Genomic DNA, 144,179 nt, shown 5'->3' with positions numbered 1-144,179 from the left:
GGAAAAAGGCAGTTACCAAAAAATCTAAGAAGAAAGAAAACTTAGTGGAAGATTGATAGCACAAAAAGATAAACAGGGAAGATATTAATAACAGAAGGGAATATGGCCTCCAGATCGTTTAAATGAATCCAGACATCTCTGAATAAATATTGCAAGGCAAAGGAAAATGAGTCAACATTTGATGAGGCGTTGGCTGTTGTGGATTCCCAAAGGAGCATGGTACCATAGGGGGATGTTGCTAAATGATTTATTAGAGAAATAACCATAATGAAGGCAGAATTTGACTCGTAAAGCAGAAATAATGGCAGATTTGGAAAAAAAAATGAATCCATGTTGGCAGATCTCTAGCAAAGAAACAAAAGGGAAACAATTTAATTGGAATGCAAGGACACAGAAGTAAAAGACAATAAGGAAGGAGAGAAGCAACTCTAAGGCACACTGTAATTAAACATTTACATAGAGGATTTTGCAAGTGACCAGGAGAAAGATATTTGAATATAAATGAAAGGACATTCAAATAGCACAAAACTGTTGTATTCACTAAAAACAAAGGAGGTAATGGAAGAATATTCCAAAGGAACTCAAGTGGCATAACCTAATGAACTTGAGAGCTTCAATAAAATATAATAAAAAGTATGATCAATTAAAAAGAGTCATCTGAAGAATTTCTACCAAAAAAAAAATCAGACCTGAGCAAATTATTTGCTTAGCAAACACCTCAGGCAAAAGAAATACAAGAAAGTTAAATGAATAAAGCAACCAAGGAAGATACAGGTACTGAAATAAACTTTAATCCTACATAAAAGGAAATGCTTCTTAGAATGTTTTAAAATGGGAGTTGGGGGGAGGGAACAAACCTTCAATATAAGCATTTTTAATAAGACTTTGAAGTGTTAGGGTGCCAATATCACACTTCTCTAACTTTGTATTCTAGTCTCACTACTTGGCTCTCCTTGATCCCTAAGGTCCTAGGAACGTGCCAGGATGTCTGGATTCCAGAGTGTGGGCACTGCAATTTAAGAAACCTCCTTACATAGGTCCTGCGCACTAGGTTTTCCTCTTCTTTTAGTCCTTCACTTTGTCAACCTTTAACACAGTCACACATTGCTTTAGATACACATTTTAATGGGAAATGGAATGTGGGATTTTTTTCAGTTCAGAAATTTCTTTTGATTTTTTTCCCAATTACATATAAAAACAATTTTTAACATTGGGATTTTGTACTTAACATTTTTTATTAATATCTTTTTACTTTTGTATTGCCTAGATTTTCTCTTGTATAACCTTTTCTCCTTTGAGAGCCTTTTATCATAAACAAAAAAAAATTATTAAGAGAAAGAAAAGAGGAACAGCTGGGTGGTTCAGTGGATTGAGAACCAGGCCCAGAGATGGGAGGTCCTGGTTTCAAATCTGGACTTCCTAGCTGTGTGACCTTGGGCAAGTCACTTGACTCCCACTACCTAGGCCTTCCTTACCACTCTTCTGCCTTAGAACCAATGCACAGTATTGATTCTAAGACAGAAGGTAAGGGTAAAAAAAAAAGAGAGAAAGGAAAGAAATTAATTGGAACCAACCATCACATTGAAAAAAATCTGACTTTATTTGCAATGTTCCAAACTTTACAAACTAGTTCAGGGAATTATCTTTTTTATTTCTCTTCTGTGGGGCCAAATTTGTTATTTAGAACTTCATGATGTTGAGTTTCAATTGTTTTGTGAAGGTTATTATTTCCTTTTATACTGCTGTAGTCATTGTATGTATTATTTTCCTGGCTTTGCTTCATTTTGCATCAGTTCATATAAATTATTGCATGCTTCTCTGTATTCATTGTGTTCAGCATTTCTTAAGAGCACAGTAATATTCCATCATATGATAGGCATTTACTTTGTTTCCAGTTCTTTGCTGCCATACAAAGTGCTGCAATAAATAGTTTAGCTAATTATGAAGCTGTTTGTTGTTGCTATTGTAGCTGTTGTTGATGGCCTCTTTGTGCCCCATGCTGTAGCATACCAGGCATATTAGCATCTTGTTACTTATTGACACTGTGGCCAATAATGTCCTGCTCAGGAATTCTCTAGTCCTTTCGACTGAAGATTTAGAAATGCAATGATCAATAATTAGCATGACCATGAGTCTGGCATATGAACACATAAGATACAATATCAATACATCAATCATACTTCCAAGATGCTAATATGCCTGGTATGCTACACATGCTTTGGACCAAAGATTTTGGACACTTAAATTTCATAATCCTAAATTGCTGTCTAGAGTGGTAGTACTGAATCACAGTTCCACCAACAATGTATTCGTGTCTGTTTCCCCCCTTAGCCACTTGCTAATAGAAGAACTATAATAAAACAACAGGCTTGGAAATCAGGAACCATCAAATCATAGTCATTTTTTTAAGTCATAAAAAGTCAAAAAAATATACAACAACCTTGCACCAGTATGTCAGGATCTCTATCTCTACCTCTTCTGTCAAAGTGGAGTGGTTCTCAAGGTAGCCAGATGGCTTAGTGGATAGAGAGCCAGGACTAGAGTTGAGAGGACCTGCTTCAAATTGGCCTCAGGCACTTCCTAGCTGTGTGTCCCTGGGTAAGATGCTTAACCCAGATTGGCTAGTGCTTACCGCTCTTCTTCCTTGAAACCAATACTTGTAAGAATTCTAAGACAGAAGGTAAGGGTTTAAAAAAATAGGGTGGTTCCCCATCTTCTTGTTGTTCAGCTTGTCTGATTCTTTGTGACCTCATGGACCATTGGTAGCTGTGGAGTTTTCTTGGCAAGGAAACAGAAGTAGTTGATCCTTTTGTGAGGAAACTAGAGATTAAGTGACTTGTCCAGGGTCACTCATCTAGGAAATGTCTGAAGTTAGATTTGAACTCAGGTCTTCCTGAATCCAACCCCAGTGCTCTTAACCACTGAGCCACAGCTCTCCATATATATTCCTACAGCTGAGGACACATCTCATAAAGCTTTCCCCAGATATAGTTTGTAAATTGTCCTGATATGCAAAAATTCCTAGCTGAAGTTCCAGACCTTTCATGTTCATCAGGTGAAGAAAGGGAAGACTCTTCCCCACTCTAATAAACTCCACAGGACTGTTAAGATGATAATTCAAAAACGTAGGTCTGACTGTCACCCATCATCTCCATACTCAATAAAATCCAATAGCATCCTCTTACCTCTAGGAGCAAGAATAAAGACTGCTGTTTGGCATTTAAAGCTCTTCATAACCTCATTCCTTCCCATTTTTTTTAGTCTCTTGACACGTTACTCACTTTCTCACACTTCATAATCCAAGTCTACTGGATTCCTTTCCCAGGATGCTCCTGCCGCTTTGCTTTTTTACTGGTTGTCCTCTATGCCAGGATTGCTCTCTCCCCTAATTTCTGCCCCTTGGAATCCCTGGATTCCTTTAAGACTCAGCTCAAGCCACATCTTCTCCAGAAATTGGTCCCTTTTCCTCCCTAGATGCTAGTTCTTTTCCCTGGAATGTTACCTTCCGTCTCGTCTGTATTTCCCAGGTATATACTCATGTCTGTTTATGTTGTCCCACAGGTTCCTAGAGAGCAGGGACTGTTTTTGCTTTTTCCTCTTTATATACCCACCTCCTTAACACAGCGGCCTGCACATTGTTGAACTGGAAAAAACACAGAACTATTACATAGTCAGAAGAACCATGTCTTTCATTAAGGAGAGGGCTTCGCATAGTCTCTCTCAGGCCTCCACACAGGGTTGTAAGCCACAAACCCACGCAGAGCCCAGAGACTCTGGCTACTGACCCCTGGGAACGCCAATGATGGGAGATGGACAGTTCCAAAGAAAAGAAACTGGGGGACTTATATACCATTTAGGGGTGGGGGTAGGGGATAGAGTATGGTTGATTGGCTTTGCAAAGGCAACAAAGATGAGGAGTCCTAGATGGGATCATCACGGGGAAGGCTGATGCTTTACAAAAGGGAAAGGGCTGGGCTTCCTTGGTAAAGGGCTTTGGCACAAAGGGAGAAACTGCTGGGACAAAACTACTTTAAGGTCCATGTTAAACTTCTGAAGTTGGACTTTCCCTCAGGAAGAAACTCTCATGTGACGAGGTCAAACTTGAAGTCTTCAACTCGAGCTAATTCAACTGGGGGGCCACCAGGTCCCACGAGGCTACAAATTTAGGGCTTTCTAGGTTCCATATTGACAACATAAATAGTTATTAATTTAATTGATTGGCAAGATGACACCCAAAGTGCTTTGCAGACCTTAGAGTTGAGCCATCATTATGAAAAGGCAAAGCTGACCAAAATGGCAGCCTCATTTATTGTCTGCTCTAGTTTCAACTCTGATAGTCCCATATTCCCATGGTGAAAAAGGACTAAAGTCTCTGATCCCTTATCGCTGAGGATGCTGATCTCATCAGAGCATCTGAGCTGGGTAGAATGAGAGGATACACTTTCAGCATGTTGTGAAAGCATCTGTTTTCAGTTTTCTAGGAGGTCCTTTTCCCCATATTACTTACAAAAATACCAAATCAACTTGTGAATATCATTTTATTTGCAGATTGTGTACACATGGAGAAATGCCTTGTGCAGCTTAAATTGTTTACTTTCTTAACATCTGCACTCAGGGTAAGTGACCTACTTGGAAAGTCTAAGGCTTTGCTGCAGAGCTACTAACCAGTGAGTGAATGCCTAGAGAAGGCTTGGGATGAAAAAGAGGAACCCCATTTTGTCTGTTGAAAATGATGGATTTCTCTGGTTCCTTTGGAGTTTTTTGCAAAACCAGCATTTATTTTGAAATAGATTCAGGTAAAAAAGAAAAGATAACCCGAAGAACTAGAACTCGGGTCACCTGAAACCCAACAGATAAGAGCCTGAGAAATGCAAACGACTCCCTTTTAGCCCCATAGGAGGATATTAACCAGAAAGAGCTACCTGGCTATAAACAGCCCTTTTGGGGGATGGAGAGAAGGGCCGGGGTGGGATGGTGAGAAAAAGTGCCATTCTAATTCTTGCTTTGATGTTAGAAATTCCATATGTGGCACTTCGCCTGCCTTAGCTCACTCGGCTAACTCCCATTCACACTGGCAGATTGGGTCCCCACAGGGTGACTGTTTCTCCTCCCAGGATTCTAGGGCTAACCCTAAGGGGGTTTTATTTTTCATTTTTGGTCTTGTTTTGTTAAAAACCCTACCTTCTGTCTTAGAATCAATAGTGCGTATCAGTTTCAAGACAGAAGAGCGGTAAGGGCTAGGAAATGGGGGTGAAGTGACTTGTCCAGGGTCACACAGCTAGGAAGTGGTCTAAGGCCAGATGTGAGCCTAGGACCTCCCATCTCTAGGCCTGGCTTTCAATCCATTGAGCCACCTAGGTTGAAGGTTTTCAAATATAACGAATCATGAGGGCGTTACACATATTTACTTGATCATTTAAAAAAGTTTAGTGATAAAAAAAAGGCAAATTCTTTCTCTGCTCTTTCCTTTCTCCATCACTCTTTTCTTCACCTTACCCCTCTGGGATTTTGTCTCCCTCTCTGTATCCCATTCTGTGTGTTCGTAATCACTCCTGCTCATGTTAGAGATTATCTAAGTAATTACAAAATAACAGCTTCAAATAGCATAGAAATAAAAGAGAAAAATGTAAATGAACAAAATGACCAAATACTAGAGAGAACTCTCAACATATGGAACCTCCCCTCAGCTTACTTGTCCTCCAGCATGCTGGCCCCCTTCTCCCATCATGGGGTTCATTCCAGGGGGCCTCCATTTGGGGGATGGATTAATGCCAACCCTACTTCATTCCATTCAAGTTATGCTTCTGACTCTCCATTCCACACCATCACGCCCCCAGTGGGTGCCTTCTTTCTCTCCACCAGCACCCCATCTCCTTTTAATATGTCATCTTACCCTATTAGAATGTCATTTCTTTGAAGGCAGAGACTGTCTTTCTTCTGTTTCTAGTTTTATCTCCAGTATTTAGCACACCACCTGTATTAGTAAATACAATGTCTAAGGGGGCAGCTGGGTGGCTCAGTGGATTGAGAGTCAGGAGGTCCTAGGTTCAAATCTGGCCTCAGACACTTCCCAGCTGTGTGACCCTGGGCAAGTCACTTGACCCCCATTGCCTAGCCCTTACCACTCTTCTGCCTTGGAGCCAATACAAAGTACTGACTCCAAGACAGAAGGTAAGGATTAAAAAAAATAATACAATATCTAATAAATCCTTGTAGTCTTGCCCCCGTGATGCTATGACTTTAGCTTGGGTGGGGCAACAATATAAGACTTTTCCTTCGCAACACACTCCTTCTCCAACTCCTCCTGTGTGGAAGAGAAACAGGAAGTGAATGGAGAACATGAAAAGAGAGAGCCGTTTCCTCTCTGAGGATAGAGAAGGGAAGAAAAAGAATGTGGGTTCAGTTTGGACTCCACGATGACTCCATAATTACTCGCTTTTACCCAGACCCACTTCAGATCATTGCCTTGGCTCTGGTCTAGTCTTGCCCTCAGCTGGTCACCACCTCAGGTCAGTCTTAGCCTCCTTCCTCCCCTCTCCCTTCTGTTTCTCTATTTGCCTGTTTGCCTTACAAGCAAGCAGGGTGGATGGCAGCCTACAGGGACTTTCCACGCTGTCCTCCTTTTCCTTCATTAGGCTGTCCACCACCTAGGCTTCTGGGGCAATTTGGAGCACTCCTTCTATCTGAATACCAAGCTAGCCTTCAGGAAATTGGTAGACGTGGTATTTAATGGAGGGAGTAAATGTCATTGATGGCCCTTTCCTGTTATGCTGGTCCAGGATAAGATTAAGGGGCTACTGCAGGATGAATCCCATAGAATGCATGTTTGGAACTCAAGTAAAGTCACTTACAAAAGTTCCTTTAAGGTCAAAAGCCAGGGTACCTTGGGAAACGGAATAATGCTTGACCTCCCATTGAGAGGTCTCCATGGGAACAACTCTAGGAGAGCCACTCTGGGCCAAGGGAGGTCCACATTCCAAAAATTTCCTACACTCCAAGGAGAAACATTTACTTTCTGATGTGTGTTCTAGGGATTTCATCCTGACTCAGCCCCTTCTTCTTTTTCCCAACCGGCATTCTTAGACCCTGGGCATCTCGAGGCTCCAGAGAGCTAGCTCAGCATTCAGAGCACAATGAGTATTCTCCATCGCCCCAGGAATGTTCTTCTGCTCCACAGTCTTTTCCCTGCTATTGTATAGTCAGTCCTTCAAACATGTTGATTATGATAATAAGTTAGCTTAGAACATTTCCTTAACTTCCTTTCCCTGCAAAAATGGAGGAAAAAATAACAGGAAACCACTTTACTGAATACAATAAAGAGGAACATTATAAATATTTATTCCTTTCAGCACAAGTGGGCAGAGTCATTTGAAGTGCTACCAGCAGTTGCTTTTGTCAGTCTGCTCTCCACCTCCTAAGAGAGAGCTTGAAGAGCTCCGAGTGCAGATTGGACCATACATATTTTTTTGTTTTGCTTTGTTCTATTTGCAACATGGCTAATGTGGAAATTATTTGGCGTGACTTTATGTGTATAGTGAGTTTTATATTTCTCTCTCAATGGATGTGAGGGGGGAGAGATTCTTTTAACCCCTTATCTTCTGTCTTCATATATCTTCAATGACATTTTCTCAATCCTTATTTACAGTCTTTGACACTGTTGATCACTCTCTCCTCTTTGGTACCCCCCTTTCTCTAGGTTTTCAGGACACCACTTGTTCCTGATTTTTTCCCTGCCTATCTGAGCACTCACTACTCTGTCTTCCTTGCTGGATGCTCCCCCAGATTGTTCCCTCTAACTGTAGGTAGCCCTCAAGGTTCTGGCCTGGGCCCTCTTCCCTTATTCTAATCAGTTTTACTTGGTCATCTCATCAGCTCTCATGGACTTAATTACATCTTTATGCTGATGATCCTCAGATCTGCCTTTCCTGCTCCAATCTCTCAGTGGACCTTCCATCTCACATATCTGACTGCCTACAGTTCAGAAATCCCAAACTAGATGTCCAATAGACATCTTAAATCCAACATGGCTGAAATGGAACTTGTTATCTTTTCCCTGAAGCCTCCCACCCCACCCCACCCCACTTCCCTGTTATTATAAAGAACACCACTTGGCAAAGAATTGGAAACTGAGAGGAGGATATCCATCAGTTGAGGAATGGCTGGAAAAGTTGTGGTCTATGATTGTAATGGAGTATTATTGTGCCCTAAGAAACAATGAGAAGGGTGACAAGTATAACCTGGGAAGATCTACAGGAACTGATGCAAAATGAAGTGAGCAGAACCAGGGGATTATTGGAACAGGAAGAACAGCAATCTTATATGATGAACTTCATTATTCTCAGCAATTTTTTTTATGCCTTCTTACTCCCCACTTTGTGTCCTTCCATCAGGGACCCTGGCCTCCAGCTCTCCCAAGAAGTCATCCCCTTTCTCCATTCTGGGCCTTTTTTCAGCTAGTTCCTCTAGTCTGGAATGCTCTTCCAGAGAGATTTCTATTGATGTGTTAATTCAGTGGCCTTCCAGGTGCCAACAAAAGGCATTTTCCCTCCATTTATTGTCAGGCTAAAGTCTTGCTGAGTCATGAATCTAACTGAAGAGTCCCCCATCATGTCTGCTGGAAAGCCAGAGGGAGTGTTGATTGGGCTCTGGTGTATTTGTCCACTCTGGGGGTGCTAATTGCGTGGTTCTGTGACTGAGTCAGCAACCCTCCTATCTTTCAGTCTCACCTCCCTCTACTGTGGGTGCCAACTCATTACTGTTTGTTTGTTTTTAACCCTTGCCTTTTGTCTTAGAATCAACACTAAATATCAGAACAGAAAGAGCTGGGCACCTGGGGATAAATAACTGACCCAGGGTCACACAGCCAGGAAGTGTCTGAGGTCATATTTGAACACAGGACCTTCTCTCTCCAGACCTGGCTCACTATCCCCTGAGCTACCTTGCTGTCCCTCATCTCATGGCTGAAGGACTTGTGCATACATGCTCCATTAGCTTTGATGCCTGATGAAAAAAAAAAAAAGCATTTCCTCCTTTGATTTCCTTTATTTCCGTGAGTGCTAGTCAAGGGACCTTGATGTGAAGGTACTACAAGCTTGAGCCACTCCAGCTCCCTTTCTCAACCCTGTGGTTCAGGTGGGACCTATTCTTTGTGACTTCAGGGATCACAGCACACCAGTACTGGTGGAAGGGTTTTCTTAGCAAAGAAACTGGAGGGCTTTGCTATTTCCTTCTCTGGTTCATTTTACAGATGAGGAAACTGAGGCAAACACGATTAAGTGATATGTCCGGGGAAATATAGCAAGTAAGTATCCAAGATCAGAGTCTAACTCAAGAAGATGAGTCTTCTTGACTCCAAGTTCAGTGTTCTATTTACTACACCACCAAGCTGCTATCTAGCTGCCCCTTTCCTCTCCGTAGGCACAGGCAAAAAAATAACCTCTCTCGGAACCAAGTCCCTTTTTAGGCCCTCGGTGTAGGTAAAGCAGGGCTTTACCCAATGCTTCCAACTGGAGTTCATTCTCTTGTAGGGCTGTACATCTATTTCTGACAATAATCCTCATTTTTTGTGGCCCATGTTTGTACCCGACTCATTGAGATTCTAATCTTTCCCCAAACGGATTCTTATAAAGAAGTAGCCAAAAGAAATATGCTTTAAAATCATTAGACCAGTCATACTCGTTGGCCTTGATACTGCTGTGCTGGTCTGTGCTGCCAAGAGATCAAAGGCAGAGGAAACCGACAAAAAGTACTTATTTATAGCTGGTGACAAAGAATAAAAACTGAGGAGCGTCCATCGGTTGGAGAATGGCTGGGCGAATGCTACGTGCATGTAATGGAATACTATTGTGCTGTAAGAAAGAAATGAGGAAAGGGACAGTTTTGGAGAACCCCGGAAAGACCTGTATAAACAAATGCAGCGTGGTGAGGAGAACTCTTTTTATGATCCCTACACTATTTCACAGGCTAATCATTTTGAAAGATCTTGGAACTCTGACCAACCCAAGACTTATTACGAGGCACAATCCCCACCTCCAAGCAGAGACGGCACGGTCTCAGAGTGCAGCAGATTGGAGCACAGAGACATCCGCACATTACATGACAAGGTGGGATTGTACCAGTCTGCTGCAGGTTTTCTTTTTCTGGCTTTCTCATTAGAGCGTGATGGGAAGAAGGCAAGGTAAAAGCTAGAGAATGCAGACCAAAGAGGGAATATCCAAAAGGATCTGTCTAAACATACTGTGTTATTATTTACTAATATTTTATTTTTTAACTCGATTACATTAAAAAAGCAATTTTTAGCCTTCATTTTCTTTACATTTGATCCAAATTCTTCCCTGCCCTTCTTCACTTCCCTGAGTTGACAAGCGTGACCTGATGGAGATTTTTTACAGATGTAAAACTATTAGTCCTTTTGTGAAAGAACAAAGGAAACAAATGAAAGAGAAGTAAAGAAAGTGAAACGTAGTATGTCTCCGTTCTTTCTCTGGAGGTATCTGGTATTGGATCACTGACATACTATATTATCACAGCATAGTGAAATTTAACCAAAGTCCTGGGTGCGAATAAGGGAATGGCCAAAAGCAAAGAAAATCTGAAATTTGAAGGAGATGCTCCAAGAGGGGCAAATGGAACATTCAGAGTTCCATAGCCAGAGAGAAAGACCTGTTCTTCTTATCTAGGCCTCTGAGGGAGCTGGATGAGAGAAGTTCTCATCTTAAACCCCTTTGCCAGAACTGAACTGAATGAAGTTTTTCATGCCCAACGGAAGACAGCCTTTGGAATAGAGTCTATATTTTTCCTTGGGGGAACTCAGAGCCATATCCCCTGGACAGAGTTTTGGTCAAACCCTCAAAAGTTGCCATAGGAAAGAGATAATACCTTTCCTTTCCTTTCAAAATAAATTAGATACAATTGATTCAGAGGGGGAATTTCAATCCATCAGATTTAGAAGGAAAGCTGTGGGGAGTAGACATACCCTCTAGTTTGACTGACTAACTGACTCCATTAGTAACTGCTTAAGTCAGGGGCAGAAAGAGGAAGTGTCACACAGAACTCAGTCCCCAACAGCTGCTCTCTGGTCCCTTCCTTTTTTAAGTCCCCCTCGCTATTACATTACATTATATTATAGAAGTCTCAAACAGTAGCCACAGTCCTAGACAGAAAATCTCGATTGTCTCCGACTTACTCTAAAGTGAGAAAGAAAAAAAATGATGTTGATTTTTTAAACTCAAGTCATGTTGACTTTTTACAAGCCAAATCAGCAACAGGTCTTTCTAGTCTAATGTTCCCCAGACCCATGAAAATGCTATTTTATTTTATCTCCATATTCATTCATTCATTCATTCATTCATTCATTCATTCATTCATTCATTTTTTTAAACTCTTACCTTCCATCTTAGAATCAATACTATGTGTTGGTTCCAAGGCGGAAGAGTGGTAAGAGCTAGGCAATGAGGATTAAGTGACTTGTCCAGGGACACCCAGCTGGGAAGTGTCTGAGGCCAGATTTGAACCCAGGACCTTCTATCTCTCAATTAACTGAGCTACCCAGCTGCCCCCCCCATATTCATTCATTCTTGTAAGTGAACAATACCTTAAAACCCAACCCCCCAAACATATACCCAAATAAACAAGTAATAAATCAGATTTATTCATCTGCATGAAAATGCCATTTTAAAGAATTATGGTCTAGTACCTCAATTTCAAAACTTCAAGGGGAAAGAAAGAAGTCATCTTGCTGCTGTCTGGTAATTCCGCTGTATTTTTCAGGCTAACTGAAGATGGACTGAGGACAGGAGCCGTCTCTTGAGTCTTCATCCCAGGGGCCAACACTAAGTCTAGCATGAGGGAGAGGAGGAGTCTCCTAATCAAAATAGAAAAAAAAAATAAGGAAAGAGTGACTACCTGGTCCAAGATACGGCACCAGCAAAAGGCTGTCAGAAAGATGATGCAACCTTTGATTTCTCTGTGGAGTCATTTCTGTAAAGCAGTTTTGAAATGTTCTACTCTAGTCTGGTGGTAGATTGACCATCAGTTAATCATCAAGCTTTTATTTATTTATGTATTTATCTTTAAAACCCTTACCTTACATCATAGAATCAATACTATGCACTGGTTTTAAGGCAGAAGGGCAGTAAGGGCTAGGCAATGGGGGTTAAGTGATTTCCCTAGGGCCACACAGCTAGGATGCTGCTGAAGCCAGATTCGAACCCCCTGCCTTCAAGGAGCTTCCATTTTATTGGGGAATATTAAATCTATCTATCTATCTATCTATCTATCTATCTATCTATCTATCTATCTGTCTGTCTGTCTGTCTGTCTGTCTGTCTGTCTGTCTGTCTGCCCGTCCGTCCGTCTGTCCTTCCGTCCATCCGTCCGTCCATCCGTCCGTCCATCTGTCTGTCCGTCCATCTATCTATCTATCTATCTATCTATCTATCTATCTATCTATCTATCTATCTATCTATCTGTCTGTCTGTCTGTCTGTCCGTCCGTCCGTCTGTCCGTCCGTCCATCCGTCCGTCCATCCGTCCGTCCATCCGTCCGTCCGTCTATCTATCTATCCATACATATTTTTTAAATTAAATCCAAAATATATTCAAAGTAGATAGGACCCAATATGGTTGGGAAAAGGAAGCACCAGCAGCTTAGGTTTGCAGGAAGGTGGTGTTTGAGCTGAGTCTTAAGTTCTAGAGAATTCTAAGAGAGGGTGTTGAGGAAGAGTGGCCACTCAAGGCATGCCTAAAGGACTAAAAACAAGAGATAGGATGCCATCCAGTCCAGCTATGCTGGAGGACACCAAGGTTTAGGCAGCACTGGCGTTTTGCCATCCTCCTCCTTAATGCTACACAGAATTCCCACTCCCTACTCCCAATGTTACTATTGTTACTGGAGAGGATGTGACTTCCTGCAGTTCTCATGGAGCAGTCAACTCCATTCACCTTATCTGTGACAAATTGAGGTACCCTCTCCTTTCCCATCACCCCTCAGTTTGTACTGTACCCCTAGATATAGAATATGCTAGAATATTAGCACTCTGAGGGCAGGAACTTTTTTTTTTAACCTTTTACTTCTGTCTTAGAATAGATACTAGACCTTAGTTCCAAGGTAGAAGAGCAATAAGGGTTAGGCATTTGAAGTTAAGTGACTTGCCCAGGGTCACATAGAAAATGTCTGAGACCAGACAGGAACTATCTTTTAAAAAGTTGTATACAGTACCTAGTAATAGCAGTATTGCAGAATGATCTTACTCTCAGCAGTACAATGATCCAGAACAATTCTAAGGGACTTATGACAAAGAATGCTATCCATCTCCAGAGAAAGAACTGTTGGAGTTAGAATGCAGATCAAAGCATACCATTTTCTACTTTGTATAATTAGAATCTATTCCCCAGGACTCTCTCTCCCAGCTTTCCCAGTTCCTTCTCACATTACGTGCTAACATAGGGAGGATATAAGTTTTGTGTAGCTCTGTCCTCTCTCTCTCTCTTCTCCCTGAAACACCACTGTGGAGGTGGGGTGAGGTGACAGGCAGAAGAATTTTACTCAGGCTTTTACTTTTGCTCTTGTATTTTTTCTATTTCAAGTGGTATTTATTAATAAACTTATAAAATGTAATACTTGGAGTTATCAGATATTAATGTAAAATTTACAACTTGTTTATTTGGATTTTTGGTTTGGGGTTTTGGATTTACAATATAATTCACTTACAAAAATGAACAATATGGAAATATATTTTGCATGATATTACATGTATTACCCAGACTGCATTGCTTGCCAGTTCTGGCAGTAGGGAAGGAAGGAAGTAGTTGTACCCAAAGAGAGGTGTAAGTCAAGTGGTCCTAGTTCAAGGTCGCCCTTTCCTAGTATTTATATTTTCTCACCTATAAGAATCTATATTTTGTATAGCATGTGAAACATTTGTCTACTGTAATATGTCTTCAATAAAACAAGCGTACTGTTGCGAAAAAAAAATGTAACATGTTGTTACATGTAATTAGTGAAAAAAAAAAGAAATTACATTGAAAAAGAGTTGTGTCTCTAGGGTCTGGCACAGTGCCAAGCATAAAGGAAGCACCCAGTCAGTTTGTCAGAAGAATAGTTAATGGTTCGATTTGGCTAGAATATAGAGTTGACAAATGGGAGCAATGTCTAACGGAGCCATATTGTAAATGGTTTTAAATGCCCAAAAGATGAGTTTTGGCTTGGTGTTAGGGACAAGAGGAAACCCAGGAACTTTTCCAGTGGAGGGACTGAGTCATACCAGCTTGGTAGAGGATAGATTGGAAAGGAAAGGGGCCAATTAGGAGCTTGTTATCATTAATCTAAGTAGAAGACATCTGAACTGAGGTGGTTGTGGTGGGAGTTAAGAGAAGGGGTGGATGTGGAGGCAGAGCCCATGAAGCTAGGCTACTACTGATGGTATGTATGATAGGGATAAGGGAGAATCCAGAACAGATTATGACTCCCAACCTGTGAGACTGGAATGAAGGAATTTAGGAAGAGGAATGGGGTGGGTAGAGGGGAGATAATCAAGTTCATTTTGTATGCTGAGTTGTTGAATGAGCAATTGGTGAGGTGGGATTGAAGCTCTGGAGAGAGAAAGGCTGGGGGCATAGGTCTGAGAACTATCTGCAGAAAGTTGATCTTTGAACCCAGGGTAGCTGATAAGGTCTCCTGGAGAGAACACTCATTGACCAGACAGAGCTTTGGTATATCCACAAAGGGAGGCAGTTAGGTGACTCAATGGACCTGGACACAGGACCTGGAGTCAGGAAGATCGGGGTTCAAATCTGTTCTCAGATACTTCCTAGCTGCGCGACCCTGGGCAAATCATTTAACCCTGTTTGCCTTCATTTACTAGAAAAGAAAATGGCAAACTACTCCAGCATCTTCAACAAGAAAATCCCACAGACAGTAGAGTCCATAGGGTCATGAAAAATGGGACACAACTGAATTGATTCAACAGCCATAGGAAGCTAGACCAGGATAGACCTAGCAAAGGATCACATAGACAGAGATGTAAAGTTAGATGCAGAGAGAGCTAGAAGAGATGTTCTGGTCCATCGAATCCAGCTCATTTTACAGATGGATTGACTTGTCCCAGTATACAGAATTGAGGAATAAGCATTGGAGGTGGGATTTGACCCTAGAGCCCAGATTTGACTCTAGAGCCCTCACTCCAGAACCAACAATAATCTTTCTCTTATACCACGTTACCTGCAGAGAGGAAGAACTGATCAGAAAGCTAGACAGGGAACTGAGAAAACCCAACAAAGAGAGACTACCTAGGAGAGTAGAGCCAAAAGTTAAGCCATTACTTTTAGGTTGAAGGAAGGTTCCTTCCTGATTTGCTCTGGAACCTTGAGTGGCAGGGATGCAAAGGAAAAGAAAAACCTAGTCCATGGTGTTAAACTAGTGGACAGATTTCAATTTTTAAAAATGTATTAAAGAATCTGTGTGCTTCTGTGCAGTATGGAGCAAATGAAAAGCCTTTTGGTTCTCTTTTTGTTCTGTCTTTGTCATAATATTTCTCAAGTACCATCTTGCATTATCTTATTTTTATTAGCTCAGTTTCTTCTCTCATTTTAATCTAGGTAAACTTGAATGCAAACAAGGCAAAGGTTACCTTAAAAATGTAAACACAGCCAAACATAGCCTGGTATAATCATCTTCTGACTGTAACACACACATACACACAGGATTTTTTTTAACCTTCACCTTCTGATTTAGTATCAATTATAAGATAGAAGAGTGACAAGGGCTGGGAACAGGAGTTAAATGACTTGCGTAGGATCAGCTAGGATGTGTCAGAGACCAAATTTGAACCTAGATCCTACCTACTCCAAGCCTAGCATTCTATCCACTGTTCTACTTAGCTGTCCTTGTAATATGTATTTTTTTAACCAACTCATTCCTTTTATTATTTTTTCAATTACACGTAGAAACAATTTTTCACTTTTCAATTACACGTAGAAACAATTGTTTTCTCACCCTTTACTATCCAAATTCTCTCCCTTATTCTCTCCCCTCCCTCTTTCCCAAGAGGCAAAAAATCTCAAGTTATTCCAGCGTTGTCATGCAATATAAATCTTCCTATTCCTCATGTTGGGAAAGAAGCAATATGTAGGAAAAAATTCATGAAGGAAATAAGGCAAGAAATAACATGGTTTGATATGCATTCATCATCTGACAGTGCCTTCTATAGCTGTGGAATAATACGGTTTTGAAGGAATGTTACTAGATTGACTCTGAGCATGAACTTGAAAAGGCACCTGCCAGGCATTTGGAGCTTCCTCTAACACAAGTTCCCAGTTTGATTTCCTTATAACTCTTTGGCGCATTTGGTTAAATTTCATGCTCCTACACTCAATTGCATATATTTTTAAAAATGTTTTTATTTATATTTCCTGTTTCTTACTTCACTATAGCATTCCATTTATCCTTCCCTTTCTTCCTTTCAGAGAGCTATGCTCTATAACAATAAGAGTAATTTAGTACTAGTAAGAATAGTCTTTTTTGAAGAGGAAAAAAATCAGTGCAACTGATTCATACATTGAAAAACTCCAAAAATATGTGTAATATATAACATTGGCTGACCAGCCAATTCCACCAAGGGGGTGGGCTACCAGTGGCTTTTCATATCTCTTTAGTCCTAAACCTGTTCAATCTTTATCATTCAGTTATATTTACTTTTAATTTTTTGGTGATGTTCTTTACATTTATTTATATTTAGATTCGTTTGTATATTGTTTTCTTGGTTCTGTTTCCATCCTCCCCTATATTCATTCCTACGGCAGTTCTTACAGCACGGTTCCATCACATGTGCTACATGCATGCACCACAATTTGTTTAGCCATTCCCTAATTGATGGACATTGACTTTATTTCCAATTCTTGGCTTCCACAAAAAGTGCTTCTATAAATATTTTGAAGTATATGGAGACTTTTTTTTTCTTACCAATTGCTTCCTTAGAGTATAAATCCAGCAGTGGAGTCTCCGGCTCAAGTTGGATGGATGGTTTAGTTACTTGATTTGAAAAACTCCAAATTGTTTTCAAAAATGGCTGTACCGCAATATAATGATCCAGGACAATTCTGAGGAACTTATGTCAAAGAATGATATCCATCTCCAGAGAAAGAACAGTTGAAGTTTGAATCGAGATCAAAGCATGTGATTTTTCACTTATGTCTATTTGGATTTTTTTGAGGGGGAGTTTAGTTTTATGTGATTATTCTCTTACAAAAGTGAACAATATGGAAATATATTTTACATGATAATATATGTATAACCCAGATTGAATTGTTTGCCAGCTCCAGGAAGGCATAGGGAAGCAATTTAGAACATATAACTTTGGAAAACTTATGTGGAAATTTGTTATAACATGTAATTGATAAAAATAAAATATCTTTATTTTTTTAAATGGATGTACCATTTCGTAGCTCCACTAATAATGTATTAGCGTACCTATCTTTCTATAACCTTTCCAATATTAACTATTACCATTTTTTGGTTATTTTTACCAATTTTTAGGGTGTGAAATAAAACCTTAGGGTTGTGTTGATTTTAATTTCCTCTTCTTATTAGTGATTTAGAGCTCTTTTTCCATGACATTATGAATACTTTGCATACCTTCTTTTAAGAAGTCTTTGCTCATATCCTTTGACCATTTGTTTATTAGGGAATGACTCTTAGTTTATATATACATAAATAGTTTATGTATGTTGCTGAAGGTCTCACTGCTAGTGGCAGTTCAAATTTGAACTCATGTCTTCCTGGTTCCAGTTCTGGTATCCTATCCTATCTATTCTGTCCCTTTAGTTCCACCTATCTTTCACTCTCATCAGACCTTGAGTCTCTGGTATCTATCTCTGAAGATATGGCTTTCTGATAGGTCTGAGACATGGCAGAGAATTCTTCTGGGCCTTATTTTGTTGTTTAGTCACATCTGACCTCATCTGGAATTTTCTTAGCAAAGATGCTGGAGTGCTTTGCCATTTCCTTTTTAAACTCATTTTACAGATGAGGAAACTGAGCCAAACAGTTAAATGAACCCTGGATCACACAGCTAATAAGAATCTACGGTTGGATTTTAATTCAGGAAGATGAGTCAGAACAATGACTCCAGGTCCAATACTCTCTCCACTGTACCACCTACCTGCCCTTATTGGAGAAATTTGATAGACAGATTTTCCCCCCCTTATACTACCAATTCTCTTCTTAGCTGTGAGACACTAGTTTTAAGTTATCTATTTTGCCTTTTATAACTGCCTTTATCTCTTTGGTCATGAATATGTTTCTCACCCATAAGTGTAAGAGGTATATAATCTGTTTCTTTTATAAAGTTTCATGGTATAATCTTTAATATTAAGGTCATGTATTTATTTAGAATAAATTGTGGAGAATGGCACAAGGTGTTGATGTAAAACTAATCTCTTGCAGATTAATTTTCCAATTTTCCCAGAAGTTTTTAAAATTAATTTATTTAGTCAATTTAGAACATTATTCCTTGGTTACAATAATCACATTATTTCCCTCCCTCCCCTTCACCCACCCTTTCTGCAATGGACACACAATTTCATTGGGTATTACTTGTGTCCCTGATCAGAACCTATTTCCATGTTGTTGATGTTTGCACTGGGATGTTCATTTAGAGTCTACATCCCCAATCATATCCCTTCGACCCATGTATTCAAGCAGTTGTTTTTCTTCTGTGTTTCTATTCGCACAGTTCTTCCTCTGAATGTGGATAGTGTTCTTTCTCATAGATCCCTCCGGGTTGCTCAGGGTCACTGCATTGACACTAATGGAAAAATCCATTACGTTCGATTGTACCACAGTGTATCAGTCTCTGTATATAATGTTCTCCTAGTTCTGCTCCTCTCACTCTGCATTACTTCTTGGAGGTTGTTCCAGTTCCCATGGAATCCCTCCACTTTATTATTCCTTTGAGCACAATAGTATTCCATCACCAACATATACCACAATTTGTTCAGCCATTCCCCAATTGAAGGGCATCCCCTCATTTTCCAATTTTTTGCCACCATAAAGAGCGCAACTATGAATATTCTTGTACATGTCTTTTTCCTTATTATCTCTTTGGGGTACAAGCCCAGCAGTGCTATGGCTGGATCAAAGGGCAGACAGTATTTTATCATCCTTTGGGCGTAGTTCCAAATTGTCCTCCAGAATGGTTGGATCAATTCACAACTCCACCAGCAATGCATTAATGTCCTGACTTTGCCACATCCCCTCCAGCATTTATTACTTTCCATTGCTGTCATGTTAGCCAATTTGCTAGGTGTGAGGTGATACCTCAGAATTGTTTTGATTTTCATTTATCTAATTATAAGAGATTTAGAACACTTTTTCATGTGCTTTGTTTCTTGTCCATTTATCAATTGGAGAATGGCTTGATTTTTTGTACAATTGGTTTCATTCTTTATAAATTTGAATTATTAGCCCTTTGTCAGAGGTTTTTGTTATGAAGATTGTTTCCCAATTTGTTGCTTCCCTTCTAATTTTGGATGCATTAGTTTTGTTTGTACAAAAACTTTTTCATTTGATGTAATCAAAATGATTGATTTTATATTTTGTGATTTTTTCTAGCTCTTGCTTAGTTTTAAAGTCTTTCCTTTCCCAAAGATCTGACATGTATACTATTCTGTGTTCACACAATTTGCTTATAGTTTCCTTCTTTATATTCAAGTCATTCACCCATTCTGAGTTTATCTTGGTGTAGGGTGTGAGGTGTTGATCCAAACCTAATCTCTCCCATATTGTCTTCCAATTTTCCCAGCAGTTTTTATCAAATAGAGGATTTTTGTCCCAAAAGCTGAGATCTTTGGGCTTATCATAGATTGTCTTGCTGAGGTCATTTACCCCAAGTCTATTCCACTGATCCTACTTTCTGTCTCTTAGCCAATACCAAATTGTTTTGATGATCACAGCTTTATAGTATAGTTTGAGATCTGGGACTTCCAGAAGTTTTTTTTTTTTTATCAAATAGGGAGTTTTTCTCTAGGTAATTTATGTTTCCCACTTAATCAAACACTGAAATGTTGAGTTCTGTTGTTTCTGAATGTTCCTTGTCTCATCTATACCATTGATCTGTCCTTCTATTCTTTAACCAATAACCAGATAATTTTGATGACTGCTGCTTTATGAAATACTTCGAGGTCCAAAAGTACTATTTCCTGATGATTTTCTTTTCATTAGTGCTCTTGCTATTCTAACTCTTCTTTTTCCAAAAGAATTTTGTTATTATTTTATCAAGTTCTGTCAACTATTCTCTTAGTAATTTGATGGGTATAGCATTAGAAGTGAAAATTAATTTGGATAGTATTGTCATTCTTATTCTTTTGGCATGGTCTAACCATGAGTACTGAATATTCCTCTAGCTATCTAAATTGTTCTTTATTTCTTTGAATAGTGCTTTCTAATTGAATTTATTCAAGTTTTTTCATGTTTTGGGAGGGCAGTCCCCAGATACTTTATGCATTTTGTAGTTGTTTGCAATGGAATTTCTCATTCTATTATTGCTTCATGAGTTGTTATTAATAAAATAGAAACATTGTTGATTTTTGAGGATGTATTTTGTAATGAATTATTATTATAAAAAAGCTTGCAACTTTGCTGAAATTATTAAATGTCTTAGACTCTTTGCTGATACCTGAGATTTTCCACGTAAACAATTATATATAATCATCGAATAGGGATAGTTTTATCTCCTCTTTTCTTATCTTTATTCCTTTCATTCCTTTCTTATTTTCTTGCTATTACTAGCACTTCTAGAATTATGTCAAATAATAGTGGGGGAAATGGGCATCCTTGTTTCACTCTCATATTTACTAGAAAATGTTCTGGTATATTCTCATTGCATACAATCCTTGCTTTTACTATTAGATGCTTTTTATAAAATTTTTTAAAAATCCCTCTCTGCCTATACCTTGTAGGGTTTTTATTGTTAAAAATAAAGTTGTACTTTGTAAAAAGTGTTTTTTTTTTGGCATCTATTTATATATTATATTTTGTATGTTTTTTTTTTGTTTGTTTCTTAGTATGATTAATTATGTTGATCATTTTCCTAATGTTGAACCACCTTTACATCCTTGGCATAAATTCCACTTGATCATAATGAATTATTTTGTGGATAAATTACTCTTAGATTAGATTCTGTTTAAGTCAATGTTCATTAATCTGGTTTTCTTTTTGGGTTTTATCTTTCTCCTGATTTTGGACTACATTTGCTTCATAAAAGGATTCTCCTAGGATTTTCTCCTCATTTTTGAGACTATTTTGGGAAGTATAGGTACTATCGGTTCTTTAAGGTTTTGTAGCATTATCCTATGAATCCATCAGGAGCAGGAGTTCTTTTACTTTGCTTGTTCCTTTATACCTGAAGCGATTTCTTTTTTCTGAGGTGGAGTCATTGAAAATCTCTATCTGGTCTTCTGATAATGGGGGTATTTTATAGTTTTGAAGGTGTTCTTCTATTTCTTTTGTGTTCTCTATATTGTTAGCATCTAATTGTGCATAATACGTTCTAATTATTTTTTAAATTTCTGGTTTTGCTGAGATTTCACTTTATTCACCTGTTTTTATTGATTTGATTTTCCATTTTATTTTTAAACTCAGATTTTCTAAGAGTTTATAATTTTTTTTAAAACCAGCTTTTAGTTTTATTTATAATGTTTATGGTTTTTGTTTCTAATTTATCTATTTCCTCTTTAATTTTTAATATCTTTTTTGTGTTCATTCTGTTTATTTGATAATTTTTTAAAATGCATTGTTAATTCTATCTTTTTCTAGTTTGCTAATCCATGATTGTAAGGATCTGATTTCTCACTGAGGACTGTTTTAGCTGCATCCCAGAAATGCTATTTCATGACTTTTTTTTTACATAGTTATAATTTCTATGATTTATTCTTTGAATCACTTGCTATTTATTATTTTGTTGTCTACTAAAAAGTTATTTGACACTGTCAGTAATTTTGGCAAAGTAGAAGGATATAAAATAATCCCACATAAATCATCAACATTTTTATATATTACTTAGAAAGTTTTTCAAGAAGAGATTGTGAGAGATGAAGATTAGAAGATGGTGGACTCCTCCCATTGAATCACTTAAGTTTCCTGTTCCCAACTTAAACCCCATTTTAAATAGAATTGAAACAGCTCTTTTTTTCAATATTAATTTAATTTTATTGATTAAGAATTTTTTTCCATGGTTACATGATTTATGTTCTTTCCCTTCTCTCTTCTCAACCCCCTCCCATAACCATGAGCAATTCCACTGGGTTTTACAGGTGTCCTTGATCAAAACCCATTTCCATATTATTGATGTTTACACTAGGATGATCATTTTGAGTCTATATCCCCAATCATATCCCCTCAACCCATGTATTCAAGCAGTTGTTTTTCTTCTGTGTTTCTACTCCCACAGATTTTCCTCTGAATGTGGATAGTGTTTTTTCTCATAGATCCCTCCAAATTGTTCAGGGACATTGCATTGCCATTAATGGAGAAGTCCATTACATTTGATTGTACCATAGTGTATCAGTCTCTTTGTACAATGATCTCCTGGTTCTGCTCCCCTCATTCTGCATCACTTCCTGGAGGTCGTTCCAGTTCACATGGAATTCCTCCACTTTATTATTCCTTTTGTTTTTTTTTCTTTGAATTGAAAAACTTCATTCAAGCAGTCAATTTAGAATATTTTTCCATGGCTACATGACCCATTGTAATAAAATAAGTAAATTGACTGGAAACTAGTACTTGTTGAGATAGAGAATGTAAACTGAGGGGAACCTGTTTCTCCTTACAATGACTGCTGTTCTCTGACTGGCTGTGACTAGAGAGGCTGCTATAGGGAGCTGAACCTGCTTATTGGTAACGGGTGTAGGAATGAGAAAAGCTGAGGGATGCCACAAAGGGATACTAGTACACAGGGATGCTGCCACACAGAGGACTGCTTATAAAGGAATGCCCTGGGGTTTACTCTGGGGTTTGCCTATCGATCCCTACTGATGACTGATGGCTCAATCTATTTCCTAATCTCCTCCCCCCTTCACTCCCTCCCTTTTCCAACCCTTTCCACCCAGTTCTTCTTGAAGCCTTAGGCTTCTTCCCTCCCTCCTGAGTGAACTATAATAGATACTAGTTTTCTTTCTCAATCAAGGGGTTTATTGGGATAATAGGATGGGAAACTAAGGTAAGAGGGATGAGGATTTCCCTAATCTAAAGGAGGGTTTGAGGAGTTACAAGTGTGACTCTTAGACAGTTAGGAAGATGGAGAACAGCAGCCCTTTCAAAATCTTCTTTCTTCTTCACAAGAAATCAGTAAGGTCTCTTAGCTTAACCCCAGAAAGAAAAACAAAGTTCAAAGTCTCTAAGTTTTCTCCTGGCCAGCTCAACTCTCAAATAGACCACCTACTCAAAAGCTTCTCCCCTGTTCAGCTTACACAGCTCAGAGCCAGATAGACAGAGATCCAGTCCCTCAAAAGCCAAGTTTCTCTTCTCAGTGTCAACTTCAACTGCTCAGTGCCAGAGAAACCCAAAAAAACCAAGTCAGCCTCACGAAGGTCTTTCAGCCAGGTTCAAACCTCCAGGGAAAGAGAATGTGACTTCTTGTCAGAGACACAGAGACCAAAAGCCCAGTTTTTCTTCTCATTGTGGCCAGCAAACCTCCCAATTGCCACTCCTCGGAACATTCTGTTGGAACCCTGGTTCTTGCATCTTGGTCCACAAGTCCTGCAAAACCTCTCTCCATGTCTCTATCAGACCATGCTCCTTCCCTCCTTTATCTCCTCCCCCAGCAATTCCACTGTGTCTCACATGTGTCATTGATCAAGACTTATCTCCATATTATTAATATTTGCACTATGGTGATCACTTAAAGTCTACATACCCAATCGTATCCCCATCGAATCATGGGATCAAGCAGTTGTTTCTCTTCTGTGTTTCTACTCCCACAGTTCTTCTTTCTCTGGATATAGATAGAATTCTTTCTCATAAGTCCCTCAGAATTGTCCTGGATTATGCATTCCTGCTAGCAGAGAAGTCCATTACATTTGATTATGCCACAATGTATCAGTCTCTGTGTACATTGTTTTTCTGGTTCTGCTCCTTTCACTCTATCAATTTCTGGAGGTCTTTCCAATTCACATGGAATTCCTCTAGTTCAGTATTTCTTTCAGTGCATTAGTATTCCATCACCAACAGATACCAAATTTTTTTTAACCATTTCTCAATCAAAGGGCATCTCCTCTTTTTCCAGTTTTTTTTTTTACCACCACAAAGAGCATGGCTATGAATATTTTTTGTACAATTCTTTTCCCCTATGATCTCTTTGGGGTACAAACCCAGCAGTGCCATGGCTGGATCAAAGGGCAGGCAGTCGTTTAGTGCCCTTTTGGCATAATTTCAAATTACCATCCAGAATGGTTGGATCAATTCACAACTCCACCAGCAGTACATTAATGTCCCAATTTTGCCATACCCCCTCCAGCATTCATTACTTTCCTTTGCTGTCATGTTAGCCAATCTGCTTGGTGTGAGGTGATACCTCAGAGTTGTTTTTATTTGCATTTCTCTAATTAGAAGAGATTTAGAACACTTTCATGTGCTTATTGATAGTTTTAATTTCTTTATCTGAAAATTGCCTGTTCATGTCCCTTGCCTATTTATCAAATGGGGAATGATTTGATTTCGCTCTTCATATATTTGTGTAATTAGATCTTTGTCAGAGATTTTTGTTATAAAGATTTTTTTCCCAATTTGTTGTTTCACTTCTAATTTTGGTTGCATTGGTTTTGTTTGTACAAAAACAGCTCTTGTTTTTATTGGTTAAAAGGCTATAGAATATGTAGATAGAATTGAAACAGTCCTTATTTGGATTGGATAAAACGCTTTAAGATATACAGATAGGATTTAAGCAATTTTTGTGTTGATTGATCAAAACCCTCTTGAATAACTAGGATAATTGGGTTTGTAAATTGCCTGTTACAATTAGCTAGCTTTCAGATAAGATTGTAACTCTCAAGTAACCAGCCAATGGACCTCAGGGACTAGGAAAAGAAAGGCTGCCTGCTCCCATATTTTGCACTTGCTAGACAGCTGTAACATTTGTAACACTGAAGGATGAAATAAAAGAACCTTTGACACACTGACACCAAGTTCAAGATTCTTTTGCGTTAGTGGTTGTTCCTCTCAATATAGAAAGAGATATTCCATTTAAAATAACCATAGAAAGAATAAAACACCCAAGAGTACATCTGTGAAAACAAACACAGTAACTACACAAACATAATTATAAAATACTTTATATGAATAAAGTCAGATTTAAATAATTGGAGAAATATTAATTGTTCATGAATGGGCAGAGTCAATATAATGAAAATGACACTCCTACCTAAACTAATCTACTTATTCAATGCCATTCCACCAGTCAAATTATGAAAAAAGTATCTTACTGAGCTGGAAAAATAATGAAATTCATTTTGAAGAACAAAAGATCAAGAATATAAAAAGAATTAATAAAAAAATATAAAGGAAGGTGGTCTAGTAGTACCAGATTTTAAATTGTATTATAAAGCAGTAATTATAAAAATGATCTGATACTATCTAAGAAATACAAAGGTAGATCAGTGGGACAGAACAGACATACAACAAATAGTAGTAAAAGTTTATAATAATCTTATATTTGACAAAAATCTCAATCCAGGCTATTGGGATAAGAAATCACTATTTGTTAAAAATTACTGGGAAAACTAGAAAGTCATTTGGCAGAAACTAGGTATAGAATAATATCTCACACCATTCACTAAGACCAAAATGGATGGGGGCAGCTGGGTAGCTCAGTGGATTGAGAGCCAGGCCTAGAGATGGGAGGTTCTGGGTTCAAATATGACCTCAGATACTTCCCAGCTATGTCACCCTAGGCAAATGTAAGGGGTAAATTTAGGGGGTTTTGATTAATATATTATGCTAATGGTCGCCAGGGATTTAATTCAATCCCAATAAAAATACTCAAGTCAGTTTGGGAATTTATGGTGGCTTAATTAATAGTAATTAATATGGGGGAAGGAATTAAGAAGAAGAGAGAAGGAAAGGGGCATAATATTTCTCCTGCCTAGCCTAAGTCAAGGGGAGTTCAGAGAACTCAGGCACATGGCCTTCTCAGAAGATAAAAACTAGCTTGACTTCCTAAGAGGATAGTGTTTGGAAAGGTAAAGGAAAAAAATTAGAATCAGCCTAAACTCACTCTCCTAGCATGCTCACACCAAGCTGCCAAGATGCCAAAAGCTGCTCAGCCACGTCTCTGCAAAAATGAGGGTGGCGACAGGAAGTGATGTGAATATATAGAATTTTTTACATCACTTCCTGCATCTCTCATGTACCAATGGTAGCTTAAGCTTGACTTAGGACAGCCCAGAGGATCTGTCAGTTGTTTCTGATTCGTCATTTGCTAGCACATGTCTGTCATAGGCCATCCTCCTCAACACTTAATGCTTAAGTAGGGGTGTAGACATTCTGGTTTGTTAGGATTTTTAAAACTAATCAGGGTGTAGAAAATCTAAAATTTACACATGTCCCTTGACCCCCGTTGCCTAGCCCTTACCACTCTTCTGCCTTGGAACCAATACACAGGGTTTAAAAAGATCAAAATTAAACATGAAAGGAGATACCACAAGCAAATTGGAAGAACAAGGAACATATTGTCTATCAGATTTAGGGATAGGAGAGGAATTTATGATAAACAAGAGATGGGGAGACAGAGATATAAAATGGATAATTTTGAGTTCATTAAATTGAATTGAATTAATTAAATTAAATTAAATTAAATTGAAAAGTATTTGCACAAATAAGACAAATGTTGCCAAGCTTGGAAGGAAAGCAGAAAATTAGGGGAAAAAAATTTCATGGACAGCCTTTAAGATAAAACTCATATCATATATAGAAGGTAGCTCAGTGGATAGAGCCAAGCCTAGACACCAGAAATCCTGGGTTCAAATCTGACCTCAGATACTTTCTAGCTGTGTGACTGGGGAAGACACAACCCCCATTGCCTAGCCCTTACTGCTCTTCTGCATTGGAACCTGTACTTAGTACTGATTGTTAGATAGAAGGTAAGAGCTTAAAAAATATATAATAAGGCTCAGAGAATACTGAGGCAAGCAGGTTGGGAATGGGGAAGTGGAGGGTGGAGATAGAGGTAGAAAAAAGAGAAGAAAATGGGCAGGAGGGGAAGGAGCACAGAATCACTTATGTCACTGTGGATCTGAGTTGGGAGCACTGAGGCAGGCTCAACCTGTGACAGTAGGCAGAGGAATCCTGGAGTTGGGCAAGGAGTTTGGGGATCCCTATTTATAGGGGTTTGGTGGTGGGTTAAGGCTTCCTGAGGCTGGAGAGGCCACTTTCCTCTATTGCTAGCATCAGACTCCTGTGCATTGCTCTCTTCTATCCCTTGGCTACCTTCCTCCCATGCTGTGATGTAGCCCCACCAAAGCATTCCCTTAAAGGTCAGCTGTTGCTACCTCTATCAGATTTCTGCCTACACTTCCTTTGTGTGGGTATCTGTTGTGCTCTCCAGCTATCTATGTATTCCTTCTGCATTTCTGATATTTGGGGAGTTCAAAATAAAATAATCTCTTTGGTTGTTTTCTTTCCAAAATGTTTCCAATTCTACTTTATTACTGAACCTCCTCCTTTTGTTCTGAAGGGTTGGCTTGGATGGGAGGGATAAGGCATTCTGCAGAACACAGTATTCCACCCTCCTCCTTTTCCTAATGGGTGTGGAAGTTTTGTGTTCTTCAAATATCCTTTCCTTTGTAACTAAAGGACTTTCTTCTGGTGACTTGCAGAACTTCTTGTGCCTTAAATTTAAGCAAAATGTATCTTGGAATTGGTGGGAACCTGTGAATTCTTTTCATTGGAATTCCTGCAGGGTTTTCTTGTTATTTTCTTCATTGTGACATTATAGTTTTTTGTCGTATCATATTCTAGGAGATCCCGTAAGCAGCCTATCTTCTGGATCAATAAAGAAAGTGTCCAGATTTTAAGCCAGGTAGGTCCTCCCGAAGCCAGGCCTGGCCACCTAGCTGCTCCTAGAACAATATATTTTGCTTGTATAATGATCACATTTTCTTTTACCGTTATTTTTTGCTTTTCTTGTGAATTGTACCTTACTTTTATGTATTTCTTTTTCTAATCGATTGTCATTTCTTTTTGTTTCTTTGGTGATGCTTGCCATTGCAGGTTCATGTTTTTTTCCATTTTGTTCATTATTTTTACTTGTTCAGAATATAAATTCTATTCTTATAACTCTCGTTTCTCTTTTAAACCACCCAGGAATAGCATATTGTGGTTCCATGTTCTCAAATTCCATAAAGTCCTCTAACTAATGTGGATCATTTTTCTTTATTTTGCGGTATTTCTTCATAGAAGCTTGAATTCATTTACTAGATTTAGAGGCTATATTTTCCTTCTGATGTTACTGTTTTTCCTCTAGACTTATCTTTTTTCTATTCAAGGTCTTTGAGTTTTTTCTTCTTGGAATCTTTGGTAATTTCAGTTTTTTCATCTCTTATTTTCCATTTCACTCACTTCCTCACTCTAGTTTCCTTCCCCTATTAGTGTGGTTTCCCTTAGAGGCTGGGCCTGGAATTATCTCAGCCTTCTTCCAGAATAGGTCCCTGTCCCTACTGACTTTTGGGTAGTTGGAACTGGCTGCTTCCTTCAGGAGCGGTACAGTGCTGCAAAGCTTCCATCCCCATCCCTTTATGTGGTGTTCTGTCTTGGTGACCTATCTTACTCTCTCTGTGCCACAGTTTTCTGGTCTGGCACTACCAGTTCAGAGCAATGAAGTACTGGTGCTTCTGGGTTGCCATTCCCATGGAGTTCCCAGCAGGCTTTTGCTCCCAAAGGGCTATTGCCAAGCTGGCTGGCTGTTTAGCCCAAAGCAAACTTTCTGCAGATGGGTTCTCCATAGCACTGGAAAGAGGGAGGGGTACCTATGAGTTTTAATATAAGCCTCTGACTAGTCCTTGGATCTACTAGTATGGTTTTCCTGCTGGTAGATCAGAAGAGGAAGCGGGGTTCTGAGTGAGCTCAGGGTCAGTGATGTCAGTTCCTGGGTTTTAAGTTTTCTTCTAGTCCTACTCCTTCAACTTTTTTCTTCTTCCTTCCTTCCATCTAGATTTAGCATCTAAGATGCTGAAACTTAAGAGACAAGAAATTCTTTTAGAGAAGTGTGAGAGATTGTGGGGACTGGAGAAAATGTCTGGTTTACTGTCTTGTTGCTCCCATGATCCAAAAGATTGAATGCCTATTGAAAAAATCCTCCTATGACTCATGATCAGTTTCTTCATTCTTTTTTTTTTTAATCCTTACCTTCAGTCTTGGAGTCAATACTGTGTATTGGCTGCAAGGCAGAAGAGTGGTAAGGGATGGGCAATGGGGGTTTAAGTGACTTGCTCAGGGTCACACAGCTAGGAAGTATCTGGGGTCAAATTTGAACCCAGGAATCTCCCCTCTCTAAGCTGGGCTCTCTATCCCCTGAGACACCAAGCGGCCCCTATTATTAAACTTTAAAGGTGGTTCTGCTGAGTCTGTTTCCTGGGATCTTATATTCTGGTGAGTAAACAAGAATTAGGTTCAAGTTACCTTTCAATCCAAAAAGCCAGCCACCTAGCTTCTCTGCTAGAAGAAATTGAGAAATCTCTTTGCCAGGAGTGCTGTCTACTCTCTCTCTAAAGGGGAGCGATTCTTTGTTCATTCCGTATAGCTTCATCAAGCACCAGTCTGACTCCTTCAATTTTAGGTGAGGAAGTGAGGTCCAGAGAGCTTAGGAAACTCTAGTACAGCACTTTCATTAGTACAAGAATGCCAAATCCATTGAGAACACACTCACTTCTCTTTCAGCTTCCTTAGCTGTAAAACGAGGGGGTTGGACTAATCGATCTAAATGCTCTTTAGTCCCTTTGAGCACTAACATTTTATGAGTCTTCAAGCAGATCTCTATACCAAGGAAATCACGGGTCTAGTCTGTATCCTATCAGGTGAAATAAAGAACAGGAAGACATATTTTCAACAAAGGAGCTTTCCACTGTTATTAAAGAGCTCCAGCAGAGAAAGGAATGATGAACTGGAGGGATTCCTTGTGAACTGGAACAACCTCCAGGAATTGATGCAGAGTGAAAGGGGCAGAACCAGGAGAACATTGTACACAGAGACTGATACATTGTGGCACAATCGAACATAATGGACTTCTCTACTAGCAGCAATGCAATGATCCAGGACAATTCCAAGATGCTATCTACATCCAGAGGAAGAACTGTGGGAGTAGAAACACAGAAGAAAAGCAGGTGTTTGATCACACGGCCTCTTTTTTTTGCAGCGGAGAGGTGGCTGGCAGCAGCTTGCTGAGTGTTGTGAATCTTAAAAATTCTCAGACCCTACTTCAGAACACTTGGTTAAGACCATTCCCCATTTTAGACAATGAAGGGAATTAGTCAGGAATGTGAGAACTCTACTCCACCCATACTTAAGCATACTTTAGGAAAAGATAAAGTTGTAAACTCCTTAGTGAACAATGAAGGTACTTAACTCATACTTATAGTGAGGCAAAAGCTCTTAGACAAGGTCTATTTTTAGATCTAATACAGAAAGGTGCTAAGTACCTATGAAGGTCAAATTAATCACTAAAAGGTCAAGCAACTTGCAAACTTGCAAGGGGCAAAGAGGTGTGAACTTACTCAGAAGTTTTAGTCTACCCAGAGAAGTTGAGAACTAAAGAAGGTGTGAATTAAGAATGGTCAGTCCCGTGAAAACGTCTACTGTGATTGGTAGATGTGAGAACTTACGGGAGGTGACATAGGGGAAAATTCTCTTTAAAAGGAGGTCAGACAGAGGAAAGACTCTGAGCGAATACTCTGATGCAAATACTAACAACATGGCAATGGGTTCAAGTCAAGAACACATATGATACCAGTGGAATCACGTGTCAGCCACGGGGGGTGGGAGGGAGGAAAGGAAAATGATCTTTGTCTTTAATGAAAAATGCATGGAAATGATCAAATAAAATACTATAAAATTAAAAAAAAAAAAGGTCAGAAAAGGCCTCTGAAAATTCAGTTTGCCAAAGCTGAATTGGAGTTTGGACTAGTTGGAGTAGCTGGGTCTCTCTGAACACTAGAATCTTGCTTGGGACAAATCTTGTGGTGAGTGAATTAAAGACTGACTGATCTCTCTTAGAGCTTGGGCCCAGCCCTTCTCTCATTGTTTCCTCTTACTCTCTCTCTCTCTTTCATTAATTCCTTATTTGTATTAAAATCTCCATAAAAACCCAGCTGACTTGGGTATATTTCATATTTGGGAATTTTCCCCTGGTGACCACTTTATATTTGATTTAACTCAAGACAATGTCTTGAAACCATATTTCCGCGGTCACAGTTTAAGGCAACACACTCTTTTATCTGTCAAAGTTTATGCCAACCACTCTTTTAATTATAACAGCGTGCTAAGCGTTCCGGCATCTTGGCATGGCGGCAGCTATTGTCCGGTTTGGCGGCGAGTTTTCCTTGATACTATACTGGGAGAAGCTGAGTAGCCTAGTTCAGGTGAGGCATCTTACTGAGCTCTATCAGAGTTTAGGCTGATTCTTTCTCCTTTACCTTCCAAACACTACCCTCTTAGAAAGCCACTAATCTTCAGAGACCTTGTGGTGGAGGACTTTGAACTCCCCCTGGCACAGGCCAGGCAGGAGAAATCCTACACCCTTTCCCCCTCCCTTCTTAATTCCTTTCTTCTATATTAATTAAACCACCATAAATTTACTAGCTGACTTGGGTATTTTATTTGGGATATTTAGATTAGGTCACAACCCTAAAATTATCCTTACACTTGCCCAGGGTCACCCAGTTGGGAAGTGTCTGAGGTCAGACTTGAACCTCGATCCTCTTTACTCTAGACCTGGTGCTCTATCCATTGCACTACCTGCCTGCTGCTTGGGGCCGTTACTATTGATATGTTATCGTGTATTTTAACTTGTAAGTTGGAAAACTGAAAAGTGAGGGTGAGAAATAGAACTTATTGCTGTAGACGTGGGATATGCATTCCTGAGGAACCTTATCAGTGAGCAGAAGGCGACTGACCAGTAGCTCCCTACAATGAAGGGGGCCAGCAGACACGCGGTGATCTTAGGGGCACCCACACACTCGGTGCTTTCTTCTCTGGTTCCAAGTAGCCGCCTGGCCAATGAGCAAACGTTCCAGACAAACTGAAAAGAAACACATAACACACCACCAGCATTTAATAGCCTGAGGCCCGACGTGTAAAACAGCCACAAAAGTAACACAGACGTCCAGAGGTTCTCTTTACAGCTGTAATAGGATCTCGAGTGGGTTTTCCTAGGTCTTATGATCTCACGGTCACATCAAACAGAGTATGGACAGAGAAGCATTCCGGGCGGCTCCGTCGTCACGAGAAAGGAGGCTCGTGGGGGCCGCTTCCGAGGCCTGTTTTCTCCCAGCAGAGAGCCTGAACGCTCAAAGCGCAAGCTGAAGGGTCCACTCGGAGAGACATCGCGCTCAGCCCGGGCTCTTCAGGGCTTTCACCCCGCGCGCGCGCAGGAAGCGGCTTCAGCACCGACGACTCCCACGAGCCCCCGCGGGTGCCTCGACAGGGCTGTCACAGGCCGAGCGTTGTTTTCTGTACGCTTTATTTCGTTCTGCCCGTGAAGGGTGTAACGTACGCGCGTCTGAAGAGAAGCAGGGCCGTGACTGGCTGCGAGGCCCTGGCTGAGGGGAAATTCCGGACCGGACTCTCCCGAAGGGCGAAGTAGTCCCCCGGGCTCCCACCCTACGGCGCCCAGAGGGCCACAGGGGGCCCGAACCGGGAGGACCGACTGCCACACGTCCCTGGCATTCAATGACTAACATCTATGAAGCGCCCACTACAGCCGAGGCGCTGGACTCGGTGGGGTCGGGGCCGGAGATGGGGGCAGAGAAGGACGGGCAGAAGGCAACACATACACCGATGAAATGTACTACAAGGGAGAACACGATGGGGCGAAAGGAAGGGTCAGAAAAAGCACTCGAGGGGTTGCGAGGCCGTACAGTGGAGGTCCTGGGTTCAAGTCTGGCCTCAGACACTTCCTAGCGGGGTGACCCTGGACAAGTCACTTAGCCCCATTGCCTGGCCCTCCTTAGAACTGACGCGAAGACAGAAGATACAGAGTTTGGACTGCTGTAGGGTATCTGTGGGGGGAGAGAAGACCTTCAGCTTGCTGGTCAAGGGGACGGTGCCCCAAACTGGTCCATAAACCTGAGGATTCCAAGGGGCCAGGATGAGGGGGAAGCGCATGTCCGGGATGGGCCGCGTCTGAGGAGCAGCTCCTCCATTGGCTGGAAGGCGGCGCCTGTGAGGGGCCTCCCACGTGGCCATCCCTGCAGACAGGCTCCGGCCGTGCTCTCGGTCTGGCCAGCTGGGCAAAGAGGGGAAACGCACCACTGCAGAACAAGGAAGCCTGCGATTTCCGGCAGCCGCGGAAGCAGACGGCGACTCTGAATAGGGAAACGTCCCTCCTCTGGGGGCCACCGCGCGGGCGGCTTCCCCATCGGGGCTGCTATTCCGTCCTAACAAGAGACATCAGCCCAGCGTTCTTTGGAAAAGAGCCCAGGGACGAGTTCCTTCTGAAGGAAGGCGCGCTGAATCGGAGGCCGGAGAGGCGGGGCCCAGGCCAGAGGCGGGTTCCCATAGCAACCAATTCCGTGGATCCAGAAATCGGTGAAGATGGGGCGGGAAATAAATATCGAGCACGTTTCCACATAAAACAATTTCTGTCTAAGGGTTAGGAGAAACCTCGCATGTTCCAGTCCATCCCTTTATCGTACTCCTGGATTCTCTGCTTTAGGTGGGACAGTTTACTCTTCAGGTACTCACAGCGCTCCTTCTTCTCCAGAAAGGCGGGATCCTGGAAGAGACACAAAGCGTTTCACGGTGTAAACCTTAAAATTTCTTAAACTTATAAATGTTGGAAATTTCACCATTGGGAAATTTCATACTTGGAAAATTTCTTAGTGATAGTCTATTGGAATGTGAACCCCATTGACAAGGGAGGTTCCTCCTCCTCCCTTCTTAATATTACTTTAGGACAGAAACCTTTTGCTGAACAATGGAAAGGGCTTTGACCTATGCTTAAGCATAGAACAGGAAGTTCTTTGAGTCATGATTGATTTTAGAATTGATACAATAGAGATACTTGGAATGACAGAACCAAGTCTTGGAAATTGCAATCTCCACCCTACTCAGTCCTAACAGGATTTAGGAAGGGCTGCAGCACAGATCAAGATTTAATTATTTCAATCTCTACCCTACTCAGGGTAACAGGATTTAGGAAGGGCTGTAGCAAAGGATCAAGATTTAATTATTTGAGAATATGACCTTCAACAGACATGTGCAAAGCCACAGACCTCTGGGCGGTCCTGGGTTAAGCTAGAGCCACCATTGGCACAGGGAAGACATGGACAGTGATTGGTAGATGTGAGAACTGAGGGGAGGGAACTTGGATGGTTTCCTTAAAGATAGAGGCGTCTGAGGACTGAGGGGGGTGGTTGGAGAGTTTTGGCTCTGAGTGGTTGGAGAGGTGCTCTGAGAAGCTCGCTCTGAAGGAAGCTGGAGGTGGAGGCCCCTGAGACTGTTTCTCCATTTTGGTCACGTGAGTGATAGGGACTGATCTCTTTTCTTTGCCTCAGCTATCTAAGGGTTTGGGCCTTTTGGCCCAGCCTAAACAGAAGGGGTATTTAAGCCCTATTCCCTTCTCTCCCCTTTCTCTCTCCCTCTCTCTATCTCTAATTCCTGTCTTCCTCCTGTTTGTAATTAAACTCTATAAAAGGCTGACGGCTGACTTGAGTTTTCATTTAGGAATTACTTAGCTGAATTCCTTGGCGACCTTAAATTAATATATATCAGTCTTTTAAAGTGATTTCCTTGTCACAAAGGTCAGACACCCGCCCGGCTTCCTCGAGGCGAGGGACGACAGCAGCCAAATGCCACCATCGCATGGCGGGCAGAAAAGCCCTTCCGGGTCCGACTGCCCCTAACACAGGCCAGTTTCTGCCCGGGACTGTTTGGCATCAGCCTCTTCTAAAGACGGAGATCCAATGGGGAGAACAGAGAATCGGGGGGCGGGAGGCCTGGGTGGAGGCCCCGGTTTTGCTTGGTTATGACTGTGGACAAGTCATTAGCCCCCTTGATTCCGCGTTTCTTCATCAGCGGAATACGGATCCCGGCCCTCTCCTGGGGAGACTATGGAGGGAGCCCCGAATGAATAGGACGACGATTCGACTTCTAAATAAAGACACAAAGAAGAGCTAAAAAGAGCCCACGAAGCTTCCCTGTGCTGTACTATGAGATCAAGCAGGACAGAGGAGGAGGGTCCGAGCACCAGGGCGCTCATCTTTTTCCCAGTTCTATAGTCCTTCCCTTCCTTCTGGCCCCTCAGCGACGTGGGAGGTGCTGGGTTCGGATCTGCCCTCAGACCGTTCCCAGCTGGGTAGCCAGGCACGTCCCTTAAACCTCACGGCCCCCCCCTCCCTTTTGCCGCAGGACCAACACGTGCTACTGACTCTAAGACTGAAGTGAAAGGTCTAAGGGCTGTGAAGGCGGAAGCACGCAGAACCCACTCTCTACTGGCCCAGCGAGAAGGGAACCAAAGGGAAGCAGCAGCTTCCAGGGGCACTCAAGCTCCTCGCTCCTGCTCTGGAGTCCGGCGGCACCTCGCCAGAGGTCCTCTGGAGCGGCAGGACGCTCAGGCTCGCGTGGGCGCCGGCCCTGCACCTCCCCCCCCCCCCCCCCCCCCCGTCTGGTTCTAAGGACTCGGGCGCCCGGCGCGCGGCCGCTGCTTGCTTGGAAAGCCAAGCCAGGGGGGCATTCGGGGCGCTGAAACCACAGCGGCGGCCACTCACAGATCTACTCACATGCTTTTTCTTCTGAAATTCTTGGAGGATTTTTGAAATTCTTTCATGTTCCTAAAAACAGAATTATAAGATTGAATAGGAGAACCGCTTCTTCTTGGCCCTTTTTTAACATTTAGGGTATTTTCCCATCGTTACAGGATTCGTGCTCTCCCCCCCCCCCCCGCCCCCAGCCCCACTGGGCTATGCGTGTATCCCTGCTCAAAGCCCATTTCCAGTAGAGCCGCCTTTCAACAGGAAACCCTAATCCTATCTTCATCCCACAATGTGCCCGGCCCCCTGCCCGGCCAGTGCCCAGCCCCCTGCCCGGCCTGTGCCCAGCCCCCGGCCAGTGCCCGGCCCCCTGCCCCCTGCCCGGCCCCTTGCCCAGCCAGTGCCCAGCCCCCGGCCAGTGCCCAGCCAGTTCCCAACCCCCTGCCCGGCCAGTGCCCAGCCCCCTGCCCGGCCCCCTGCCCAGCCCCCTGCCCAGCCCCCCACCCGGCCCCCTGCCCAGCCAGTGCCCGGCCCCCTGCCCAGCCCCCCGCCCGGCCCCCTGCCCAGCCCCCCGCCCGGCCCCCTGCCCAGCCAGTGCCCGGCCCCCTGCCCAGCCAGTGCCCAGCCCCCGGCCAGTGCCCAGCCCTCTGCCCGGCCCCCTGCCCGGCCCCCTGCCCAGCCCTCTGCCCGGCCCCCTGCCCAGCCCCCTGCCCGGCCCCCTGCCCAGCCCCCTGCCCGGGCGTGCCCAGCCCCCTGCCCGGCCCCCTGCATCGGCATCTGCTCCCGGTCTTGTCTCTGGGTGCGGCTAGACCAAGATCTTTCTTTTGCAGCTTACATCCTCATCATCCTCAAAGTTGGAAATTGGAATCAAAAACGCTTTAATCAGGGCTATAATGCAAGCACTGGAGGGACGTCCCCACCCCCACCGCATGACTCTGTCAGGTAAAACACCAAATTTGGAATCTTTTCTGCTACAAGGTCTCAGAGAAGAGCCGCTCCTGGCCTCTGGGGCGGGCGGTCTAGGTAGACGCGCCCCCGGTAGGCTGCCACGTTTAAGCTCTCCTGTCAGACTCGACTGTAGTTGTTAGACAGAGACGCCGCCACCACTCAGTGCAGCAACAAATGTTGCCCTACGGAGCCATGCGTTTGGCATTTCACACGTGATCTCTGGTGCAAAATGCTCTCCACATCCCTGAACCCTCCGACGAGGCCTTCTTTCCTCTTCAGTAAAGCGCCCATGTGGAGATCCTCTTCTGTGCACACGATGGCCAGCCGGGATCACTTTTCAAACTTCAGTGGCATTAGGAGGCAGCTGGATGGTTCAGGGGGCAAAGCAACAGGCCTGATGGAGGAAGGTCCTGGGTTCAAATCTAGACTCGGCCAATGGCTCACTTTGGCTCCTGGGTAGGTCTCTTAACCTTGCTGGTTTGGCCCCTGCTCCTGTCTTCACTGTTCCTGAGACAGCAAGTAAGGATTTAAAAAGCCCCCTCAGTGTTCCCCAGTTCTGCCTCTCAGGGGCTGACCGTTAGGACGGAATGTGCACGCCTCTAGCCACCATGGGCGATCTGCAGCCTACCTTGTGTGGCTGCTCACAGAATACTTGTTGCCCTCCCCCCTTTCTGCTCAGCTCCTCCTGGCCGGCTTCCTTCAGCGTGCCTGACGTCGGCTCTGTCTCTCACATCTGGTGGTGATCTGGGAAGACACTGCACCCCCTGAGCTCCTCCTGCGGGCACCAGCACTGTCCCACTTCTGAATGCCTGGCGGAGGCCGGGCTCCTTTCCGAGAGTCATTTCCCAGGGAAGTATCTCGCCCTCCGGAGCTCCATGCTCCTGGCACAGCCTTGAGATCAGGCCTTCATGCCCCACCCCAGGTGTCAGTGTACAATGTTTGTGGGGTCAAAGACATGCACAGGGCTGCTCCGGAGCCCACCAAAGGAAGCGTTATTGGAGGATCCCCCCAGAGGGCCGCTAGGTGGCCCCACAATGCCTGGAGACAGGAAGCCTCATCTTGAGTTCAAATCCAGTCTCAGACACTTCCTGGGGGTGTGACCCTGGGCAAGTCACTTCACTGTAGTATCTGTCTCCATTTACAGAAGGAAATGGTGAACCAATATTTTTGTCAAGAAAAGTCCAAATGAGGTCACAGAAAGGACTGAAGATGACTAACAACTCCCAAGAAGGTAGGGGTAAAGCGTGATCTCCACCAGCAAGTGTAGATGCCCACGAGGAAATGAAGGCCCTAATGAAGTACTAAGTAACTTAAAAAGTCCATGGATCTATTGTTTGCTTGGCGGAAGAGCCTCCAAAATGAGAGCATTTCCTTAATATGATTCTTTCTGCTCTTGTAGAAGAATTCCCGCCTTTCCCGCCTAGCCAATACAGACATAATCAAGAACTACCCGTGCCTGCAGGGCTCTGTCTAGTCTTAGCTGCTGCAAAAGCCTCTGAGCCTCCCCGGGAGTGTAAAGCGGTCTAATCCCATGTTACTGAGGTAGTGGTCAGCCCTACACAGGATCCAGGAGCTTTTGTCCGCCAAACTGCTTAAAAAGAAAAGAAAAAAGGATTCTTTGGCCTTAACAAAACGGCCCTCCGTGGTCTGCTCCTTTCTGAACCTCCTTCTTCTCTTCCGTGTATCTTTTTTAACCCAAGAGCAGGAAGGGCGAGGCAGTGGGGGTTGAAGGATTTACGTAGGGCCGCGTGGCTAGAGAGGGCTGGAGGCTAGATTTGAACCCAGGCCGTCCCGTCTCTAGCTCCGCTCTCGATGCACCCTCCTTTGGACTCTGAAAAGACTTCCCTGATTGTTCTTCTTTTTGTGTCGGCGATCGTCACTAACTCCATACTATTTCCCACTTCTGCAGACATTATATAGTCATGGAGCAGAGCCTCAGCCTCTGCTTTCAGTCTTTGTCCAGCTCCACGATGGAGCCCTCCTCCCCTCTCTGTCACACACGCCAGTCCTGTCTGGTGTTCTCTCATTACCGCCGAAACAAGAATGCCTCATCTTGGCCCACAATCAGGTTAGGAACAACCACGTTCCCAATTGGCCTCGACCTATCCTGGGCCCAAGCCCGGTGGGGAGGCTGCTCAGGAGGCTGTACCTACACAAAGGGACGCCACACTACTTCTGCGCCCCTGGAAGGCAGCCCTGCTCCTTCCCGCTTCACAATTCCTACTTGGCTTGAAGGACTCAGCTCCAACATCACCTCCTACGCGAGCCCTTTCCTCCTCCTCCTCCCCTTTCCTTCTCCTTCTCCCCTTTCTTCCTCTTCCTCCTCTTTCCTTCTCCTCCTCCCCTTTCCTCCTCCTTCTCCCCATTCCTCCCCCTTCTCCCCTTTCCTTCTCCTTCTCCCCTTTCCTCCTCCTCCTCCCCTTTCCTCCTCTTTCTCCCCTTTTCTCCTCCTCCTCCCCATTCCTCCTCCTTCTCCCCTTTTCTCCTCCTCCTCCCCATTCCTCCTCCTTCTCCCCTTTTCTCCTCCTCCTCCCCATTCCTCCTCCTTCTCCCCTTTTCTCCTCCTCCTCCCCATTCCTCCTCTTTCTCCCCCTTTTCTCCTCCTTCTCTCCACTGGTACTTTTCCCCAAACTCCATCTTCTGGCACTCACTTTCCACACTTTTGAAGTTTTCTTCTCTAGTAGAACCTAAACTCTGCCAGGGCAGGGCTGTTTCCTTCCAGTCTTTGTGGCCCTGGGACAAAGCACAGTCCCTGACCCAAAGGAGGCATCAAATAAATGCTAGTTGACTGCTTGGATCATTCACTGCCCTCTGAATCTACACTGTCTTATCTTGGCATCTGTTTGGAGAATTCCCGGTGACCAGACGGCTCACTCATTGCCCACCCAATTCCCATCAACTGCGATCTTTAAGGTCCAGCCTATATGTTGCACCTTAAGATCTCTTTAAACCTTTTGGCTTCACCCACAAATGAGCGTGATCTTCTCTCTCTCTCTCTCTCTCTCTCTCTCTCTCTCTCTCTCTCTCTCTCTCTCTCTCTCTCTCTCTCCCCCTCTCTCCCTCTCTCCCTCCCTTCCTCTCTCCCTCCCTCCCTCTCTCTCTGTCTCTGTCTCTCTCCCCCTCTCCCTCTCTCTCTCTCCCTCTCTCTGTCTCTCTCTCTATCTCTCTCTCTGTCTCTCTCTCTCTCTCTCTCCCTCTCTCTCCTCTCTCTCTCTCTCAGTTCTCACATGACTGCGTTTCCTTCTCATGGACGTATTAGATTTTATTTTTTACACAGTCATGTGGGGACAAGTTTTCTCTCTCCCCCTGTGGACCATCAGCTGCTTATTCTTTGTATCTCACACAGTGCCAGCAGGGGTAGAATACTTTGAATGCTGGAATATTCTTGCAATTTAATTAAATACAAAATTGAATGTGAATTAAGTTGGATAATTTTATGATAAAAACATTAGAACAGACTTGACTTTGCGGCTGATCTTGCCATGGACCTTACAATGTAGTCTGGAGACCGATCTGGACCACGAACCCCCTAAAATTCAAGACTTTCTTAAACCTCAGAGGACGGAACTAGACGTGGTACGTTCTAAGTGTGATTTGAATACACTGTTAAACCCATCTTCTAGGTTGGCATCAATACTGTGTAAGGGCGAGGCCATCCAAGTGAAATGACTTGTCCAGGGTGGCACAGGCCACAATCACCAGTTTCCTCTTCAGAGCACCATGGATCGTCTCTCCCCCCGCCAAAGTAATAGCGTGTGACCTATCACAAATGGCGGGCCGTCGAATCTCCCTCCTATGCAGAAAGAGGTCCTTACTTACCTGTCTGCTCTCTGAGTGATGGGGCAATTTGCTCATCACCGCATCTAGCTCGTCAAACTTCCTGAGGACCGCCTGGACTTCCGCAGACAGCTCTTTATACTCGGAAAACTGGTCTTGGAACACAGCTTTATAGCGTTCTCGTTCGTCGTCTGACTGAATGGCGGGGTACTTCCTAAAGGGAAAAAGCAAACACGAATACGTAAACTGACAAGAAGACACATTAAGACTGTAGGTCTGGCCTGTGCGTTGAAAATGGCTATTTCTGTATCTTAAACCCAGAGATAATGAATATCTAAATCAGGAAAAAATTGTGGAGAAGAAAAGGAAACCCCCCCAATGGAAAGTAGCACAATTCTAATGAAAGAAATCCTTCGTACGTTCAGAAAGTGTACTCACGCTACATAATCTGGCATCACTATGGGCTTGGGAATGTGTCCTGATGGGATATGTCCGCTGAGCAGTTCAGGCTTTATTTTTGTTGCTCTCAATTCTTTAACTTCTGAGTCTCTTGGTCTCTCATCACTAGTAGGCGTTTCATGCTGAAATTAAGATGATAAAAAGTGCTTTCTTTAAAGAAAAGAGCACTGAAGGCAGAAAACATTTTCAGCAGAAAACTTAAAGGAAAGGCAGAGGGGGAAAAGTTATGCTACATCACTCACTTAGCAACTAAGTTCATTTGCCTGAGAACAGAATCTGGAGTATTGTTAACACAGACTTATATACGTTAAATTTAGTGAGACTTCATTGGGCCAGAAACCATCCACTCTCTACCAATAACTATGGTGGTAGAGGGGGTGGACGTCGTAGCTAATCTTTAAAAGTGTGTAAGATTTCTATCTTGCCTACCGCCAAAACGATCTGAGGTAGTTTCCAAGATTAAACATGAAAATGACAGAGTACATGGTCCCGGGCCTTGAGACGTGACTACGTTATCTAGATGCAAAAAAATGACTCGTCACCGGTCAAAGAGGGTATGTGTTGGATTATGTACAGCTTCTGTCTTCTGAGGGAAGGACACATAACAATAGAATTGGGGGAATTTGGGTTCAAATGTGACCTCAGACACTTTCTACCTGGGTGACCCTGGGCAAGTCCCTTAATTCTGTTAGTCTCACTCTTGCCCCTCTTGTCTTAAGAGTTCTTACTAAGACAGAAAGTAAAGGTTTAAAAAAGAGAAATGTAACAAGACGCTGGATAGTAAGCATTTATGTGTTATAAAACAATGTTGGGACTCTCTAGGTCAAAATGATGGCTCCGTTAACGTGTTGAAATGGAATGGAGGCATGTGACTGTGAGAAGGCGACACGGTGGCTGTAGATGGGACCAGGATAAGAGTGGGTGAGGACAGGACAGACTCTTCCCCCATCCAAAGCAGACTGATGATGATGGCTTAGTACTAGAGTTTGAAGGGCCAAGTGGGGTGTTTTATTAATGGTGCATTTAGAAAAAGAATACGACGGGATGAAATGATCTTGGCTGGCAAAATTAGTTTGATGTAAAATAACAATAATGGCTGGGACTTAGATAATGCTTTAAGATTTGCAAAATGCTTTACACACATTATCTTATTGATCTCACAACAGAATCCATCTTAAAATGAGAAAACTCTGGCTGAGTTTAACTGCTGAATAATGGCTGAAAAAAGAAGCTTCCATTTGAAACAAAAGGAGCTTTTTAAAAAAATTTAATTAGATAATTTAGAATATTTTTCCATGGTTACAAGACTCATGTTCTTTCCCAAATGTGTCACTGATCAAGACCCATTTCCATATTATTAATTTTTGCACCTGGGTGATCCTTTAGAGCCCACTTTCCCAGTCATATCCCTTCGACCCATGTGATAGAGCAGTTGTTTTTCTTCTGTGTTTCCGCTCCCACAGTTCTTCCTCTGGATGTGGATAGCATCTTTCTCACAGGTCCCTCTGAATAGCTCTGGATCACTGCATAGCTGCTAGTAGAGATGTCTGTTACATTCGACTGTGCCTCTGTGTACACTGTTCTCCAAAGGAGTTTTTAATCTAGAGCGAATGACGACTTTGACAGATTTTCTGGGTCCCTGACAAGGAAGGCTGAACCCAAGGAAACTGTCAAGAACAGACAGAGGCCAAGGGCAGCAATGGAGGGAGCAGGGACATTAGGGAGCAGTTGGAGCTGAGGTTCGCTTTTTAAGCTCCTTCCGCCTGGTGTCTTGGAATCATTACTAAGGAAGAAGAGCAGGAAGGGCCAGGCCATGACTTGCCCAGGGTCACACAGCTAGGAAGCGGCTGTATCATCTGACCCCAGGGCTTGGTTTCTAGGCCGGGGCTCTATCTCCTGGGCAATTTGGCTCCCCCTTAGAATGGGAGCCGCAGATCTAGAAGGCAGCTTTTCAAAAACACAATTTGCTAACTGTGTCCATAGAATCGATTTCCTTTGTGTGTGTTTTACTCATTTGAAGAACATTATTCTGAGAAGGGGCGCAAAGCTTTCACTGGGCTGACTGCCAGGAGCTCTTGATGGCGTGCAGTCTGTGCTATTGCTAGCTGCGTGTGACTATACCAAGAGAGTCGCTGGCAAACTCGAGTGCTAGAAGGACAAACAGCCGAGTCAGGGGGAGAACAGCTGCCCTCCTGCCCTCCGCTGCCCCCTCTCCGGGGTGGTGGAGGGGCCTGGAAAGCCCTGCCTGAGCCGGGCTCTCCTCTGGTCACCAGGTCTGGCACTGCCTCCTGGGGCCTCAGCCTGCCATTATATCAGAAAACGATGATCAAAAATGGCTTCTATGGGTAACTGAAAAAAAAAAGGGGGATTTGTGTTGGGTCTGGATCCACGATAACGAGTGTTTTTAGAAAAATCCTCCATTATTAAAGAGATGGTTCTCCAGCAAGCAGAAGAAGATTTGAAGATTAACAGGAACCGGGAGGGGTTCATGACAGACAAAAATGGTTCCCTTTTCACATGAGGTCTCTGGATTGTTAGTCTGGAGAATATTTAGTCACGGGATTGCAACAAGACATCTGACCAGGTCGAATGAAACTGATCCAGCCCCGTCCTCGGAGGAAATGGCCTCACAGTTAAACACATAGCGGGTATGGGCAAACACTTCCATCACTGTGAGAATAGGAGCGTATATTCTATATGTTGGTGATGGAATACTATTGTGTTCAAAGGAATGATTAACTGGAGGGATTCCATGTGAACTGGGAGGACCTCCAGGAAGTGATGCAGAGCGAGAGGAGCAGAACCAGGAGAACACTGTACACAGAGACGGATACATTGTAGCACAATTGAATGTAACGGACTTCTCCATTAGTGGCAATGCAGTGATCCTGAACAATCTGCAGGGATCTAACAAACACTATCCACAAGCAGAGGATAAACTGTGGGAGTAAAAACACCGAGGAAAAGCAACTGCTTGACTACAGGGGTGGAGGGGATACGACTGAGGAGAGACTCTAAATGAACACTCTAATGCAAAGACGAACTAAGGAAATGGGTTCAGAGCAAGGACACATGTGATACCCAGACGAATCAGGAGTCAGCTAGGGGAAGGGTCGGGGTGGGGGGGAAGAAAATGATGTTTCCAAGGAATAACAAATAAAATGTTTTAAAAACTAAAAAAATAAAAACCGAGTATATATTCTGTACTGTATATAAGTACTTCCATCACCGTGAGAATACGAGTGCATCTTCTATACTACATATAAGCATACACATATAAGCTTTGGTCTTTGCCACGCAGGAGATGCCTTTTTAAAAGAGGCATCGTAGAAGTTCCCCAGCTCCCGCCACACAGCGACATGAAAGCGAACTTACCGTTGTCCTTTTAGATGGAAAGCAGGGCTCGCCGATCTGAAAACAAAAGAGCAACAGTCAATTTCCACATAAGCCGTTCTCTAAGACACTCTGAATGGCGGCGCTTGACGTTCAGTTACTCACACTGGGCTCGCCGAGGCAAGCTCAAGCGAGACGGACCCCTGCTGGCTGCGCCCCGACCAGAGCGCCACAAGTTAGTACGACTGTGTTGCATCTTATTCACTGCTTTCCAACCGAATTCCGAGTTGCCGCTTCTGGACCAGGAGGAGAGAGTAGCGGCTCCTGACCGAGCCCATGGAGGCTCTGCTGCGGACTGCTTTAAAAGGCACCCACGAGGCGCAAGCGCGGAGTCCTAGGGCCACCCACCCAGAGGCAGAGTCTGCGCACAAAGCACTGGCCCTCCGTCGGGGGCGGAGGCCAGGCAGGGCACAGCTCCACCGAGGGGGGCCAAGGCAGGGTACGGCCCACTCAGGAACACGAGCAGAGTGGACGTGGGAAGGCTAAACACTAGACAGAGGGCGCCAGGAGCCCAGCAGCCGCGAGCTGCGGAGAGCTGAGCCAAGTGAGTGAAGGAGGGCGGCCTCCAGTTCCCTGGAGTGGCGGTGGGGAGGGGCAGCCCAGACGCCTCGGGCAGGCTGGCTGGTCCTTGCCGGTTCAGTTGGCCAGCAATGTGAGTAGGCGAAGCAGCAACTCCCGGCGGGCCCTTTCTGGCCTGGGAGCTCTTCTTCCTGGCTGAGGAGGACACTGGGAGGGGCAGCGCGACTCCCTCGGGCTGAGGCTGCGCGCTGACCCCGCGACCCCGGGCTCCTCTTTCCGGTTTAAGGCCAGTGGATTCTCTGGGGACGCCGACACCGGTTCAGAGCCTCCACAAGGGCTCCATTGCACGTGACAACCGTTCCTGCCTTAGGCCTGGGCAGGGGAGCTTCCTGGCCCCTTGAGGGAAGCGCTGAGTCGGCGAGTGAGGATGCTGGCAGGCCGCCGCCCCGCAGGGTCACTGCAGGTCACTCCGGATCTCTGCGCGAGGCTGGCTAGCTTCCGTGACCACGGAGAGCTGGGCTGTCTGACCGGCGGGAGCCCGACAGCCCTAAAAACTCCAGGCCTTTCCTTGCCCGCAGCAACGCAAACGTGAGCGGTTGTTTCATCGCTTAAGTCGCGCCCGGCTCTCTGTGACCCCACTTGGGGCGTTCTGGGCAAGAGTACGACCATGATTTGCCGCTTCCTTCTCCGGCCCCTCTGACAGAGGGGGAAACTGAGGCAAAACAGGGTTAGGCGACGTGCGCAGGACATCCGACCAGGACGTGTCTGAGGCCAGCCTGGCCGACTCCCGCCTGGGCAGCTCCGCCCCCAAAGCTGCTACAGCATGCGTGTCCGAGCCTCCAAGAGTGCGGGGTTGGAGAGTCCTTCCCCGGCTGTTCGGAGACGCGGATGGCCGCTGCGCCAAGCCTCTGTGTGACCTTGGGCAAGTCACTGCTCTCTGTGTTTGTCTCCAAGACCGGATTTTTGCCTTCTGGATGTGGGTGCCAAGATAAAGCGCAAGGGGGGGGGGTGTGAGCGCCAGCCCCCCAGCAACTCGCACCGGCCCTCGTGCGCCCTGCACGGCGGCTCCTGCTCAACCTGACCCTGTTCCTTTAGACGCCTGGGGAAGGCGCGAATCGCAGGTGTCCCTCTCCTCGACGCCTTCCACTGGCACCGGAAAGCCCTCTAAACACGCCTCCAAACACACCCCAAAGCGCCCATCACGGTTCTGCCCTGGTCCGCTTTGGTCATTCACTTCATTTTCTGTTAAAAAAAGGCCCCGATGGCCAAGCAGGTACTTTCTTGATGTCTGATAATGAACGCAGGTAGTTGAATGACTTTTTGTTAACCCTCCCCTTCCGGCTTGGAGTCAGTCCTGTGCATTGGCTCCAAGGCAGAGAGCGGTCAGGGCAAGGCCATGGGGGTCAAGTGACTTGCCCAGGGTCACCCCGCTGGGAAGGGTCTGAGGCCAGATTAGAACCCAGGACCTCCCGCCTCTAGGCCTGGCTCTCCCTCCACGGAGCCCCCCCCCAATGATTTTAAAAGAACGTATTTCAGACTTGGCAGCTGCCATTTTGTTTCCGTAAATAAACCGTTTCATGAAATTTTAGCTGTCCAACAACTCAGCGCCTCACGGCACTTCTGCAGAATGTGACGGACATCAAGGAACAAAAGGAGAATCTTCTGAATGTGAATTAGCTGTCGGTTCATAGATTCAAACCTGGCAGAAATCTCCAGGACGACAGTCAAGTTAGCCACCTCACTGCACCTCAAACATCGACACATCATGATTCAGAAGACAAACCACGTATTCAGGACTGTTGGGGGCAGCCGGGTGGCTCCGTGGAGGGAGAGCCAGGCCTAGAGGCGGGAGGCCTGGATTCAAATCTGACCTCAGACCCTTCCCAGCGGGGTGACCCTGGGCAAGTCACTAGTCCCCCACGGCCTCGCCCTTAGCGCTCTTCTGCCTTGGAGCAACACACAGGATTGATTGTAAGGCGGAAGGTGAGGGTTAAACACGTGGGACTGTTTATGGAAAGCTCAAAGACAAGCCAAAGACTTACCCCTGGCTGCTCGGCGTACTCTCGGTGCCTCCGGGCGGCTTCGTGCCGCCACAACTTCAGGCAAACGACGGCACCGATGAGATACACGATCATGGTGACGAACAGGAAGATCATGGCCGCGATCTGCCCTCCTTCGACTCGGCAGAAGGAGGCGTTCAGGGGCGTGTTGAACAGAGGGTAATAGCAGAGGCCGCCCCGATTGGTGTCGTTGACGTAGACGATGGCGGCGGCCATGTACAAGACGAAGAGGGCGACGTTGATCCCGAACTCGGTCAGAGGCCACCAGCCGGCGTCCAGGAGGATGGTGCGGTAATACATGGACATGCCCAGAACGAGGAGGATGACGGTGACCACCCAGGCGAGGCCGGCCACGACGAGCACGAAGGGGGTCTTGGGGCCGCTGTAGTAGTAGCCTCCGTAGGCGCCGCCCAGGCCCCCCGCGGCACCCATGGCGTAGGGCTGCGAGTATCCGAACAGGTTGTACCACTCGTTGTCCTTGTGTATGTAGGCCGTGACGCACGCGAACACGCCAGCGCCCAAGAGCAGCTCCACGACCCCCAGGAGCCGGAGCAGGCCGGCCCAGGACTTCATGTACGAGTACCTCTGGTGGTACTCCTCCACCTTCTCGCTGTACGTCAGCGCTGTGGGCGTGGGCCGCCCCAGAGAGCCGTACAGGTCCGGAGGCAGGAAGGCGTCCGCTTCTCTCCGGGGCTCTCGGGACGGATCTTCGGTGGACCTTCCTGGGGAGGCTGGCGGGGAGCACTCAACGCCGTCGGAGATATACCTCACCTCAGACAAGGGCTGGTCCCACTCTGGGTCATTTCTCCTCCCCTTGAAGAAGTTCTTCCAAGAGTCCGGAACAAACCTCCTGACGGGCTTGATGTCTGGGGCCAGAGCCGGTTCTTCTGGGTCACTGGAGTTCAAGTCGGGCCCAAACGGTGGCTGTAAGGGGAGAGGTGGAGGCGGCAGAGGATCCGCACTCACGGCTAACTCACTGTCTCGAAGGCTCTGCAGCGTACCATCTCGATAGGAGGAGTCGTAAGTCTTCCCCAGGTTCCTGGATCTCGCAGGCACGGAGCCATTGGACGACATTTGTGATTCTCACGCCTATTTCAGAAAATTAAAGTCACACATTATGCAGTGATGCTCTCCTTTGGCGTATCCCTTTCTCGTACACAAGCGGTAGCCATAATTCTAAACCGAGTTTCTAATCATCAGAACTGCCTGTTTAAGCAATGCTAGGAAACAGAGACAACCCCAGATGCAAATTTAATGTCCAAATGTTAAAACTAGTTCTAAATTCCAAAATATAACGACATATTTATTTGCATCCTTGTTCTCTGTAAATTAGATTTAAAAAGCCCTCTGTACACATTATTGTAAAAAATGAAAAGCTATTTCAGATAAAAGCTTTAAATACTATTTTAATAAGAAACCACAAATAAACTTCTGTTCTCAGATGGTGAAACAAGATGTTGAGAGTATGATTCTATCAGTAATTTGATGAGTCAGGAAACAATACTCTTTTCAAGTGGCTCACATTTCCTTCAGACCAAATTGGGAGGCTATTCTTAGTACAAGGAATCAATTTTGTCTTAATTAAGAAAGTTCATTAGGGGAACTCCTCGAAAAAAAAAAAAACCTAGGTTGAAAATAATAGCATAAATGGTCAGTATAAAACAGGAAAGAGAAATATTTGACAATATGGATTTTCAAAACTGAATCCTTGATAAAACACCTCAAAATAAAATGGTCATAACTAAAAAGCATTAAAAAAAGCACTTCAATCAAAATCATACAATTAAAAAAATATAAACCTTGTTCCCTATCCTGAAGTTCAGAACAATGGGGCTGTGTTTAACCTGGGAAAAGGGAGTATAACTCCAAAAGTGCTTTACTTTAATAACTTTTGGGTGATCTTCAAGAATAGACCTTTTGCTCTATTTAAACCGGAAAATGCATTTCAGGAATCAACTGGAAGAATTCATAAAATCAGCACTTAAGTTCCTTGTTTGCAAGATGCCATAAAAGTTATGAAGTGGAGGGAGCTAGGTGGCCCAGTAGATTGAGAGCAAGGTCTGGAGACAAGAGGTTCTGGGTTCAAAATGTGACCCTGAATACGTCCTAGCTGTGTGACCCTGGGCAAGTCACCTAACCTCCATTGCCTAGTCTTTTCTGCTCTGCCTTGGAATCAATACTTAGTATCCATTCTAAGGCAGAAGTTATGGTGTTTTTTTTTTAATTATAAAGTGAATTATTTAATTTATTTTTTGCTTTGCCCAAAGGAAGCTTTATTTTTAAAAAAATTAATTAAATAAGAATATTTTTCCATGGTTACATGATTCATGTTCTTTCCCTCCCCTGTCTCGGGGCTTATGATCAATTCCAAAGTGGATTATTTTAAATACATTTCTTGATTGCAATTAATCATCTGAATCCTCAGAATAAGGAAATAGTTTGCCGAAATAATACCTAGGATAAGAGATTTCAGTTTTCCCCATCTCAAGTATCAAGTGAGTTCTTTGGGAATGCATAAAAGACACATTGCTCCATTAGCTGCTATACAATTCACAAAGGTTAAAGAAAAGGCCATTAATCATTTTACACTGCCAGTGATTGAATTTGCTGTTATGCTGCCCCTAAACCAAAGGGGTTACTACTCAATTCCACCTAGTACCGGTGCCTGGTCAATAACGCCCTAATAGAATTAATACTACAAAGCCTTGAAGCTCTAGGGTTTAACTTCCTCATCTGACAGGAGGAAAAGTGAAGCCCAGAGATGAGAAGGAGCGGTCTGACATCACTGACAGGAAGAGAACTGTGGAACAGTGAATTAAACCATCAATCCGTCTATTTCATGATAGTAGCTAGTGGAGAGCTCCTTCATTTCTTAAATGTGTGGACTCCATTTACTTCCTAAGGACTCCCAACAACTGATTCCATTCAGGTGGGCTCAAGGACGACTGCAGGGTTCCAGTTGCAAAGTTTTTAAGGTTTGGATTCAAGCTTGCAGCTGAGTGTTTTTAAAAACAGGTTCAGCATCCAGGAGCAGGTGGGCTTGTTTCCTGGCCTTTGTTTGGTTCTCCAAGTGTTCGGGTCTCCTCAGAACGGACAATTGGTTTAAGTGGATCTCACAAGGCAGCCTGCCTCCGTCCCCTCAAATGGCAAAGACAGATCCAGACTTCAGTCAGTTTAAATATAGCCAGAGAATGTGCGGGGCCGGGACGGTCCAATGGATCTACAACTTTGGTCAGGGAACAATCAAAGCCTTTTAGGGATCTGCTGGCTCAAAACGATGCGTTTTTAGAATTATTATGTAATAATAACAAAACTGAGCCCCTTTAATGACTAAAACTCTAAAAATTGCACAGCGATAGTCTACATGAAAGCGTTTGGGGAGCCAAAAAGTCCATTCTCTTTTGTGCGGCTGAGGAACTGGAAGCCCCAGAGAAGTCAAGTGACTGGCTTAAGGTCATACATCTCAGACCCCGACAGACTTGGAGCCCAGATCCTGAGCCCATTACATCATGCTGCTTCTATTCCAAACAAATAACTGAGCCTGAACACCTGTAGTCAGCATTCCTGAGCAGGTCTGCCCTCAGGCAGCCTCATTTCTGAACCACTGCGATCAGCCATACTTAGTCCAGCTCCTTCCTCCCCCTAATCTGGAGCAGCGGGTCTCGGGGCTCCGGGGGGGGGAGGGGGGGGCGCGTTAACCTACACTTGAAAGTGACTATTAACCATTTAGGGGCCGGGTTTTTGCCGCTGGGAGGCGGTGCTGCCCCGGACCGACCCTTCTTAGCTGGAGGGGGGCCGGAGTCAAGCTGGAAGCCCCGTCCTTGTCCACTCCAAGTTAGGGAGCTGCCGGTTCCCAGGGGAGTGTTTCGTGTCCTGCCCCTGCCCTCTCCGGGCCGGGCGCGCGGGTGCTTAGGAGTGGCTCCTTTGGTTCAGGGTCTCTCAGAGACCTCCGGAAGCTGCCACCGCCCCTCGGCTTCCCCCGCCTCTCCACTTACCGCGCCGGTGGCTCCGTAGCGGGACAGCGGCGACAGGGGGTGGAAAGCGACAATCCCGGGTTCGAGGCTGGGCCAGCCCAGCACACACCTGGTTCCCTCCCCCGCCCGCGTGCGTCCCCTCCCCGCGGCTTTAGGGTGCTCCAGGGTCACGTGGCCCGCCCGCCACTCTCACCACGCCCTAATAGGAAACTCACCTGTGCTGGCTGGGAACCAGAAACTCCAGGCAAGGCTCCCGGGGCGGGGCCAGGAGAGTTGACGTCCTCCGCCTCCGGGCCGGAAGTGCCCTGGGCGCAGGTGGGGGGTGGTCCAGCCCAACTCCCAGGGTTATCCCCCTAGGCCTGCCCACTCCCGGGCAAAAAGGCTCCAGGAAACAGTTCACAAAGAGGGCGTGGGGGGAAGGCGTCCCCTGGGTTGGCAGGGGAGAATGAAAGGACAGGAACGGACCCACCCCGCTCCAAACCGCCCAGGGGAAGCCAAAGGGCAGAGATCTTGGAGGGGCGGGCCAGGAACCACTGCTAGCTTCGGCGTCTTTCCCTCAACTATCCAAAACTCTGAATAAAAGTCAGCGCCAGCGGAATCGTAAATATTGAAGAAATAAAATGCACTTTAATTTTTTGGTTTAAAATAGGATACATTTTGAGTAGATATAGGCATAATTTATTGAAAATAATTACACAACAGGCTTTCACTCTTAAACATTTATAAAAATAGACAGGAAAAGGAAAACAAGGAACATGGCAATAAGGCTCTAAGTTTATTTACATCTTGAATAGTTTACAAGGGAACTGTTTTAGTTTTACAGTTTCTATATACAAGTCTCAAATTATGCATTAATTCACATTTTTTTGTATTTAGCATAACCTTCACATGAGCTTGCTGATAAATGTTGCCCTCTCCACTGTACACCACTTAATAGAACTAAATAAATACTAGTGGAAATTTTCTTTAAAATAACTTAAAAAGATCTTACTATTTACTAAATGCTTTGTTTCCAAAACTTCATAACTTCCATAAAAATTCTTGCTGTCTTTTGATTGTTTTATCAATACTCCTTTAACTAAAAAGGGTTCAGATTTCAGCTAAATGTTTAAAGCCTGATTGAATTTTGTCTCCATTAAAGGTACAGTCAGTCCCATAAAATGGACTTGTATAGCAATATAAGTGTACAGACTATATACATATTACAAGTATAGACTATACACCACACAGGTGGACTTTCACAATACAATAATTTCACTAGAAACATTAACTTTATTCAAGTAACTTCATTGACCACTGAAGAAAATGAAAATGAATTTGTCAAAGAGCACCTGACCATCAGGCAGATTATTAGCTACATTTCATCACTGTCATATTCCTCTATTGTGATCTCTTCTTCCTCCATGAATCCTTGAACGGTAGCAGGCTGGGGCTGGCTGGCAGGCAGATCTGTTCCACTAGTCTGACTCGAAGGAAGAAACTGTGAAGTTTCTGCATCAGTCTCTGAAGGTTGGATTTTGTCCATGTGCACAAGGATCTTTGTAGGGGGCGATCCATCAAGATTAGCCTCCTCATCGCTGTTAGAGTCTATCATTCCAGAATCCTTATCAGTCAGAGCTTCCATTTTCAATCTGTTAGAATCATAGGACAACCATTAATAACAGACTAGCGTAGTTCTTTGAACTATGCTATAAATAAGATAATTTACAAAATGTCCTTCCAGTCTCCTCCTAATGTTTGAAATTATTTAGCTGGTAGCTTCATTTGATCTCTCTCAATGAAGCATTTCCCTCCAACATAAAATATGAATAATAAGTTGATAAAAAGGGTGGCTATAAGCCAAGTTTCCTGATAGATTATATGTTGAAAAGTAACACACTAGTCTTAGCTGTGTGACCCCGAGTAAGTCACTTAACCCCAATTGCCTAGACCTTTCTGCTCTCCTGCCTTGGAAACAACCCTTAATAGTCCATCTAAGATGGCAAGTAAAGGTTTAAAAAAAAATAATAATACATATGGGTAGCTGAGTGGCTCAGTGGATAGAGAGCCAGGCCTAGAGAGAGAAGTCCTAGGTTCAAATCTGATCTCAGAGACTTCCTAGCTGTGTGATCCTGGACAAGTCACTTAATGCCAACTGCCTAGCCTTTACTGCTCTTCTGCCTTAGAACCAACCCATTCTGAGACAGAAGGGAAGGGTTTAAAGGGGAAAATATATATATATATATATATATATATATATATATGAAAGGAGGCACTGAATGCTTCAGAAAGCAGACTTCTAGATTTATGTTAGCTGAAGAGTGAGAGAAATTTGGCTCTCTCTCCAGGGAATGTAAGATCAAAAGAAATAGTAATGATGTGATAATTTTATAGTTATTTTAAATATACTAGATACTACTAATAAATAATCTTAGAATCCCAATTACTTAAATCAATTTGGCAAAGAAAAGAAATTTAGAAAATGTTAACAGTGCCTTTTTATGGTAGCTTCTGACTAACTGCAGACATTAAAATCACTGACTTGGAATATGACAGATAAAATAGATTTCTTGGATTAAATGGTTTGCTAATACTACAGTAAAATAGAAATAAGTCACAGAATAATGCCCAACAACTCTGGTTACCTTCCAAAAAACCTCCTTAGGGGAAGCCTTCCAACATCCTGGATAAAAGCAATCTGAGCTGGAAAAGGAGAATAAAAAACCTCATTTCAAACTAGATCAAATATATTCAGGGTACAAAATTCTCAACCTACATACTTTTTGGCACAGTCGGGTGTTTATCAGTAACACTGCCTTCTAAAAGATTCTTAAAACTATATAGTTAACCCGACTAGTCTTTGCCCAGGGTGCAGACAGATTTCTGCTCCATTGCTCGCTCCCACCCACCCCCATTTTCCTAGTCTCTTCAAGAACCAATCTCCATTTCATATAAGCCTTCCGATTGTTTAGTTTTCAAATTGCTCCTTTGGGAATTAGACTTTTCCTTATAAAAAATAAGTCATGAAAAGACACCAAGTAACATGGAGAATGCTCTTGGAAAAACCACACTGTCCTTTGGGCCGTGGATATTCTGATTCTGCTTTAGCCCCACGGGTTGATAGTGTCCATCAAATAACAAAAAAATCTAAAAATGTTTCCGGTGCACCTACTGCAGATGTCTAATGTTCTATTAAGTACCATAGTATGAAATACCTTTAAGTCAGTTCGGAAACTAGAGGGAGGCCAGTTTTGATTCTGAGGCTACTTTAGGGGTCCCATAGACTACAGTACACAGTTTCAGACCTAGTGCCCAAGTACCCAAACGCCCAGATTACCCTCAGAACTAAACTAATAATTTGGAGTCAACCCAGACAAATTATGATCTCAGCGTTAGAACTAGCCTACTTTTAAAGCAGACTACCTCGTAAGAGCAGGGAACTCCTCTGTAATAGTAATGATGAGTATATTTGTAAAGGGGCTAAGAGCGCACTAATCACGTGAGTAGAATTGTTTCCCTTTGCTTCATGGTTAATATAACATTAAGCAATAGGCATATTTACCACATGATATCGAGAAGTGAATATAGTAAGACAATGCTATTGGGAAACTCCTTCTTAGGAAAAATGCCAGTAATAAATAACTAACAAGCCCCCTTTTTATACCCCAGCCATTTCAGGATATTAGCTTATCCTCAGAAATGAACGCTCCAACCCTTGTAACAAATCAGAAGAGTTAAGCAAAAAAACAAAAACAAAACCCCCACAGATCTAATGATATTTGCAACCCTGTTCCATTTTAGTCACTTCTCTCTCTACTCATAGGAGAAAGGTTATTTCATCCTGCCTTCTTAGGTCTGTTATTGTTACCTTGATTTCTCATTGGATTAGTTAACATAGCCAGGTATGGCAAGAGCTGTGTTTGAAGACACAAAGGGGGTAAGCAGAAACTGGAAAAAAGTGACTTTGCTGCCAGGCAATTTTCACGATACTGTTTAGCAAAAGGAAGAAAATAAAAATCATTAAATTCTACCAAGGAAATGACAATATTTTAAAATAAATTTCAAAGAACTTTTTAGATGATCATTAACCCCTCTATTAACTGCTTCAGCATTGACTTAAAGAACCCTTAGGTGACTTATGTTTCAGAACATTCCTATCAATGGTAGGAACTCTGGCTTTTCTGTGTAGCAAGAGTCTGTAGGGGTAGGAAAATGTCACTGTAAAAATTAAGGAAATTTTATTTAGAAACACGTAACCTAAACCCCAACCCCAAATAGCAGTACACCTTACTTACATTTTCTTTATAACCTCAATATATGCAGACCTTCAGGATTTTATGTTATCTCCACAAAGCATCATTTACAAATTATTTAAGAAACATCATAAAACTCTTTTTCTAAAAGCCCCACTTCTTATGATCCCTAATTTCCTTCAATGCATGACTCAAATGTCACTTCCTAACAAAGGCTTTTCTCTGATCCTTCCAGTTATTAGTACTCTCTCCCTCTTGATGCTACTTGGATATCTGAATAGTGTGAAATCCCCACCCACACGTCCTCATATACATTTCTGGAGGGATTTGACTTTTATTTCTATCTCACTGATGCCCTCCCTTTCTGCCTTCCTCAGAGAATCTAAATTGCTTTTGAGTAGGCAGGTGTAGCACAGTGCCTGGCCCTAAGCAGGTACTCAGTAAAGAAATGCTCACTGATTATTCCTTCATAGCTTTGTCTGTCTGTCCTGGGGCTCTGAAAGGTCAGCTGCTTGCTCCTGCTCCCCTCCAGTATGTCAGAGGTGGGCCCTGAATTCAGGACTTCCTGAGTCAGGCTTGCTCTCTATCCTTTATGCCAAAGTGACTATCAGAGCCCTAGGCCCTCTTAGATGAACATGGATTTTCATTGGTAGGATAAAATCATAGGTTGAGTGCAAAACAAAACCAAGACCTACTCATGTCCTAGCAGCTCCCCGCACTAAGTGTAAATTGCTAGAACAGGTACATGAGCTTAATTTTTCCCCATTCTTTTTTTCCAGTACTTAATATTCAAAAATGATGTTTCTATTCATGTTTTGGCTTCAATATTACCTTTCTATTTATCAGGAACCACTGAGGTTTGTGCAAGGGTCGAAAACTTGCTCCACCTCCTTGACAATAAGCAAAACCTCTGGATTTGTTGGAATGCATCACACCTCTTGTAGCTACAGATGCACTGTACTCCCCAAGAGTGGTCCTTGACTAAGAAATGAAGTGACACGCAATCAAATTAAACTATGGATATAAAATGCTTTAAGATACATTTTATTTTATTTTTTTAAAACCAGTTAGGAAGTGTCTGAGGCCAGATTTGAACCCAGGACCTCCCATCTCTAGGCCTGGCTCTCCATCCACTGAGCTACCCAGCTGCCCCCTAAGATACATTTTAAAGTACTCGTGATATAAAAAATCAATTATCACTGTGGTGTATGGTGGAATTTAAATATAGCAATTCTCTAAATTCTATAGTAACAAGAAGAAAATCCTCCTAGAATCATTTCAAAATATCCAAAGTGGTTTTTTCCTAGTTCTCATTTTACATTATATCAAATTGAGATGCTAAGGGAAATGCTGGTCAAGTTTAAAAAACCCATCATTTGATGTCTATGCAGCTTCCCTAATTCTAGTGTTACTGCTATAATAAATAAAATATGAAAGAATTCTAAAACTTCAACGGGCAATCTGATGTTTTGCCACAAATAATAAAAAGGCAACAACAAACAACCTAAGCCGCTCCGCCTTCCTACACATGAGGAAACAATTCAGCAACACATCAGTCTTACGTTCCAGTCGCCACAGAGGACGTCAGCACTGCTCATGTATTCACTGGCTCTCACGAGATCTTCTATTTCGGTGAAGAAATCCACATAGTTTTGGTGGAGGTACAAATTAAACAGCTCGGCAGGCATGTGCGACTTTTCTATCACCTCCTAGTCAAGGGAAATCGTGTCTGTGTAAGTCTCAACAGAAAGGTAGTGGGCCAAACGTTTTCTTTGGAATCCACCGTTACAAAGTGTAGTTACCTCAGGCTCAACAAGTAACACGTCCCGTTCATACTCTGACAAATGAGGAGGTAATCGCGGAAACTCCAGTTCCGTGAGAGGCGTTCCTGTAAGCGATTGCAACATTTACTGAAGACAGATCTGAGGAGAAGCGCGTCCATAGTTCATGAAAATGCCCGGTTGTGCCGAAGGGATACTGCAGGGCCCTGACCAGAGATCTCCGGCAAAGCCAGCAGCCAGCCGAGAGGGGTCCCAGAACCCAGCGGGAACTAGGTACCACCGGTATTACTATGCCACCGAGTTGTTCATTATAGTTCATACAATAAGCCTGTTTCATGCATCAGGCACCTGAGGCACAACCTAGGAAGGAGCTCTAGTGAATCGCGGTCTCCTAACACTGATAAAGGGAGCTGACCCAGCCGTCCGTGTATCAGGAACAAAACTACGACAGAAGAGAACTGAGGAAGAGGAAGAGCAGACTGGATTAAATCTGGGAAAGGGCCAGGCTTCTCCACCACTCAAAGCTTTCCCCTGAAACAGAACCACCTGCTTTTTCAGCAGCATATGCCGATAGTGACGCTCGGCTGTGACGGATGGAACGCAGACTATTTGAAGAAATCAAGACTGTGGCCCTCCTGAAGGGCAACTGAAAAGACACCTGGGAAGACACAGTCTGCAACATCTCCACAAAGAGGAGCTATGCACAAGAAAGCCATGACGATATCATTAACATACGCCAAAAAAGAAAGTGGGCCAGTCCAACAGCAGGAGAGAGATGAATGGCCCAAGGGCTTTCCGGAGGGACAGTTAATCTAGGATCCACGAACTTGTGTGTTTAATCAGGAGTTTCCTTTTCAATCTTATGTTTTTTATTTATGAATTTAAAAATATTCTGAGAAGGGGTCCATGACTTAAACAAGGCCAAGACACCCTGCTCCAGAGGAAGCTTGTAACACAGGGTAGAACAAATATGAAACATTAAAAGAAGTATCCTGACATGAGTAGCAATGATCGAACACGTATGGATCAGTTGTGTTCTGTAGCACTAGAGCAAGTAATTATATCAATGAAATCACAGATATTCTGATATATAAACAAAATGAGTAATAAATAACAGATTAAACTATGCTTACTATTATTTTATAATTAAGTTAAAATTGGATCAGAAATGATGCCACCTATTTAAAAATCAATATCTGAAGATATTTTAAAATTTAAAAGCAATGTTAGGTGAGGGGGCAGGGAGGTCAATGGAAAGAGAGCCAGGCTTGGATACAGGAGGTTCTGCATTCAAATCTACCCTCAGATATTTCTTAGCTATGTCACCCTGGGCAAGTCACATAACTCCCCATTGCCTAGCCCTTACTGTTCTTCTGCCTTAGAAACAATACAGAATATTGATTCTACAACTCTACAATGGGAAGGTTAAAAAAAAAAAGGTTGGTGGAAACCCAAGAATAGCCTTTAAAAGGAGATTCCATGAGTTATGAAAGGAAACTGTGCTATTTTGTTTTCGTCATTAGGTTAATATGAAGAATGAAAAGTTAGAACTGATCCTATTTATTGTTTTCTAACCATGAGTATTTACAAGTACTTATAAACTATTTTGTCCTCTAGAAGGGCCATCTAGTAAAACTGAAATGGAAGTTAAGTGAACAGCATCTAATCTGGGCTGAATCTTAAGTCTAGCACTCTTTCCATTGCATCTTGCCACGTGTCTTGCCCCCCAACGTATCTGGTTTTCTAAAGCTTTTCAAAAAAGAAATCATTCCAGCTGTGGACTATTAAGTATATGATTACCTGAGAGATTACTTATGAATACCAAAATGGCAAACGGGTAACTGATTAGGGCCAAGAAATGATTTGTTATAGAAGTCCCAAGTCATAGAAAGTTTAACAGGTTAACTTTGAACTTCAGCCGAGTTCTTCTGTTGACTTCACAATTCAAGGTATGAATATGGCATTCTAATCCAACAAGTTAAAAGCTTTCCTTCTGACCCAACTACAAAGTTTACCAATACAAGTCTAACCATTCTACAATCATGGCCAAAATCAATGAAAAGACCAAAATATTCCAAATCAAAGAGATCTAAAAGGGAGGAATGGAGGTAGCAACTTATACTCCTACAATTAAAGAAACTAGAGAGTCTAAAGCAGAAGTGAAGAGTTGGGGACCAGAAACAGCTCTGACAGCTCTGACAACATCACCCCCTCGCAGCGATTAGTTATTTATACTGCACTTTATACTGTCAATTACTTTAAGTGGATGTTTGAATTGATATTTTTTCCCAAAATGAGAGGTAAGGGAAGGAAGAAAGATATCGGAGATTAGGAAAAGCAAGTTCAAGCAGAGTTCTGGAGTGGTGGGACTTTGGAAAATAAAAATGTTGCACAAGGACAGTGAATTCTGGATAGCACTGGATGAAAGAATAATTTAAAAGAGCACTAAAAAAAATTCCTAGGGCTCTGGTAGCAAAGCACGTCACTAAAAATGCTTAAGTTGCTGAACAAAAACCATGTCACCTAAATGGATGACTATCTTAGTATTAAAGAGCTATAGGAGTAAAAGTCCTAGGATTCACTGGGAACACTGTCGTATTTAATTACCCTCACAGAAAGTAAATTATTATTTATAATTTAGCTAACATTAATGTTTGTTGAATAAACAAATGAAAGCTCAGACAGTTCACATCTGTAGGATCTTCTTGATAGATTAACAAATTCAACTAAATGCCACTGTTAGTGCATTAATTTTTTATAAACCTAGTATTTTATTAAGTAAACATTCATGTACTTAAAATGCCAAAGAATAAAGGCTTCTTACTTACTTTTACAATATAATATCTTTCCCAAAGCTCTGAAAAGAAAAAGACAGGCATCTTTGCCACCAATTGCCTGAACTTCTTGGTTTTCCGAAGTACTATCAGGTCTCTTTCTCTGCCTTGCTTTTGACAACAATGCATCTGATTTTAATGAAGACATCCCTTTTTTCCTTGACCAAAAATTGGTCTCCTCAGAATTACCTGCAATAAAGTAATAAAAAAATTAAAACATGCAGAAATGATACTTAATTACACCTGATAATATCCAATTAAAAAAATGAACACAAATGAAATCATCAATGTGAGGACATGAGTGTATAATTCAACACATCTACAGAACTCAAGTTCACACCCTCCTAAAAACCATCTGCTAGCTGGAGGCATTCTTCTAGATCTCTTGATGTTGAGTGGACACCAATGGGTTCTTGGGCTGCACCATGGATACGGCTACCTCTTCACTTCCTTTTCTGGTCAGATACTCTTGTCCTCAGTTCTTTGCTAGTAATATTTTTCAGCTTATTCATACCCACCACGCACTTTTCTACTGCCCTTTGAGCAACTCATAGCATATTTCATAATTCTCAGCCACAATATTACTGGGAAAATATTGATATTAAAAAGATGGATTTTCCCCCTAGGAAAAATTTGGGGTTCATTGAAAGTATAGCATAACTGATTAAAGGCCATACACATAATACTTTTATAGACTTTTAAGAGCTGGAAAGGACCTCCCTGACAATACACTTGAACCTTCTTCTCATTTTACAGATGAAGTAACTAAGGTACAAAGAAGTCAAGTAACTTCCCCAAGGACACACTAGCAGTTTCAGAAGCAACATTTGAATCTAGCTGCTCTGACTCTAGAAGTTAATGTTTTTTCCCACTGCATCACAAATCCTGCTATGCTTGATCAAGATAGGTGAATTGATGGATGAGCTCTACAGGCCATCTATCCATTTTCATACCACCGTTTGAAAAAGAGGCATCTTTCCTTCTAGAGAATTTATTCTTGAGAGTTTTAGAAGTTCCCCAAATGGTATGGGGCCATTCAGAACTATGTTTTAACCACAAACAGTAGTGATTCTAAGAGAAAGGTAAGGGCTAATATATATTCTATATATCACATATATATTATTTTATTATATATTTTATAATATATAAAATAATATACATATTATTTTAAGGTTAGAAAACCATGATTACTTTGCAGCTTATAATACTTAATGTTTAAATACCAACTTGTTGCTTGATGATCATATGTAGCAGATATGAATTCAATCCAACTTTCTTTTATTAGTGTATATATATAATATACTGGTATAAATATACACTAGTATGCTAAAAGTTTTTTTAAAAAGTCATTAGCATTTTTTGAACACATAAGGGAATTCAATAAAATAAATTCAAATAAAATATATGGTTGTACAAAGGATAATCTAAATAAAATAATTCATAAAATAGATGAATGGAATAATTACTATATTGTTCACCCAAAGTATGGTCTGACAGCATCTACAGGAAGTGGTCCTTGAAATGTCAAGAAAGCTAGGTATTATACCAAGCAAAGTAGATGAGGTTTGGTACCAGGTGTAAATCTTGAAATTTCTCAGACTTGTGAATGTTAAAAATTTTCCCCAATGGGGAATTCTTAATTGGAACAATTCCCTACTGGGAACATTACTCATTTTGACTGTGAGAACTCGCCAGGATCAGAAATGGGAGGACCTCTACTCCACCGTACTTAAGACTGCTTTAGGGGAGAAAACTCTTTGCTAAACAATGAAAGTACTTGGACCCATTCTTATGATGAGGCAGGGAATTCTTTGAGCCATGCCTGTTTTTAGAATTGATACAATGGGATGCTAGGTACCTATAAAGGTTGGGCAACTTGTAAACTTGCCAGGAGCAAAGAGGTGAAAACTTACTCAGAGGTTTTCTCTTGAGGGGATTAGTCGACTCAGCTGTGTTTTCTGTGGTTCAGACTTACTGAGGGGATTAGTGGACCCAGCAGTGTTTTTAGAATGGGTTGTCCTTTGGAAAATGTCTACAGTGATTGGTAGATATAAGGACTTAGGGGAGGTGACATAGGAGAAAACCCCCTATATAAGAAAAAGCAGAATCTCTTGAAAGAAGCCTTTTGGAGAAATCTCTTATGAGGATCGCTTGAGAAAAGGATCTCGAGAGAGGCTCTGGAGAAGGGAAGCTCTTGCAGGGCAATCTCTAAGGAGGTCTCGCTGGAGCTCCTCTGAGGGGACTCTCTCTCTGGAGGCTCTTGAGAGAGGCCCTTTGAAACAGTCTCTGGCTGGAAGGCTCTTTGAGGAGACTCTGTCACTAGAATCCTTGCTTAGACAGACCTTGTGGTGAGTGATAAAAGACTGACTGACTGATCTCTCTCTCTTAAGACTCAGGTCTAGGCCATGTTGGCTTAAGGCCCTTCATACTTATTTCCTTTCTCTCTCTTTCTCTCTTTTCTTTAATTCCTCATTGTATTATTAATTAAAATTCTCTATAAAACTTGACTTGGGTATATTCATAATTGGGAATATTTCCCTGGCAACCACCTTATATATTTGATTTTAAAACAAGACACTGGAGTGAAACATATTTTCTGCGGTCACAATTTACTCACCCACTCTAATAACTACTATAATTTATATCTTCCACCATTTTAATTGTTACAGTTTATGACATCCACTCTTTTAAATGCCACAGTTTATGGCAGATAACTATTTTAATTATTACACAGGTAAAAAAGGACCTAGTACACATGTACACAAACACTCCCTTTATCTTCTAGTACAGCGGCACACTGGACATTTCCATTTTTTAAAGGTAAAAATTTATAATTCCATTTTTTAGGGACTAAGCAATAACATTTTAAAATGCTCAAATATTTTTACAATTTTATTTCACTTCATAACTGACCAAGAAAATGTCATCTCCACTTATATAAAACAAAGCCGATTTATTATCTATATTTACCTTTAAAAGAAGAAAACTGGAGACTGTTTATTGCACTTCTTATATCACCAGAACATCCTTTACAAAGCAACTCTAAAGCTGGCTTCTCAGGGACAGCAATTTTTCCGCCATTCTTAAGTCAGAGAAAGTGAAAAATCAACATTATTTTCTGAACTAGTGAAGAAAATAAGGGACATATCTGTACACAAGAAAAAGCTTAGAGACTCTTTTTTTTTTTTAAAACCCTTATCTTCCATCTTGGAGTCAATACTGTGTATCGGCTCCAAGGCAGAAGAGTGGTAAGGGCTAGGCAATGGGGGTCAAGTGACTTGCCCAGGGTCACACAGCTGGGAAGTGTCTGAGGCCAGATTTGAACCCAGGACCTCCAGTCTGTAGGCCTGGTTCTCAATCCACTGAGCTACCCAGCTGCCCCCAAGACTTAAGAGATTCTTATAGAATTACCTGCCAAGGTATCATTCAAATACAAATGCAATAATGCCTTCCAGTTAATTATATTAACAGTGCCCTAAAACAAAATAGGTACCTAATAAGTTCATGTTGAACTTAATATAATATAAATTCCAGAGTATGAATTATTTCTATCTTTATTTCAATTATGCTATTTTAAAATAATTGTGTTTCTAGTATGTGAAATAATAGGATCGATATTAAGAAGTCACAACTTTTAAACTTTTCAGGTCTAAAGTTTCTTCAAGCAACCTCAAAGCAGAATTTCTGAAATCAGGGATTCTTTAATTTTTCTTCTCTTGTTGATAGTATGGTGAAGTCTATGGACTCCTTCTCAGAATAACCCCTTTTTAATGTATAAAATATATAGTATTACTAGGAAGCCAAGTATACCAAAATAGTTTTCAGCGTGTTTAAAAAGAAAAAGGTCACAGACACTGTCAACATGGAATCTAGAAACCCCAAATTTGTAGCCGAGTAAGATCTGATGAACCCCAAGTTTTAGGACTAGCGGATAAGTTGGAGACTCCAAAGCTTGTCCTTGTTCCTGTGAGACTCCACCCTGAAGGGAATCTCAGGCTAGCAGTTTCAGACTGAATAATGGACCCGAGGTAAAGAGAATCCCATTTAGGTGGGGCTAAGCATACGCTGAGTGCCTTCTAAGTGCAGTAGGTAGCGGGCAAGTCAAGTCTCCTAAGCTGAAGGTCCTGATTTTGATCCTCTAAAGGGGGATGTAGTACAATGGGAGAAGCTTCTAAGACAAAAACCTTATCCTGCCCCTGAAACTCCTTTATTATGTGGCTCTCATCTACTCCTATCCAGTTTTGCTCCATATTACTTCATTTAATGTACTCTGTTATAGTCAAAATGCCCTTATAGCTCTTCCTGACAAAACCTTTCATCTCCTGCCTCTGTTTGTCCAAATGTTTTCTCATACCTGGAACACAATCCTCCCTTCTGCTCCTTGTAGCATGGTAGTGATCATTCCTCTTAAAAAGAAGCCTTTCAATTCTCCCAGATGTTTATGCTTTTTCTCTAAACTGAAATTACTTTCTACTTAAATATCTGCCCAGGTGGGGTAACCTTCTAGTAGTCCTCTGAAGGTAGGTACTGTTAATTTTTTAAATCCGTTTTTTAGAGCCTAGAATGGTTACCTGAGAAGTGTCTGTTGGTTAAGTTGACAGGCCAGTGTGCAAGAGACTGTAAGCTATATTATGACAGTTTATCAACTAACCTCCAATGTACAGGATTTCTGATACTTTTATTGTAAATCGCTTGATTAGTAATTTGTTTAATGGAGGATTCGGTGAGCAATTGGTGACTTTGCCATATTCACAGGGGGTGTTGGGAAGGAAGCCAAACTACTCATTTCTAAAATACCTAAAAGGAAATGCTGAATTCATAGAACAATCAATGTAATAGATATAATTCATAATATAGCAGGTCCAGCAAAGGGCAATTTAAAGAAGAAATGAAAAGCATGATACTCTTTAAAATGGGATTACCACATAAATGTAATCAATATTTGAAACTTACCATGTTTGCTTCTATTGCTGCTATTCTACTAAGAACTTTCATCATAATTGTTGGTGCCACAGGATTGAAACTGTCAGAAGTTATAGCAAGACAAATACTTGTTAATGACATTCTAAAGATACATTTCTTTTATGAATGCTACAAGAGGCACAAAGAAATCTTCTTACCTAATGTTTGATATGGAACATTCTTCTTGAATTTCTTTGGGGAACAGTAATCTCTGACTACTGGCTCCACTAAGACTATCAGAGATTATGAATATAAGAGGACATCGACCTAGCCTCACGAATGTCCTAAAATGATAGGCAGGAAAAGTTACAGATTGCAATTATTATGTCAATTAATTTGGAGTTCTAGTAAATATCACTGAAACTTACCTCAATATTTCATGTAACGTACTGGGATCTCTATAGAATTGATTGGGCAGATCCTATTGAAAACAGCATAAAAATTAATCCATTTCTAACTGCAAATGTACGTTATAGATGGACAATTACCAAGTAAAGCCTCTTTCCAACTCAAACTTCTTTGTTCCAACTTATTTTTCAAAAGAACTAAGAAGATGTAGGATATACAGTTTATTAAAGTATCCATCAGTCATTAGGAATCTCGTTTACAAATCATATTTACAGAAAATGACTAAAATTAAGCAGTTGATAACAAATTATTTTCATTGAGAATGTAACTATAAACTGTTAAAAATGCACTTTCCTTCCTAAAATGCATTTAATTCTATAATTAAGACATTTGTGCCTCTTTGATCAGTGATAAATTATTTAGGATTGTTAATATGTCATAAGCCTAAGCTTTATATGTGAACATTATTTCTACTTAACATGTCAATGTCATCACAATCAGACAAGAAATAACCAACTTTGGGGGGTAGGTATAGCCTTTTGAGATATACATATATATTTTTTTTACCTCAATTAAAATAATCTTCTTATCAGTGTGCAGACAATCACCAAGCATCTGTAGTTTGTTATATTTATTTGCTCTCAACAGAAACTCTTGAAAAATAGTCATCTGAGACTGACTCGGAACCATGTGGAAACTTGATTCTGAAAAGCAAGCATTTTCCTTGTCAACAAATCAGAAAATACACAAATGATGTCCCTCTTGTTTAGGACAATTGTTCAACTGTTCAGTAAAGCTGTCCAAAGACACTGTGGGTTCTAGCTTCTGCTCTCTACCTTTGTCCTTGGAAAAAAGTCACTAAAATTCTATGGATGTCAGTTTCTCTCCCTGTACCATGACCAGGTAGAATAAATGACTTAAAATCCCTTACCTTCTGTCTTAGAATTGATACTAAGTATGTGCCCCAAGGTAGAAAAGTGGTAAGGGCTAGGTAGTTGGGATTAAGTGACTTGCCTAGGGTCACACAGCTAGGAAAAGTCTGAGGCCAGACTTGAATACAAGCCTTCCCATCTCTATACCTCACTCTCTACCACTGAGCCACCTAGCTGCCCCAAATAAATGACTTTTAAGGTCCATCTCAGCTCTAAGATTTTAAGAACAATCTTTGTCTATTCCCTCTCCCAAGGACCTCAAGCACATCTGAGGACTATGAGTTAGATTTACCTCACCCCTCACAATTAAGCATTTGTCTTTCAATTCACCTATTCATTTGGGTGAGGAGGAAAGTTTTCTTTCTTTTTTTTTTAATTGAAGAAAAATAAATAAAAGTAAAAAGGCAAAACAAACAAACAGCAAAAAAACCCTACCCATACCGAATAGAAGTTAATGCAAGTGGGTTTCTGGATATTTAAGATAATAATAATAATAATGAAGTCTTCAGTCCCCCCCTCCCCCCCAAGCTCTTAATTCCCTGTCTACTATGAGAGGTTTTTTTTTTTTTTGCCACAGTCAAAATAAGCTTATTAATATCCTGGAACACTCCTCCATCTTCTTGTAACTCAACATCAAATAACATGATCAAATAGTGTTGAGAGAAAGGAAAGCACAATTGTAACTTGCCCTGGCCACTACTATGACCCTGAATGTGTTGGTAAGATAAGATTTAGAGCTGGAAGAAACTAAGGTCCAGAGATAGTTCCCAAGGTCCCACAAGCAGTCAGGGACAGAGCTAAGATTTAGCCCTCATCCTAACTCTAAATTCAACTCTCTTTAGGTCCCCAAAGAAGAATGTGAACTTCGCTTTGGTTACAACACTCAACTTCAGACCCAAGAAAAATTTTAGAAGTGGTATGTGATACAGGATGAACTTCCCATCTGCTTTCTACAGAGAAGGGCCCCTCTCCCTTCCAAAACAAAATAAATCTCACCAAGATTAAGCCCATCCTTCATATCATGTTTTCTGGAGTTTAGAAAAACAGGGTTAATCCATTCTTGCACCTCAATACCGAGCTCCTTAACTAGTATCTGTAGAGTTGCTGTTTTTCCACATCCAGGAGGACCTGTAATTATTAGAATAGGCCCACCCTACGACAAAGACAAATATTATACATTAAAAATTGAAAGTGCTGATGAAATATGCCAACGTAACAACGTCTGTATTTTTACTTGGTATTCCTCTATATTATCATAGTACAACTTTTTCTATTGTGCTAGTTGACATACTATACATTTTCTACACAATATGAAGAAGTCATTTTATAAAAACCTCAGAGTAGCTGAAAGACACTGATCCTCTATAACCATGGTGGCGAACCTAAGGCACATGTGCTAGAGAAAGCACTCAGAGGCCTCTCTGTGGGTATGCCTGCCATCACCCCAGCACAGAGTTCACCAGAGTTAGTTACTAGAAAGACAGGGGGATGCGGGGCTGGGCTGCTCTCCTCCCCCTTTCCACATGCACCTCTGTAAAAGGTTCATCATCACTGCTCTATAAACCTCCCCCACCCCCCCACCCCCATTTTTATCAGTTTCTTGCAATCAATGTAGTTCCACTAAAACATTCCAGTAGCAACTTAACCAAGGGCTGGGGATCTCCATGCTTGGAGTGAACTATCTGTGTCTCTCATTCAATAGACAGAGACTTCTAGAGGAACAAGTGCCATTAACTAGGTCAAGAATTATATGCCTAATTTCTTGCCTTTGGGATTTATGTGCTTATTAGCAGACAAAATATTACTCATCGCTGTATATATGCTGAAAATTCAGGATCCTAAACTTGGTCCACCCATTTTATTTCTTTTGAGGGAATGACCATCATTTCATGCAACTGGATTTGCAACCTTGGAGTTATCCTCATTTTCCCTCATCGCACATGTACAATATTTTCACATATATTCCCTTCTCTCTGTTCACATAGCCAATGTGATAATACATGTATAACCCAGACTGAATTGCTTGTCAGCTCTGGGAGGAGGGAGGGAAGAAGGGAGGGAGACAATATGGATCATATAACTTTAGAAAACTTATGTGGAAATTTATTAAATTAAAAAAATACAAATTTAAAAAAAGAGATCAACTGCCTAAAAAAAAAAAGACCATGTCATTCTGGTATACAATAAACTCTAATAGCTCTCTATTGCTCCTAAGATCAAATATAAGCTCCTTTGACTTTTAAGACCTTTTACACACTATGACCCCAACCTGCTGCCTTATCAGACATTACTTCCTTCATGTTTTCTTCAGTCCAACTAAACGAACCTTGTTGTTCTCATATCGGAGGTGTCAAAACTTGGCCAAGACAGACCCAAATGACTCCCAAATGCAGCCCAAACAAAATTTAAATGTAATGGAAAATGTTTAATAAAATAAAATAAAATGCAATACAATATTGATAATATTAGTTTGTTTTCTAAGTCACTATTTAGCCCACAGGAACCCACTGTATTTGAGTTTGACACCAGTTTTAGATAATTCTCTCTGTATCTCCACATTGGTTGTCTCCCATACCAAGAACACTCTCTTCTCACTTCCTCCTCTTAGAACCCCTTCTTGTATTCTAAAGCTCAGCCATGAGGGATAGCGGCGTTTAGAAGGGTCTGGCATGTGACAGTCCATGGGGGTCACAAAGAGTCGGACACAACTGAACAACAAATGCCACCTAGTATATGCAATTTTCCTGATCCCTTCCTGCCCTCTCTCAAATATCCTTTCCTACCTCCGAGGTCCTTCCACTGCCACATTACTTTGTAATTATTTTGTATACACTTATCAACACGTGGTTTCTCAAGATAGAATGTAAACTCCATGAGGGCAAGGACTGTTTCATTTTTGCCTCGGTGGGTGAGACCCAGGACAAAGTAAGCACTTAGTGAGTGAATTCTTATTGATTCCCCAGCTCCAAAAAAACCTATTCTTATCAAATACCTAGACACATTTAATTTCTCACTACAAACTGTAGAGCAGTATATAATTTATAAAACATTTAAAAATGAGATTATGAGGAATGTGTAATTACCTGTTTTGGCTGCCACTCAAAAACATGAGCTTTTAACCAGGTTTCGAGTTCTTCAATTTTCTTCTTATGAACAGCAAGTTCATTCTAGTATGAAAGATTAAAGTTTTAAGAATTGTTAGAATATATTTTGATTTAAAATAAATAATAACTCATTTTATATGGTGCTTGAAGTTTTTATACTTTTAAATGAAAAAATTTGAGTAACATCAGTACTAAATAGATTAACATGAACTAGATTAGTAATAAAACCCTTCCACTAATACGCCGTTGGTGGAACTGTGAACTAATCCAGTCATTTTGGAGAGTAATAAGAAATTACGTCCAGAGTTATAAAACTATATAGACCCAACAATACCCCTGTTGGATCTATTTCTCAAAGTGATCAGGAAAAAAGGAAAAGAACTTTTATGTTCTAAAATATTCCTAGCCATTCTCTTTATGATGGCTAAGAAGTAGACATTGAGGGGATATCCATCAATTAGGGAATGGCTGAACTAGTTGTGACATATGACTGTGATAGAATATTACTGCACTGTAAGAAATGAACAGGTACATTTTTTCAAAAACTACAGAATGACCTATATGAAATTATGAAAAGTAACATGAGTAGAACCAAGAGAACATTATATACAACTACAGAATTCATGTTTGCAAAATAACTTGTAAACGACCACTTCCCTAGAAAGATCTGCTGAATAGAAACACAAGACATAATTTATACATACATATTTTTAATCAAATGAAGCCTTCTCTAATGTGGGGATGGGAGGGAAGGAAGAAGGGAAGATACCTGGGAGTTTAAATATAACCAACAAAAAGTAAATTAACTTAAACAAAGTCCTCAATTGATTAATAAACAGATGATCAAAAGATATATGGTTGGTGTTTGGGAATAAGATTTGAAATTCTGGGTCATTAAGAAGTACACCTAATTTTGAACAATGATATATGTATAACCCAGTGGAATTGCTCGTCGGCTCAGGGAGGGGGGAGGGAAAGAATATGAATCATGTAGCAATGGGAAAATATTCTAAATTAATTAGTTAATTGATTTTTAAAAAGTACACCTAAGAAAGGCTTGTAAGAGTGTATCTAGAAGGTATCTTACAAATGGAATCTAAAGGATATTAAACTAAAAGGGACAGGAGAGGGAGAAGAATGCTTATGTCGATCCCCTAAGATGAGAGACACAGAGTAGCCACACAGAAGAAAGAAAAATAGAGACAAAAATGCAAGAAAGGAACCAGTAGTAAAACACATCGTCTTAGGTGTCTAGGAGCAAATGCCCATCTAGTATCACGGAGACTTGGTGAGATGAAACCCAATGACTAAACTATGGGTCTGAACAGGAATACGACCTCCAGTGGCAAAAAGGTTTAGGGATAGGGTAGCACTGTATATTAAGAAGGCCCAGAGGGCAGCTACTTGGCACAGTGAACCGAGCGCCAGGCCTGGAGTCAGGAGGTCCTGGGTTCAGATCAAGGCTCAGATATTTCCTAGCTGCGTGACCCAGGGCAAGTAAGTCATTTAACCCCCATTGCCTAGCCCTTCCCACTCTTTTGCCTTAGAACCAATACACACAGCTAGGAAGTATCCGAGGCCAGAGTTGAACCTAGGGCCTCCTGTCTCTAGAGCGGCCTCTCAATCCACTGAGCCACCTACTTTCCCCCTGAAAGCCGTTTTTAAAAAAAGGTACATCCATGTGAGGAAATCCAGGAGCCAGAGAGAGGAAAACAAGGCAGTGAATATTTTTAGGCCAAAGGAGAGAGAGAAAAACAAGTGTATTCATCATTGGAGCATACTACAGGGAACTGGGACTGAGAGGGGACAGAAAAGAGGAACGTGAGGAAGAGTTCACATCTGGCAAAGAAGAATGATACAGTATTGATGGTGGGACTTCAGTTGTCTTAGACATTTGTGGGAGTTTTCTCTAACAAAAGCAGAGCAACGAATAACTTGATTTTTCTTAGTGGTAATTCCATCCTTCAAGAGGTAAAACCCACACAGGGGCACTCTTTTTTGAAATTATTGGTTTTGGCTGAAACCATGGGATCTGGGGGAAGAAAAGAATCTTCAAACTTAGTTTGTGATGATGAAAAGGAAACAGATAGCCTGAAATACACCCTAGATTTTTGAAAAATTAGATTTTAAAGAGCTCAAAGGAAAGATAGATCCCATGGAGTTTTGATTTAAGGGAAAGTCTACCTAAGAGGAACAGGAGACTGAAAAATGAACATTTAAAAAACACAAAGGCAAACAATTCTAAAGGAAAGGAAAAACAGAATTGATCCAAAGGGACCACTGTGGACATACAGGGCACCCAATGCTCAATTTAGATTAAAAAAAAATTACATAAGATTCAGCAAGGCCAGTTAACAAAAAATTCATATAAAACCATTCATGAGCCTGTGAAATTAGCATGAAGGGGATTTGAAGATGCCACAAGACAGAGCTCATGTCTTCAATTGGTCTGCTGATATTAAATCACAATGCTTTAAAACAGTTTATGATGGAAAAACTACTACCAGAAATGAATTGGTTTTTGCTTTATTTCAAATAATCATAAATGAATTATTAAAATTAAAATTGAGTCAGGTGAGGGAAGAGAAAAATTCTTTACTTGAATAGATTGAATAAAATCCTTATCTGAGCTAAACTAAAATTCATGAAAACTATTAAGGAACATGTATAATAAGGAATAACGAATTTTGGTGGGGAATTGATAGAGACCTTACTGTAATAAAAAATATTACACAAGCAAAACCCTTAAATATTGTAAGTAATTTAGAAATATTTTTTTAATTACATCGTGAAATACATTCATAATCTTTTCAACTGGTGTCATTTTCAGTTCCCTGCTAAATTTAACTGCCTAAAAATACTGAAATGATTTTGTACCTGAGTTTCCGGTTTGTATTTATCTACCCATGGTTCATTTTCAGAGAGATTTTCATTGAAATTTGCTTCAACACTAATATGTTTTGAGGAAGATTTTCCTTTTTTTCTGGCTATAAATTTGCTACTTTCTAATGTGGAAGGCAAATCTTTTCTTCTCTGATGAAAATTATTTACTCCCAGAGATTCAGTTTTAAGAGCAGAAGAGATGTCTGTGTTCGCAACAAAATCATCAAATGAAGGCTCTACCCAGTTGGTTATCTAGGGAAAAAAAATCAACGTAAATAGTATAACTATATTTTTGCTTCCTCCCTTTCTCATCCCTAATATATGTTTCTTGAACTTTTACAATTAAACAACTCAAAATGCTAACTTGCAACATATTCACCCATAATAACTGAAATAGATTGGATTTTCTTGTTGGCTATAATTTGCATTTATAATACCATTTTTATATTATGCACATAAATTCAAATGAACAAAACGGTAATTTACATTTTTACATAATTTACATCAGCATTCTGTAGCTGATACCATATTTACTATAGGAGTATCATTTCAAATTGGTTACATTACCTTTAAACTTTTGTGAACAAGTAAAAATTTGTCAATTTATACATTTTGCGATTATAGCCTGATTTGCATCTTCACTGTACAGAGTATGTAATATGTGAATAAATAAAAGATGCAAGGTTTTAAGGAAAATGGAGATTTATCCCTAATAAATGAAATGTCACAATAATTAATTCAGCAAGCATTTAGTAGCTCTTATTATGTGCCAGGCACTGTGCTAAGTATATAAAGACAAAAATTAATGGTGCACATTTGCCTCCTTTACTTCTTTTTTCAGTAATATTATTAAATGCATAACAAATACTTGTAAATCACCAATAAGAGAGTTCAATCTGCAGACCCAACATAATGATTATTTCAAGAAGTAAAATTTTTCAGATGGCTATTCTAACATCCTAATCATAATAGTTACTAGTTACCATAATATGAATCTAGAAAAAATCTATTAAAAATCAGCATCCCTGCTGCCTCTTAATAATTCATCTAACTTGTTTGCCTCTTGTATGCAGAACCTTGTATTGTCAAGTAAAAGGGATGAATAAATCAAATTTCCTTTAATGAGTATTTTCTTTATTATTTGATTCTCTAATTCACACAAAATACAGAATTTTTACTGTTACTCTTATTTCCATTGTAAAGGAAATATTTAAATTATTTATTTAATATGAGAGTTGGTGGGAAACTCAGGAGCTGACACACTAAACCCAGAACGATAACTAGAAATTTGAATATTTCTGCTGCTGTTCTCTGATCCTTACCTAGTCTTGCCTTGTTACTCAAAACCTAAAGCTGTACAACCATGCAGAATAAGGAAACAGGATTAAGCACGAATTCAGCTATACAGCTAAGAACTCCCATGTTCTCATTTTAAGCCTCTTCTCTACTTTGTGAGATGAGCTAAAACAGCCACTGCTGTATTACTTTATTTGCAACTAGTTATAGTTATTATCAATAATGCTTCATACCTTTGTGGAAGCTACCTTTCGTCTAAGAGAAGTTTTTGACATTATAAACCTTGACAGTTCCCATCCGTAGTATAGAACCTGCAGGACATTAAAGTAGAAATCACCTGAAATGGAAAGAAAATATATTTGTGGAAGTCTTTGTCTTTCCTTTGAAATTAAGAAAATTAGAAATACAACATTAAATTGTAATTAAGATATAACTCAAAAACATTTATTGTATGAATGTATTTGTTTTTTAGATGTGTGATCATGGGCAAGTCTACCTCACAGGGGGCTTAAATGAGAGAATGGATTAAAATTGTTTTGTAAACTTTAAAGTTCTACCCAAGATTAAGAAAGTTCAGTAGATAGCGTTGGACTTGGGAGTTAGGAAGACCCTAGTTCAAATCTTGTCTCAAACACCCGAATGATCTTAACCAAGTAACTTATCCTCATTTGTAAAGAGAGATAATATTTACTTCATAAGATGTTAGAATCAAATGAGAACATGCACACAAACCCTGGCAAATAAGTGATATAAAAGCTAGCAATTAACATTGTTATATTTGCCAATAATATAACTGAGGAAGAAGTATTTTTTTTTGTCACAACTGATTCATGTGTGACTTTTCTTACACTGTAAATAGAATGTCTTTATTTTATTTTAATTTTTTTTTATAAAAACCCTCACCTTCAGTCTTGGAATCAATACTGTGTATTGGCTCCAAGGCAGAAGAGTGGTAAGGGCTAGGCAATGGGGGTCAAGTGACTTGCCCAGGGTCACACAGCTGGGAAGTGTCTGAGGCCAGGACCTCCCATCTCTGGGCCTGGCTCTCAATCCACTGAGCAACCCAGCTGCCCCCAAATAGAATGTCTTTATAAGAAGTCAGAGTTAGACTGTAAGGAAAACTGAGTGCTACAGAACAACGCTAGAACTGTGGTGCCAGAGACTTTTGAGAGGCCCTCAGAAAGCAAGATTAAATCAATTAATACTTAAATAAATTAAATCAGGCTCTTCATTGAAAGGTCAGATACTTAGGTGAATCTTAAATACTTTGGCCACTTAATGAGAAATTAGGATTCATTGGAAAACACCCTGATGTTGAGATAGATTGAAGAGAAAAAAAAGGGGACAGTGGAGGATAAGATGGATAGATAGTGCCACGGAAGGAACAGATTTCAGGATAGAAGGGCCTAATGCGCTATGTGGTCCATGGGGTCCTGAGTTGTACGGAACTGAACAACAACAAAATAGGATATAACTACAGTATACAAGAAATAAGAATCATTCAATACTTATTGAATAACTGCATAAATTCAAGTGTACAGAAGGAAAAAAAGGGGCAGTTCCCATTTGTGGCATCCTAAAATTAAAATGTCAAAGTATTATTTCAAATCAGAATAAAAATGTTTGGTTTCCTGAAACCCAAAAGCCAATAAAATGGTACATATTACTTCTGAATAAGTGTTTAAGTTGTCCACAGCGCCGGTTTTTAAAAAACTCTTACCTTCTGTCTTAGAATCAATACTATATATTGGTTCTAAAGCAGAAGAGTGGTAAGGGGTATAGGCAATAGGGGTTAAGTGACTTGCCCAAGGCCACACAGCTAGGAAGAGCCTGAGGCACATTTGAACCCAGGACTTCCCGTCTCTAGGCCAAGCTCTCAATCCATTGGCCCACTTAGCTGCCTCCACATCCCCTTTTGGGAAAATTATTTGGCTTTCCCAGCCTTGAAAACATGCCTCTTGGGGGAAACCTGATTTTTTTTTTCTCAAGAGTGCATAAAGCTTGCATTTTTAGGACCTGCAAGCCTTGAAACCCAGTCCTGTTTGAAGCACATAGAAACTTAAAAACAAAGCACATCAGCCAACCGAGGGGTGGAAATAAACACGCATAACTATCAATTGAAGGCATTTTCAAGTAGGAGCAAAACACTCAATTTCTTGCCTTCAAAACCCTCGATCTCGCTACTTTCACAGATGGAAAGAACCGGAAAGGTCACCGACCCGCTACCTGAAACGGAATCATCCCGTACAAGATTCCGTCGACAAGCGGTCACCTAGCCAAGAGGGCCGGATGACGGGGAGCTCACTACCTCCCGCGGTCCAGGTCAGTTCTCATTGTGAGGATATGCAGAAAAGGAACTTCCTGTGAGTTCAGACGCTGGGGGCGTGCAGAGTAACGGGCAGTCCCGCCCGCTAGTTACTTGGACCCCAGAAGCCTTTTAAAAACGTGGGTTCCGGAGCTTTCCCCGTCAACCTGCCGGCTCCCCGGACGTCGCTCGCGATATGCGGGGCTCGCTCCCCCCCCCCCCGGCCGCTCGTTCCCTCCCGGCCTCCGTACTCCTCCCCCTGCGTTAGTGGTTGCTCGCGGCCAGACGGCGAAACGACTCCGGATCATCCTGGGGCCGCGGGCTAAGGGCCCAGATCGGCAACCAGCGGGACAGGCAGACCTCTCCCGCTCGCGGCGTCCTCACCTGCTGGCAGAGGGCAGTGATCCTGCGGCATCCCCCCCCTCTCCGGGGGAGGCTGCTGCGGCGGCGGCCCGAGTCCAGATGCGGCAGCCAAGCGGCACTCTGGGGGCCAAACTGGGAGCCGTGGTTGAGGCCCCGCCTCCCGGCAGGGGGGGCCTCCTACAGCGGCTGGCGCCTAGGCGACGGGGCCAGAGGGGAGGGGGGAGAAGAAGGAGTCGGCCGTCTGGGGTGTCTTGGGCACTGCCTGCTCTGGCGGAGCGCGGAACGTGGGACACATCGGTCCGGATTTGCTCGGAGGCGCTGTCATAGAGGAGCTGCTCACCAATAGGCGGGCGGAGCGAGGCGATGAGGCCCGGAGTTTGCGCCGAGCAGAAGTTCGAGGACCCCGGGCCCGCCCTCTCGGCTCCTACCTGGCCCCCTCTGCCTGCTGCTCCCGCGTGGAGAGCGAGCGGGCGGCCGGGGCGGAGCCGGCGCCACTGCGACCATGAGGCTGCCCAACATCCTGCTTACGGGTCAGGGCTGCGGCTTGGGCGGCGGGCGGCGGGCGGGTGGCCGGGGTTGGAGGAGCTCTGTTCTCGGGGGTTGACCGTGCCGGTTCCCAGGGGCTTTGTCTGGGGGCGGGGGTAGTCAGGGCGAAGGACGTTAATTCGGTTGGTCAGTCCAAGGCCAACTTGCTTTAACCCCCACCTTCCCACGCTGGATTGGGGGAGGGAGGGGGCAAACGAGCCCGTCCCGGGTATCGCGGGAAATAAGAGCTGCTCCGAGAGTCTAAATTTACACACGGGGAAACTGAGGTCGGGAGGGATTATGGGGCCTCCCCATTAGTGCACGGAAACGACTTGCGCAGCCCAGACTCGGATGGGACTAGAACCCTTGAGTTCTCACTTTCGATTCTCTTCTCTGTCAACTCAGTCCTGGATCCTATTAAATGCTGTCGTTTAGAGGTATAAGGGGGAACATGGTGCTCCCCAGGCAAATTACGGAGGCTGTTGAGTGGTTGGTTTTTGGTCCTTAATTTAATGTTAAGGTCCCATCGCCGTTTATAGATAGATATTTGGCTCCTACTTTCAGCCTGTTCAAAATAACTGTTCTAGGCTTACATTAATTGTACAGTCATATAGAACAGATACTTTTAAAGATAACAAATTCCTGATTAGTTCATTATCGAATTAAAGTGTTGTATTCATAAATGCATTAAGTATTTGCATTATCTGCATAAATTAACATCTTATTTAAATTTTGGGGTATATCAGAAGTTAATATTTGTCAGAGCTGGAAGAGGAACTGAGAGATGTTCCAGGCCAGGCTCATTTGCAGATATGAAGGAAACTTAAGGCCTTGAGAAGGAAAGTGGCATAATATTGGATAATATGCGGGCCAGTAAGCTTTGGTACCCTCATTAAGCTGTCAGGGTTAAAAAGTAAAAACAGTGTTTGGTTTGTCAGGGACATTTATAAAAAATTCTCCTTAAGAGTCAATAACTGCATTCTATTTATAGGAACAGCAGGTCTGAAAATAATGTTAGAGGCCCCTCAGATTATGGATCACGTTCTTGCTTCAGAAAAAGACAGTATTATAACATCTGGTCAATAAGTGTTTGACAGCATGCAGCTTGGGAAGAGGGCTGAATTTTGAATCATAACACTTGGATTTGAATCCAAGTTGTGCCATCAGGTATCTTTGTGATCTTGAGCAAGTCCCTTTTTTTCTCTTGAGTGTTTACTTATTTGTATAGAAGAGTAGGAACTAGATGATCTTCAGGGTCTCTTCCAGCCCTAAATATATGATCCCTAAGAATGTACTATATCTCTCATTTTTCCCTGTCTAATAAATATTAACTTTGGATATCTTTGCAAATTGCCTTAATAGGTACACCAGGGGTTGGAAAGACCACACTCGGTAAAGAACTTGCATCAAGAACAGGACTGAAATACGTCAATGTGGGTGATTTAGCACAAGAAGGTAAACTAGACTTTGCAGAAGAAACTTTGCATCATAGGTTGTAATTTAAATTCAGCATACAGTGGTATAAAAATACAATGAAGAGATTCACCTTAACTCTAGTCTGTGTTGGGGAGTGGTGATTCAGGGTCTACATTTATAAAAACAGGCATTTAACAAGTAAGTGTTGAATTAAACATGGGCTCTTATATCTAGAGCCGGATGTGACCCCAGAGATCTTCAGTATAAACCCTCATTTTATAGGTGAGGACACTGAGGCCTAGGGAAGTTAAGTGATTTGCCTAAGATGATATAGGCTGTAGGCATAGGATGGGGGAAAATGTACTACGATTATTGAGGGTCTTGAAAAATTAGGTAGAGAAATTTGGATTTAATGCAATAGGAAAGAGTGTAGTTTTTTGAATAGTGGAAGTATGATGAAAGTTTGCTTTTTAAGAAAATGAGTCTGTTTTTGGTTTATAGTGTAGGTATATGAGAGATGGTCAGTGGATGTAGACAAGTAAGCTATTGCTTCTAAGACTAATTCAGGTGTGAGATGATTCAGGCTTGGCCTAGAATGGGAACAATAGGATCAGTGAGGAAAGAAGCTGAGAGAAGTTTCAGAGGAGGAAATGATAGTGCTTGGTGATAACTTTGATATAAGGAATGAAGGTAAGGTAGGAAATCTAGAATAACTCAAGGATTGAGGTAGTACCCGAGGCAGAAATCAGGTAATTGCAGAGGGAAGCTAATTTGGGGAGTTGTTTTGAACATGTTCAATTTATACTAACAGCAGAGCAGGTAGGTGGAAATAAGTGCCTGGAGCACGGATCCTCACCTGTGGAGGTATAGATTTGGGGTGACTCATCTTGGTTACTTGAAGACTTACAATATGTCATTTTAAGAGGTTAGCCACAAGTTGATGATCCATTCATTTGTTTCTTTTTCCACAGCAACTCATGGAGATTTTCTATTGAAATGTGAAATAGTGGTTATTTGCCTTGGTAGAGAACATTTTAGAGACAAAGTGCCAGGACCCCCCCCCCCCCCCCCTTTGTGCTGTGCCCTTTCTCCACCACCACATGCTGGGTATGCCCCACCTCTCCCTTACCCCAACCAGGAGAGGGAGCTACTGGGCAGAGAGGTGAAGTGAGGTATGGCCTCAGCAAGTGTAGAGAGGGGGCGAAGAGTGGCTTGAGCGCTTTTTTCCCCTTCAGTTTTGCTACCTGTAAGTTGCCCCCCTTAACTCTTGTAAGTTCCCATTGGGCTGCTGGGCAGAGGGGTGGGTGATGAAAAAATGTTGTCAGGTGAGTTGGAGAGGGGGAAGGGAGCAGCTCTGCCTGAGTCCCTCTGCCTTTCTGGAGGTAGGGGCTGGGGAGAGGGAGGGTGGCCGAGTGCCCACAAAGAGTGCTCTATGTACCATCTTTGGCACCCATGCCATAGATTCGACATCGCTGGTATAGAGGCAGTACCCATGTAGGTGAAATAGCTATTCTTTTGAAATCTTGTCATGGTTTTTAAAAGTGAAAACTGCTCTTTGCTAATCTCAGTTTGTAAAAAGGAGTAAGATAAAAGAATAGAAATATTCAGTTTAATTACAAAATACTAAATGACAACATTCAGTAGTACTGTATTATGTACAAGATATTTAGATAGGGATATAGGCTCACAATTAATCACTGATCGGGCTAGGAATCCTGAATAAATCATGTCACAACTAATGATAAATATGCTTTGGAAAGTATTTCTTAAAGCTTTTATTTTAAAAAATCATGTAAAAGGGGAGAGCAGATATACACTGGCTTGTACTTAGGAAGATCCCTGTCCCTGTTAGATTTAGTTTCTGCTCAAATACTGGGGATGGGTTTGCCACTTTCTTCTAGGGCAGCTGTTTGAGTCATTGTATAAATGTAAAAGTCTTTTCCTATCTTGAGTAGAAATCTGCTTCATTTTGACTTGATCCATTAATCCTAGTTTTGACTTTTACTTACAATGTCATCTTCCCTTTAAACATGTTAGACTTTCAGATATTTAAATGGCTGTTATGTCTCCTTTAGGCTTCTAATCAGGCTAGCCAGAGGCACTTCTTTCAAGTCCTAGACATGATTTCCATCATGCTAATTTACGTTTTCTGATGTAATATGGGTTGTCCATATGGCATTTAGTTGGTATAGTTCCATTTGTACATGAAATACCACTGAAACACTGATTTATCTGATAAGTTTTAGCGATCACCCTCGTGTGACTATCAATAATATGGAAGTAGGTCTTGATCTATGACACATGTAAAATCCAGTGGAATTACACATCAGCTACCTGGGGGGAGGGAAGGGGGACATGAATCGTGTAACCATGGAAAAATACTCTAAATAAAATTTTTTGAAATCTGGTAAGTTTTAGGGAAATTGCAGAGGGCACAAAGGATGAATGATTGGTCAGACAGCTAGTGTCAGAAGCAACATTTGAGTCAATCTACCTGACTTCAAGTCTAGCACCTTATCTACTACATGCTATTTGCAATAATTATGAATTAGAATACCTTCTTGTTTTGAGGTGGAAAAGAGCTTCAAGATAATTTTAAATGATGTAATGTTTCTTTCTTTAGGACAGTTATATGATGGATTTGATGAAGAATATGTATGTCCCATTTTGGATGAAGACAGAGTGAGTACAAGAGTATTACAGTTTGGGTTTTTTTTGGTTCAGAGTTGTAATTTCATCATTATGGGGAGACCCCCAAGAGGGGAGTTTCCAATACCAATGCTGAGCTATAACTCTTTGAAATTTATATTCTTGGAAGAATTACTTGGGGGTCACAAAGGAGTTGTATTACTTAGCCAGAGACAGAAAACTATTATGTATTAGAGGCAGAATTTGGACCCAGATCTTCTTGACTCTAAAGCAAGTGCTGTATACACTGTACTACTCTCCACAGGATTGTCATTATTCCTTTTTAGTGTTATTTAATGTGTCACTGTATAGAGGCCATATTAATATAATTATGATCTTTAACTCATTTTATGTCCTTTATAGTTTGAACATTTTCACACAATTAAAAATACAATCTTTCTTATACTTTAATGGAGAGAATGATCTTTTATCTAAAACACTTTTTTCTTTTTAAACAGGTAGTTGATGAGTTAGAAAATAAAATGAAAGAAGGTGGAGTTATCGTTGATTACCATGGCTGTGACTTCTTCCCCGAACGATGGTTTCATATAGTTTTTGTACTTCAAACAGATAATTCTGTATTATATACAAGACTTGAAAAGAGGTAAGAGAACAATGAATTTGTTTCTCATACAGCAGTTTTATTATGTTTTAAAATTTTATTACCAGTAAGATATACCATCTCTCCTTCCTATTTCCCACCTCTCCTTTCCCCACCCTAACCCTCTACCCTATTGGGAAAGTAAGAAAAGAACAAAACCCATGTGACAAACAAGAAGAATCAAGCAAAACAAATACTTGCATTGGTCATGTCAAAAAAAGTTTTGTCTTAGTTTGCACTGTGTCTTTTTCACTTACCTCTGTGAAGGTGGGTAGCATATTTCATTCGGAGTCCTCTGTAATTTTGTTTTGTCTGTTGTATTGATAAGTGTTCCTGAGACTCCCAAAGTTGTTTGTCTTTAAAATATGCAATATTGTTATTGTGTGAAGTGTTTTCCTGTTTCTGTGTGCTTCTCTCTGCATTGTTTCATACAAGTCTTTCTAGGTTTCTCTGAAGCATCTCCCTTATTATTTCTTCTAAGACTTAGTAAGTATGCTATCACATTCACATACCATAACTTGTTCAACCCCAGTTGATGAGTACCATCTCAGTTTCTAGTTCTTTGCTATTCTAAAAAAGACCTGCTATAAATATTTTTGTACCTATTTTTTTTTCCCCTCTCCTTGATCTCCTTAGGGTACATAGAGTAATGATACCACTGTGTCAAATGGGATGTACTTTATATAGTATTCTAAATTTTTATCCATGATACTAACCAAGAACAGTAGAAATAGTTAACCTAAGAAAAAGCACCATCTTAAATATTTTATAATAATTATAAAAGCTCATATTTACATATTTCCTGATTCTAAATATTTTTTCTTATGATGAATGTTTGAGGTAGGTAGGGACCATCCTATTCTTACTTTACAATGAAAGATACTGAAGCCTAGAAATGTTAGGTGATTTGCCCAAGGATCATCAGAAAATAGTGGAGCCAAGCCTTGAATTCAGATTAATTTGGACCTGACTTTCTTGACTTTTATCTTTCTTCCACATGTGGTTGCTTGAGCATTGCAGTCCTCATCTAGCACCAATATTCTGATTCTAGACTGAAAGGATTAGTTAAAATCTAGACAATATTTTCTTTTTTTTTAATTCTTAACTTCCACCTTAGATTCAATACCTTGTATTGGTTCCAAGGCAGAAGAGTGGTAAGGGCTGGGCAATGGGGTAGTTAAGTGACTTGTCCAGGGTCACCCAGCTGGGAAGTATCTCAAGCCAGATTTGAACCTAGGACCTCCCATCTCTAGGCCTGGTTCTCAATCCACTGAGTCACCCAGCTGCCTCCTTCAAATGTTTTTGAATGACACACAACAAATGACTATAGAGACTCATGTGAATTTTAACGATAGCTGCTTGTATGCAGTTGTCATCACATAGGCTCTTAAGATTTGGGAGGATTTTGGTGCTTCTTAGAATCTGCATTAGTTGCTGTACTACTGTTTTTAAAAAGCTGTTACCTGGTAAAAAAATCGTGGACACTCACATTGGGGATCATGGCCAAGTTAACAGGGAAATAGATCTAATTTTTGAGTGAGAAACCTTTGTGTTTGCTTCTGTTTGGCTAAGATTGTCACATGGAATGTGAACTATGAACTTATGATTTTTAAAACGTATTACTGTACAAAACCTATTTCCAAATTGTTCCTTGTTGTAAGAGAATACTCATATAAAACTAAAACCCCCAAATAAAAATCCAAATAAGCTAAGGTGAAAAATAGTATGCTTTGATCTGTATTTCTACTCTAATAGTTATTCCTCTGGAAGTGGGTAGCATTTTCTCTGAAGTCCTTCAGAATTGTCCTGGATCATCCTCTTGCTGAATGTAGCTAAGTCTGTTACAGTTTAGCATTTTCACAATATTGCTGTTACCATGTACAATATTCTCCTGGTTCTGCTTCACTCTGCATCAGATCATGGAGGTCTTTCCAGCTTTTTCTGAAATCATCCTGTTCATCATTTCTGACTACACAATATTCCATCACCATCATGTACCACAGTTTTTTCACCCATTCTCCAATTGCTGTTCATCCCCTCAATTTTCAATTCTTTGCCACCACAAAAAGGGCTGCTATAAATATCTTTGTACAAGTAGGTCCTTTTTTTTTTTTAACTCTTTAGGATACAGATCTAGTAGTGGTATTATTGTATCAAAGGACATTTTTGTAGCCCTTAGGGCATGGTTCCAAATTGCCCTCCCAAATAGTTGGATCAGTTCAAACCTCCACCAACAATGTATTAGTATCCCAATTTTGCCATATCTCCTCCAACGTGTGTCACTTTCTTTTGCTGTCATATCTGATAGGTATGATGTGGTACCCCATAGTTTTAATTTGCACTAGAAATTTAACTTTTTAGTTAATTCATGCTCCTAGTATTCTTTAGAATAAAAAAATTTTATTATTGTTTCCATGTGAAAGGAGGCACATATCTTCTACCCTTTTCTCTAATTGTGATGCACTTTTTAACACTTGATGATAAATTAATGGTAGTTATGTCTTCTCTTCAACTAGATTATAATCTTGGAACCAAAGTTATATTGTATATTTGTGTATGAATAGCTTTAATTGTAAACATATATACCTTACAGGTGCTGAGTGTAAATGGGGAAACTGAGTAAACATGTAGCATTCACCACAATGTCATGGGTGAACTTGAGGATTGGTTTTTCAGTTTGAGTTTGACATTCTATCTAATTGTTTCTCAGATTATGATACTTTTAAATTGTTTCCTCTGATTTGAAAATGAATGTCTCAAAAGTATTTTTGCATCAACTTCTCAGACCATTATCTACATGTATCTGGTTTTTAAGGGGAGGGGAGATTCCTAAACTCATATTTGTTCCATTCAAATGTTACATGTGTGTCTAAACCCCAACTTTGTTTTCTAGGGGATACAGTATAAAGAAACTACAGGACAATGTTCAGTGTGAAATTTTCCAAATTCTTTATGAAGAAGCCATGGCCTCCTACAAGCCTGAAATAGTACACCGGCTGCCCAGCAATGTACCAGAAGAACTAGAGAGTAATTTAGATCAGATAATTAAATGGATTGAGGAGTGGATAAAAGATAATAATTGAACCTTGAGGGGAAAGCATGGATTCTCGAGGCTTTCCACATAATGGTTACAGATTTTCTTGATGATCTCTCCCTCCCTATACAATAGAAATTAAGACAACATACACTGGATTTTACTATCCAAGATTGTGTTGTGGAAGTAACAGGTGGGCAAAATATAAGGTTGAGTTATGGCTGAATTAATTTTTTTTTTCTCCATGAGAAAACTGAAAACCCTGAAATAAATGAATACGGCATTAAGGACTTTTTAAGTTTAGGAAATACCCAGCATTCTCATTTAATTTGGTAAACTACTTAAGAGTAAGTGAATTTGAGAAAATAGGTGAAAATCTTTACTTAACATGTAAAAGAAAATGAAGGTGAAGAACTGCTGCTGACTTAAAAGTAAAAAAAAAAAGTCTAAGAATAAAGCTATAAACATAACATATTAAGGGACAGCTAGGTGGCACCATGGATGGAGCGCCAGGCCTGGAGTTCAAATCTAGCTTCAGACACTTCCTTGCTGTGTGACTCTGGGCAAGTCACTTAACCCCAATTGCCTAGCCTTTGCCTTTCTGTCTTAGAGTCTTATTAAGACAGAAAGTAAGGCTTGTTTTTGTTTTTTTGATGACATTAAGTGTTCTTTTAGTGAATTGCTGGGGGTTTTTTGTTTTTTTAATCTTGGAAGTTGGGTAAAATTAGGATAGTCACAAAGTAAATGGTGAGATTTTTGAGAAAATAGCATTTAATTTCTTTTTTTTTTTTAAGTATAAGAGTTTACTGAGCTCTTTTGCCTATAAAGTCACTGCTGATCCTAGCACTGATATTTGTCTCTTTGGAAGAGTAAGCCAATCACATTTTCCATATGTAAACAGGAAATAGCACCCATGGAAACTGTAAATATTAATTTATTGGTTGACTAATTTCAATCTTGCTAAATTCCATGAAAATTCATGTGATAATGCTTTGCTACCTTATAGGTGGTGGTAATTAGATAAAATTTCAACATATAAAGATTGTGTATTTATGAAGATGTGTTTAACATTGATAGCTAGTATTTTTCCTTCCCCTTTTAAAATATATATTTCTGTGCCTTACTATTGTATTTTTGAACCAAAGCAGGCCTTAACCTTGTTCCTTTACCTATCCTACTCTGCACTTGCCACTCGGAGAAACAGCCCTGTCCGAGGCCACCAGTAACTTCAACCCAAAGGTGATGCGAGGAGGGTTTTTGAGAAAGGGGGTCAGGTTCATTGTTGGTGAGGCTGTGCATGTCCACCTTGCCTTCTAGACCTCTCCACTTGGGTATACCACTCGCTTCTTACATTCGGCCTGCCCACGGAGCGCTAGATCTTGGTAGGATAAGCTGGAGTTCAGGTCTTGTCTGATACTTACCGGCTGTATGACCTTGGGGAAGTTGCAGCCTGTTAGCTTCAGTTTCCTCTTATAAAATCTAGTTCCTGTTAGCTGCACTGAGGTATTAGGAGGAAAGTGATTTGTAAACTTTTGACATAGAGCTGTGGTCAGTTATTTCCCCCAGACGTTTGACTTCATTTTTATTTTTGTCTGTCATGCACTGTTCCCCCTCTTTCCTATGTTTAACTGTAAAGCATCATCAGTTCTATCTCTGTGACATCTCTTGGATCTCCCCCTCACTAGCCTTACTCAGTTCCCACCTTAGGTAAGCCAGGGCCATTGTGAAAAATCTCCCAATTCATTTTCCTTCTCAAGTTTTTCCTGTCTGTCCTCCATACATCTACCAGTAAGATTACCCTAAAGCAAAGGTTTAATGCTATGGCATCCTTGTTCATCAAACACCAGAGGCCTTCAGGATCAAATATAAAGTCTTTTTTGCCATTTAAAACCCCAATGGCCTGGCTTTGACTTAATTTTCTGGCCTTATTATTTATGATGTCCCTTTGCACATTCTGGTCTTTTTGACCCTTCCACAAGAGGTACCTTTCCGTTGCCTGCCCTCCTGCATGGAATGTATTCCTTGGCTTTGGATCTTAATCCCTAGTTTCCTTCCAAGCTTAGCGCAAGTACCACATTGTACCTGAATTCTTTCTTCTTCCTCCAAGCTCCTTTTGCCTCCCTCTCCCCATCCCCTTCCCATAACCTGTTTATTTGTGTGTGTTCTGTTCTCTTCTCTGAAAGAATGTAAGCTCCTCGAGGGTAGGGACTGTTTCCTGTTTGTCTTTGTGTTCTCAGCACCTAGTACAGTGCCTGGCATATAGTGGATGCTTAATAAATTCCTATTGGGTGTTCAGAATCTTGGTATTATCTTCAAGCCTTCCCTCTGCCTCACGTTTCTAGTCAGTCAGTCTTGAATCTGTCGCCGTCTCTTCTGCCTCTTCCCTACCTCATATGTAGACTGTCAGAAGTCACCAATATTCATTACACCAAACATGTTCAGGTCTCCCCAGTCCTTTTTTTTAACCCTTACTTCCTATCTTAAAATCGACTCTGTCTTATCAATTCCAGGGTAGAACAACAGTAAGAGATAATAGGGGTTAAGTGACTTGCCCGGGGTCACACAGCTAGGGAGTGTCTGAGGCTAGATTTGAACCCAGGACCTCCCCTCTGTAGCCCTAGTTCTCAATCTGCTGGGCCACCTAGCTGCCCCGGTTCCCCCAGTTCTAACAAAGTATACTTTCACTTGACCTTTCTACCCTATGTAGCCATTTTTTCCTTTCTATCGCTGACAAATTTCTTGGGAATGGTAACGAGATGCCTCTGTTTCATCACTACTCATTCTTTTCTTCTCTTGGGATGTTATCCTGAAATTGCCCTCTCAAAGTTCACTAGCTTATTGTTGGTTATCCCCATTTGTCGGAGCTCTATCCTCGTGGCTCTAATTGCTACTTTTTGTACTTTTTACCCTGTTTCCCCAAGTACTTAAGCGAGCATGCCCCAAGATTCTGCATGGTTGCCTTTTAGTCTCCACCCACTCCCTTGGCCATTTCATGTGCCTGCTTTGTTTTCAGCTCTTAGCATATGACCACCAAGTCTGCCTATGCGGTGTCTTCCTTTGGGCCTCCCACCAACACTTCTAACTCAGTATTTCGGGATGTCTGGCCTCCCCGCCTGTCCCTCCTAAATGAAGTCGTTAGTGCTGTCCCTGTTCACTCGGCATCTCGTGGTTAAAGCTGCGCTGGGCATAGGCGAATGGAGGCTTCTTGAGGCCTTGCACAGGAAGGCCGCATTGGACGATGGGGCCTTAAGAGCCATCCAATCCACCCCCTCCTTGTCTGCTGGTGGCGGCCCTTCCTCAAAGGGGGCCAAAAAGACATCCTTTGTCAGGGTGCCCCCGGCCCAAACAGTCCGTGGGAACGTTTGGGACGCAGAGGTCTGAATGTGTGAAGTGCAGCAGTTCTGCTTCCCCCAGCGCAGCGCCTTCCTTGGATGCACACCGTTCGGATGGTCCTGTGTCGGGCACAGTTCCTCACAGAGGCCTGGAGAGCATCCTCGCGTCCCATCTTCTGACCTCTGAAGACTTGTAAGAGTGCTGCAGACAGCAGTCAATTTAGGCTCTGAAGGTAGAGAGAGAGTTCAGAGACTGGACTTGAATTCGGACCCGCATCTCCAAATCCAGTTCTTTTTCTACTTCACCAACGTTTATTTCAAAGGAAAAGGGTGTCTCTCATCACCTTTCACACCGTCTGCAATTCCTTACAATAGTGTGGTTTTAATGTTGGGTTTCCCTCTTGCTATTCTCTGAACCTTGTCATCCTGTAATGCCCGAGCGCTCTATTTGGAAGCACAATAACCTCTTGGGATTTGCAGGGCTGGACGTAATTACTCAGACAGGCTTCACCTTAACCTGAAGCATTGGACACGTTACCTTCTGGTGTGCCTGGGATCAAAAAAAATCGCTTTACGTGTAGAGGAAAAAATATTTTAGAATTGAGAACACTGGTGCCTGCGTGTGGTTTGAATGAACCACTGTAAGGCCACCTCCCAGAGCCCTGACCACTCCGAGGCTGGCTTGGATTCGAGACCACGTTGAGCTGAATCTCGTCTCCTCCCTCTCCCTTCTGTTACCCCGACGCACCTCCCCTCGCCTGGCCTATGCATGCCTTCCTTTTGTGTTCCCTTTGCCACCAAGTCCTAAGCTCTGGATCCTCCATCCTGGATGCAGCTGCCAGAACGACCTGTACATAAGTGGAATTGCATCCCTGTTCCCAAGGAAGCACCACGTCTCAAGGCGCCTTCCTGCCACGTTGCTAGCGCCAACCGCACTCTCGTTTCAGTGCTGGTCCTGATGGTTTATATCTAGCTTGCTGCCCAGCACCCCGCCTTCTGGCCATCTCCCCGCTGAGCCCTGGTAGCCTGGCAAAAGCCCAAAGCTCTGCAGATGGTCAGCTAAGGGCCGTCAGTCCCAGAAAGGATGCCCTTCAGTTGCCCCGAGACCACTCGCCACCACTCCCTAGATGCTTTGCCTTAGGACTTGGCATGATGCCTGGCCCAGAGCAGAAGCGATGAGTAAATGCTGCTTCTCATTCTCTGTATGTGTTAGGCAAAAACTGCTGTAGACCAAGGGCCAACCTTGTGGAGGGTCCGTGTTCACATTCTGCTTCTGCACTTAATACTGTGACCTAGTTCAGTTCCCCGTAGCAGCTCCCAAACTCTAAGTTATAGAGGTTAGACAGGTGAAGGGGATTGCCTTGTCTGTCAGCAGTTACCCACATTCTCTACCTCCTACTGTACATGTCCCACCGCCTCCAAGCTCCCTGTCGTTTCCGGGGTTCTTTGCTGGGAATCGTTTTTTCCCTCTACTGAATTTCTGCCAATCCCCAACAGTCCCCTCTGCGATGCTACTCTGCCATCTTCTCCCTCAAAGTTCAGCACGTCAGCCTTGTTTGGACCCTCCTGGGCTGTTGGTCTAATCCGTATCTGAAGGATACTCTCAAGCCCAAACCCAACAAGCCCTCTGTCCAAAGAAGGTCCTGGCTTCGAATTGACGTGAAGCCCTTCCTAGCAGGGTGACAGCCCTTCCGCCCTTCTGCTTCGGAACCAGCGTCCAGCATTGATTCTAAGACAGAAGGCCACGGTTTAAATGCATTCTACTGGGCCATCCTGCTATCATGGACGATAGGATCACTTTGGTGTCTTGTCTCCCTTCTGGAGCATGAACTCCAAGACCACATCTCATGTATCTTCCCCAGTCCCAGCGTAGTGGGTACAGAATAAATGTTGAATAGCTGCTGAATGTCATGCATTTGCAGTGTTGGGGGCCAGGGTTAGGAAAGTAAGCCATGATAGTTACCCGACCCCTTCCCAGAATAACTCCATTAAAATTTACGGGACAGCTGGGTGGCTCAGTGGATTGAGAGTCGGGTCTAGAGACAGGAGGTCCTGGGTTCACATCTGGACTCACACTTCCCAGCTGTGTGACCCTGGGCAAGTCACTTGACCCCCCTTGCCCAGCCCTTACCACTCTTTTCCCTTGCCAGTATTGATTCTAAGATGGAAAGTAAAGGTTAAGGAAAAAAGAATTACAGGACAGCCAAGAGGCACAGGTGCCTGGAGTTGGGAAGGTTCAAATCTGGTCTCAGGCACTGCCTCGTGGGACACAGGAAGCCACTTAACACTAGTTGTCTAACCCACACCTTCTTAGAATACATACAGAAGATGAGATACTTTAAAAAGATAATAAACTAAACTGCCCTTTCTGTCCCCCAATTGAAAGCCAAAAGGATCTTCATCCTCGCCTGGCCCAATATTCTCCTTTTACGGATGCAGACGCTGTAAGGCTTTTGTAAATGGCTGGGGTTGGAAGCAGCTCTTTGGACTCCAAATCCGACCTTCCTGTGGCATGCCCTCCACTTGCCTATCTTCCTCCTCTGACTGAATCAATCCCGCCTCTCCCCAGGAAGCCCATTTACTAGGAAGCTTCACTTACCTGCACACGACCCGCCTGGAGTACCTCGGCTCCTGGGGCCCTTCCTACACTTGATTTTGGTACATCATTCTCCAGCACCCAGGCTTCCTCGTGCCAGCTCCTGGGGCAGGGGGGCCTGACCTCTTGTACTTGGCAGCGCAGTGCCCAACAGGGTGCAATAAATACTGCTTCAAAGGGATTGTTAGTGCCTGCGCCTCCAACGTGTCCATTGCTGCCGTGGCTTAAGAGCCTTAAGAACTAGCACTCAGTACTGAGGATGCCAAGAGTTCCCCTGTTTGGTGTCCTGTGGGGAGGATTCTCGAGTCTTTCGGTTCAGAAGCCCTTCTGACCCGACGGGGGCCCCTCACTCACCTCGGCGTGTCCCAGCTCCCACTCCCTTTGTCCCCCCCCCCCCCCCCAAGGAAGGAAGCCTGAACCTGGGGGCGGGCAGGGAAGCGAGAGAGGAAGCTATGCGCACACTCGGACAGCAAACACTACTGTTTTATCTTCCTGCCACCTCACCGCACCTCTCCTGGCCTTGCCCAACGCCCGGCGCTGGCCTGGCTGCTAGAGGGCGCCTAAGTCGCCGGGGCACCTCCAGGTGGGGCGGGGAGTCAACGCGACCCTGGCCCTTGGTGGGCAGCCGCAGCTAGCGAGCCACAGCCAAGCCGGGCCTCGGGCGGCCCTGCCTTCCCCCAGGACCTGCCGGGCGAGGGCCAAGGATTGCGTGCCCAGGTGAGTGCAGGTGCGGCCGGGAGCCAGCCAAGGGCGGACACTGAAGGCCTCGGCCCCCGAACGGCCTCAGCACACCCCTCTCCTACTCCGCCCCGAGGGCGGATGGTGAGGGAGTGTGGCGGGGGTGATCGGCCGAGGCCGGGCTCGGGGCAGGTGGGGGTCCCGAGGGAGGCGAGGCTGGGAGGAGGGATCCCTGGAAACTGGGATGCGGGGCTGGAAAGGGTTGAAGACGCGTCCGCCTCTCACTGCCCCACACCGGTTTCCCAAGTTAAGGAAAACTCCCACGTCGAGGTCCTCCTTGAGGGTCCCGGGGAGAAACTCGCCCTTTTAACTCCTCCGACCTGAGAACCGCGGTGCTTCTGGGAGCCCACGCCGGCTCCTCGGGAGGGACATTTGTTAGTGCCAAAGTTGGGCTAATGGCTGCTTGGTTTTCCCCTAGAGGTGGCCAGGGAGCAGGGATCTTCTTTTTCCTTTCCCTTTGCGGCATTCTCGGGGGCCTCATATCGACTTCCAGAACGCAATGACAGTGGCTTCCTGTGGGCCATAAAATGAAATAGAAGGGGTTGGTCGTCTCCCCCGTTCGACTTTGAGCTTTTGAGAGCGAGGGCTTTTCTTTGGCTCTTAGCACCCTGCCTGACGCAGACTAGAGCTTAATAACCACTTGTGTCATCCCAGGCTCCTGTGCACACTGGCGAGTTGTCTGTCCTCTGTTCTGGGAATTCACAGAAGCTGCTTCCTTCCAGGAAAACTTCCTCCAAGGCATCATTTCTTTAGGAAACCTTCCCTGAGCCCTGCAGCACAAAACGCTTTTCCCAGAAACAATTTTGAGAGAGTAATATGAATCTCCCACTATCTTTCACGCCCAATAGAATACTATGCCTTTCCCTCCATTTATATATTGTTCACCGATGGCATCCTTCCTTAGAAGAACCTTACCTTGAGTGAGAGAGTGTCACCTGTCTTCGGATCCCCATCGCCTTGCACATAGTAGGCATTATATTTGTTGAGCCAGCATTTCTTTTTGAATAGAAGTCCTCTTTAAATAGTTTTCAAACTATGCCTGTGAAAATCCCTTCAACCCATTCCCCAAATTCCTGGGGGTTTGGTAAGGATGATATAATACAACAGTGCCCTAGCTGCAGATATGAAATGGTGGAAGATACAATTTAAGCCTCGACGTGTATCCAGTTCAACCTTTAGACTAAGCATCTCCTGACTCCATCAATGTGTCAATTGCTAAGGTCTAAATGAGCAGCATTAACTTGTTCTGAATATCCATATACTTTACTACAACTACTACAGCCTTCATTAAGCTTGTGGGCCCAGAGCAGCTTGTGCCCTGTGTCATAGATGAATCCATCCAACTATTAAGTGCTTGTTGTATGCCTAGGCCTTGGGGGAGATGAAAATTTAGATAAGAAGTCCTCCCCAACTTAAGGAATTTACAGCTCAGTACATTAGAAGACCAATTTTTAAAAAGGAAATTGGTACAGATCAACCCTGTTGCAACAGATTATTGTTACATAATATTTCAAAGAAATAGTTTTAGGCAAAATTGTGAACTTGTTTTAGGATGTCTGTGTCTTTCAGCACCCCTCTCCTTTATGCTACCCCAGATTTGTTTAGAATTCTCAATAGGGGTAGCCCTTGCTTTAGATTTTTGGAGAGTTCCTTTCTCTTAATACAGATGACTTCTCTATTTCAGGGCATCAAATATCGTTTTCTGTCACTTATGCTAATTAAGTTTACTAAGTTTTGCTCATTAGTAAAAATGTTATCCTTCAGGGCACATTTTTTGTTCCTTTTAACCAGGGCATCTACAAAGGAATATGTTAGAGACACAAACATTTGGAAAGATTTTAGAAATCATCTAGTCTGTCCCATCCCCCATAACATCCAGAGCTCTGTTTAAACACATTGTTGCCTCATCAGGTTAGCTGTTTCATGTCTTAACAGCTTTGTTGGAGAGTTATTTTGAGTTGAAATATTCCTTTCTTTTACCTTCTGTCACTCCAATCACCATAATAAACTTGTGGCGGTTAACTCTGGGGTACCTCTCAGATCACACAACTTAATTGGCAGCATAGTGAATCAAGGTGTAATGATCAAGGTAAACCCTTAGAGTCAGGAAACTCTAGATTCAATTTCTGTCTGACTCTGGATAAGTCCCTTAATCTCTCAGTGCCCTGGGCTGTACTTCAAGACTGTTGCAGAGCAGATGCAAATCTGCATTTATTGAATGAATGAATGAAAAAGCATTTAATAAGAGCTAAGTATATGCCTAGCAGTATCCTAAATGCTAGTGATTAAAGATGGTTTCTATCTCAAGAAACTTACATTAAAAAATGATATAATATTTAATTTTTCCAATTACATAGAATAACAATTTAACCTATATTTTCCAAAATTATGAGATCCAAGTTGTTTTCTTCTCTCTTCCCTTCCCCTTCCCAGAGATGGTAAACAGTTTAATCTAGGTCATACCTATATGATCATGCATAATGTTTCCATATTGGTCATATTGTGAGAGAATATTCCTATAAAACCCAAACCCCCAAATAAAAACACATGTAAATAAAGTTTTAAAAAAGGGTGCTTGGATCTGCATTTAGACTCAGTTCTTTCTCTGGAGGTGGATAGCCTGTTTTCATTGAGTCCTTCAGAACTGTCTTGGATCATTCTATTGCTGAGAGTAGCTAAATCTGTCAGTTGATCCTCATACGATATTGCTGTTACTGTGTATAATGTTCTCTTGGTTCTGCTCACTCCTTTTGCATCAGTTCATGTAGGTTTTTCTTAAATCATCCTGCTCATCATTTCTCATAGCATAGTAGTATTCCATACAATCACATAGTATAATGTGTTCAGCCATTCCCCAGTTGATGGGCATCCCCTGAATTTCCAATTCTTATCAACACAAAAAGAGCTGCTAGAAATATGCTTTTTTTTTTTTTTAACAAATAGGTCCCTTTCCCTTTTGAGAAGTTTACGTTTGAATAGGGGAGACAAAGAACTCTGGTCCGGAAAGTTATAGGGACCGAGGAGGGGATCTGAAGTCAAAAAATTGTCCCTTCCAAGAATGGTAGTGTGGGTTTGATGACTGTTCCCAGAGCCGGAGGGAGAAACCAGGGCAGGAGATGTTGGTAAGCTAGTGGGGCAGGGGAGCCAAGCATGAAGATGGTAGGAGTGCTCCATCTGGGCTACTTGACTTCTGGAGCCAGTGTCAAGCCCGCTAAAAGATTTTCAAGGAGTTGACTCAGTGAATAGTGAGTAAGGAGAAGCACCCCTGGGTCTGTCTGAAATAGTGGGCCGAAGACTTTCCTTCCTGAGAGAGCTGAATACCAATGAATTGATAGGGCCCATTTCCCTCTTGACCCTTTAGTAGTCATGGTTTGCATGCATACGCATACACATGTACAGGTGTCCTGGATACACTTTCATTGGTAATTGCTAAAAATCAGGGTTTGATTGTTTTATTGCTTGTCTAAGCTCAAGAAAATGGTGGGGAAAATGCCAATAATCCAACTTAAACTTAAAAGTGTGCCTGATGCATTTTCCCTCAGGAATGCAGTTGTTCAACCTTTAGCAGCAAACCCTTGCAAACATGCCATCTATGTTTAGTCTCCATTTCTCCACTTCTCTCTTCACCCCCAGAACCAATCCAGACCGAGTCCTTTGACCATCGGACAGGAGATGACTAAGGAGAGATTTGATCCAATGGCTAAACTTTGGTTCCCAACCAGACCCTCTTCTGCTTTTGACCCACCGTCAATTAGTCTTCTTCCAGAGATTCCATACATAATTCTCTAAGCAATAGTTTGATCATCTGTGAAAAGGGAATATGATAATACACAGCCTTACAGGGTCATTGTGAGAATCAAATGAGTTAATACATGTTTTTAAAACTTTAAAGTTTTATATAAATTCCATATTTATGTAAATGCTAACTATTATTATTATTTAGAGTAAAGGATATATACGCCATCTCCAACTTGCTTCATGTAAAAAGGGTTTCTCTTTAATGGAATCAGCAGTCAAGTGTTTGGAGTATATTAATTAAAAGTTTGTTCTTAGCGATAGAAATAAGATTGAATTGGATTTTTTAATATTAGTACTGAATTCTAAATAGGAAGAGGTTGATATTCTACTATGTATTCTCAATCAAAGAAGTATTTAAAATACTTTATTATTATTTTTTAATTTAAGTATTTTTCCATGGTTACATGATTCATGTTTTTTTTTCTTCCCCTTTTTCCTCCCCCCTCCCAGAGCTGACAAGCAATTCCACTGGATTATACATGTATTATCACATGTATTTCCATATTATTCATTTTTGTAATAATCTTTTAAAAACTAAAACCTCACATTGTGAATTTTAAAACTATTCCACTCTAATCAGACCATTCTTTAGAAGATCTGATTTAGCTATTTCCTGATCAGTAACAATGGAGATACTTGGAATAACAGAATCAGGTCTTGGAAACTCTACATTTCTCCTCCCTTCTTAGTTTAACAAGATTAGGAAGATCTGCATCAAACTCAAGATTTAATTATCGAAGGAGATGGCCTTCAACAGACATGTGCAGAAAAAAGGACAGATCTCTGGGCTGTCCTAAGTCAAGCTAAGTCCTCATTGGTACAGATGAGACACAGGAAAGTGATGTAAAACTGTCTATATAACACACATCACTTTCTCTCTCCTCCTCTTTCCCTGGAGAGGAGATTCTGGCTGAGAGTGTGTGAGGCATTTTGACATCTTGGAGTGTTGGTGGTGAGTTTTGCCCTTGAGCTGATTCAGGTTCGGGCATCTTAGCTGAGCCCCTTTGGAGGTCAGGCTGATTCTTCCCTCCTTCACACTCAAACCCTTACTTTCTAGATCTCCTAATCTTCCCACCCAGTACTAGCCCCTTCCTTCCTTCTTCTTAATTTCCACTATATCAATTAAATCACCATAAAATTTCCAGCTGAGTTTGGATGTTTCATTAGGATTTTATAAATAAAATCCTTGGCGACCAAATATAATTATTACATTCAGTCTCAAACATAATTTTAACCCTTACAACATTCAATACCCATATAAACAAGTGAAAATCAAATGTTTTCCTTCTGCATTTCTACTCCCACAGCCCTTTCTCTCAATATGAATAGTATTCCTTCTCATAAGTCCCTCAGAATTGTCTTGGATCATTACAATGCTATCAGTAGCAAAGTGATTACATATGATCGTACCACAGTGTGTCAGTCTCTGTGTACAATGTTCTCCTCGTTCTGCTCCTCTCTGCATCAATTCCTGGAAGTCCTTCCAGTTCACATGGAATTCCTCCACTTTATTATTCCTTTGAGCACAATAGTACTCCATCCCCAACAGATACCTCAGTTTGTTCAGCCATTCCCCAACTGAAGGGCATCCCCTCATTTTCCAAGTTTTTTGCCTCCACAAAGAGTGCAGCTATGAATATTCTTGTACAAACTTTTTTTTTTTTGTGAGAGATGGTGAAGAATCCAGGATGATTCTTAGGTTGTAAGCCTGAAAGACTGGAAGGATGGAAGGATGGAGTGAGTGATCCTCTACAGTACCAGCAAAGGTTAAGAGAGGGGAGGGTGGCCTCAGTCACTTCCTAGCTGTGTGACCCTGGGCAAGTCACTTGACCCCCATTGCCTAGCCCTTACCACTCTTCTGCCTTGGAGCCAATACACAGTATTGACTCCAAGACAGAAGGTAAGGGTTTAAAAAAAAAAGAGGGGAGGGACAAATGGGGGGAAAGATAACCTGAGCTCGGTTTTGATATCTAGTGGACATCCTATTCGAAATGTTTCCAGTCAGTTCCTGCACATCCTCTCTTCTCGGTCCCTTCCAAACCTTGTGCCATCTGACCTCCTCAGTCAACTGAAATTCCCATTTCCAGAATTAGCAGGGATTTTTTTTAATAGCCAAATCTAATCGCTTTCTCCTCAATCCTTATCTTTTTTGGTTTCTCTGTAGCATTGTGTTTCTCCTCCCCAATGCCTCTCCCTTCAGCTGCTCTCTCCTGAACTGTGCGTGCCCTTTCCGGCTCTGTACTCAGCTCTCTTAACCTTCCTTTCCGTCCTGTCTTCCTTGGTAATCTTGTCAGACCTCATGATTTCAGTTATCATCTTTATGCAGATGATCCTCAGCTCTTTGTTTCCAGTGCAGTCTAGTCTCTTCCCTTAGCAACAGTCATGTATCTGGAGTTCACTGTTTTTTAGGGCATCTAGGTGGCAGAGTGGATAGGGTACCAGGCCTGGCGTCAGGAACACTTATCTGGCCTCAGACACTTACTAGCAATCCTGGGCAAGTCACTTTAATCCTGTTTGCCTCAGTTTCCTCATCAACGAAATAAGCTGGAGAAGAGAATGACAAACTATCCCAGTATCTTTGCCAAGAAAATTCCAAATTGAGGCACCGAGAGTTGGACATGACTGAAAACGGCTAAACAGCAGTGCCTCTATTAGAATGTAAGCTCTTAAATGTTTTTAAATAAAAGACCCATACCTTCTCTCTCAGAATCAATACCGTGTATCAGTTCCAAGGCAGAAGAGAGGTGATTAATGGTGGTTAAGGGACTTGCCTAGGGTCACACAGCTAATAAGCATCTGAAGCCACATTAGATGACTTTCTGACTCCAGGCCCCTGCACTTTATCTACTGCATCACCTAGCTGTCTTGCATTTGGTTTTCCCAGCATTTTGCTATGTATCTTGAAGTTTCCCACCTGAGTTGAATCCTGTTAACATCACACAAAATACTCATCTTTAAAAAAAAATACATTTTATTTTGGTGCCTTTTGTCTTTACATCATAGTGGTTTCCCACCCTCCCTTGTGACAAAGAAAAACAAATAAGCCAAAACATCTGACACAGAAACCTTTTCTGACCATGTATATACCTTAGACCATCTTAGGCCTCCCCTAGTACTCTCCCACCTCTCTGCAGTGAGGGAGGAGGTATGTTTTGCCATCTCTTCTCCAGGGCTTCCTTCCTTCCTTGGGCTTTTCAGTTACTCCAAGTTCAACTTCCTTTCAGTGATTTTTTCATTTATGTTATTATAGTCATTATATATTGTTAACTTGTATGTAGTATGTTAACTTTTTAAATGTATGCAAAACTAGTCATTTTTAAAAATAGGGATTTGTAATCAGTTTATCTATTTAGAAGTAGTGTGGTACAATGGGATTAAGGTCGATTTGGAGTCAGGAGACAAGGGTTCAAATCCAGACTGTCTGGGGGCAAGTCCTTCCTGTTTTGCTGCCTCTTTGTTTCTTCCTCAGTAAAATAGGGGTAATAACAAGACTTGTATTACCTGCCTGACCCATGGCTGTTGTGAGGAAGGCACTGTGTAAACTTTAAGCCCCATAGAAATGAGATGCTATGGAAAAAGCATGCAGCCTTTAAAATGGCTGCAGTGAAGCAGCCGGTCTGAGATTAGAGCCCCCCTTAAGCACATTCTGCACAGGAGGGAGGAGGCTTAGAATTTTGTTAAAGGGCAGAAGGCAGCACAAGGTACACAGGAGAGTACTAGAGGGAAGCATTTCTCTCGTCAAAGATAGCAGGTAGCACCATAGATTAAAGTGAGGTCGTGCACAGGATGGCAGGGTAGCTATCGGCTTCTGAGGGAGCATCTCAGACCATTTTGTTTTGTTGGGGCCAGTGGATAGAACACACCAGGCCTGGAGGAAGAAAGACTTGAGTTCATGTTTTACCTCAGAGGCTTACGAGCTTTGGGACCCTGGGCAAGTTACTTAAACCTTTGCCTCAGTTTCCTCAACTATAAAATGAGACTAATAATAGCACCCATTTCCCAGAGTTGTGAGAATCAAATACGAGAATATTGGTAAATTGCTTAGCACAATGCCTGGCACACAGGGAACATTTAATAAGTGCTTATTTCCTTCCTTCCTTCTCTTAACGTGTATACTCTACATTCTGAATATCTGCTTTATTTTGCCTGGCTTGAGATTGAACGGCAAGTGAAGAACTGAGCCAGACTTTGATTAAGAACAGTAGATTAGACAAAGGGGTGTAATTTTAGGGGCCCTGTAAGACCTCTTCCCTACCTCCTAGATTCTTAGGATCTCACAATGAAAAATGTATTACTTTGCTTAAATACAGAGTTTGGATGTGTACCTTATTAAGAATAAATGGAATTAGGGGCAGCTAGGTAGTATAGTAGATAGAACTCAAGGCTTGGAGTCAGGAGGACCTGGGTTCAAATTTGACTTCAGACACTTCCTAGCTGTGTGACCTGGGCAAGTCATTTAACCCTAATTGCCTAACCCTTGGTGCTTTTCTATCTTAGAATTGATAATGAGAGAGAGGGTAAAGGCTATTTAAAAAGTAAAGTGATTCTAAGATTCTTTCTTGATTGGATTTGGTGGAAAATGAGGGAGGGAGAGCATGAAGACTTTCAATTCAGTGAGCATGTCTAGGGCACTGGCAATGCAAAATCTGAGCCCCCGCCTTCAGGGAGCTCACATTTTACTTATGATGAATGCATTGAAGGGATAAAAGACCAGAGAAAGGAAGAACTGGGGAGTCACAGAGAGGAGTTTATTTGCTCCACAGTTTTGATCTGGGATCAAAACCGATTTAAATAGAGTTGGTTGCTAACATTTTTCAAATGTTACGGAATGCTTAGACTTTTGTAGATAGCGCCAACACAGAGGTTGGGTTGGATGACTTCCAAATTCAAAGTAATCGGTAAAGCCTTGACTTCTGAGTTAATTCAAACTCCAGTGGATCTATTTACTCTTCAATGATCAGCCATTTACTGAATTGGCATAGTATGAAAGGGTGCAACAAGAGCTCTCACAAACACACGTAACGCTGGAAAAGAGAGGAACATACACATACAATTCGTGAGTACTGAGATTTGTACATACGAATCATGCATGGTCAAAGCATGGAGAAGACGACTCAGAGCCTTAATACTTCAAGGCCATTGTTGTCCACAGACAACATCTACTGGATTACATTCCACTGGCAAGCTGGTTCCTCGGTGCCCCAAGCTTCTGGCTCAGCTGAAGTCTTCAGTGGTTCTGCAGTTGAAGTAGATGCTGCATAGGAACCATGTGAATGGGACTTTTCTATCTCCAAGGAGCTAGATATACCAGAGAATCTTCAGTGCTTGGAACTCTCAAAATTAGGAGCTCTTAAACTTGGATTTACCCATGAATCAACCCTCAAAGTAGGTGGTGACCTTTCTGTGCTGGCTTGAATTGTTCACACAGGAAAGGATTCAGGTCTCAGTAGCCTTGAATTTCCCTCTCAGACTCTACAAAAAAGCACCTGTGTACTGTGGCCATTTGCTCTCTGCTAACGATGCCCTTGTGTATATGGTAGGAGAGAAGGATCAAGAATTCCCCACCTGTCCAAAATTTTTTTTTTTAATATAAAAGCCCTAACCTTCTGTCTTGGAATCAATACTGTGTATTGGCTCCAAGGCACAAGAGTGGTAAGGGTAGGCAATGGGGATCAAGTGACTTTTCCAGGGTCACACAGCTTGGAAGTGTTTGATGCCAAATTTGAACCCAGGACCTCCCATCTCTAGGCCTGGCTCTCAATCCACTGAGCAACCCAGCTGCCCCCACACCTCTCCAAACTTTGATAGAATTTCAGAAGTGAAAGCTACTGATAGCTGTATGACACTCAATTTCATTTTATTAAGGGTCTTCCTTCAAATAAGACTTGCATTGCTTACTGATTTCTTTCCAAGTGCTGAACAGCACTTAATATTAAGCCATTTACTTGCCACATATGTTTAGTATCTGTAAAAAAAAATTTTAAGTGGCATCTTTAAGATGAAAATAAATCATTTTTGTTTTTAAAAGTACATTTTCAAAAGCCCAGAATATAAAGGCTAGGTCTTACTAGTCTCTTTTTCCTTCTGGCATGATACAAACAATATAGGGAGTAATTCAGAGGTTTCAACTTCACAAACTTGACAGTATCATCATTGTCACCCAACAATGCCTGCTTTGTTTTTCTACTGTTTTTTGTTTTTTTGTTATTACTTAAACCAAAATGAGGGCAGCTAGATGGCAAAGTGGGCAAAGTGTTGAAGATGGAGTCAGGAAAACTCATCCTCTTGAGTTCAAATTTGACCACATACACGTACTAGCTGTATGACTTTGGGCAACTCACAAAACCCTGTTTGCCTCAATTTCCTCATCTGTCACATGAGATGGAAAAGGAAGTTGCAAACTACCCAGTATTTTTGACAAGAAAACCCCAAATGGAGTCACAGAGAGTTGGACATGCCTGAAACAACTAAATAGCAAAACACATGAGATTTCATTCCTTCCTTCCATTCCTTCCATTCCTTCCATTCCTTCCTTCCTTCCTTCCTTCCTTCCTTCCTTCCTTCCTTCCTTCCTTCCTTCCTTCCTTCCTTCCTTCCTTCCTTCCTTCCTTCCTTCCTTCCTTCCTTCCTTCCTTCCTTTCTTCCTTCCTTCCTTCCTTCCTTCCTTCCTTCCTTCCTTCCTTCCTTTTCCTTCCTTCCTTCCTTCCTTCCTTCCTTCCTTCCTTCCTTCCTTCCTTCCTTCCTTCCTTCCTTCCTTTCTTCCTTCCTTCCTTTCTCCCTCCCTCCCTCCCTCCCTTCCTCCCTTCCTTCTTCTATTCCTTCCTTCCTTCCTTCCTTCCTTCCTTCCTTCCTTCCTTCCTTCCTTCCTTCCTTCCTTCCTTCCTTCCTTCCTTCCTTCCTTCCTTCCTTCCTTCCTTCCTTCCTTCCTTCCTTCCTTCCTTCCTTCCTCCCTCCCTCCCTCTCTCCCTTACTACCTCCCTCCCTCCCTCCCTCCCTTCCTCCCTTCCTTCTTTCCTTCTTCTATTCCTTCCTTCCTTCTTCCATTCCTTCCTTCCTTCTTCCATTCCTTCCTTCCTTCTTTCTTCCTCTCCTCTCCTCTCCTTTCCTCTTTCCTCTTTCCTCTTTCCTTATGTATAGACAACTCCCTTACTGTGATTTCACTTAAAACTTTGACTTCATTTCACAGTTACTCTCAAAGCAAGAGTTTCTTCTATAGTATAGTGACTGGTGGTGGTTTCTCAAATGTATCGTGTCAATTTAAGGAATCAATACATCCACTCATCTATCTCCTTTACATGTAGCACTAAACTATGCCTTTAGAAAAGTAGATAATGCCCTGGCTTTGCTGGAAGGGTCTAGGCTTGTTTATTTTCATCAGTATGGTATTAATTCAGTGGGGGAAAAAATAAACGATTCTCAAATGTTCAACAGTTTGGAATCAGGAGGATTTCGTATTTTTATTTTTACATATTAGACATATATATGTCTAATATATAAATATAAATATATGTGTGTGTGTATATATATATATATATATAGTCTAGAATCAGTATGGTCATGAGGTGATTTTTTAGTTCTTCTGTTTGCAGTGATGTTTGCTGGTGATGGTGTTTGTGCATTAGGGATATGTTCAGGTAATTCTTCAGAGTGCTGGAAACTTTTCATTCATCCCCCCCCCCCCCAACTTGACATTCTCTATTAAATTGAAATGATGTGATTATTTCTCTTATCTACAGATCCACGTGTTCCTCTGTATATTAAAAGCACATTTGACTGATGAGTGTGGTGGTTGAATTTCCCTCGGAACTGGAGGAGGATACCTTTGGAGGGGAAGATGACATGACAGATGGAGATCTAGGAAATGGACTTGGCAGAAAACCTGGTGGTATTTATGAAATGGAAAATTCAAATGCACCTAATTCCAGAAAAGGATCTTTTCCTTCATCTCCAGAAAAGAGGGAAGATATCAACAACATCATATGTCCTTATTTCAAGCATCGTAATTCACACAGTACATTTCCCCAAAAGCATGGCTTTGCAAGTTGTAAACGACAAAGTGGTAAGACAAAATTTCTCATTTATTCTAAATGAGTATAGCAAATTAAAATCTTCCTAAAAATTTGATTTGAGTCCTTGGTTGTAACTTTAGAAATTCTCTTCTTCCTACCTCATAGGATTGTTAGTATGAACATACTTTTTTTCTTTCAGTTTTTGCTTCCACAAAGGTGCTGCTTTAAATATTTTAGCATGTATGTACTTCTTCCTTGGTGTATTCATCAATTCTCACGTGTTAAATTGTCATCTTTATGCAGACGACTTCCAAATTATATATCCATCCCTAACTATAGTCCTTCTCCACTTAGCAATTGGAACCAGAACATTTCACCTGGATGTCCAATGGGGACTTATAATTGAATGGGTCCCAAATTGAACTCATTAATTCTCTCCCCCAAATCCTCTCCTTCCTCCATGCTTTTCTTGAGGCACCACCGTCATTTCATTTACCTAGGTTCACAATCTTGGAGTTATCCGTGACTTTTTCTACACCCACCCCCCCAACTCAATTAATTCTATCCACTCAATTAAGCCTTGTTCATTCTAACTCCATAACATGTATTACAGTCATTTCTTCTCTCCCTTAACACAACGTTCACCCAGTTCATACTCTCATAACCTTACCTGGTCTAGGAACCTCTTTATGCCACCAGAGGTCTCTTTGCCTCCAGTCTTTCTCCTCTTCAATACTGCTTCCACATGACTGCTAAATTAATATTCCTAAAGCATTGCACACCTTGCTCATTTCATGCTCCACTCTCCCAGGAAATCTTCAAAAGCTCCTTCTTGCTTCTCAGATAAAATATAAACCACTAAATCTGTTTTATTTTTTATAAGCTATTATTTATAGCCCTCCATGTTTCCTACCTACCTGTCTTAGTAAATACATGTTTGATGGACTTTTCATCTTATTTAATATCTTTCTCCTTTCCATACTCTGCATTCCAATCACATACAATTGCCAACTATTCCCCGTTTATGGCATTCTGTCTAACCTCTGCCTTTACACAAGTGGTCCCTCATACTTGGAATGTGCCCCTCTGCCTTATAGCACCTCTAGCTTCTTTCAAAGTCCAGCTCAGGGATTTCCTTCCTTCCTTCCTTCCTTCCTTCCTTCCTTCCTTCCTTCCTTCCTTCCTTCCTTCCTTCCTTCCTTCCTTCCTTCCTTCCTTCCTTCCTTCCTTCCTTCCTTCCTTCCTTCCTTCCTTCCTTCCTTCCTTCCTTCCTTCCTTCCTTCCTTCCTTCCTTCCTTCCTTCCTTCCTTCCTTCCTTCCTTCCTTCCTTCCTTCCTTCCTTCCTTCCTTCCTTCCTTCCTTCCTTCCTTCCTTCCTTCCTTCTCTCCTTTCCCCTTACCTTCTACCTTAGTATCAGTTCTAAAACAGAAGAGCAGCAAGGATTAGGCAATTATGAGTCAAGTGACTTGCCTAGGGTCACACAGCTAGGAGTAGTTCCTGCCTCCTATAAGAGCCTTTTTTTTTCCTATAAGAGACTTTCCAGGATGATCTTCCTAGTTCTTAGCACTCTTTTTCTCTTGAAATAGTTTATATATGTTTTATATTTATATATCATTATATATTATATTACAGATACTGTTTTTATATTATATTATAAATATATTTCTATGTTATAAACATTTCTATGTTAATAATAAATATATATATAATCAATATTGTGTATTGGTTCCAAGGCAGAAGAGTGGTACAATCTAGGCAGTGGGGGCTAACTGACTTGCTCCAGGTCATCCTACAAGAGACCTTCCTGATGATTTTAGTCCTTAGCATTCTTTTTCTCTTGAAATATTATCTTTATAAAATAAAACCTTTACCTTCCATCTTAGAATCAATACTGTGTACTGATTCTGAGGCAGAAGAAGAGCAGTAAGAGCTCGGCAGTGGGGGTTAAGTGACTTGGTCAGGGTCACACAACTAGAAAGTACCTGATTTGAAATAGAAGACCAAATTTGAACTCAGGAACTCCCTGGCTCGCCATCCAGTGAGCTACTTAGATGACCTTCTTTGTATATATTTTAAGTTTATTTGGACATATTTTTCCTCTCTCCCCACTTCCAGTAGAATATAAACTCCTCAAGGGCAAAGCTAGTTTCATCTTCATCTCTATATCCCTGGGTTCCTTCCATGTTGGTCCTTGCAGTACGTGCTCAGTCGTGTTATGTATTGCTGGGGTTATGGGAATGAACAATTTATTCACTTTGATGACATACTTCTAAAATGTTCTGCAGGGGGCCTTCAACCAGTTCAGAGCTACATCAATTAACTGTGCATTAGTTTACCTGTGGGTTACCTCCACCAGGTTTAGCCAGTCTGCCTGCTGGGAGGGTTTTAGTGGGGTGTGCTTACTGCACAGAGGAGCTACAGGTGAGAGTTAGGTGATGGGCAGACACCAGAGGTGAATGAACAGCCCTGAGAAGGCATGAATCAGTGTAACGATTCTGGCAAACAATTCAGAATTAACTGCTCATATCCTCAGAATCAGCAATGCTATTCCCAGGCATGTACCTGAGGAAGTTAAAAATAGGCAAACGTCTCCTCTAAAATTCCCAAATATTCACAGAAGTGATTCTTGAGATAGTGTAAAACTGACACCAATGGATACCTTGTGTTTGAGGAATGGCTGAACAAATTGTGGTCTAGAAATATAATGGGATAGTTTTATACTGAAAGAAATAAGAATTCACAGGAATCTGTAAGGACATTATATGAACTGATTACAGAGCAAATTAGGGGAATTGAGAGTAACGCAGCCAGTGATCACGGTAAGGTAAAAGGAAACGACACTACAATATCAGAACTGAAATGCAGTTACTAATCATCTTGTCTGGAAAAAGAGTCATGATAAATTATCTCTCTCTCAGTAGAAGGAGGCGAACTGCTGCTGTGAAATGAACGTGCAATTAGACAGAGTCATGTGTCTCCTTTGCTTTAATGGTACCCTCTCTTCAAAGGGAGGATTCTAACGAGAGATGGTTATTGAGAAATAAAAGAAGAAACAAATCTGATCTTCATAGAGTGCTAGAAAACAAAGCACCTCAACTTTTGACAGTTTGGTTAATGTCCAAAATAGCAAGGAAGAAAGCAATACAAGAAATTGGTTACTGATAGCAATACCTTCTTTTTATTTAACCTCAATCAAAATTTTCCATTTTCCCCTTCTTAACTGCTCACATGAAGACTAGACATGTCATTAACATCAGAACAGAAAGAAGACTTGTGTGATTCTTACCTCACTTTTATTCACATAAGGTTTATCTTTAGCAATTCCATAAAACTGAATGTTGTTTAAGCAAGGGAAGAGGTAATTGAAGTTATAAATTAATTTTAGTTGTTATTCTTGTGAAGTTAACTATATACAACATAACACAATATTCCTGACTCAAACATCCCTATAATTTTATTAATCAAAATGAAAACCCAGCACTTGGCCCAGAGTCTGGCACATAGTAGGGACATAATAAATGTTTATTCATTGACTGAAATGAAAAACAGTATAATAAAATTGTGTACTCTCCCAATTACTTTTCTGTTCTAGGTTGATTTGTGGAGGCAGTATATATAACATTAGCTTTGAATCTCTTTTCTGGCCCTTTCTTTACATGAGTTCTTACTCAACTTACTTTTGGTATATATCTGTGTATATGGGTGTTTATAAGAATTTGTGAGATGTTAGACTGAATAGTAGATGCAACTTAGTTTGGTTCTATAGTAAATGCAGTTTGTGGTTTAGAAAAAAGGTATATTTCATTTCTTATTTAAAAGAACATTTTATCTACTGAAATGTTAAAAGTACTAAATTAATGCATTTAATTTCATAGATTTTTCTGATTCAGAATTGTCAAATGAGCAAGTAAGGCAACAACTTCATGAAGCTTTACAGGTAGGTTCTTTTATCTTTGCTAATGTGAAAACTGTATTTGAATCCAAATAAAGGGGTTTAAATCATATTAAAGACATATGGAAGGCAAATATTTAATTTTCCAGATGATGTCATTAAATCACAGCATGTTCCCTTTTTCAGGCTTAGAACCATTGTCCACCTTCATCCCAACTGTCTTTGAAAGAGACCATATTTGGTAATGACCCCTTCAACCTTCCTCTTTCATAGCTCTCTCTTTAAGAATATAGCCATACATATTGTCCATCATCACCTCTTTCCCCTCATCTCCTTGCTTTCCTTGAATGTTGTAAAATTTAAAATTAATGTCAATAATAAAAATATTATATTTTAGGAGATTTATTGATGATCATTAGGAATCAAGGAATAAAGAGGATAAAAAAAAAGCTTTGTGCTTTTTTGGCACTGTGGAATGGCTCTTTTTGTATTTCCTTCTCATGGAATCAGACAGAATCATTAAGCAAAGTCCCATAATTTTTTAAAACAATCAATGGCCTCATTTTTATGGTCTAAAGCTTTTGGGGTATGCATTGACATCAGGACAAATGTATTTTAAACTTATATTACTGAAAAATCAAAAAAATGAAGGAAAAATCTCTCAATACTGTTGACATATGCTTCAAAACACAAATTGGAGAGAAAAAATAAAACTGAAATAGTATATTGCACATTTAAGCAAAAGTAATAATAAAAGGGTTTTAAAAATAAAAACAATATATACCTTACAATCATTGACACACTATGCCAGCTAAGGAAAGGTAGAATACAAAGGTTTCGCACCAGAAATGAGATCCATTTCCTCTTCAAAGTTGGCCATGATCCACTGTTTACAAAGTAATAGTTTTTATAAAGAACAGTAAATGAACAGGTAATGCACATTCAAAAAGAATCAAAATCCCCAATGTTATAATAGCCCATTTAATTACAATAGCAAACAAACCCACTATCATATAGGATTCACATGAGTCTGCTGTGTGACAATTAAAACTAATAGATAATTGTCACAAGTTTTTCAGGTGTAGCTATGTTTCAACATTGGCTGAGATATTAAAAAAAATCTATTACTCCCATCATTACAAAAATGTGGCAGAGGAGTCTAGGAAAAAACCAAACCTCTGTACTGTTGATGTTGGGTCTAAAAATATCACCAAAAATCTAGATCGTTCTGGTGGAAGAGTAGAATAAGTTAGAAGAGTTACAAATGAGAGATGCTCCCTTTTGGGATCCATCCAGAGGTACCATGCTCTGGAATAAACTTCCCAGCTCCTTTGGTATGAGACTATTAGATCCTGTCCATTCACATTTTTACAAATGTAGAGATGGGGGTTATACTAGTGCTTCACTTCAGCTACTAAAATGGACTCTTTACCTTTTGTTACAAATAACTCAGAGACAGGCAGAATGATCAGAGTTGAAAAAAATTTAAAAATCATGTCTGAAGACCTCTTAAAATCAATTTGAGATATTTAGCTCATTAAAATTTCCAAAGGTTGTTATACAGTTGTAACCACTTTTTGATGAAGTCCATCCATCCTCTATGTGACAATTAACAATGCAAAAATGGAAGAAAAAGCTTTTTTTTGTGGGCTAATTCAATAATATTTGTTCAGTATAGTTACAGGGGAAAGGTAACAGAATATAACAGTAGTTAAAGCAGACTAGATTAAAATGATTCAGTGTAACAGAATAGTATTGATCATATTAATAATATATGATGTTAAAACCAACCAAATTAAATCTTAAAGCAGACAATCAGCAAAATATAAAAAAATACAGAGACTTTCATAAAACAATGGAGTCTGAAGAGGCTTAATACTTTTACCTTCAGTCTCTTTAAAGTTCCTTTCTCTATACATTCAGATTCCTTTTGTCAGAACTCTTGGATCTCCCATAGTAAGGGAGAACTCCTTGCAGAGCATAGTGTGAAGGAATCCCAAATTGGATAAATCTTAGAGACTGGGCAGACCCAAATGGCAAAGGGTTGTAGGGAGATGAATTTCTCCCCTGAATCTCAGGCAAGATAAGTGAAAGAATCAATGCACTCATGAAAAAACATACTAAAACTGGAAGCTGTTTGAGATAGGTAATGCACTGCTCTTTCATAGAATGAGACATGCTTGTAAATTTACTTCCTGTTTGGAAGAGTAACTTCCTTCTTCCCTTCCCCCCCCCCCCCCCCGAGGTTCCCTGCCATTTTGAGGCTAATTATTGCCTAGGGAAAGCACATCCAGGTCTTTTTAACCAGCTGCCCAGAGAGTGACTCCAAGGACTCCCAGCTTCTTGGCGGCAGCAATCAGCAGCACCAAAAGGATCAGCAACAGGGGCATCTACCAGGGTCGGGGTCTGGGGCCAGGGCCTGGGGCTAGGTTGGAGCTGGATCATGAAGAGGAGCAATATCAGTATCAAGAAGATCAAGAACCAGAGTGAGTGGAATCAGGGGTGGCAATGCCAGATGCAGCAGTGAGGAACTAAAGAACATGGGCTCAAGCAGATGGGCGAGAGAAGTGACTTATTTCCTCTTTGCCAAGAGTGCCCTGGCTAAAAATAGCCTGGCCAGTAGGGAGAGTGACCAGGCAAAAAGTAGGGAAAGAAAAAGGCAGCAGCTCCAAAGAGAGTTTGGAGTTTAAGAGGGTAGGTGGGTGGGTAAGGTGGGTGAAAAGTCTTGGCAGGAGAAATGTGGCTTAAAAATTTTTTTTTTATCTAGGCTATCTTAAAAAATTGAGAGTTCCTCTCTACTAGTAGCAATGCAATGATACAGAACTATTCAGAGGGATATATGAGAAAGAACAGTATCCACATCCAGAGGAAGAATTGTGGGAAAAGAAACACAGAAGAAAAACAATTGCTTGATCCCATTGGTTGATGGGGCTATGACTGGGAAAGTAGACTCTGAAAGATCACCCTAGTGCAAATATTAATAATATGGAAATGGGTCTTGATCAGTGACTACACATGTTAAACCCAATGGAATTGTGCATCAGATATGGGAAGGGGGTAGGGGGAGGGGAGGGAAAGAACATGAATCTTGTAACCATGGAAAAATATTCTAAATCATCTAATTAAATAAAATTTTAAAAAAATTTTAGAGTTCTCCAACTAGTGGTTTCCATCAATATAAAAGTTTTAAAATTAAATCTCAATAATAAAAATATTATATTTTAAGGGATTATTTAATGATCATTAGAAAATAAGGAAGAAAGAGGATACAAAATAAATACCACGTGTCCATTAGCCATTTCAGAATCCCCACTCACCACCGCCATGCTTGCTGACCCGGCCAAAAAGAGGACAGGATGCTCCATGTCCCTGCCTAATATCCCATCTACAGAAAGTACATAAAGACAGGAAGTCAGTGGGCTTCTGGGAAATGTAGTTTTTTTTTAAAGGATAACAGATTTTCAGTTATACAATGTGTAGTCTTTATAGCCAGCTTAAAAAGACAGAAGAGGGAAAGAAATTTAAATGAATAACACTTTAACTGTATTTTGGTTTGGCAATATTTTGTAGAGCTACTAGACATAACAAAGAAGAGAGAAAGACAAAGATAGAAATGAAGATTTACTTAAAGGCTAACCTTTGCAGAGAAGGAGGTTTAGAATATGAGGACTGAATTTGAGCAAATAGGCATGAAGTTGTGTTTGTAACTTTTTAGTTGAATGTTAAATAGCCATATGTTTGGTTTGACTGAGTCTTGGCTGCTCTGAAATGCCCTCAAATGATCTAATGAAGCAAGAGCAAAATCCTCAAAATTCTAATCATGCTGATTATTTGATTTGCAGTGGGGCACTCAATTTCCGTCCTGTAGGGAGTTTATTTACTTGTACACTGCTCTGGGGCCATAATTAAATATAAGCTAATTGAATTTATGTTATCTGAGTATCATAATTGTAGATGTGTATGTGGAAGAGAAAGCGGAGTCTTTCCTTACCTTTTCTGTAATTTTATTTGTTTAGGAAGTAGAAGTTCTACGAATTGAGCTTGAAGCATCACAAAAACAACTAGAGGGGAAAAGGGAAGCACTGAAAATTCTTCAAAATATGGTAAAAAACTGATAAAAAAATTTAATCCCTTATACATTAAGTGGTATGATTTCCAATTTTCAGTGACAACCAAGAATCTAGCTTTTTAAATCCTGTCTCTCCTTTTGTTTGCCCTTTATTTTTTTTACCTTTTTATTTATTTTCTTCCAGTTATATCATTCTCAATCACTGCAATTTGACTAAACATGTAAAATAAAATTACATGAGCTCACAGCTATTCAAATAATGATATGAACTTATAGAAATCTACCTCCTCCCAAATAAACTTTGCTCTTTTGTTCTCCTTTAAGGAACTACTAATAGAGATGAGATGCAGGACGTGAGATGGGAAGTGGGGGCTAAAGATTAATTCATTTTTATTCTAAACAAACCCTAAATAAAATGAATATTTCCATATACTTTGTACAACAGAAATAAGTGGCTTATATGTGAAGCTATGGATCTCTTTTATGTACAACTTACTTTTTTCTTTTTAATTATATGCTACGTGGTTATGAAATATAGATATCTTTTCCACCTCACGACTTTCCCCACTGTAGTTTCAATATATTGTGGGTTAGCATACGAAGTGAAATGAGAGTTTTTCAGGAGATTTGTGGAAGTTGCAGACAACACAAAAAGGCATTAGGCTCGGAAAAAGTTTAGAAACTCAGAAATATAGAAAATATATGTATAGTATTGCATAAGAACACATTTTATCTTTTAATAGCATAAACTTGTACAATTTCTTTTTTAAAGTTAAAATAAGTAAAAAGTTTAGGTTTTTTTAAAAGAACGTGAAAGCCAGCAGATGATGCATAAAGGCCAAGAAATGTAAACATTGACCTATATATCGCATATGTCCAAACACTTAACCCCAAATTTACAATAATGTATTGTAAACACCCTATAACAGAAAAAGAAGAAATCCGGACTTCTCTGGTCTGAAGGGAGGGCCAAAACATTTTACATGGATTTTAGATCCCAGGGGCATAATAACCCTAATCTTTGCCACGTGAAAGGGATGCCTGTATGCTATTAATTCATCCTATAACTTTTTTTAACTCTTCCATTTTAGAATCAATACTGATGTTGATTCTAAAGCAGAAGAGTGATAAGATCTAGGCAATGGGGTTTAAGTGTCCAGGGTCATACAACTAGGATGTATCTGAGGCCAGATATGAACCCAGGACTTTCCATCTCCAGGTCTGGCTTTTAATCCATGGAGCCAACTAGCTGCTTCCATTGTCTAACTTTCACAATTGTCCTGTTTGTGATGTTTAACACAGTAGAAGTAGTTGTGATCCCTTTCAAAAATTTTTCTTTGAAGCTCCTAAATTCACTCTGCCATTGTATTTTTGCTGTACTACCTTTCTTTTTAGTTAATTGGAAATGAAATTATTTTTGCTTTCTTTTACTTGAAAAGATTTTTGTTACAGAGACAATTGAAAGTTGGTTAATGGGCCTTTTCTGCTTTCCCTCAAATTAGCAAATTTCTAAGTTGATATTAAAACAGTATATCATAGAATCATAGATAGTGACAGAACTATCTTATAATTGATTATTTCGGTTCTTTCAGCATTAACCATTAGGCAATTATCTACTTTATTTTTATGTCAAACTTATATTCTTCACTTTGGTTATTAAAAAACCTTAATACATATAGATATATGAATGATTATTGGTGGGATTGAAATGAATAATACTTTCACTTTGTTTTGGTTAGGCAATATTTGGTAAAGCTACTAGACATACCAAAGAAATACTTCAAAAATCAGAAGAACAGAAGAAATCTTTGGAAAAGGTAAGACCAGCTTTCAGAGTAGAACTCTATAATGCAGCACAAGTTTGAAACTAGAATCTAAGCTTTCTTACTTTCAGCCTCCATCTTCCTCTCTTCCTTGTCCCTTTTCCCCTCTCAGTTTTGTATTTTGCTGAATAATTGTTTAGTGGACACGGTCATTCTGACTTGTGTTATATTTATTTTTATTCTTGTCTAGTACATTCTTCTAAATCACATTCATTTGATTAGATCTGAAATGAAACTGGTATTTCAAATGCATCTGGTGAAAGTAATTTTTGATTGCTGTGTGCAGTGCTGACTCCACAGTTAGTTGACCCAAGTCTAGGAGTTTTGTCCTTTTACTGGTGGTGGTCTCTGCCTTCTCCGTGAGAGTTTGTGTGGCCACTGAGGCCAAGAGATCAAAAACAACACACGTGAAAGTGACCGTTAGTAGGTCCATGTACTCATCCCTGTACACACCACCTGGAGGCACCTATCTATTTATGTGAGAAGCTACTGAGAGGAGGAATGTTTTCTGTATCAACTTTAAAGGTGTAATCAGTAATCTGGAGAATATTTATCTTGTAATCAAATGTTTATCCAGTTTATTTACATTAGATTAGAGTGGGTTTATAATTAGTCATTCACTAGCATGTGACATATTTTTCTTTCTTTTTCTATAGGAAATAAATACCCTACAATGGGAAATTGAATTTGATCATGATAGATTTAAAACCATAGAGGAATCTTGGGCCCAAAAATATGACAGGTTTGTATGCTATTGTACTACAGTTTTTTCTTTTTCTTTTTTACTTTCTTTTTTTTTAACCCTTAACTTCCGTCTTAGAATCAGTGGGGGTTAAGTGACTTGCCCAGGGTCACACAGCTCGGAAGTGTTTGAGGTCAGATTTGAATCCAGGACCTCCCATCTCAGGGCCTGGCTCTCCATACCTTATTAATGGTCTAAGGAAATGTAAAACCTATTTGTCCTTCAGCTTTCTTCTCCCCATACCTTTCTTTATATAAATGGTTCCCAGTTACCCAAGAAATGTCAGTAATGAATACTCCAAATTTATTCTGATAAAAGTAATTCACTAGGAGAGATAGCTAGGATAAAGTGCTGGTCTTAGAGTCATGAGACAGGAGTTTGAATATTGCCTTAGCCGTGGGACTTTGGGCAAGTCACTTGTCTCCTTTCCTCATTTATAAAAGCAGGGATAATTATAGCACCTACCTCACAAGGCTGTGAGGATCAGATAAAAAAATGTGCATTTTGTAAGTCTCAAAGCACTATGTAAATGCTAGCTATAATAATTATAATTATCCCTTAAAAGGAAAAATAGAAAGAAGATGATGCTCCTTATGTGTTCACTTCTTTTAGGATCGTGCTGGACATAGGGTTGATGTGCAGATGCCTATTGGGTTGAATTGAAACAATAGCAAAACATGACTGTGTAGAAACCTCCGAAGGCTCAGAGATGCTTCTGGAGATAATTACCGTCCAAATAAAACAATTTACATAAATTCAGGGTAAAGGGAATTCTGTAACATGACCACATTGAATCAAATCATTTTTAAAAATTTTACTCATAATTTAGATAATATATACTAACTACTTAAAATATGTAAAAACTAGTTTTTGTATTCTAATTATCATGATGACTACTTCAACCCAATGGAAAGAGTGACAGCAGTCATAATTTATAAGATGACATTTTTTTTCCTTTAGAATATACTGCGAAAATTCAATCCTTAAGGAAACTTTGAAATTAAGAACAGAAGAAGTTAAAAGGCTTAAGTCTGAAAATGCAAGTAAGTAAAATACTTTGGGGGAGGATTCCTTGTTATATATATATTTAGTGAAAATTATGAACAAGAAGAATTAACAATGAAGAGGAATCCATTAGTAAAAGCTACATTTGATGATTTTGCTAGGACCGTGTATATTCCTATTTTGTCAGTGTATAATTATTTGACATACTGAGAGATTAAAAAACCCAATGGTGAATTTAACAGTTTATTTCTTAAAATCTAGTATTGAAGTTGGAAGAAGTGAATATCCTTAAAATTTAGAATGACAATGTAATTTTATGATAAAGGTCAAATCCCATATCACAAATTTCATTACAACAAAAATCCTCGTATAACAAAAAAATTTCTAAGACAGCCAACAGTCTACTTATTTCAGACAAGAGGGAGACAACATGCCCTAGAATGAAGATTTTTGGAATTAGAGTGATTAGCTTTAAATTCAAATCCCAGTTCTGCCCCTTACTACCTTGGGCTAATCATTTCATCTCTCTTGGGCCTCAGTTTCTTCATCTTTAAAATAAGAAGATTGAACCAATTCTAAAACTCTTACATTTATCATTCAGTAAGTTTTTATATATTTATTAATTATAACAAAATCTAAAATAAAATGAAGAATTTGGATGATAACTTAGAGTCCTTTGTAATAGAATTTCATGTTTATATCTAACTATATACAAGATGTTCCAAAAGCCTTTCAATAGCCTAAAATTGCACTAAGACTTTTGGGATATCTTTTACATGCATGATATTCTATCCTGAAATTTCCCATTTATTTATATAAAATCTATCAATAATATTAAATATTAAATGAATTCCCCCAAATGGAGCTCCTCCTAATGTGTTGAAGTCCTTTATTTCTCTTGACAATTGCATGAATCCCAATGGAACATATGAACTATCTTTTGGTTATTCTGCAGGTCCTCTACATGACTAGCCCCTTGTTTCTTCCTAATTTACATTTCTTTGAGGACAAGTGCCATCCCTGGCTTGTTATATACTATTGCCTTTGGTTGACATTCAATTTCAGTCCTTTGGAAACTGTGGTGTTCCATGACTGTGGCCAACAACACCAGAAGAATGCTGAGCTTCACGCCATTAAAAGCACCATATCGTTTCCCAAAGACAATTCATCCTGTTAAATTGTACGTCCAAATCATTGTCTATTTGTTCTGATCCTGCCTCAGACACTTACTGACTAGATGACCTTGGGCAAGGCATTTAACCTCTTGCCGCTGTTCCTTCATCTGGATAATGAGGATAGAATGGTGCCTCCTTCACTAGATTGTCATGAAGAGGAAATGAAAGTGTATCTGTAAGGCATTTTGTTGGTCTCATGCACTTTCCTCTTCCTGTATGCATAGCTAGGCAGAACTCTTTGAGCAATTATGGGACTTATTTAGGAGTCTCCCATCCCAGGACCTGATGCAATCATTAAAATATCACCCATGAAAAAAACATTTGGGAGGCTTCTTGGTCTGCTGATAGAGAACAGACTTTAAGAGTTGGGTATCCTGAGTTCAAGTTCTTCCTTTGAACACCCATCAATCCCATGGCCCTAGGCGAAGACACACTGAAGCTCCTAGTACCCCAGGTAGTTGTTTAAGACTAAAAATGATAGGAAAGTTTCTGATATGAAATAGTGGGAGTTTCCTCATCAAGAGTTCATCATGTTGCCAAAATCACAGGTAAGGACCAAAACAAAATACCCATCCACTCCTTCACCTCCTTTACCCCTCAATGGGCATCTGGAAGGCCCTCTCATGTATAAGAAAAATCCCTCTTTGATTTTGACTGTTCTGGCTATCTTCTAGAATGATGGCAAATGCCATTGGAAAGCATGCTTCCCTGATTTATACCTTATTTGATATAATTAATCAGTGTCGTGGTTCAGAATTCTGTTACACCCTTCAAGAAATAATGTATAATTTTGACATTTGCCAGGGAGACATCTTGTTGTTTGAAAACCTTTATTTAGGATGGTAGTTTGGAATCCATTGACTTTTAAATTGACAATACAGCACAGTGAGATCTTGAGTCTTAGAGTTTTCGGCCATTTCTTTGATTGGAAAGATATAGAAAGTTGTCAAATATGGTTTATGAAAGTTTGCCTATTCCTTATAATTTTAGTGTATGTGTAGATTATTCTAATTTTTTTTTGTGAGATGGAAAAGTGGGCCTTTGGAGCAGCAGTTATTGGTATTCTTCCTCTTTTTTTAATTAAGTATATTTATTTATTTACTTAATTAATTTAGAATATTTTTCCATGGTTACATGATTCATGTTCTTTCCTTTCCCTCCTCCCAACCCTGCCCTGTAGCCAACAAGCAGTTCCACTGGGTTTTACATGTGTCATTGATCAAGACCTATTTTCATATGATTAATATTTGCATGAGGGTGATCGTTTAGAATCTACATCCCTAATCATATCCCATCAAACCATGTGATCAAGCAGTTGTTTTTCTTTTGTGTTTCTACTCCCACAGTTCTTTCTCTGGATGTGGATACATTCTTTCTCATAAGTCCTTTATAATTGACCTGGGTCATTGCATTGCTGCTAGTAGAGAAGTCAGTTACATTTGATTGTGCCACAATGTATCAGTCTCTGTGTACAATGTTCTCCTGGTTCTACTCCTTTCACTCTGCATCAATTCCTGGAGGTCATTCCAGTTCACACGGAATTCCTCCAGTTCATTATTCCTTTGAGCACAATAGTATTTCATCACCAACATATACCACAATTTGTTCAGCCATTCCCCAATTGAAGGGCATCCCTTCATTTTCCAATTTTTTTATTCTCTTGGTATTGGTATTCTTTTGATAGCCTACTTTGGGTTCTAAAAAAGTCCATGTCTTTAGTATCTTCTCTTCCTGCCTGTCTCAAGTTGTTCCCTCAGTGCTTTTGAGATTTTGTCACCTCCAGGGTGGATAGCATTTATGTATAGCTAGCGTTTAAATAACAATTTAAAGTCTGCAAAATGTTTTACAAATAATTATCTCATTTAATCTTCACAATAACCTTGCAAGGTAGGTGCTGTTATTATTATTCCCATTTTATAGATGAGGACACTGAAGGTATAAGATTAAATGACATGTCCAAGAACACACTGCTAATAAGTGTCTGAGGCTAAATTTGATCTCCCATTTTCTTGATTTCAAGTCCAGTTGCCCTGCTTATAGAATTAGTCTAGAATAGCTACTTTTATCATTTCTATTTTATTTAGTGGGGGAGGCTAGGTGGTACAGTGGATAGAGTGCTGGACCTTAGCCAGCTAAGTGACCCTGGGTAAGTCAGTTAACCCTATTTGCCTGTGTTTCCTTATTTATAAAGTGAGCTGGAGAAGGAAATGGCAAGTCATTCCAGAATCTTTCCCAAGAAAACTCTGAGTAGGGTCATGAAGAGTTCAACATGACTGAAGAACAGCTAAACAAACCAAAATTATTCAGTGCTATTTCCACTTCTTTCTGTATTCATTCAGGTCTTTAATACGAAAGTTCAACAATAGGGACTTCATTCTTCTTAATGAGGAAAATAATATGTTTAAACACCTTTTCCATTTTTATTCTGTTGTCTTTGAGATTATTTTTCTTAGTTGGAGTCAATCGCCAGCCTGTTTTTACATTTCTTTTTTTCTTCCTCTGCTTCTCAGTGTTTTATGGAAAAATACTACTGATCTCTGCTGTTCTCTGTAAGATCTACTAAAGAGGTTTCTCTCTAAACCAGAGTTGGTTTTGGCTGCCATATTTCTCTGCTTAGCAAAGAGACCAAATGCTGGCAGCTGGAGTGGTTTCTAGGTTTTTCTATGCATTTTCCATTTTGGCCTCAATAACCAATATAAATTTGTGTTTGAAGTCATTTTAATTATACTCTGTAGTTTTTTCTCATTTTTCTTCTTTTGTTACTTTCTTTAATCTCTGCTTTAACAAGTGGATATTCTGACTACAAAGTGATAACTGATTTAGACTGAGCCTCACATTTGAAATGATTTCTTTTCTATCCATCAAAATAAAATGTTTCCTTTTTTGCTACATTATTTGTTGTTTAACTTATCCAATGCTTCTTCAACTCCTTTCTTAAAGAAATTATGAGTATTTTGATTGGTCTAAGGGCCTTTGGCTGTTCATTTATTATTCATAAATGATATTATAAAATATATTTTTCACTGTCCTTATCTATGTTCCCTCTTGAATTCAAATCACCTTGTGTCAAAGTATATTTTAATTTAATTTTTAGAGTCTTATCAAGTGCCTCACAGAATTTCTCAGTGTCCCTAGTCCTTTGTGACAGATTTTGATACATAAGCTACAGTTTTCACAGTTGTTTTCTTGCTCATAATTATCATGAGCCCTGCAATATGAGATGACTAAATGTCCCATGAAATGTTTCTTGTTGTTTTTGGAGGCATGATAAAACGAGCTCTGCCAACTCCCTAATTTGGGTCTCCAAGGAATAACTGTGAGCCATCCTTCCATTTAGCTGCAACTTCCTTTTATCATCTGACTTCATTTCTAGCAAGATTAATATGATTCATTTCCTCTGGTAATATGTTCAGTAGTTAATCATTGGTCATATCTCATATCTTCAATATCAATAGCTAATTTAATTTTCCTTTATGAGAGGCTAACAAACACATGATCTTAGGACCTCTGCTGTTATCATTACAATAATCAGTAGAGAAGCTACACAAGACTGAGAACCCTTATGCACTTTTTTGTGTATCCTGGATTGCTGTGGCAAAACATTTCTCACCAAGTGGCCAGCCCATTGGTGTGGAGCCTTTCTCTAGTGAAGTAGGCTGGTTATGAAAAAAGAGACTTCTGTTGACATAACTAAGTTTCAACCTTTCCAGAGTAATAGGGATTTGGAAGTTTTCCCTATTTATTTATTTAAAAATCTTTAGCTTCCATCTTAGAATCAGCGCTGTGTATTAGTTCCAAGGCAGAAGAGTGGTAAGAACTAGCAATGGGGGTTAGGATTACACAGCTAGGAAGTGGCAAGGAGGCCAGATTTAAACCCAGGACCTGTAGGCCTGGCTCTCAATTTACTGAGCCAGCTAGCTACCTCCAGTTTTCCCTTTGATAGTATTATTTTTAATTGGCCATTCAATTAAATAAGTATTTATTAAACTCTTGGATTGCAACCATTGCATGATGTAACATCTTGTGGAGAAGTTGTACTCGTAGCCTATAAGCAGTCTGCAAAACTCCCCAGTTTGGCTAAAATCAGAGTAAAATGTAAATTGAGGAATGTTTAACAAAATAAAAATAAACTAGGATATTGATCGTGTTAACTTGTAGTTTTCAAAGTTAAAATGTGGCCCGCAGGGATCTATTCATGTTTGAGTTTGACATCGCTGTCCTAGATGGATGCTGAAGATAGACAGAAAGGTAGATAGATGGATGGATACACAGGCAAGACAGACAGATAAATAAAACAGGAATTTCTAGGAATACATAAAAAAATATGGAGGTTTCTTTCTATTTAAAATACTCAAATAGATCTGTGTTCTTATTCCATGTGAGGCGCATCCTAACCCTTTCATTCCTGACCTTTCTGTGACATTCTTCTCCATCTTTCCCTCCCCTAGGTTTGCAGGGGGGGCACCTGATGTGTTGGGGGTGCTTCCTCCATTTGTCTTGATATCATGAGGACAGCAGTGAAGCGCATGGAATGCCCAGTGTTTATTCCTTGTTCTCACCAAATGACTAGCCCATATAATTTTTCACTCATCTTTGATGACTCACTCTTTACTCTGTTCTTCGGTTTGTTGGTGATGCTTTGCAGTCTATTTGTGTTCACCATATTCCTATCCTTGGGGTGATCAGGAATCCCATTCAAGAGATACTATCAGTAGAGAATCAAAAAAGAAAATAAGGTTGCATCTATATATAACTGAATCTATAAAATCCTCATAAAATATGAAATTGAGAATTGAAAGAAGGAAAAATATCTTAGACACAACTATAGACTGTATAGGAGTCCATGGATAATTTTTAGGGGGTCTGTGAACTTGGATGGAAAAAATGACAGCTTTATTTCAATATAGTTGGATTCCTCTTTAAATTTATATTTAAAAAAATTCTCCTTTCTCTAGGCCTGGCTCTCAATCTACTGAGTCTCCCAACTGCCCTTATGTATTTTATGCATTTTAAAACATTATTTTTAGGAGTTTATAGACTTTTCCAGACTACCAAATGAGGTGAAAAAAATCTTCTTGGATTAAAATAGTCTCTAGATCTGACTCTCAATCCACTGAGCCACCTAACTGCCCCCAAAACTCATCTTCTTGAGATTAAATCTTGCCTCAGACACTTCCTAGCCATATGACTCTGGATATGTTGCCCTGTTTGCCTCAGTTTCCTCATTTGGAAAATGAGGTGGAAGAGGAAATGGCAAATCACTATAGGATAGTGATGGTGAACCTTTTAGAGACAGAATTCTGGGCCCTGCACTCACTCACTCCCTAGACTATGTGTGGTGTCCCCCTCCCCAGCAGAGACTTTGTACTGTGCCCCTCCCCATCATTGAATGCTAGAAATGCCCCATCCCCTGCTTATCTCATACAGGAGAGGGAGAAAGCGCTTCCATTGGGCTGCTGGGCAGAGGGGTGGGTGATGAGAAAAAATATCATGAGGCACAGTGGAAAGGGGGAGGAGAGGAGCTCCATCAGAGTCCCTCTGCCTTTCTAGTAAAGAACTCCAGGTGGTGGGGAGAGGGAAGGAGGATGGTCTGTGTGCCGTCTTTGGCACCCTTGCCATAGGTTTGCCATCACTGCTATAGGATATTTGTCACGAAAGCCTGAAATTGGGTCACAAAGAGTCAGACAATAATTATAACTGGACTGTTTGTTAGTTCCATGTGGATAGGCAGAGATTTTGTCGTGACCATCCTTTTTTTTTTCCCTTTAATCTCCCACAACAAATAGTGGTTTGCATATAGTAGTCATTTGATAAAGGTTTATTAACTTGAATAATGCCTTAGTAGAGTATTCATGTTACCCCTAAAGAAATGACCATCATAAGGGCAGCAAGGTGACTTGGTGGATAGAGAGTAAAGCCTGGAGAAGGGAGGTCCTGGGTTCAAATTTGGCCTCAGACATTTCCTGGAAAAGTCACTTAACTCCCATTGCCTAGCCCTTACCGAGCTTCTGCCTTGGAACCAATACACAGTAGAGATTATAAGACAAAAGATAAAGGTTTAAAAAGAAAGAAAGAAATGCCTGTGACGAGCTATAATCTTGGTATAGAAATCTCATGTTTCTTTGTTTCTCCTTTCTCTCGTTCTCTTCCCTAGCTCTGAATCAGCAGTGCCTGGAGACCATCGCAATGCTTGACATACGGCAGCAGAAGCTGATTCAGGAAAGCATGTGTCTTAAAAGTGGCTCCACGGAGGTTACAGGTCTTGAAGTAAGTGTGTGAGCATTTTGGACAGCCTGGGTTCTGAGGAAGAGACGGGGAAAGCCGGCTTTCTTTTCTTCTGATTCCCTTTAGATTCGACACACCGCGGCACTCTCTAGCTTCTCCCCTCACCTCCGGTGTGTCAGAATACATCCTGCTTGTCTAGCCGCTTGTATGTCGTCTCCTCAGTTAGACTGTGAACTTGTTGGGGACAGAGGCTGTGTTTGCCTTTCTTGGGATCGCTAGCATCTAATACAGTTTCTGGCACACAGGAGGCCCTTGGTGAAGGCTTCTTGACATGACTTGGACAGTGGAATGCTGGGATGCAATCCATATATATACTATCTGTACACACAATATATTTATATATGTGTATCTGTGTGTCTATGTACAAGGGAATAGCCATATGACAATTCTCTCTTATCTCATCCTCAGTTTCATAGCATAGGAGGAGCATGTAGAACCTAGAAGAGAATGATGACATGATTTGAAGGGCTGGAAAAGTAGAGATAAGAAAAATGAAAGTGATATAATATATATAATATATGATGACAATATATAAAACATAGTATATTATATATTATATAACATAATAGTATGTGGAGAGGGGGAAGCTAGGTGGCTGAGTAGATTGAGAGCCAGACACAGAGACGGGAGGTCCTGTGTTCAAATTTGACCTCAGACACTTCCTAGCTGGGTGACCCTGGGCAAGTCACTTCACCCACCACTGCTTAGCCTTAACCATGCTTCAGCCTTGAAACCAATATACAGTATTGATTCTAAGATAGGAGGGAAGAGTTTTAAAAAAATATTCTTTATATGGAGAGGGAAGAGACTCTTCAATGGGCAACTCGATCAAGTAGTTACGATCCTACATAACTGTTGTCGGGGATCTTATGAGAAAGAGAACAAAGTACAGGTATCTCTTGATTATCGATTGATGGGAAGGACCATGGATAATTTTAGGACAGATTCTAATACAAATAATCTTTCCTATTCATATTGAAATGCGTTACACCGCTGAGATTTTGTGGTCAGCTCTGTTTTACCTGTGTAAATATTTAAAATTAATTAGTATTTACTACGTACACATACCTGATAATTTAGGTGGAGGTAGAAAGGATATAGTCTGAAGTAACAGAAAAACCCAATACAGTAACTAATTTTTGTCGTAGAAAATCCAAAGTAGAAATTAATAGATGGGAAACTGAAAACATGACTAGATCCCATTCCTTCTGAAGACATATAACTATGGGAAGTTGATGTCAACATTTAAGGACATTGACCTTGAAAAGCGCTGGGGAGGTACATCCTTTGGCTTCATTGTATTCCAAGTGAATAAGGTTTTCTTCCCTCCTTGTTGATTCTCCCTGCCACCCTGGCTTCTCTCTCATCCTTTTGAGTGTCTTTACTTATGATTGCAAATGAGGTGTTATAGATGACATTCAGTGATTAAATGCTTTTGGATTTGCAGCTGGCAGTCCTTGGGGCTTGTGTCTGTAACCATCCTGGGGGGCAACCTTGTTCCTGTTCGAAAACAGCTGCGATGGCTAGAAAGCAGCTTCTTCAGCTGAAGCAAGAGGTAACACTTAATTTGGCCAAATGATCATAACTATTTTTAAAAATAATGTTTTATTTTTTTCTCCAATTACACTTAAAAAAAGCTTTACCATTATTATTATTTTTTTAATTTTGAGTTCCAAATTCTCTTCCTTTCCTTCTCACTTCCTGAGTGGGTAAACAATATGGTACAGACTTTATATGTACAGTCCAAATGGACGGCCATAACTATTACTGTGCTTCATTTCTCCATTTTTAAAACAGTGGGAATAACGGAATATTTACATCTGTGATCATTTCATGGTGACAAATGCTAACTGCTGAGTTCTTCTTGGTTTTCAGCAGTACAACTGACTTATAAATTGGCTGTTTCATTAGAATTATTACAAACGGATATGATCCTCTGATTTCACTGGTATAGGAAACTCCCTTTACTAATGTCGATTGGCATCTATTTGGCTCTTTCATGAATTGTCTGCTTAATTAGATGGAAAATAGAAGTAGCTTTATTCTTTTCTTGAGCTATCGTCTCTTTTTCTCCTTTCCATTTTATTGCCAATCTATTACCAAGAATATTAATTATATTTTTACCATTGACTCACTTCTGAACTCCTTGCAGTCTGGCCACACTAACCCTAACCCTAAATTCCTTATCCCTAAATCCAGTGGCCCTTTTTTGAGGGTCTTCATCCTTTTTGACTTTTCTGTAGCATTTGATATTGTGGACAACTTCTTTTTGACACCCTCTTTCCCATTGATTTGTATGTTATAACTATCAGACGATTATAGATTTTTGAGCTGGAGGCTTTAGAGGCCATCAAGTCTACCCTCTCCATTTCACAGATGAGAAAATTGAGGTACTTGTCCCCAGTCACACAGTTCCTGTATGAGATAGGATTTGAACCCAAGTTCTTTGCTGTTTTTGAGTCATTCCACTTGCATCTGACTCTTTGTGATACCATTTGGGATTTTCTTGGCAAATATAATATTATGGTTTGCAAACCTTTGTCACTTACTAGCTGTGTGACCCTGAACAAGTCACTTCACCCTGTTTATCTCAGTTTCCTCATCTGTAAAATGAGCTGAAGAAGGAAATGGCAAACCACTTCAGTACCTTTGCAGAGAAAACACCAAAAGGAGTCACAGAGAGTCAGATGTGATTGAAAACGACTAAACAACAATTGTTAGAAGTTTCTCCTGATAGCAAGCCTAAATTTTTACTAATATCAAGCTTCAATTTACCTCTTTGCTTCCTTGATCTGTTTTCCATGACCAATAAGAATAAGTGTGATCTTTCCTTCACATGACAACCTTTAACTACTTTTAAGACATTTGTTATGTCCCTTGGTCACTTCCCCATTCCTGGTCTATTTGGTTTTAGGCTAAATATTGAGTTCTCGTCTCGTCTCGTCTCGTCTCGTCTCGTCTCGTCTCGTCTCTTCTCTTCTCTTCTCTTCTCATCTCTTCTCTTCTCTTCTCTTCTCTTCTCTTCTCTTCTCTTCTCTTCTCTTCTCTTCTCTTCTCTTCTCTTCTCTTCTTTTCTTTTTTAAAAAATTATTGGTAAGGGAAGGTGTGAATCCCTGAGGACATTTTCCTTAGAAAGATAATTAAATATTGAGTTCTTTTAAACAAACCTCATATTTCAGGAACTCAGCCTCATGATATCTTCATTGCTATCCACTAAACACTCTCTAGTTTATCATTGTCCTTCTTAAATTGTGACACCCAGAACACAACGCAGTCCTCCAAATGGGGCCTGATGAGTGGTGGAGTACAATGGGATCATCACCTTTATAGTGCTGAAAGTGATGCCTTTTGTTAATGTAATTAATTAATTAATGTTCTTAATCACAGCTATTTTAGCTACTAAATCACATGACCCATGTTGAACATGCAGAGCACCAAGCAAAGATTTTTTTAGTGGAAGAATAGTATGTGATTAGTTAATATTAGAAACATGAGCTCTGTTTTCTCTGCATTAATACAACTATCCATGGGGTCAAAGGAGATATTTTTCATGTCAAAGAGAAAATCCATTCAGAGAAGGGGAAGAATAATGAAGCCAAGAAGGCCAAGGTGACATAGCAACAGGTAGAAAAGAACTTGATAGCCTAATGATCCTTATACAATGGGGCATTGAAACAAACATGCCAGATAGTACGGTACCGGAGTTAGCTAAATTGAAACATGCAATTATTACAGGCGTCCTTATTGAACTGAATAAGGACTGAAAGACAAAGGTTTAAAGCCAGTGGAAACATATTCAGGTCACGGTAAATAAAAATTAAAAGTCTCAGGGTATCTTGTGTAATATTTCTTCAGGAACTTTCGCCAATAGGAATACTAAAATGTTGTCCTATTTCAACTTTTTCAATCACATTTTTGTGTTTTAATGAGAAGAGCTGTATGTTATTAAAAAGATCATCTTTATTCTTTGGCTGAGCTATTTCAAATAGAAGTAGGCTCATTTTAGAGCTACATATTGAATTATTACAAAGATGTGATCGCTAAATAACTTTGTTAACAGTCTGCTGAATATAGACATAAATCAGCATGCAGGGACGTGTAGCTATATTTGCATGTATATATTATATATCATTTAACATATAATACGATATATAATGTGTAATATTAAATATGTGGGTAGAGCATCCATCCTGGAGTCAGAAAGACCTGCGTTCAAATCTGGCCTCAGCTATTTACTTGTTATGTGATACTCAGCAAGTCTCTTTGCCTCTGTTTACCTGAATTTCCTCATCTATAAAATGGGGATAATAACAGCATCTAACTCCCAGGTTTGTTAGGAGGATCAAATTGGACAATAAGTGTAAAGCAGTTGGAACAGTACCTGAAACAAAGTAAGTGCTATATAAATACTAGCTATTAATGTTATTATTTGGGCATTATATATATCTGAAGTACTCAGAAATCTTAGGGCAGCTTGAATAGCTTAAAACTTCCCTAATACTTTCGGGAAAGCACGTGTACGTGTGTGTGTGTGTGAGTGTGAGTGTGGGAGAGATTTGGGTGTCTCAGGTAAGGAAGGTAGGGCCAAATCTAAAATAAAGCAGGGGGGGGGGGTCCTGTTCGAATAGTCTTCTCATGCTCTTAGTCACAGATGGCATTGGACTAATTTCACAAAGTCCTGGAATAAGTAAAAAATGTCTCAGAAAACCTGGCAAATGTGTAAAAGTTTTATTTGACCATCCATGCTCTCCTAGTTTGCTGCAAGGAATGGCCAGCTGGTTCTTAAAAATGCTCATTTCCCACTGATGCTACATGGCCGTGAGTCAGAGAGCAAGAAGATCTCAAAAGAATTACAATTAGCAACAGTCCAGGGCCAGGAATGACAGAGAGTGGGCATGAGCAGGCTGCAGTGCATCAGCACTAATGATGTACAATTATAATAATAAAAACGATAGCTAACATGCATGTGGTTTTTAAATAGTTTACAAAGCTCTTCATAACAACCCCAGGCCACTATAGGTATTATTATTTCCATTTTACAGATGAGAAAACCTGGTACTTTTAATATAAAATAATACCTAGCAGTTATAATGATGCTTTTAGTTTCATAATCATTTCTAGCATTTACAATAGTGCTTTAAAATTTTTTATTGTCATGCAAAACCCACTTCCACCTTGGTCACTGTTGTAAGAGCACACTCATGCATAACCGAAACCCCCAAATAAAACCATAAATACACAGATGCGAAAGCTGACTCTGGAGGTGGAGAGCGTTCCCTGGCATAAGTCTTTCAGGATTGTCCCAGATCATTGCCTTGCTGAGGGTAGCCAAGTTTCCACAGATAATCGTCGTACAGTAGTGCTGTTACTGTGTACAGTGTTCTCCCAGTTCTGCTTATTTCGCTCTGCCTCAGTTCCTGCAATCTTTCCAGCTTTTTCTGAAATCACCTTGCTTATCATTTCTTATAGCACAAAAGGATTCCATATAATAGTACTTTTTAAGCTGTGTAAAACATTTACACATGTTAACTTTTCTAAAAATTTAATTAATTTTATTTTAGAATATTTTTCCATGTTTACAGGATTCCTTTTTTCTTCACCTCTTTTCTCCCCCATCCCAGAGCCAACCAGCAATTGCACTGGGTTGTAGAAATGATACCTATTTCCATATTATTCATTTTTGCTATAGAGAGATTTTTAAAAGCCTAAACCCCAAATAACATTAATATGTTAACTTTTGATCCTCACAACAACCCTGAGATGTGTGCCATTTTTATCTCTATTTTACAAATAGGGAAACTAAGGCAAACAGAGGTTAAATGACAGCTAATAAATCACTTGATGCAGGATTGGAACTCCAGTTTTTCTGAGTCCAAGAGTTCTCTGCTCTCTTTTCTGTGGTACCACCTAGCTGTCTCAGAAACATAACAGTGACCCATTCATGATTAGACACTTTTTATGTTGTATGTTAGAGGCAGGATAAAAATTGCATTTGAATTCAGGTCTTGCCTGACTACATCTTTTTTTCTGGAACTTGCTGCTTGACCATGGACAAATCACTCAACCTCTCTGAATCTCAGTTTTCTCAACTGTAAAATCTGCATAGTATTTCATTTGCAGCTCACTGAGATAATCAAGTAAATAAGCCTCTTTGCAAATTAAATTCTCTAGAAATATTACTACAACTATTATGTGGAGATTTTTGGGAAGGAAAAACAGAAGGGATCACTACCAAAATATATAAAACCACGTTTATTAACAAAAAGGACAAGGAAGTTGGAAGGGGAATCAGGGAGTGACTTATCTCTAACCACCCAGAGCTTAACATACTAAGATTTCTAATCTAAGATTAATCTAACTACTAAAGGGTAAATAAGAGTCCAAAAGGGGCCCAGATTCTCACAAACTCCGAAGTCCTTGGTAGGGTCAGACTGAAGAATCCAGATGTAAGGTCCTTACAAGATCCAGGAAGGGAGGAAGTTCACATCCAAATCACATCTGTCCACCAGAGTAAATGGGGAACTCACACTCAACCTTTTTCTTGAGGATAATCCAAATCAGGCAGCTTCAAAGATGATTTCTTCAGGGAGACTCGCAGACACACAGCCTCTGTGTCTGAATTCCAGCTTCAGAGAGGCAGTTGTTAGCTGCCCAACTCTCTCAGAATCCTGACCCAGCCAGCTTTGCAGAATCTTGGCTTGAGAGCTGTCAATCAACTTTGCAAATTCCCTAGCTAGAGAGCCCCCCTTTGTACAAAGCCAAAATTTTGTTAAAAACACTATTTTGGCATTTGTGCACTAACATACTTACATATCACTTAAACTAAAATATCTACCCAAAATAACAAACAATCTACACTTAACTATCTTATCCTATCTAATACTATCCTATTCCAGAGATTTAATCAAAGGAAGGAAAAAAGGGAATTAAATATTGAACAAATACAAAATTTCAAAATACAGATGAAACATAAGCAAAAGCACAACAAGCAAATAACATCAAAAGCAAAAGCTAAACACAACTTTCTTGCAAAACATTAAAATTATAAAATACTACTCTTATCAACTAATACAGAAACTTCTCTATTGTAATGCATAAACATCAAACTTGGAGAAAATTTTTTGGAAAAACATAATAAGCACAACATTGCATAAGTTTTACAAAAAAGTGAACCAAACCATCAAACTCCCTTATGCAAAATACATTTAATAATAGATAAAATTAAAATAAATAGATAAAATAAAATAAAATAAAAATAAAATTAAACATAAGTGATCTATTTATATAAATTTTACATATATACATACAATATTTGCATGTATGCTATACATATACACATATACTTCACATTTATATATATATACATATAAATACACTATAATACAATTAATTTTGCAACCCTAACTATTATACTCAGTATTTACATATATTTACATATGTATTTACAATTTTGCGTGATTTGTGATGTTATATGTCACTTGTGCTATGCAATGTATGTTGTTATGTATGTTGCAATGTATTTTGTGGTGTAGTTCAGTATCTTACCTTATCTTATCTATCTTAAACTCTAATCCTATCTAATTAAAGCCCAATCTCCTAAAACTAATCTCACCTACCTATATTCCTATACTAATCTCACTAATATACTATAATAATACTAATCTCACCTACCTATATTCCTATACTAATCTCACTAATATACTATAATAATACTAATCTCACCTACCTATATTCCTATACTAAACTAAGTAGCTGATTAATTTTTTAGTAACTAACAACTGTATAACTAATTATAACATTGTTAATATCTAACTATACATTGTTTCACTCATTCAACTAGTGATTTAATGTAATCTAACCATGTTTATGTTTTTATTATGTTGTTATTCATGCTATGTTATGTTGTTTTGCTAGTATTATGTCAGTGTTACTGTTATATTAGTGTTGTGTTACTGTTGCATGCAATATACTTACCACAACTTCAGATTTTCCTTCTCATCTCATCTTGTTTGAAGAATTCTTCTATCAGCTTTGCAAATTCCCTAGCTACACATCCAACACATGAGATAAATGAATTATAAAAGATACTTATGACCATCCAATGTGTGTTGTTCATATAGCAAGAATAAGAGACAGTGGGCAGCCTGAGAATCCCCTCAATACTAACACAGTAAGAGGAAGACCTTTAGCTTGTTGGTGAGAGCCCCAGTGGGGGATTTAGGGGTTGATATGGACATGAATTAAGCAGGAAGAGAAGGCGTGGAGAACTTTTCATCTCCTTTAATTGAAGGAGTATGTACACAGATAGAGTCAATGTTCTATCAAAGCCCAAAGTCAAAGTGTTTATCAGAGCTAAAACTGCACTTATTAATCATTTTATCTCACAAATAATTTGGAAATAATCTATACATTTTTTTAGTTCAAGAGTGTGCTTGTAATCTTACATTAGTCAGATGATTAATTATGAAACTAATCACTGGCTAGCAAATCCTTCCTAACTGTGTGACCCTAGGGGAGTCTCTTAATTCCTGTTCTGCGTCAGTTTCCTCATGAGAATAATAATAGCACCTACCTCACAGGGTCGATGTGAAGATTAGATGAGATAATATTTGTAAGAAGCACTTAAAACACAGTTTCTGGCATTCTTATAGTTCCCTTTTCCCCGTTATTCATTAAATTATTTGTCCATATATTTTGATTTATCTCAAACTATTCCCTAATTTTTGCTAAAGAGCTAAAAATTGAACAAAAATATGTAATACTAGTCATGCTAACATTTTCTCTTGTGCCAATATTTTACTCACTACATATTTTATAGTAATTTTAAAAAATTTACTTATTTATTTTTTAAACCCATACATTTTGTCTTAGAATCTATATTGAGTATTGGTTCTGAGGCAGAAGAGCAGTAAGGGCTAGGCAATTGGGATTAAGTGATTTGCCCAGGGTTATTCAGCTAGGAAATGTCTGAGATTAGATTTGAGCCCAGGACCCTCCCTCTCCAGACCTGGCTCTCTATCCACTGAGGCATCTAGCTGACCCTTATAGTAACTTTATTCATTTTATATTATTTACCCCATTGGTCTAATGAATCTTCAATTTCTCCTTCCTCTCTCCCTCCTTCTTTAGTTCTTTCTCTCCCAACCTACCTACAGACCTTCCAAATGGATTTGACTTAATTTTCTGTAGGAGTATCCATGTCCTCAGAGGGTATAGCAGGTAGGTTGGGGATAGAATGGGAAGAAAAATCTCCTTTTCATATAAATCAAACACTTCACCCTCTAGGAGCCCTGTATTTTTTAGGCCAGATATAGAACTCTGAGTCTAGGTTATATATGTTTAGTGTCTAAAGTATTTTCTCTATTCTCAATTCTACCTTACTCCCTACATAATTTTTGTTTTTATTTCTACTAAGACAAAGCTTCTCCTTCAGGATAGTGCTTCCCTAAGTTTCCCCTTATGGGCAGCTGCCTGACCCTGTGGATAGAATGTTGGGCTTCAAAGTCATCTCCCTGAGTTCAAATCTGTCCCTAGACACTTATTAACTGTGCACACTTGGACAAGTCCCTTAACCCTATTTGCTTCAGTTTCCTCATCTGTCAAGTGAGCCAGAGAAGGAAAGGGCAAACCACTCCAGGATCTCTGACAAGAAGACTCCAAATAGGATTATGGAGAGTCACTCAATTGAACAACAACAAAGTTTCCTCTTGCTAATCCTTCTACTAAAAAAGATTTTTCTAAACTGTTAGAACAATGTCAGATGTTAAACGTACTGTTTTCTCTTTCAGAATCTAGTCTCTGGAACTTTGACTAATAAACTTTTGACTAGAATTCTTTTGCTGATTTTTAGTATGTAAGGGGGAAAAGGAGCTTATTTGTAAAAAGGTTGGACTGGATTATATTTAAAATAGGGCTGCTGGGAATTTAATTTATTCCAAAGAGATTTATTTACAATTTATTTACAAAATATAGAAAGAGTGAAGTAAGAAAATCAGAGAGAGGATAGGGTAAGATATCTAGCCTAAGCACTAAGTAATTTACTCTGACCCCTGGCTCAACCCAGGCAGGGGAGTTTAGTCCTTAACCGGAGAGGCCTCAGCCCTTGTAGCCAAGGACCTGGGAAAGTCTCTCTCAAGAGGTAGTAGGTCTCTCCTGAGGCTAGTTTTTTCAGAAAATCTCCAGGAAAGGAGTCATATTTTTCACTCAGTATGTGTCGGTCCAAAGGAAGAGATTTAATAACAGCCTCACCAGAAACAGGGTCTCAGGTCCAGTCAGCAGATTCTTCTCCAGTATCAACTCCAAAGAATGAAGAACTGACTCTCACAGGAAGTTCAACTCCAAGTAGAATTCCAAGTAAAAAACTGTATTCAGGAAGTTGTAACTCCCTTTTAAAGGCACTTTCTTTTGCATCACTTCCTGTGCCTTCCCCTAATTTTATGTCTACCAATCACAGTTGAAGCTTTGCTTTAGGACTGCCTAGGGACAGTCAGTTTAATTCTGATCCGTCACCCACTATTGTACATGTGGGTCACAAACGTCTCCCCACTCAAGTGTGAATGGGGTGTTTACACCTTTGGTGATTAAATCTAAAAATGGGCAGGGGAGTTAATTTAATTTTTACAATCAGGGGAGAGTTAATTTCATTTTGACAATCAGGGAGAGTTAAATTTAGTCTTCACAAGTAATAAGTACAGTCAAAATGCTAAGAGATTGGAAACTTTGAAGGTTTAGATGATGACTTTTTTGAGCTCTTGCTTCTGCATACCATATTCTAAGATTATAATGAAATTTTAAGCTAGACTGAGAGTTCACATTTAGTGCTCATTAAACCATTAAAAAATTGAGCACAAAAGAGTAGCAAAGAAAATCAGTATGCAAAAAATATCCAGAAGGCATCACAAAGAAGTATTCCAGTCTTCCCCTTATTAATGTGCTTCTCTTTTAGAAAAAAGTAGAGATATTCCCCAATTGACAAATGGTCAAAGAATATGAACAAGCAATTTTCAGAAGAAGAAACCAAAGCCATCAATAATCATATGAAAAAATGTTCTAAATCACTCTTGATTAAAGAAATGCAAAGTGAAACAAATTGGAGGTACCACATCATACCTATCAGATTGGCCAATATGAAAGTAAAAGAAAATGATAAATGTTGGAGGGGATGTTGTGAAATTGGGACATTAATGTGCATTGTTCGTGGAGCTGTGAACCGATCCAACCATTCTGGAGGGCAAATTGGAATTATGCCCAAAGGGTTATAAAACTATGCATACCCTTTGATCCTATGATACCACTACTGGGTGTTTATCCCAAAGAGATAATAAAGAAGAGTAAAGAACACACTTGTACAAAAATATTTATAACTGCTCTTTTTGTGGTGGCAAAGAATTAGAAACTGAGGGGATGTCCATCAATTGGGGAATCACTGAACGAATTGTGGTACATTGTTGGTGATGAAATACTATTGTGCTGTGAGAAATGATAAGTGAGATGATTCCAGAAAAATCTGGAAAGATCTGGGAACTGATGCAGAGTGAAATAAGGAGAACCAGGAGAACATTGTCTACAGTAACAGCAATAGTGTATGATGATCAGCTGTGAAAGACTTGGCCACTCTCAGCAATGCAATGATCTGGGATAATTCTGAAAGACTTATAATGGGGAATGTTAATCCACCTCCAAAGAAAGAACTGTTGGAGTTGGATAGATGAAGATCAAAGCATAATATCGTTCACATCAGTGTACTTACTGTGTTATTTTGGGGTTTGGGTGTCATGTATGAGTGTGCTCTTACAACAATTATGGAAGTATGTTTTGCATGATAATAAAAATAATTTTTTTAAGTTAAAGAGTTAAAGTTAAAAAGAACATGTTATTATCACCCCTCTCTAGTGTAGCAAAATACTTCCAAGTCCTATGCTCATCACTACCAATAAGCAAGCATAAACTGGCCTTTGTACAGGTTATTTAGTACAACTTTCCTTTCTGTTACAGTTAGATCTGTTAAAGAAAAGTAAAGAAGAAGCTTATATAATGGCAGATGCATTCCGGATTGCCTTTGAGCAACAACTGATGAGAAGAAATGAGGAGACCCTCAAACTGATGCAAGTGAATAAAATTTGTAAAAAATCAACCAAATGGCTAAACTGGAAACACCCTAAGGATGACGGTAATTGTATATCAGTAAAACATTGGATAATTTTAAGGATCTGGGTAATTCGATTGGAACACTAAGTCTATCGATTTCAGTTGTGCTTTGTTATAAAAAGGCAACGCACAGAATGTCTCCCTCTCACTTGTCTAGTTGACAAAATCATCCATGGAAACAACAACAGGGCTATTGAAAGGCACAGCTGCAAATGAGACTTTGTGATTCATGAGGTCATCTCACAAATTCCCAATAGATTCCCTCCTGGTTCTTTCATGGTCGTAGGAACAAATATATTGAAAAGAAAACTACATGCTATTTAAAAGCATAAAAGATGATTAAAGGGGAGCTGAGAAAGAAATAGTAATTTAGACAGTGGCGAGGAAAACCAAGTTGAAATGAAAATTTCAACAGCATTGTTTTGCTTAACCGCTTCACTGTATTTCAGCTCCTCCACTGGATAATACAAATTGCCGAGGTCACTGCTTCATTTTCTGATACAATACCTTATTGTATTAAAGAGAGAGTGACAGCTTTCTCATCTCAGCTTCATTTCCCTCATCTGTACAATGAAGGAGTTAACCCCAAATCTATAATACTCTGCTGCTATCTTTTTTTTTTAAACCTTTACCTTCTATCTTAGAATCAATACTAAGTACCATTTCTAAGGCAGAAGGACAGTAAGGGCTGAGCCATTGAGATTAAGTGACTTGCCCAGGATCATCAAGGTATCTGAGGTCAAATTTGAACCCAAGTCTTCCTTACTCCAAGCCTGGCTCTCTATCCACCCAGCCACCTAATTGCCCTACTATCTTTTAAAATGAAGATTTCTTCTCTAAAATATTATGTTGATAATGTGAGGTTCATTCTTATGTTTTTTACTGTTACTTCATATTCATTAAATGTAATTTTTATTTATGATTTTTATCTAAATGTAATTTTTGTTTGTGAAATATAATGTTTGTAGTAACATTTTTTTAAGAGTCCTGAAAACAGGCAAACAAAGAAACAAAAAGGGTCATGCAGTACAGCTGGCATTTAAGAAGTAGAATTAAATCTTGAACCATAGATTCCAAAATCCCAGATATAAAAGGAATCTCAGAGATCCCAACAACTAAATGACCCATCCATTGCTGGCGGTGTTGAAGAATCCATGTCACGTATAGCTTGGATCAGATGGCTCTCAGGGTCCTGTCGAAATCTAAGATTCTTATTCTATGATTCGTTGAGTAGAGCTCGCCTCTGAGAAGGAATCCCTTCTTTGGCAAAGTTAGCTATTCTTGTTACTGAAAATCCACAAAAGGATATTAGCTCAATGCTCCTCTGTCAAAATTCGAACTGGGCTCTTAGCAATGCATATATTTGCATCTATTGTTCTCATAGTTAAGTTGTCTTAAGTCAAAAATAAATTTAGTGGGAGAATTAGCAAGAGGAGACATATCGAGATATGGTAAATGCAAGGTATAGGTTGGGTATATACATACAATTTGATTCATCCCCGTCCCCACCCTATTTTTCTATGGCCCTCAGGATTTGTGTCGCAAAAGAAGAACTTTGGGCAGAAGCTAATGGATATACTCACTTCTGAAGCCAATTCTAAGAGAAAAGAGGAGCTCGACAATCATCAGGAAATCTTCAGGATCCTAATAGATTTGGTCAGTATGTTTAGGTTCTTTGGGGAAGCCAAAGGCATATAGTTAGCCTTATTTCTCATAGAAAATGCAGATCTTTAGCTCTAGACAGCGTTCTCTGCTTGTCTTACTCCTCCATGCATGCTCCCCTCCCTCCCCTCCCGCCTGTCACACTATTCCATCACAGAATGCCTCTCTCGAGCCTCGGTTGTCCCTCAGTTCATGCCTTTTCCTAAACGCGTGAGTGTGTTTCCTTGTACATCTTCTCCCCTTCCAAACGTCTGTTCTGACCATGTGAATGTATGCGTGTACCGAGCAGGCGGGCGTGTAAATCACAGGGTGGATGGATGCAGCATGCAGGTATTTCTGCGTCCCCACTTTCACCCTGTAAGACTGAATGGAGAACTTTGCTCTCCACTGAACCGCATGCCATGGGCACTCGCTAAAGACCGACCGTGGAAGGTCAGTGACTGAGCAGAAGGGATGCAGCCCTATTCTAATGTGCTATTCTTGGAGTGCATTCAGTGCTGTAACGTCCCTCAAAGCAGTGCTGGCCAACTTGGATGCTCACGTGGCGATTCATGTGGGCCACCTCTTGAATTAGGTTTAACATGTTTTATGGTACTTTTATTTATTTTGTTAAACATTTTCCATTCGCAAAAAGCTCTTAGCGTCTGTCTTATTTTTATTTTATTTTTAAAAAATATTTGTTTTTTTTTTTTGCTTCAAATTGAGGTCCAAGCTGTTTCCCTCCTCCTTTCCCAAGCCTGCACTAGAGAATGCCAATACTGGACAAGGATAGTGAATGTGGAACTATAGTTCCCCAGAGTAGGTCTTTCTCTGGAGATGGAAAGCATCTTCCTTCATATTACCTTCTGTTTTAGAATCTATACTTAAGTATTGGCTCCAAGGCAGAAGAGCGGTAAGGGCTAGGCAATGGGGTTAAGTGACTTACCCAGGGTCACACAGCTGGGAAGTGTCTGAGGCCAGATTTGAACCCAGGACCTCCCCTCTCCAGGCCTGGCTCTCTATCCACTGAACCACTTAGCTGTGCCTCTCTAAATACATTTTAGTTTGGTTTGGGCCACCCTCAAGAGTCTTGCAGGTCCCAAATGGCACTTGTGTTTAATACCTGTGTGCCAAAGAACTACTCTGATGGGTAATGCATCAGGAGGACCCAGCAGGCCATTCCATGGCCATTCCAGCAAACTCTGGTCAGCTCTACCAGATCCACAAAGGTTTTGAATACAGACTAAAGAATAGACTCTGCATTTATGCCTTTATGACAAGGCTGACCGTATGAAGAACTCCTCCTCCCCCCCATCAAAAGTGAACTCCTCGAGAATGCAGACTTCCCTTTTTTGTCTCCCATGCTTAGAGCAGTGCCAGGCACCTGGCAGACACTTAGTAGTTGCCAGGCGACTCGCTTCTTGCCGCATCCTTTGCATTTGTCATTCCTGGTGTTTGTGAACGAGTTAGTGGTAAGAGAATGGTGAAACGATCGATGTTCCAAAGTGTCAAAGTCAGTCAGTCTTGTTGTTTATTGTCTTAATTCTGCTTTTTCCCTCCTATCTCTTATATATACAGTTGAATGACAAAGAAGAAGCTTTAGCGCATCAGAGGAAAGTTAGTTACATGCTTGCTCGGGAACTGGAAGACAAAGATGCCATCAAGAAGAGTAAAGACCAGGAACCTGTGAAAGCGGATTCTCCGTGTGAAAACCACTCGCCTCCGACTTCAGACCCCCCTCGCTTCTTTGATCCTCCTATATGTTCAGATTTCCACATTTTAAGCCGTAGGAACTGTATTTGTTCAGTCCTGAACCACAACATAGATGCAACCTCTGTAGGAACACTAAAAAAATCACGTTCCTTGCCATCAAGGGTCAGATTTTTTGAAGAAATTCAAGTCGAAGAAACATACAAAATCACAACTGGAAGTAGTTTGTAACACCGTTTTTTAAAAAATTAAGATTTTGTACCTCTTACTGTGTCAAAAGAAGTTTTGCGCCTTTGTGCACTTTCTGAGCCTTTCTCATTTTAAAACAATAATTTGACCAAACTATGGGGAAAATGCATTTTCTATAATTTAATGTTGTGGAGAAATAGGTTTTAAAATATTTTTAGTATAGTATTCTTTTAATATTTATTTAATGTCCTAAAACCAAGCACATAAAATGATTTAGAAACAAAATAGAAACATGAGCATTCAACTAGATTATATAAGAGGACCTTAGGTTGGCTTAAGGAGCCATGGAACAATTTTAAAATGTTACTTTAAGGAGCTATGGGGTAGCCAGGTGGCACAGTAGATAGAGTACCAGGTGTGGGAGTGAGGAAAACTCATCCAGCCTTAGATACATTAGCTGCTTGACTCTGGACAACACACTTAACCCTATTTGCCTCAGTTTCCTCATCTGTAAAATGAGCTGGAGAAGGAAATGGCAAACCACTCCAGTATCTTTGCCAAGAAAACTGCAAAAAAAGAGTCCCAAAGAATCAGACTGAATAACAACTAAGAAACTGGCATCTAACCGATCCCTCCAATAAAGCAGCATAGTAACTTATAAGCTGCTGATACGGTTTTTAATCGTGGATTTTTCAGTGAACTATTTGATATAAAAAGTTCAGAACTAAAAGTTCTATTTTGTTAGTTTCAGTCTACAATTTCAGAGGATGAAAATCTGCTTTTGTTGGTTTCTTTGGACAGAGCACGTTAGCTCTGGAAGGATGCTCAGAACTCATCTCGTCCAGTCCCCCCTCTTTGTACAGTAGAAAACAAGCCCACAGATGGAACTTGCTCAAAGTCACTCAGGAACTTGGGTCGTCTGACTCAAATCTGTCATTCTTTCCCTGTAGCACACTTTCTGTCCCTCACTTTCTGTCTTAGTATCAATACCGTGTATTGGTTCCAAGGCAGAAGAGCAGTAAGTAAGGGCTGGGCGCTGGGGGTTAAGTAATTTGCCAGGAAGTATCTGAGGCCAGATTTGAATTTAGGACCTTTAGAGATTTGCCCTTGAATCAAAAACAAGTGTTTGACATTTTTATCTGTGATTCCTCATCGGGTGAATACAGCCGAGCTTCTGACATCCCGTACCTCGCCGGTGTTATGAGGACCGTAAGTAGTTTGTAAAATCATTTGGGTTCTTCAGAGAAAGACATTGTTAAAATTCTACTAAAAGAATAGTACTGAGGATCAATAAATATAAGGCACGGTTTCTTTGTCCTACATCACATAGTTCGACACCAATTTATTTAATGAAAATATGATAAAAAACCCTGAAAATGTTCTATCTAAAGGCAAAACTTTTCTTTGCTCCTGTGCAGGTTTTCTGTCTCCTAGTAATTTGACACTTGTTAGGGGTTCTTCATTTTGAGTTATTTCTCATCCATTTTTGCATTTTTACAGCCCCTCAAGAAGATGAAATCTGCTGTACTCTATCTGTTTATATATCCATTTGTCTTTGATCATTTATGGCTTCAGTGAACATCTTGTCTCTGTATTTCTGAAGTCTGTTTAGACCTATACTAATGGTGAGATGTAATCTTTTATTTTTCTTTCTGGTTTTGAACGTCTAGATTATTATTGCTGAAAGTTGTAGATAACTGTGCCCATTTTGAATACTGTCTCATTTGTACTATATGTTGTTACAGACCATAGGTGCCTTCTAGATTAATTTATATCAGGATTTTACTGATAAAATGTTTTGTTCTGGAACTTTTATTCTCTAAGGATTTGCTGAATTTGTATAATGACAACTCATGTGACATTTGGCGGTTCAATTCATAGTCCTTTTTGTCTTTATTTAAAGTCTATTTGGGAGCATCTGGGTGGCTTAGTGGACGGAGAGCCAGGCCTAGAGACAGGAGGTCCTGGGTTCAAATGTGACCTCAGACACTTCCTAGCTGTGTGACCCTGGGCAAGTCACTTAACTCCTATTGCTTAGTCTTTTTAAAAAGGTAACCCCTATGAATTGTGGGGAATACAAATAGTATTATCACTGTTTTAACAGGTGAAGAAATTGAAGTTTAGGTTCAGGTGCTCCAGGGTCACATCATAAGGTAAATGTCCAGATTTTTTTTCTTTAAAAAAATTAGTCATTTTTAACATTTATATATATAAATATATTTTAAATTTAGTTATTTTTAACATTTATATATATAATATATAAAAATTAATTATTTTTAACATTTATATATAAATTTATTTTATATTTATATATATATTATATATAATTTATATATAAATTTAAACATTTATATATAAATGTTAAAAATAACTAATTTTTTTAAGAAAGAAAATCTGGACATAAGGTAACGGTATACATATATATCATATATATATATGTATACCGTTACCTTCTGTCCTAGTAACAACTCTAAGACAGAAGTGCAAGGGATAGACAAATAGGAATTAAGTGACTTGCCCAGGGTCACACAGCTAGGATTTATCAGAGGCCAAATTTGAACCCAGGTCCTTCTGACTCCAGGCCTGGCATTCTATCCACTGTGCCACCTACCTGCCCCCTTAATATTCTTAAAAAAAAGACAAACAAACCTAGAAGTTCCAAATTCTCTCCCTCCCTTCAGCCTCTCCCCCACCCATCGAAAAGGCATGCAATATGTGATCAATTATACATGTGAGAGGGCAGCTTGGTGAATCAGGGGATGAAGAGCCGGCCCTGAAACTGAGAAGACCTGGGTTTAAAATTTGGCCTCAGACATTTCCTAGCAATGTGAATCTGGCAAGCCTTCGCCGCTCCCAGTTGCCTATCATTCTTCTGCCTTGATACGGATTCTTGTAGCAATTCTAAAACAGAAGGCAAGGGTTTAAATAAACAAACAAAGTTATACATGTGAAATCATGCTTTTTTATATTATCCATGTTGCAAAAAAAGCAAGAAAAAGTTTTAAAAATTGTACTTCATTTTGCACTCAGAGTGTGTCCAGATTTTCTAACAAGAATTTTTGTACCGAACCAAGCTGTCTTTCATATGACACATAATATTTTCTCAGAAAAACATGATTCTAAGAAAGTCTTAAAGAAGTGATATGCTGAAATACAGATCGGTACCTTCTCTCATGTGATCTGCTATCATTTAATTAAATCTGGGATTTAAACAGACAATATTATATAGTGGCTTGAACACTGCATATATAATCAGAAATACGTAAGTTTGAATCCTCCCCCTATAACACTTACTAGCTGTGTAACTATGGACAAAACAGTTAGCCTCCCAGTTGTTTACACTCCAAATTGGCATGACTTCTGTCTACACTCAGAAATGGGCTCCTATACCTGTTTCCAATTAACCTCCTCTGCCAGTGAAGCTTAATGGCAGGAGTAGTCCACCTCTACCCCAACCGCCTGGTGTAAGATTAAAAATAATATCCAATATCTCCAAGTAGTATATTTTATAAGATTTATTAATAATCACTTGAAGTAGAGGAAATAGAAAGAACCTGAGTGAAGAGAAGTTTCCCCGACCATGAGAGTGGAAGAAGAGCAAGAGGGCGGGTTTACAGAAACTTTATCTCCAAAATGTAAGGAAGCAATGTGAGGATAAAAGCGGGATTCTGGGCAATAGGATATGGAGTTCTATTTAAAACCCTGCACATGGACCTTTGTTAGCCAAGGACAAAATATGACATCATCAGGTATGTTCATTACTGTATGCTTCACTGGATAAACCATCCACAAAATCCAATATGGAAGCCAGCAGCCTTTTGGCTACTCCCATCAATTCTCCTTCCACCACCATGTTGTAATAACTGGATTTGCCAAACACCACCAATTCCTTCCCCATCACTATCCCCCACTGAGGAACAGTACCATTTTGGTGGTAGAAATCATCCTGATCAAGATATCTTTCTCTCTGAGCTGGAAAAGATCCTTTATCCAGTTGAGATTGAATGTCATCAAATGTCATTATGATCTATCTACAAGAGGAACCTGAAAAGAGACTGAACAATAGCTGTCTGAAACTCTGAGTTTTATTACACGAAATCTGCCTGGAGACTGAAGATGAAGATGAAATGGCCAACCAAAAATAATACCCAGCAGAGCTGATATGGGTTTAATTGCCCATAATGGTCTCCACAATGAACTATTTCTGTGGAGCTGGGTAAAACATGATAGTGGCTGAGGTAAACTCATATTTATGCTCATTGGATTCCCCTTCTTCCTCTGCTGCCTCCCAGAAAGAGGAGAATGTTTTGTCCTGTCAATGGCAGGCATTATCAGAGGAGGATCTGAACAAGAATTAGCAAGGATATCCTATCAAGTCACCTATAATTTTCTATATACCTTCCATGAATCCATTTGGATTTTCTGATAGCCTGGCACGTGCCAAAAATGAGCTTTCATCATCAAATTAATATTTCTCCAACTTGGCAGGTAGATAGTGATGCCACAGGTGCTACAATAGCAACCTAAATTAATCAGAAATGTTGATGAGGGGTTTGGGAGCAGATCAGCCAACTAGTGGTCAACTGTCACTTATTTATAGGTCCTACTATGTGCCAGGCTCTATACTTAGCACTATGGGTACCAAGAAAGACAAAAAGCCAGGCACTGCTCTCAAGTTGCTCACAGCCTAAGGAAGGAAGTCATCAGCAAAAAACATTGTCAATAGATGTAATGGATTTTGAAATACCTAATTAATGGCTCAATGAGAAAGTGTAGAACATTGCATGAATGCAAATGTGTAGAGAACCTTCTGTTCATTGCTTTCCCATACTCATACCTGACAATATGTTCCTTTCCAACTCTTCCAGCCATCTCCTTACCCACGTTCTCCTCTGATAATGCCTTTCATTGATAGGACAAAATTCTCCCAGCTTTCTAAGAGACATCAGAGGAAGAGGAGGAATCCAATGACCATAAATATGCGTTTACCTCTGCAACTATCATGATAGAGGACTCTAGTACTGAAGCGATGATAGCTTTCAGGGTCCTAGAGTTGAGGCAGAGTCATATCTCCCTTGTCTTTTTCTTGAGAACTGTGTTGGTCAATAAACATTTATTAAGTACTTATTAAGTATTGGGGATATAAAAAAGAGGCAAAAAGACAGTCTCAGCCTTCAGGGAGCTCATGATCTAATGGAGGAGACAAGCAAACAGATATGTATAAAAAGTATCTAAAGGACAAATAGGAATTAAATTAGGGAAGGCATTAGAATTAAGAGGGTTTGGGAAAGGTTTCCTGGAGAAGATGACATTTTAGGTGGGTCCTAAAAGAAGCAAGGGGAGCCAATGGACAGCGATGAGGAGGGACAGCATTTCAGGGAGGGAAGACAGTCAGAGAAAACACCCAGAACCAAGAGATGGAGTATCTTGTTCTCAGAACACCCAGGAGTTAGATCCAGTGTTACTGGATCAATGACTGTATCTGGGAGTAAGTTATAAAAAAACTGGAAATGTAGGCTAGGATTAGGTTATAAAGAGCTTTGAATGCCAAACAGAAGAGTTGATCCTAGAGGTGATAAAGAATCACTGGAGTTTATAGAATAGTTGACATGGTTGAACCTGTGCTTTAGGAAACCACTTTAGGTACTGGATACAGGAAGAATTGGAGTTGGGAGAGACTTGAGACAGGCAGAGCCACCCAGAGTCTCTTTCAATAGGTTAAACATGAGGTGATGAAGATGGCACTAGAGCATTGACATTCTCAGAGGAGAGAGGGGAGCAGATGGAGAGATGTTGCAAATGGGAAATCAGCAGTTTGGATATGAGGGGTGAGTGATAATGAAGAATCAAGGACAGCATCTAGGTGGTGAGCCTGGGGGACTGGGAGGAAGGCATTATCCTAGACAGTAATTGGGATGTTAGGAGGAAAGATAAAGACTTCAGTTTTGGATGTGTTTGAAATGTCTGAAAAACAGTTGGAGATGGGAGACTAGAGGCCATGGGAGTGGTTGGGGAAGGAGAGGTACATTTGAGAATTGGGGCTTATAAATCCATGGGGGCTTCCCCAAGGGAAGTAGTATAGAGAGAGAAGAAAAGAGGACCCAGTACAGAACTCTGAGGGACACCTAGTGGTATCATCATTATTATGGGAGAAGTGGAGTGCAGGAAGAACTCACTCTGCTAGTTCTTTCTTGGTTGTTTCTCCAGGTCCTTGTGCAATGCTTGGCATACAGTAGAACTTAATAAAGAGTTATTGATTGAGTAGAACCTGGAGGCTAGGATAGCCCTGCTCTAGTTTAATGATATCATCATATAGAGCACGTAGAGACAGTTTTTCTGCTTTAATAATACTAAAATCATCGCCAAAGTTTTGTGCTGGGAGCCTTTTTGCCAGCATCTCTAGCTGCCCATGACTTGATTGCTGCTGTCAGCAGTTCTTCTGGAAGTAGAGCATGACGTTAGTCCCACATAAAGCCTGGATGATGCCACACCACTGAGAAAAGGGAAGATCCAGCTAAGTTAGAGTACGGAGAACACAGAGTCTTCTCCATCTAGCTGGAAAGCTTTCAGATTCCTCGATCACAGGCATCCCTTTCGTTATTTTGATTACCACCTGGGAGATTATCTTTTTAAGGGTGCCTCCTCCT

At 40.7% G+C, this 144,179-nt stretch overlaps 4 protein-coding genes across 11 annotated transcripts; 2 read left to right on the top strand and 2 right to left on the bottom strand.

Moving 5' to 3' along the window:
* Positions 1-32,278: 32,278 nt before the first annotated feature.
* MARVELD2 (MARVEL domain containing 2) lies at positions 32,279-51,526 on the bottom strand. 3 transcript variants are annotated; one of them, XM_056824937.1, is made up of 7 exons: positions 51,293-51,526; positions 47,086-48,192; positions 44,507-44,542; positions 41,111-41,253; positions 40,715-40,886; positions 35,978-36,028; positions 32,279-33,972 (listed from the first exon to the last, which is right to left on the bottom strand). In XM_056824937.1, exons 2-7 carry the CDS (start codon positions 48,175-48,177, stop codon positions 33,850-33,852), a joined length of 1,617 nt encoding a protein of 538 aa, XP_056680915.1. In that variant the 5' UTR covers positions 48,178-48,192; positions 51,293-51,526; the 3' UTR covers positions 32,279-33,849. The 3 variants fall into 3 exon arrangements, with proteins under 3 accessions (XP_056680915.1, XP_056680916.1, XP_056680917.1); XM_056824938.1 differs by lacking the exon at positions 51,293-51,526 and adding an exon at positions 51,099-51,234; XM_056824939.1 differs by lacking the exon at positions 51,293-51,526 and having other exon boundaries at positions 47,086-48,697.
* Positions 51,527-51,682: 156 nt separating this feature from the next.
* On the bottom strand, positions 51,683-76,269 carry RAD17 (RAD17 checkpoint clamp loader component). 3 transcript variants are annotated; one of them, XM_007486272.3, is made up of 17 exons: positions 76,139-76,269; positions 73,683-73,786; positions 72,148-72,405; positions 69,250-69,333; positions 67,163-67,319; positions 65,802-65,938; positions 65,255-65,307; positions 65,045-65,170; positions 64,878-64,947; positions 62,895-63,006; positions 59,919-60,113; positions 57,112-57,197; positions 56,872-57,018; positions 56,141-56,290; positions 54,925-55,045; positions 53,702-53,759; positions 51,683-52,708 (listed from the first exon to the last, which is right to left on the bottom strand). In XM_007486272.3, the coding sequence occupies exons 1-17, from the start codon at positions 76,167-76,169 to the stop codon at positions 52,432-52,434; spliced, it is 2,166 nt and encodes a 721-aa protein (XP_007486334.2). In that variant the 5' UTR covers positions 76,170-76,269; the 3' UTR covers positions 51,683-52,431. The 3 variants fall into 3 exon arrangements, with proteins under 3 accessions (XP_007486334.2, XP_056680913.1, XP_056680912.1); XM_056824935.1 differs by lacking the exon at positions 76,139-76,269 and adding an exon at positions 75,676-75,807; XM_056824934.1 differs by lacking the exon at positions 76,139-76,269 and adding an exon at positions 75,610-75,801.
* A 246-nt stretch (positions 76,270-76,515) lies between these two features.
* AK6 (adenylate kinase 6) lies at positions 76,516-86,679 on the top strand. Its single transcript, XM_001364946.5, has 5 exons — positions 76,516-76,647; positions 78,005-78,097; positions 80,682-80,740; positions 81,205-81,350; positions 84,241-86,679. The coding sequence occupies exons 1-5, from the start codon at positions 76,620-76,622 to the stop codon at positions 84,428-84,430; spliced, it is 516 nt and encodes a 171-aa protein (XP_001364983.1). The 5' UTR covers positions 76,516-76,619; the 3' UTR covers positions 84,431-86,679.
* On the top strand, positions 81,219-139,406 carry CCDC125 (coiled-coil domain containing 125). Of its 4 annotated transcripts, none has more exons than XM_056824943.1 (12): positions 81,219-81,350; positions 102,582-102,904; positions 106,730-106,791; positions 110,763-110,849; positions 112,555-112,632; positions 113,295-113,380; positions 114,341-114,423; positions 121,715-121,827; positions 123,293-123,400; positions 133,840-134,014; positions 135,524-135,648; positions 137,212-139,406. In XM_056824943.1, exons 2-12 carry the CDS (start codon positions 102,622-102,624, stop codon positions 137,572-137,574), a joined length of 1,563 nt encoding a protein of 520 aa, XP_056680921.1. In that variant the 5' UTR covers positions 81,219-81,350; positions 102,582-102,621; the 3' UTR covers positions 137,575-139,406. The 4 variants fall into 4 exon arrangements, with proteins under 4 accessions (XP_056680921.1, XP_056680918.1, XP_056680919.1 ...); XM_056824940.1 differs by lacking the exon at positions 81,219-81,350 and adding an exon at positions 90,549-91,026; XM_056824941.1 differs by lacking the exon at positions 81,219-81,350 and adding an exon at positions 97,902-97,990.
* Positions 139,407-144,179: the final 4,773 nt, after the last annotated feature.

The sequence above is a fragment of the Monodelphis domestica genome, chromosome 3, assembly GCF_027887165.1.
Source record: "Monodelphis domestica isolate mMonDom1 chromosome 3, mMonDom1.pri, whole genome shotgun sequence".
NCBI classification, from domain to species: domain Eukaryota; kingdom Metazoa; phylum Chordata; class Mammalia; order Didelphimorphia; family Didelphidae; genus Monodelphis; species Monodelphis domestica.
The sequence above is the reverse complement of the archived record's forward strand: the minus strand, read 5'-3'. Positions and strand labels throughout refer to the sequence as shown.

Coding starts and splice junctions, on each gene's coding strand:
- MARVELD2 (XM_056824937.1), bottom strand. CDS start 48,177: ATGTCGTCCAATGGCTCCGTGCCTGCGAGATCCAGGAACCTGGGGAAG. Junction 40,887..41,110: donor GTGATGCCAGATTATGTAGC/GTGAGTACACTT, acceptor TTTTCCCTTTAG/GAAGTACCCCGCCATTCAGT. Junction 33,973..35,977: donor AATTTCAGAAGAAAAAGCAT/GTGAGTAGATCT, acceptor TGTCTCTTCCAG/GATCCCGCCTTTCTGGAGAA.
- RAD17 (XM_007486272.3), bottom strand. CDS start 76,169: ATGCCGCAGGATCACTGCCCTCTGCCAGCAG. Junction 64,948..65,044: donor TGTTCCATATCAAACATTAG/GTAAGAAGATTT, acceptor AACTTCTGACAG/TTTCAATCCTGTGGCACCAA. Junction 55,046..56,140: donor GGTTCCTGATAAATAGAAAG/GTAATATTGAAG, acceptor TTTGCTAAACAG/TATCGTGAAAATTGCCTGGC.
- AK6 (XM_001364946.5), top strand. CDS start 76,620: ATGAGGCTGCCCAACATCCTGCTTACGG. Junction 76,648..78,004: donor GCCCAACATCCTGCTTACGG/GTCAGGGCTGCG, acceptor TTGCCTTAATAG/GTACACCAGGGGTTGGAAAG. Junction 81,351..84,240: donor TATACAAGACTTGAAAAGAG/GTAAGAGAACAA, acceptor TTTGTTTTCTAG/GGGATACAGTATAAAGAAAC.
- CCDC125 (XM_056824943.1), top strand. CDS start 102,622: ATGAGTGTGGTGGTTGAATTTCCCTCGGAACTGGAGGAGGATACCTTT. Junction 113,381..114,340: donor TGGGCCCAAAAATATGACAG/GTTTGTATGCTA, acceptor TTTTTCCTTTAG/AATATACTGCGAAAATTCAA. Junction 121,828..123,292: donor CGGAGGTTACAGGTCTTGAA/GTAAGTGTGTGA, acceptor TTGGATTTGCAG/CTGGCAGTCCTTGGGGCTTG.